Source organism: Salvelinus namaycush, chromosome 38, assembly GCF_016432855.1.
Source record: "Salvelinus namaycush isolate Seneca chromosome 38, SaNama_1.0, whole genome shotgun sequence".
Taxonomy (NCBI): domain Eukaryota; kingdom Metazoa; phylum Chordata; class Actinopteri; order Salmoniformes; family Salmonidae; genus Salvelinus; species Salvelinus namaycush.
Genome location: NC_052344.1, coordinates 20,248,951 through 20,393,129, shown reverse-complemented (window position 1 = coordinate 20,393,129; position 144,179 = coordinate 20,248,951). Strand labels below are relative to the sequence as shown.

Genomic DNA, 144,179 nt, shown 5'->3' with positions numbered 1-144,179 from the left:
ATGGTTACGACCCCACAATTATATAGTATCCCTTCCTCATGGTTACGGACCCAACAACATTATATAGTATCCCTCCTCATGGTTACAGACCCAACAACATTATATAGTACCCCTCATCATGTTACGGACCCAACAGCATTATATAGTATCCCCTCCTCATGGTTACGGACCCAACAACATTATATAGTATCCCCTCCTCATGGTTACGGACCCAACAACATTATAGAGTATCCCCTCCTCATGGTTACAGACACAACAACATTATATAGTATCCCCTCCTCATGGTTACAGACTCAACAACATTATATAGTATCCCTCCTCATGGTTACAGACCCAACAACATTATATAGTATCCCCTCCTCATGGTTACAGACCCAACAACATTATATAGTATCCCCTCCTCATGGATGTACAGACACAACAACATTATATAGTACCCCGTCCTCATGGTATACCGACTCAAACAACATTAGATAGTATCCCCTTCCTCATGGTTACAGGACCCAACAACATTATATAGTATCCCCTCCTCATGGTTACAGACCCCAACAAACATTATATAGTATCCCCTCATCATGGTTAGGGACCCAACAAGCATTAGTATAGGTATCCACCTCCTCATGGTATACGACTCAACACATTATATAGTATCCCCTCATCATGGTTACAGACACAACAAGCATTATATTATAAGCCCTCCTCATGGTTACGGACACAACAACATTATGTAGGTATCCCTCTCCTCTGGTTACCAGACACAACAACGATTATATAGTATCCCCTCGATCATGGTGTACAGACACAACAACATTATATAGGTATCCCTCCTCATGGTTACAGACCCAACACATCATATTAGTATCCCCTCCTCATGGTAAAGACCCAACAACATTAGATAGTATCCCTTCCTCATGGTTACAGAAACCCAACAACATTAATATAGTATCCCCTCCTCATGGTTACAAGACCCAACAACAGTATGATAGTAAGCCTCTCCTCATGGGTTAAAGACCCAACAACATTATATAGTATCCCCTCCTCATGGTTACGACCCAACAACATTATATAGTATCCCTTCCTCATGGTTACGGACCCAACAACATTATATAGTATCCCCTCCTCATGGTTACAGACCCAACAACATTATATAGTATCCCCTCATCATGGTTACGGACCCAACAGCATTATATAGTATCCCCTCCTCATGGTTACGGACCCAACAACATTATATAGTATCCCCTCCTCATGGTTACAGACACAACAACATTATATATTATCCCCTCCTCATGGTTACAGACACAACAACATTATATAGTATCCCCTCCTCATGGTTACAGACCCAACAACATCATATAGTATCCCCTCCTCATGGTTACAGACCCAACAACATTATATAGTATCCCTCCTCATGGTTACAGACCCAACAACATTATATAGTATCCCCTCCTCATGGTTACAGACCCAACAACATTATATAGTATCCCCTCCTCATGGTTACAGACCCAACAACATTATATAGTATCCCCTCCTCATGGTTACAGACCCAACAACATTATATAGTATCCTCTCCTCATGGTTACAGACCCAACAACATTATATAGTATCCCCTCCTCATGGTTACGGACCCAACAACATTATATAGTATCCCTCCTCATGGTTACAGACCCAACAACATTATATAGTATCCCTTCCTCATGGTTACGGACCCAACAACATTATATAGTATCCCCTCCTCATGGTTACGGACCCAACAACATTATATAGTATCCCCTCCTCATGGTTACAGACCCAACAACATTATATATTATCCCCTCATCATGGTTACGGACCCAACAGCATTATATAGTATCCCCTCCTCATGGTTACGGACCCAACAACATTATATAGTATCCCCTCCTCATGGTTACAGACCCAACAACATTATATAGTATACCCTCCTCATGGTGACAGACCCAACAACATTATATATTATCCCCTCCTCATGGTTACAGACCCAACAACATTATATAGTATCCCCTCCTCATGGTTACAGACCCAACAACATTATATAGTATCCCCTCCTCATGGTTACAGACCCAACAACATTATATAGTATCCCCTCCTCATGGTTACAGACCCAACAACATTATATAGTATCCCCTCCTCATGGTTACAGACCCAACAACATTATATAGTATCCCCTCCTCATGGTTACAGACCCAACAACATTATATAGTATCCCCTCCTCATGGTTACAGACCCAACAACATTATATAGTATCCTCTCCTCATGGTTACAGACCCAACAACATTATATAGTATCCCCTCCTCATGGTTACGGACCCAACAACATTATATAGTATCCCTCCTCATGGTTACAGACCCAACAACATTATATAGTATCCTCTCCTCATGGTTACAGACCCAACAACATTATATAGTATCCCCTCCTCATGGTTACAGACTCAACAACATTATATAGTATCCCCTCCTCATGGTTACAGACCCTCCTCATGGTTACAGACCCAACAACATTATATAGTATCCCTCCTCATGGTTACAGACCCAACAACATTATATAGTATCCTCTCCTCATGGTTACAGACCCAACAACATTATATAGTATCCCCTCCTCATGGTTACAGACCCAACAACATTTTATAGTATCCCCTCCTCATGGTTACAGACACAACAACATTATATAGTATCCCCTCCTCATGGTTACAGACTCAACAACATTATATAGTATCCCCTCCTCATGGTTACAGACCCAACAACATTATATAGTATCCCCTCCTCATGGTTACAGACCCAACAACATTATATAGTATCCCCTCCTCATGGTTGGAGACCCAACAACATTATATAGTATCCCCTCCTCATGGTTACGACCCAACAACATTATATAGTATCCCTTCCTCATGGTTACGGACCCAACAACATTATATAGTATCCCCTCCTCATGGTTACAGACCCAACAACATTATATAGTATCCCCTCATCATGGTTACGGACCCAACAGCATTATATAGTATCCCCTCCTCATGGTTACGGACCCAACAACATTATATAGTATCCCCTCCTCATGGTTACAGACACAACAACATTATATATTATCCCCTCCTCATGGTTACAGACACAACAACATTATATAGTATCCCCTCCTCATGGTTACAGACCCAACAACATTATATAGTATCCCCTCCTCATGGTTACAGACCCATCAACATTATATAGTATCCCCTCCTCATGGTTACAGACACAACAACATTATAGTGTCCCCTCCTCGTGGAGAAAAGCACATGGGCTAATTATAATACACAAAGTAAGCAAAACAATGAAATAAATCAAGCATTGCCTAAAATGATGAATAAGATACTAATGAGATAGACCTATATAAGCAATATAACAATTGAGATGTTCAAACTATGGCATAAGGGAACAATGAGCGGTTAAGAGGCAAGCCGTAATTTCGATTAAGACATTTATGAGCGAGTAGTCAATTTGTTCAACCGTTTGAAATGGACAGCGACAGAATTCAAAACATGGGCTATTCTTACAGTATTTTCCCTGTACACCAAGTCAGAACCGTAGAATAAATAAGGGGCATATAAGCAGACAATGAAAGATTATACAATATTCAATGATGACATTTCTCCAAAACAGGCTATAGGCTACATGTGTATCACCAAGCCAGAACAATAGGCCTATAGGCTAAGTTCTGAGGGGGAGATGGACCAAATTATTAGGGTGAGGCACATGGGCTACTTACAGCTTACATCACAACATACACTTAGTATTACTTTCTTATTTACAGTATACATATCTCCCTGGCATATTACATAATGTATGCAGCAGCATAAAATACATATTTTTGTTGTGCTGTGCTCACTTGAACGTGGTGCGGCGGGCCTTCTTGTGGGCAAACTTTGTCATCAAAGTCTGGCATTCTCTGGATTTATGGTGCTTTCAAGACAACTGGGAACTCTGACCTTTTCAGACAGATGTTTTAAACCCAGACTTGGACCACACACCCTCTACACCAAATAGTTGGCAGGGGAAGCAAAATAGTGATTGCTTTGCATTGCAATTAGCCATTGATAACGTGATTTGATGTCATCTTCTCTGTGGCCAATGACTTTAAGCCTTCTTGGACAGGCACTTCTAATATAAATATACAAATATATAAATATAACTGCCTAGCTCTCCCTGTAGACTCGGCGGTGATGTAGTGCCCCCACGAGTGACAGAACACTGAGCCAATCACTGCACAACTAGAGAAGATTACTGCCTTACTCAAGAAAGAGACCATGTTTGTATATGTGAATTGTTGGGGGGGTGAGGTATTCTGGCTGTCAGTCTGTGTAAGGTCAACTCGTCTGTCATCTGGGGGGAAGGTGGGGGGATAAAACTATAGGAAGGGGCTGTGTCAACAGCCTGCAATTCATCTGACGCACCGCAGATCAAGTCCCTGTTCCCACTAGCTACTTCAGAGTGATTGACTGTTTATAGAACAAACAGACTGCTCTCCCTGAGTCCCTGTGCTTTCCCACCGAAATCCGCTCAGACTCAAACTCCCTGTTTTACACACTCACCACCAGACGATGTGACCTCTGACACATAGGAAATGAGGAAGTGACACTCACTGCTCTAATTCTCCGTACCTCAGACTGAAGGTCAGGGGTCAAGCTGTGACGGGTCAGGTGAGGTCAAAGTGTCACTCACTGTTCACAGTTGGAGCTGGGGTTGTCACAGTAGGAATCAATTGTAAACACACACACACACGCACGTGCATGCAAAATCATACATACACACACAACTATTTCTCTATTGAATAGACATGCCCTCTAGCTCTTACATTTTTCTATTTCCCTTTTGCTTTCCTCTCTCTCTCTAATTTCCTCTATGAAATATTAATCCTGTGTGTCTCATGGGTCCCTGTCGTTCCTGATCTCAGCACGCTTCCCTGCATCCCTCAACCCTCGGTTCGCCCTGCCCTGCCTCCTGTCTCACATTCCCACTGGGACACAGGGATTTAATGATAACATACACACACATGCACACACACACACACACACACACACACACACACACACACACACACACACACACACACACACACACACACACACACACACACACACACACACACACACACACACACACACACACACACACACACACACACACACACACACACACACATATTTCTCTCATGGCTATGTTTGTCAAAGAATGCTTCCAGGAAGGATTTCTGTTCTGTTTTCTAGCTCTTCATTTAGTCTGCTTTGGATTTATTCTTGTATGTTTTAGTTCTGGATCTGGTCCTGGTGCTTCTGGTTTGATCTGTGTTACAGGAAGTCTAGCGATGAACTCAAATCTCTGCTGTTTATGTGAACCAGCCAAGGGAGATTGGGGCCTCTTAAATTGACGCTAACACACAGACACACACACACACACACACACACACACACACACACACACACACACACACACACACACACACACACACACACACACACACACACACACACACACACACACACACACACACACACACACACGCTCCCTCTGTGACTGTCTGATTAAAGTTGCATTTAAAGACAGCATCCCAGCAGTCAGGGGGTCTGGTCAAAGCCCCAGTCTCAGCAGGAGCAGAAACAAAGCCTACGGGACACGTCTTTAAACCAAGCAGCTGGACACACAGAGGCACGCACACAAAGCCAGGTCAATGCAGTAAAATATGGAAAGTATTTTGATAGGCGACTAGCTTTGTCGCCACCCGCTGTCTTCAGCTAATGAGGGGACAAATAGAGAGAGAGAAAGAGAGAGAAATAGAGAGAAAGAGAGAGAGAAGGAGAAGGAGTATAGAAGCCTCAGTAGGTTATTGCCATAACAGGTACTAGGCATTGTGCTCCAGCAGTGTAATTAATTGGCTGTTTTTGTTCTTCTGCCAAAAAACTGAACCAGACACGATGACAGAGCTGCCTAAGGCATGCCCGAGGGGTCCTACAGGCAGAGAGAGGACACCTGTGAAATATCACTGAGGAATGTGAGCTCACTAGATCCCTGCATTGCACCTAGCCTATCAATGTCATGTCCATAATCAATGCATTGAAGCGGTAATATCTCACAACACACTGTTATATACTGTCTCATGAGTACTGGCAGGACTAAATGGCCATTATTAGACTGTGTCCTGAGTCTATCAGAGATAATCAACACATATTAACCTGATCATCTTCTGAAGTTGTGGAGTGAGGCTTCAACTGACCCCTGACCAATACAATGACTTCCTCCCCCCTTTCTACTGGGACTGTGAGACTGACTATGATTAGCAGACTCTACTGACAATCCTCTGATCTGTTGGTCCTGATTGGACAGAAGATGAGTCCCTCCTCCCACCTCTGGCTCCTTAATGTGGCTCATTAGACACGTTGAGTAGTGTGTTAATGAAATAAACAGCAGAGTTAATAGATTGCAGCCAGCTCCCAAATACAAAGGATCAACTCAGCAGTTACTATGGCAACAGCTTGGTGGTCTCCTCTTTTCATAGATAAGCACACACCCACACAGTGTTGTTACTGGACAGTAGTCGAGCTGCCGTGTTTACGGGTCCCCTGTGGGGATGCCATTGTCTCAGCTGGCCACACATGATGCTTTGGGGCTTAAGAAGACTGAGATACCATCTGGCAGACAGGTGGTCAAAACCACAACACAACATCCCCACAAAACCAGAACACCACCAACCTGGTCACAACCACAACCACTGACCTAAACTAATTCTGTCCATGGTTACAACCAGCACCAAAACCAGACTGATACACAGTCAGATCAATGACTCAAAACCTCAGATCAGAAGAACAATGACCGGAATCAAACATCGGGATAGAGATGTAACCAAATGGACAGATGAAATGTGACCAGAACAACTGAGGCATGACAGAGAGGATGTTGAGGAGGTCCCATACTGTAGGCTGACTGTATGTCCTGTTAGTGGGAGTTGTGTTTAAAATAATGACATGCAGCATGTAGGCAATTTCCACAGGATATACTGTACTGATTATCAAGTAGCATATGACATAAAGCCAGTCTGACACACAGTGTGACGGGACCAGAATGATACTCCAGGTTTAGATGATCACGTTAGACTAACGTGTTTTTCATTGCTTACTAAGCGTTTTTTGTGGGATCCCTGGCTTGACGCTGGTGTCAACGTCACCAAAGTGTTAACGAGCTGTTGACGTAACGCTTTCAAACTGTCACTGTGTGACTGTGTGTGCTACGTTGAGTCTGCAGATTACATTTTGACAGCGTGGAAGTGTGTGTGTGTGTGTGTGTGTGTGTGTGTGTGTGTGTGTGTGTGTGTGTGTGTGTGTGTGTGTATGTGTGTATGTGTGTGTGTGTGAGAGAGAGAGACAGGTTGAGAAGCTCCAGACATTCTCTGGAAATGCAAAGGCATTTCACACTGACAGCATTCAATGTCACTCAAATGTCATATAACACTGACTTGAGGGCTCTTTCTGTCTGTTCTGCATCATTCCTTTTCCCCTTCTCTATTCCTCTCTCTCATCTTTATTTGTGCCCACATACTGTATAAGTCTCTCTCCACTCCCTATCATATTTGTTTTTCGGCTGGTCTCTCTGCATAAACAAATTATGCCCCTCTCTTTCTGTCCTTCCCCTCCCTCTCTTCTTTTCCTTACCCTTTTCTCTCTCTCTCTCTCTCTCTCTCTCTCTCTCTCTGTCTCTGTCTCTGTCTCTGTCTCTGTCTCTGTCTCTGTCTCTCTCTGTCTGTCTCTGTGTATGAGACCCAGCTCTATATATAGCTCCAGAGGCCAGCTGTGGCTCCATGGGGGTTGAGCTGGCACCTTCCCCAGAGCAGAACTGCCCTCGCTGGGACACTGCAAGGTCGCAAACCCCTAATTGTCTGAGCCGCACCCTGGAGAGGGAGGAGAAGGATGGAAGGATGGAGGGAGAGGGAGGAGAAGGGTGGAGGGAGAGAGAAAGAGGGTGATGAAAGAGAGAAATATAGATAAGGGAAAGGAGGAAGGTAACAGCCATACAAAGAGGGAAAGTCTAGATGAGTTTGAGAGTACAAAACTGGAGGGACAAATACTAAGCAAAAAACATTGTGGGAGAAGTAGAAAATTACACTATAAAACTTCCACATTAAGTCAGGGCAGAAATGTCATTTACAGACACATATTGAGAGACAGATAGACAGAGAGACAGATAGAGAGAGAGAGAGAGAGAGAGAGAGAGAGAGAGAGAGAGAACCAGCCCAAAAGATAGTGGAAAAACAGGTTTAAGAAACTCATCCTGAACAGTAGTCTATTGTATATCTTCTATACCCTGAGGCTGATCTTCCTATAAGCCCAGGAGACCGGCACAAACCCACACTGGAACAAGAACAGTCTTAACTCCAGTCTGTTTCTGCCTTAGTCAACTCCGTTGTTATGCAGAAACCACACTGAAACACAGTTGGGTTAATTCCATTTAAAGCCATGAATTGAACTGGAGTCCTATGAAGAGAGATCCATGTCAAATCCGGAATTGACAGGAATTGAAATGGGATTCACTTTTAGCTTTTCTAACAGAGATCAGACATTAATTGGCTGCTTCTTTTCTACGGAGGCCATTGATGCTAATCTAGCTAAAAGGCGACGCTAACTCTGTTAGCTTAAATGGGGTTAGCATGATCCACTCCTCTATTGCATAGAACAAAGGGATATCTGACTCAGTCAGTCAGAACAGATTTTCCCACAGACAGAGGTAGACGTGTCTGTGTGTGTGTGTGTGTGTGTGTGTCTGCGTGCGCGTGTGTTTGGATATGCTTGAGCGCACGTACCTCTTGATTACTGTGTGCGCTTGCAAGCCGTCTAGCTCAAATCAGAGAGGCTTACGTGGTAAATGCAGGTTACGCATGGAAAGAAAGAAAATCAAGACAGATTGATTGGGGAAAAAATGATAGGATTACGTTAGGATGATGTTGTGGCTAGGACGCTCCTTCAATTAAGAGTGCGCTGTGTTTGAAGTGTGAACATGGCGGTGGCTATTCTGTGGGGTGTAATTATACAAACCCTCATCACAGAGAGACAAGGGGTACCCCTCCAAAGACTTCAACTGGTCTACAGTCAGCATAGGACGGAGCTTTCTTCTTCTCTCTTTAAACGATACACAGCGAGGGATGAACATGTGTATGTATGACTGTCCATGCATTTCAATAAACCTTGTTGAAATGATATTGTGTGTGTGTGTGTGTGTGTGTGTGTGTGTGTGTGTGTTTGTGTGTGTGTGTGTGTGTGTGTGTGTGTGTGTGTGTGTGTGTGTGTGTGTGTGTGTGTGTGTGTGTGTGTGTGCACGCGTGTTTCTGTGTGTGTCTCTCTGTATGTCTGAGAAGGGAGGCAAGAAGTCTGACTCAGCACTAACTTTCATTTAGTGGGAGGATAAATCACAGAAGCATTGCAGCCTTGACTATGTAATGGGTGTAACATACACACTGTGTTCCCTATCAGAAACTGTTCCCCTTAGTATGGAGCAGTGTGCTGTCATTTCCTGCACCATTAACTTCCTGAGTTCCCTCAGAAGACCTTTCGCAAACACTGGTCCCAATTTTTACTTGTGGAAAATACATAACCTCATAACACACGTTAGGAACAAATGTTTGAATTCAATTGTTTCCCCTCTTTCTTTGGCTTTTATTTCTCCTTCCCACATCGTCCTCTAATACTTATTTTTACAATTCCCTCCCTCGTTTTTTATCGCTTTCTTGCAAACTGGAAAATATGTGCAGTAAAGAATGAAAGGGTATTAGTTCTGAAGAGGCCTTTCCTCTCAGCAGATGTCTATATGTCATTACATTTATTTTCAATGTCTTGGAAGAAGGAGTGACTCACCGCGAGGAGCAATCTGACCCCAGTGGGAAATAAGCACTTAACACCTAGCCCTGCTCCCATGGAAAGATGAGCTCACTATTTTAAGACAACACCTGTCTCTCACACCGTCCGTCAAATATGACCAGCGGGCCTATAGACACTTGCAAACAAACACAGGCATACACACACGAACGCACGCACAACGCACTCACATACAGAGAAGATACACTGAGTGTACAAAACATTATGAACACCTGCTCTTTCCATGACATAACTTTCACCTGGATTCACCTGGTCAGTCTATGATCCCTTATTCCTGTCACTTGTTAAATCCACTTCAATCAGTGTAGATGAAGGGGGGAGACCATTTTTTAAGAAGGATTTTTAAACCTTGAGACAATTGAGACATGGATTGTGTATGTGTGCCATTCAGAGGGTGCCACTCAACATTAGGAAGGTGTCTGTGTATTTAATGTTACACTCAGTGTTTAAAGATAGAAGGTAGAGATGGAAAGCACATGTGTTCCTGACTAGGCCAGTGGGCATGCTTCTAAATGTCTGGTATTATTCAGTCTGGTCATTGTTTCATCTGTAGTTTCCTGTCCACACCCAGCCAGTCACAACGCACCAGGAATAAAAAGATGAGAGCACACAGACGCTGGATGGAGTCAGTCAACATTCCCAACCCGAGTTCCTGTCCCTAAACAAAATGCACCAAAAACAGGCCACGATTCCTGAGCTTTCCTAGAAATTCCCAATTCCGCAAACTGAGTTAGGCCTACTTGAGTTACTTGCAAACTGAGTTACTTGAGTGTAACTACAGTCTATATTTTAGTCTTTTAGTAGGCACTCTAATCCAATTTACAGTAACTTGCTTTCATACCAGCGGTGGCCCGCCCATTAGGGCATTAAAGGCGGAGCCCCACTTGTGATTGGTCCCCAACAAATTATAAATATGAATATATATATTTTTGGGTATATATATATATATAATATATAATTTATGGATTATGTTTTAAATGCTCATAAAAGTGTGGTAAATGTGTACATTTTCCTGTAATTTTTTTTTCAGTTACCTACTACTCTGCCCCTCGGTGGAGGGTCTCAAATGCGCGTCCGTTCAGTCAGAAGTTCTGGGTCTGCTCTAATCTCCTCATCCCAAGGAATCTCTCGCGCCAAATGGCAAATATACGCACGTGAGACTAGATCTGCTCTATCAGGTACAAAAGCAAATTGTAATGAACTTGTAAATAAAAAAGAATAACAATCATGGGAACGTGGGACCTGATAAACCAGACAACTACATCCAACAAGAGTGGAAGGACAGAGGGAGACACTAGCTAGGACCTTCTCATCGCGGATCTGGTAGGACAAAAAAGCATGGCCAATTTTGTTTCCCTCATTAGGTTCTACTGTAGGTGACAGGGCAACATGTTATGTGAACTAAAACAGCATAAAACAGGTGTATCACAAAGCATGATCAAATTAATTTGCCCAGTTACAATAATTTTCTGAAACATTTAGAAATAGTTTGGTCAATTTTTTTTGTGAAATTAACCAGTTATCTACTTTTGATAAGCAGATAGTTATACGTAGCTAGATGGTAGTTTGCTATCTAGTTAGCTCCCATGCTGATTTCAAGTATTTTTAAACTAATATATGACTAACTCGGAAATATAACGTTTTTTCAGTATGAAAGTTAACTAGCTAGCGTATCATGATTTGTGAGATTATGTTAGCTAGCTATCTCCAGTAAGGTCATGTGTTTTCACTTATTGCATGTTTGTTGCGTTCTCCCTGGCTTCCACTAGTTACCACCTAAATTGTCTATATTGTAAAATATATTTAAGGTGAGGGGTTAGGCATAAGGTAAGCAGTGTGGTTAATGTTAGGGTTAAGGTTAGTTTTAGGTTTACGTTTAAAATCACATTTTAAGTTGTAGAAATAGGAGGGCTTTATGGCTTTATAGCTGTGGTAACTAGTAAGGACCGTTCTCCCTGGTACACTTGCTCGTTCTAAATAGTATAATCTAATCTGTTCAAAACAGTGGAAGCATGTGCAGCAGTAGCCATTCGGTTTTTGACATGCACAAGTGAAATAGGTGTATCTATGCTGTTGTTCAAATGTACATATCACTTTATATACATTATCTTCTCAAAGAAACTACCGGTAGTTAGAAAACTTATATTTCTGTCATGCTGCTTTGTTGACAACTCCAACCACCTCGCGCCATGGGTCTTCAGCCAATCAGCAGCTGCCGCTGTTCCATACACCCAAACACTCTTACCTGCTCTGGGACATACCTTTCTCCTGAGGAAGATAAAACGGGGGAGTACTGTGACTGTGAGTCATTTAGACCTGTAGTCTGGTCTGCCTTGGACATGGTCTGTCCCTCCGTCTCTCAGAGTGATCTCAGTTACATATAATGCCTGCTGTTCTCCAGTACTGTAGTCTTGCACCACCAAATTATAGTGTGTGTCCAATCGAAGACTGCGTCCTCTTAAAATAGACAGCAGGAGAAATTATAGTCCTGTCGTGTGAGTGTGTGTGTGTCAGTCGACCCTGAGCAAAACAGAAAGAGAAAGTGAAGAAATACGAAGATGCTTCCTCTACAGGATTGGTGGGTCCCCTGCGGGACGGTTGAGCTAAAGTAGGCTAATGCGATTAGCATGAGGTTGTAAGTAACAAGAACATTTCCCAGACATAGACATATCTGATATTGGCAGAAAGCTTAAATTCTTGTTAATCTAACTGCACTGTCCAATTTACAGTAGCTATTAGTGAAATAATACCATGCTATTGTTTGAGGAGAGTGCACAGTAATGAACTTGAAAAGTTACCAATAAACCAATTAGGCACGTTTGGGCAGTCTTGCTAAAAAATTTTGAACAGAAATGCAATGGTTCATTAGATCAGTCTAAACGTTTGCACGTACACTGCTGCCATCTAGTGGCTGAAATCTAAATTGCGCCTCGGCTGGAATAATACATTATGGCCTTTCTCTTGCATTTCAAAGATCTTTCAAAGATGATTCTGTATCTTTTACCAGATCCAATGTGTTATATTCTCCTACATTCATTTCACATTTCCACAATCTTCAGCGGGTTTCCTTTGAAATGGTATCAATAATATGCATATCCTTGCTTCAGGTCCTGAGCTACAGGCAGTTCGATTTGGGTATGTAATTTTAGGCGAAAATTGAAAAAAAGTGCGGATACTTAAAGTGTTTTGTGACGTTACATTCTTTGATCTATAGATACCCATGACCATGATGTGCCACAGGGAATTATGGGAAATCAATACCTTGTATGGAGCGAGAGAGAGAGAGAGCGCAACAGATGGGGGGAGGGGGGGCAAACGTGAGAGCAAGACTGAGAAGCCAAGCTAATATGGAAAGATTCTTGAATGTTGATTATGTTGATGAGCGCTCTGCTCTAAGTCAAACTACAGACTAGCTGCCATCTTGAATAGTACCTCTGCCAAATGGGGCATAACCCAGCCACCTGCAAGGATGGATGCATGCAAGCACACATGCATGCGCACGCACACACACACAAACACACAAATTCTCGCAGACGTATGGTGACAGATGACTCTCAGGTTCTCCTTGTTAATGTTAACAGCTGTTCTCAGCACAGCCTTTAAACACTCAGACTAAAGGAGAGACAGGCAGAATGAGAGTAATAACTCACCTGACCGTTCATATCGTAGGCTACCACTTTAAAGGACATATCAAATCTCCCTCCGTGCCTCTGCCTGATGTTATACACTGAGTGTACAAAACACTCACTTTTCCTCAGAACAGCCTCAATTCGTTAGGGCATGAACTCTACAAGGTGTCAAAAGTGTTCCACAGGGATGCTGGCTCATGTTGACTCCAATGCATCCCACAGTTGTGTCAAGTTGACTGGATGTCCTTTGGATGTTGGACCATTCTTCATACACACGGGAAACTGTTGAGGGTGAAAAACCCAGCGGTGTTGCAGTTCTTGACAGACTCAAACCGGTGCGCCTGGCACATACTACCATGCCGTGCTCAAACCTTTTGTCTTGCCCATTCACCCTCTGAATGGCACACATACACAATCCATGTCTCAATTGTCTCAAGGCGTAAAAATCCTTCTTTAACCTGTCTCCTCCCCTTCATCTACACTGATTGAAGAGGATTTAACAGGTGATATCAATAAGGGATCATAGTTTTCACCTGAATTCACCTGGTCAGTCTATGTCATGGAAAGAGCATGTTTTGTACACTCAGTGTATGTCCTCCTCAGACTCTCTCCATCTTTTTCTTTCTGGCTGTGTCACTGTGTAGGCTGGGCTCTGGCTCTCTGAGTTTTGGCAGAGCAGACTGGGTTAGGGATCAGGTACAACTCAGCAGTCTCTCAACAGCTCTACTCTCTTCCCCACATCTCATCTACCTCTCTCTCTTCTCTTCTCCAGTCATCACCCCCTCTCCTCAACCGTTCTCCTCCATCTTCTTCCGACTCGTTTCTCAACATCTAAATCCTCATACCCTGTACCCTTCCCAATCTAGCCTTTTAGTCATCTCTCACTCCACCCCTCCATCTCTCACCTATACTCCTCTCCCCTCTCCTCTGTCATCCTTCCTCTTTCCATTCTACCCTCTTCCCTTCTCTCCTCCCTCTTCCCTTCTCTCCTCCCTCTTTCCTTCTCTCCTGATCCCTATTTCCTTCTCTCCTCCCTCTTCCCTCTCTCCTGCTCTCTCTCTGGTCTAGACAGAGTGACTGTGTCCTGGTATAACCTGACCAGACGTCACACCACAGACGCCATGTTCTCAGCCTGGACTGGCAGCACTTTGATTTGGAGAGGAGATGGGGTTACGTGTGTGTGTGTGTGTCAGGAGAGCTTTATTTGTTCCTTTATGATGGCAACGTGTCCAGCCCTCCTCCCCTTTCCTGGACGGGCATGAGAGTGGTCTTTGAGTCGCACCACGCTGCCCAGCCCAGCAACCATCTGGTAACCCGCCATGGTGTGGGCTCACAGGCTGGTGTTGGTGCCCACCATTCCCCCTGGCAGTGGCAGAACAACCAGGCTGGAACGTACCACACCCACTAACACACTCACTCAAGGCCTGATAGAGAGGCTAAATAGAGGGAGAGAGAGGGAGGGGGGGGGGGGAGCAGGGAGAGGGAGTGGAATGAAAGAATCAGACAGACGTGGTGTGATCAGAATCAGAATCAACTTTATTCACTAAGTACATTTACACATGCTCAGAATTGTACTGTACTTGGTGATATGGTGCTGCTAGTGATAGACGACATTCTCAGAATGTTACTTGATGATATGGTGCTGCTAGTGATACACAACATTTAGAGACAGAATACAGACAATGGAGTTTAAACAAACGTTACAAACACTATATATACAAAAGTATGTCCTTATATACAAAAGTAATCCTTCAAATTAGTGGATTCTTTGATTTCAGCCGCACCCGTTGCTGACAGGTGTATAAAATCGACCACACAGCCATGCAATCTCCATAGACAAACATTGACAGTAGAATGGCCTTACTGAAAACCTCAGTGTCTTTTAACGTGTCACCATCATAGGAAGCCACCTTTCCAACAAGTCAGTTCATCATACTTCTGCCCTCTATAGCTGCCCCGGTCCACTTTAAGTGCTGTTATTGTGAAGTGGAAACGTCTAGGATCAACAACGGTTCAGCCGCGAAGGCCACACAAGCTCACAGAACAGGACCGCTGAGTGCTGAAGCGAGTAGTGTAACACTCACTACCAAGTTCCAAATTGCCTCTGGAAGCATTGTCAGCACAAGAACTGTTCATCAGGAGCTTCATGAAATGGGTTTCCATGGCCGAGCAGCCGCACGCAAGCCTAAGATCACCATGCTCAATGCCAAGCATCAACTGGAGTGGTGTAAAGCTCGCCGCCATTGGACTCTGGAGCAGTGGAAACGCGTTCTCTGGAGTGATGAATCACGCTTCACCATCTGGCAGCCCGACGGACGAATCTGGGTTTGGCGGATGCCAGGAGAACGCTACCTGCCCCAATGCATAGTGCCAACTGTGCAGTGAAGGGAAATCTTAACGCAACAGCATACAATGACATTCTAGATGATTCTGTTCTTCCAACTTTGTGGCAAGAATTTGGGGAAGGCCCTTTCCTGTTTCAGCATGACAATGCCCCCGTGCACAAAGCGAGGTCTATACAGAAATTGTTTGTCGAGATCGGCGTGGAAGAACTTGACTGGCCTGCACAGAGCCTTGACCTCAACCCCATCGAACACCTTTGGGATGAATTGGAACACTGACTTTGAGCCAGGCCTAATCGCCCAACATCAGTGCCCGACCTCACTAATGCTCTTGTGGCTGAATGGAAGCAAGTCCCCACAGAAACATTCCAACATCTAGTGGAAAACCTTCCCAGAAGAGTGGAGGCTATTATAGCAGAAAAGGGGGGACCAACTCCATATTAATGCCCATGATTTTGGAATGAGTGTGTATGTTTCAGACGTTTCCCATTAGTGCAGCCCGTTGAATGTTCCTCTCAGAGCCACTTAATGAGACATGGTGACTGAGGCATCCTCCATTTAATTAAAACCATGATTCACTCACTCCTTCACGGCCACCATGCAGTCTACAGCCCTGAGTCTACACTCTATAGCCTGGTCCCAGACCAGAAACGGCTACTGGGCAACAAACTCTCTATTTGTGTAACACAAACACACAAACACACACACACACACTTATTTCTTCTCTGAAACAAATTGACTCACACAAGTTGACAACAACAAAGGAAGGACCAATATGTTCAGACACGTACGTAGCTGACACACACACACACACACACACACCTCGCTGGCTCTTCTGGCCCTCTGAAGGTAAATATTAGCCGTGAGTCTGTCTGAGAGGCTGAGCAGCACTTCACATCATCGACGGACCATGCTGTCACCACCCAAAAATGATCCAGCACCCTCCTCTATCCCTCTCTCCAGCGCACAGCCGCTAACTTCCCGTGTTAACCCGCAGTTAACCTGCTAACCACCCAGGGACTAAAACATAACAACCAAATCAATATTTATCGGCAGGAGGCAGCATGATTACATTCACATCCCTCTTAGTCTGACGTTCCAGCAACACTCAGGTAACATTGAAATCGCCCAGTAACAGAGAACGGAAGAGGTTTGCTGAGATCAACAGAACCCAGTCAGACTGGTTAATGTGCCCTTCAATCAGAGTCAAGCCCTCTAACGGTTTACGTTATGTGGCAACCAGATGTTTACGTGTAGAAAACACCCCTTAAGCAGACATTTTCCATCATTAACATCCCCCCTTCCATATCCACCTCCTATCAGGGAGGAAATTATTGTTTGGGGTTGAGAGAAACCCCTGAACATCTGTGAGCCCCTCGTCTATTATACACACTATTTACAGTGTGTGTGTGTGTGTGTGTGTGTGTGTGTGTGTGTGTGTGTGTGTGTGTGTGTGTGTGTGTGTGTGTGTGTGTGTGTGTGTGTGTGTGTGTGTGTGTGTGTTTTTGTGAATGAACACACTCCCACTCTCTTCCTCTCTCTCTCCCTCCTTTCCTCAATCACACCTACACACTCCCACTCTCTTCCTCTCTCTCTCTCCCTCCTTTCCTCAATCACACCTACACACTCCCACTCTCTTCCTCTATCTCTCTCTCCTTTCCTCAATCACACCTACACACTCCCACTCTCTTCCTCTCTCTCTCCCTCCTTTCCTCAATCACACCTACACACTCCCACTCTCTTCCTCTCTCTCTCTCCCTCCTTTCCTCAATCACACCTACACACTCCCACTCTCTTCCTCTATCTCTCTCTCCTTTCCTCAATCACACCTACACACTCCCACTCTCTTCCTCTCTCTCTCCCTCCTTTCCTCAATCACACCTACACACTCCCACTCTCTTCCTCTATCTCTCTCTCCTTTCCTCAATCACACCTACACACTCCCACTCTCTTCCTCTCTCTCTCCCTCCTTTCCTCAATCACACCTACACACTCCCACTCTCTTCCTCTATCTCTCTCCCTCCTTTCCTCAATCACACCTACACACTCCCACTCTCTTCCTCTCTCTCTCTCCCTCCTTTCCTCAATCACACCTACACACTCCCACTCTCTTCCTCTATCTCTCTCCCTCCTTTCCTCAATCACACCTACACACTCCCACTCTCTTCCTCTATCTCTCCCTCCTTTCCTCAATCACACCTACACTCCCACTCTCTTCCTCTCTCTCTCCCTCCTTTCCTCAATCACACCTACACACTCCCACTCTCTTCCTCTATCTCTCTCCCTCCTTTCCTCAATCACACCTACACACTCCCACTCTCTTCCTCTATCTCTCTCCCTCCTTTCCTCAATCACACCTACACACTCCCACTCTCTTCCTCTCTCTCTCCCTCCTTTCCTCAATCACACCTACACACTCCCACTCTCTTCCTCTATCTCTCTCTCCTTTCCTCAATCACACCTACACACTCCCACTCTCTTCCTCTCTCTCTCCCTCCTTTCCTCAATCACACCTACACACTCCCACTCTCTTCCTCTATCTCTCTCCCTCCTTTCCTCAATCACACCTACACACTCCCACTCTCTTCCTCTCTCTCTCCCTCCTTTCCTCAATCACACCTACACACTCCCACTCTCTTCCTCTCTCTCTCCCTCCTTTCCTCAATCACACCTACACACTCCCACTCTCTTCCTCTCTCTCTCCCTCCTTTCCTCAATCACACCTACACACTCCCACTCTCTTCCTCTCTCTCTCCCTCCTTTCCTCAATCACACCTACACACTCCCACTCTCTTCCTCTCTCTCTCCCTCCTTTCCTCAATCACACCTACACACTCCCACTCTCTTCCTCTCTCTCTCTCCCTCCTTTCCTCAATCACACCTACACACTCCCACTCTCTTCCTCTATCTCTCTCTCCTTTCCTCAATCACACCTACACACTCCCACTCTCTTCCTCTCTCTCTCCCTCCTTTCCTCAATCACACCTACACACTCCCACTCTCTTCCTCTATCTCTCTCTCCTTTCCTCAATCACACCTACACACTCCCACTCTCTTCCTCTCTCTCTCCCTCCTTTCCTCAATCACACCTACACACTCCCACTCTCTTCCTCTATCTCTCTCCCCTCCTTTCCTCAATCACACCTACACACTCCCACTCTCTTCCTCTCTCTCTCTCCCTCCTTTCCTCAATCACACCTACACACTCCCACTCTCTTCCTCTATCTCTCTCCCTCCTTTCCTCAATCACACCTACACACTCCCACTCTCTTCCTCTATCTCTCCCTCCTTTCCTCAATCACACCTACACACTCCCACTCTCTTCCTCTCTCTCTCCCTCCTTTCCTCAATCACACCTACACACTCCCACTCTCTTCCTCTATCTCTCTCCCTCCTTTCCTCAATCACACCTACACACTCCCACTCTCTTCCTCTATCGCTCTCCCTCCTTTCCTCAATCACACCTACACACTCCCACTCTCTTCCTCTCTCTCTCCCTCCTTTCCTCAATCACACCTACACACTCCCACTCTCTTCCTCTATCTCTCTCTCCTTTCCTCAATCACACCTACACACTCCCACTCTCTTCCTCTCTCTCTCCCTCCTTTCCTCAATCACACCTACACACTCCCACTCTCTTCCTCTATCTCTCTCCCTCCTTTCCTCAATCACACCTACACACTCCCACTCTCTTCCTCTCTCTCTCCCTCCTTTCCTCAATCACACCTACACACTCCCACTCTCTTCCTCTCTCTCTCCCTCCTTTCCTCAATCACACCTACACACTCCCACTCTCTTCCTCTCTCTCTCCCTCCTTTCCTCAATCACACCTACACACTCCCACTCTCTTCCTCTCTCTCTCTCCCTCCTTTCCTCAATCACACCTACACACTCCCACTCCTATGACAGTTCCTTCCAAAAACCTACTAGGGCTTTTTTAAATATCTGTCCTTTAACACCATTTGGGCCACACAGCTTGGTTTCACCAGACGGGGAGAATGTGTCTCTCTCACAGTAGTACAAACCATAAAGACATAAAAGACTGCTGATACCACTGAGAGACGACTGGTCTTCTCTGTGGTTTCTGAGGGGGAGGCTGACTTCATTTTTCCCATACGCAGTACTACCAGTAAACGTGTCGTGTGTAACTGTGTTTGTGTGTGTGTGTGTACAGCCCCTGCTGCTGTGAGGCCTCTTACTTGAGGCCCATGATCAGATTATCAGAGGCACCGGAAGCAAGGGGGGGAAGTGGGGGCTCTCTCTCACTCTCTCTCTTTCTAGAAGACTATCTGTCTATTGTCGGCCATATAAATGAGTCTGTGTTTGTTGTTCTGTGCTAAAGAATGTCTATAGCTGTTAATTACTTAATGACTGCATTATCAGAGCGCATGTGGGTGTCCTTATATATCTGTGTGTGTGTGTGTGTGTGTGTGTGTGTGTGTGTGTGTGTGTGTGTGTGTGTGTGTGTGTGTGTGTGTGTGTGTGTGTGTGTGTGTGTGTGTGTGTGTGTGTGTGTGTGTGTGTGTGTAGCTGTCAGTAACCCAGTGGCAGTCCCCTGTAATGAAGTCCAGACTCTCCAACACATGGCTATCAACCTCACGGCTGCCTGGCCAAAAGTCCAGACGGAACACAGTCATGGGCCCTGAACTGGAGCACCACAGGCCAATGAAATATACAGCATAAATAGGGCACAGTTCACTGTGTGTGGACAGAGCCACAATGTCATGGTCATTCCTCATCCTTCATGCCTCTCCGGGATGTTTGATCCAAGGCCTTGGGAGCCAAGCTGCTGAGGAAAACAACAATCCCACTCAGATCACACCAACAGGACGTCCGGGATACGCTCCCACAATACACACTCACAGGCAGAGGAGAGAGCGAGGATACAGGACAATGGAGTTGGGAGAGGGCGAGTGAGAGAGAGAGGCGGAGAGAGAGAGAGAGAGAGGGAGAAGAGAGAGGGAGAAGAGAAAGAGTAGCGAGAGAGAGAGCCCACTGGATAGCTCCTCTGACAACAACCCCACACCCACTGAGGACACACAAAAGCCAGAAATTGTGCTCCTCATTGACTCTAATGGGAAATACATTGATGAGAGGAAACTTTTTCCAAAACACCAAGTGGCTAAACTCTGGAGTCCCAACACTCGACGTGCCCTGGAGCTGCTGTTAGAGGACCAACTAGGGTCCCCCAGCTACATCATAATAGACACAGGCACAAACAACCTGAGAGCCAGGCAGGAAAGGGTGGCCACCGCATTCAAGGGAGTGTTTGAAAAAGCCTCTTCCCCAACGCACAAGTGGTTATCTCCACCCTGCTACCACGAAAAGACTTTCACGCTGACACCACACTGCGGGTGAATGCAAGCATTTCCCGGGACTGTGCCTCAAAACCAAATGTTTACCTGACCCACCACTCCACTCTGGACTTGAACAGCCTTTATGACCAGGTCCACCCCTACAAGGCAGCAGTGCCCACCTTCGCCAGGACCCTGAAGGACATCACCCGTAACCGCAGCCTCAGCACCTCACACAGGAGCAACAGAGAAACGGACACCCCGCCCAGACCAGCCAGACACCCTCCTTGAACTGTGAGACCCCAACCCCCGGAGGACCTGCACCAATAAGATCCACACCAAGAGGACGTACACCCAGGACACAACCACATCCCCACACAAACCAGTCAACTCCTCCAGAAACAAACCCTAGCCACAGCCTATATAGGCCCCCCAGATCAGTCTTATGCCTCTTCTCCCCCCCCCCCCCCCCCCCCCATGCCCCTCCACCTCCTGCAGCAAGGACCTCAACATCACAGCTGCACATATGCTCAGGCAATGAGCAGAGCAATAGGCCCAACCTGCACTAATACACCCAAGCCCCATCCTGTGACCTAAGAGGTATGTATCAGATGCTCAACATGCTCTGCTCACACTTACTGTAATAGTCCAAACCTAAATCACACGAAAAAAACACTAGACACTATGGAACGCAAAGCTTTTACTATCTCATCCTGGAATATACAAGGTCTGAGGTCAGCTGCCTTTGGCCTAAAGAGCAGGAAGCCAGACTTCATCAAAGAAATTGGAAACACAGACATTGTCATCCTACAAGAAACATGGTATAGAGGACACTGACCCACTGGTTGCCCTCTAGGTTACAGAGAGCTGGTAGTCCCATCCACCAAACTACCAGGTGTGAAACAGGGAAGAGACTTGGTATAGTGCAGATCTAACACTCTCTATTAAATTTGTCAAAACAGAAACATTTTACATCTGGCTAGAAATGAATAAGATAATTATCTCAACAGAGAAAAATGTCCTCATGTGTGCTACCTATATCCCCCCCAATAGAACCCCCATACTTTAAAGGTGACAGCTTCCCCATCCTAGAGGGGGAGATCAACCATTTCCAGGCCCAGGGACATGTACTAGTCTGTGGCGACCTAAATGTCAGAACTGGACATGAACCTGACACTCTTAGCACACAGGGGGACAAACACCTACATGGAGGTGACAGCATTCCCTCCCAAATATGTCCCACTAGACACAACTATGACAAAACAACCAACAAAAACGGGTCACAACTCTTGCAGTTCTGTCGCACGCGGGGTCTGTACATAGTTAATGGTAGGCTTTGAGGGGACTGCTATGGTAGGTACACATACAGGTCATCCCTTGGCAGTAGTACTGTAGATTACTTTATCACTGACCTCAACCCAGAGTCTCTCAGAGTGTTCACAGTCAGCCCACTGACACCCCTATCAGATCACAGCAAAATCACAGTCTACTTGAATAGAGCAATACTCAATCATGAGGCATCAAAGTCAAAGGAACTACACAATATTAAGAAATGCTATAGATGGAAGGAAAGTAGTGTAGAAACCAACCAAAAACAATTAGGCAACAACAAATTCAAACCCTTTTAGACAACTTCCTGGACAAAACATTTCAGTGTAATAGTGAAGGTATAAACTTGGCAGTAGAAAACCTACACAGTATATTTGACCTCTCAAAATTAACAACAATGACAAATGGTTTGATGAAGAATGCAAAAACCTAAGAAATATACTGAGAAACCTATCCAACCAAAACTATAGAGACCCAGAAAACCTGAGCCTACACCTTCATTATGGTGAATCCCTAAAACAATACAGAAATACACTACGGAAAAAGAAGGAACAGCACTTCAGAAATCAGCTCAATGTAATTGAAGAATCCATAGAATCTAACCACTTCTGGGAAAATTGGAAAACACTAAATAAACAACAACACGAAGAGTTATCTATCCAAAACGGAGATGTATGAGTAAACCACTTCTCCAATCTTTTTGGCTCTATAACAAATAACAAACAGCAAGAAAATACTGTACATGATCAAATACAAATCTTAGAATCAACTGTTAAAGACTACCAAAACCCACTCGATTCTCCAATCACATTGAATGAACTACAGGACAAAGTACAAACCCTCCAACTCTAACAGGCCTGTGGTGTTGATGGTATCCCAAATTAAATGATCAAATATACAGACCACAAATTCCAATTGGCTCTACTTTAAACTCTTTAACATCCTCCTCAGCTCTGGCATGTTCCCTGATATTTGGAACCGAGGACTGATCACACCCCAATCCACAAAAGTAGAGACAAATTTGACCCCAATAACTACCGTGGAATATGCGTCAACAGTAACCTTGGGAAAATCCTCTGCATTATCATTAACAGCAGACTTGTACATTTCCTCAGTGAAAACAATGTACTGAGCAAATGTCAAATTGGCTTTTTACCAAATTACCGTACGACAGACCACATAATCACCCGACAAACCCTAATTGACAAACAAACCAAAACAAAGGCAAAGTCTTCTCATGCTTTGTTGATTTCAAAAAAGCCTTTCACTCAATTTGGCATGAGGGTCTGCTATACAAATTGATGGAAAGTGGTGTTGGGGGAAAAACATACAATATTACAAAATACATGTACACAAACAACAAGTGTGCGGTTAAAATTGGCAAAAAACACACATTTCTTTACAGAGGGCTGTGGGGTGAAACAGGGATGCAGCTTGAGCCCCACCCTCTTCAACATATATATATCAATGAATTGGCGAGAGCACTAGAACAGTCTACAGCACCGGGCCTCACACTACTAGAATCTGAAGTCAAATGTCTACTATTTTCTGATGATCTGGTGCTTCTGTCCCCAACCTAGGAGGGCCTACAGCAGCACCTAGATCTTCTGCAAAGATTCTGCCAGACCTGGGCCCTGACAGTAAATCTCAGTATGACCAAAATAATGGTGTTCCAAAAAAGTCCAGTTACCAGGACCACAAATACAAATTCCATCTAGACACCATTGTCCTAGATCAAACAAAAACCTATACAAACCTCTGCCTAAACATCAACATCAACACCACAACATCCTTCCACAAGGATGTGAATGATCTAAGAGACAAAGCAAGAAGAGCCTTCTGTGCAATCAAAAGGAACATAAAACTCTACATCCCAATTAAGATCTGGCTAAAAATACTTCAATCCGTTATCGAACCCATTGCCCTCTATGGTTGTGAGGTCTCACCAACCAAGAATTCACAAAATGGGACAAACACCCAATTGAGACTCTGCATGCAGAATTCTGCAAAAATATACTTTGTGTACAATGCAAAACCCCAAACAATGCATGCTGAGCAGAAGTAGGACTACATGCGTTAGTTATCAAACTCACGAAAGAGCTGTTTAATTCTACAACCACCTAAAGGGAAGCGATGCCAACACATTCCACCACAAAACCCTCACCTACAGAGAGATTAACCTAGAGAAGAGTCCCCTAAACCAGCTGGTTCTGGGGCTCTGTTCACAAACTGACCCCACAGAGCCCCAGGATACAAACTCATTTAGACCCGACCAAATTATGAGAAAGCAAAAACATAACTCTTTGAAAAAACTGAGTAAATTGGAATGCTATCTGGTCCTAAACAGAATACCTGACCACTGTGACTGTCCCTAAATTTAGAAAATCCTTGACTATGTACAGACTCCGTGAGCATAGCCTTGCTATTGAGAGGCCGCCATAGGCAGACCTGGCTCTCGATGGATGACTGGCTATGTGCACACTGCCCACAGAATGAGGTAGAAACTGAGCTACACTTCCTAACCTCCTGCCAATTGTATGACCACATTAGAGACACATATTTCCCACAGACTATAGACCCACAACGAATTTGAAAACAAATCAAACATTGATAAACTCCCATATCTGTTAGGCGACATACCGCAGTGTGCAGTCATAGCAGCAAGATTTGTGGCCCGTTGCCATGAGAAAAGGGCAACCAGAGGAACACAAACAACATTGTAACTACAACGTATAATCATCTGTTTATGTATTTCCCCTTTCAAACTTCAACCAATTGCACATTGTTACAACACTGTACAACGCCAATAATATAACATTTGAAATGTCTATATTATTTTATAACTTTTGTGAGTGTAATGTTTACTAGTGTATCCCTTGTTAATTTCCCTTTTGTTTATTGTCCATTCCATTTGCTTTGGCAATGTAAACATGTTTCCCATGCCAATTGAATTGAATTTTGAGAGAGAGAGAGAGAGAGAGAGAGAGAGAGAGAGAGAGAGAGAGAGAGAGAGAGAGAGAGAGAGAGAGAGAGAGAGAGAGAAGGGCCTTCTATGCCATCAAAAGGAACATAAATTTCAACATACCAATTAGGATCTGGCTAAAAATACTTGAATCAGTCATAGAGCCCATTGCCCTTTATGGTTGTGAGGTCTGGGGTCCGCTCACCAACCAAGATTTCACAAAATGGGACAAACACCAAATTGAGACTCTGCATGCAGAATTCTGCAAAAATATCCTCCGTGTACAACGTAGAACACCAAATAATGCATGCAGAGCAGAATTAGGCCGATACCCACTAATTATCAAAATCCAGAAAAGAGCCGTTAAATTCTACAACCACCTAAAAGGAAGCGATTCCCAAACCTTCCATAACAAAGCCATCACCTACAGAGAGATGAACCTGGAGAAGAGTCCCCTAAGCAAGCTGGTCCTAGGGCTCTGTTCACAAACACAAACACACCCCACAGAGCCCCAGGACAACAGCACAATTAGACCCAACCAAATCATGAGAAAACAAAAAGATAATTACTTGACACATTGGAAAGAATTAACAAAAAAACAGAGCAAACTATAATGCTATTTGGCCCTAAACAGAGAGTACACAGTGGCAGAATACCTGACCACTGTGACTGACCCAAACTTAAGGAAAGCTTTGACTATGTACAGACTCAGTGAGCATAGCCTTGCTATTGAGAAAGGCCGCCGTAGGCAGACATGGCTCTCAAGAGAAGACAGGCTATGTGCACACTGCCCACAAAATGAGGTGGAAACTGAGCTGCACTTCCTAACCTCCTGCCCAATGTATGACCATATTAGAGACACATATTTCCCTCAGATTACACAGATCCACAAAGAATTCGAAAACAAATCCAATTTTGATAAACTCCCATATCTACTGGGTGAAATTCCACAGTGTGCCATCACAGCAGCAAGATTTGTGACCTGTTGCCACAAGAAAAGGGCAACCAGTGAAGAACAAACACCATTGTAAATACAACCCATATTTATGCTTATTTATTTTAACTTGTGTGCTTTAACCATTTGTACATTGTTACAACACTGTATATATATATAATATGACATTTGTAATGTCTTTATTGTTTTGAAACTTCTGTATGTGTAATGTTTACTGTTAATTTGTATTGTTTGTTTCACTTTTGTGTATTGTCTACCTCACTTGCTTTGGCAATGTTAACACGTTTCCCATGCCAATAAAGCCCCTTGAATTGAATTGAATTGAGAGAGAGAGAGGGGGAATCTTGTTTTATCACTCTTGGTCATCTCTTCTCTGTTCAGGATAACATCATAAGCTTTTGTGCTGGAGAATTCCACAACACAAAAAGAGACAATTCTAGAACACATGCACAGAAACGGGGACATGAATTCTAGAATTCCCACAAAAGGGATAAAAGCCGTTGAATTCCTCTGCACAAAGGGAGACACTGTAGAGCTCTAGAATGTAAGTCAATGATTCTATCATCAAACTCCAGTGATTATGGATGAGGTAACCACAGTCTGCAAATCAGCCGTCTTCCCCAAAGTATCAGTTCCACCTTACATTACTGTCCTGGGGTAGCAAGCAGTAAGGAATTTTGAGTTTCCCAAATAAATTCCACTGGCTGCTTTGTCCATCTCGTTCTTTCTCAAGTCTTTTCCTCAAAACTCCATCTGACTGCCTCATACCCCCTTTTCCCCCTCCCCTAGCTCTCTTTGAGGTCCGTCGCTATGGAAATCTTCCCCAAAAATTCAGCTGGGTTCCAAATTAGGTCAGTGAGTCATGTCACTGTCCATGCTCGGCTGCTCTAGTCTGGACACACTGGTGCATTTTGGGGGATGTGAAACGTGAGTGTGTGACTGAGGCCAAAGTGCACAACCAGGTCACCACTCACACACGGCCAAGAAAATACACTGAACAGAGCCCCAGTATAAACACGTGCACAAACACACACACAGACAGTCATGCCCAGTCTCCCCAAAAATTCCCCCTGGCACCTCTCACCCAAAGAATACTGACTAAACTAAACATCCATATTAGCTGCTGTTGCTCCTTTGGTCCCAGTCCTAATGCCTTTAAAAGGCTGCCTGCAGTGGAAGGCAACCTCACACAGACACTGAATGATCTATCAGAGGCACAAAGCTTCAACTGAGCTCAACGGACAATGACTCAAGCTGGATCTATCTCCTTGAAGAACACGTTCACAAACATTTCACAGTGTGTGTGCATGTTTGCACCCGTGCGCGCGTGCGCGCGCGTGTGTGTGTGTGTGTGTGTGTGTGTGTGTGTGTGTGTGTGAGTGAGTGAGTGAGTGAGTGAGTGAGTGAGTGAGTGAGTGAGTGAGTGAGTGAGTGAGTGAGTGAGTGAGTGAGTGAGTGAGTGAGTGGGTGGGTGGGTGGGTGGGTGGGTGGGTGAGTGAGTGAGTGAGTGAGTGAGTGAGTGAGTGAGTGAGTGAGTGAGTGAGTGAGTGAGTGAGTGAGTGAGTGAGTGAGTGAGTGAGTGAGTGAGTGAGTGAGTGAGTGAGTGAGTGAGTGAGTGAGTGAGTGTGTTGAGCCCACAGTGAGACACCCAGATGAGGAGTCTCTCTCCACTGTCTGGTTTAGAGGTCGTGGCCTCAAAGGGCCTGTAAACGAGGTGAGAGTTTGCACAGGGGGGCGAGACAGGATTCCCAGGCAGTCTAACATTCCGGAAGCAGAGGAACGCTCCTCGGACTTCCGTGTGCCGTGAACTGTTATGGGAAGACCAGAGGGGTTCAGTCTGTCATGTTCTTAGGCTGTATTGTGTGTGTGAGTGGGGGGAGGGGAGGTCAAGAGGGAGAGAAATAAACACAATTACACACCGAAATGTCAGACATTGTCCGTTATTCACTGAAGCAATGGGCAGGAACCAGACAGAACAGTTTTAGGCTACTGGAATAGTGTGCAGTTTGGTTCACCTGCCGTTAATGGGGCAACCTCAGATCAAGCTTAATTTGCCAGACCAGTCAGTTCACTCTGGCAATAGGGCAACCCTTAATGTCAATCCCTGGTCTCACCCAGATAATCGTTTCATAATCCCAGACACACAACCCCACTACCATTAAACACACCACACATCTACTCCACCACCACTGACACACACACACACACACACACACACACACACACACACACACACACACACACACACACACACACACACACACACACACACACACACACACACACACACACACACACACACACACACACACACCATCTTGCACAGGGCTTTCTCTCATATGTCAGAGATGTATTCTTGAAAAACAATTACATGCAACATTTTCTGATGTCCCCTCTTCTAAAAGGAGATAGGTCCATATGCCTGGGAGAGGCTCGCTATAGCAACCTCCTCAGCCTTTTGTCTTTGTGGAACTACAGAATGTCGCGGGGGAATCATGCATCAACGCTGGAAAGCATTTCTCCACATGCCCTAGTATCTGTGTGCGCACTAACGCACATATACTGGGACAGTCTCCCCGGTGCTGTATGGTTAACGGAATAGGGATGACACGCATTCCGGTGCAGTAGGCTAGTGATGAGAGCCCCGTCGCGGGTGAAGCCTACATCGATGACTCACAACCGGGGCCTCAGAAATTCCACCAAATGATGTGGAAGTACGGCGTGGCAAGTTGAGTTTTACGCATTAGTACTTGGTTCTTCTGTAGTACAATGCATTCGCTGATATTACCCTTCCTTTCAATAAAATCCATTACCACCTTGTTCACTTTTCGGACACAACTTTGAATCAAAGGAGGGGAACGAATAAAGTATTAGTGCAAAATCCCCTTTAGCAATAATACGGTCACTTTGGCTGTGAAAAATCTACATGGTACAATACCCTGTTATTATTTACATCACTATATTCCATACTACCGCAAATAGAGACGTGGCCACATTGAAATAAAGCATAGCCAATGCATTCAATATAATTGAGGTCATTAAATCACGCTTTTTTCTCTCATACGTCACTTACACATCATTATTTGATCTCCCTTTCTAAAAAAAAGTGTATTTTTGCCACCTCTCTGATCCTGGACCACGGCATGGAACAGGAGCTCAAATTAAACCGTTTCAGTCACGGGAGGAATTTAACAGCGCCACACAGTTGCTCAGAAATAATTTATCCTTACAGTAAACCTGTTGTAGGTCAATATTGAGGCATTTTGCTGTTTGTACAGTGCGATCGTTGCGCGTCTGAAAGCAGGGCTCTTTGATTCATGGTACAGAGCCTCTACTGTACGGCCGCGGGCGAACTGTACCGTGGCAGTGGCACTGGGTCCACTTCAGCCAAACTGACTGGAGGGAGACAAAAAGCATCCATCCATACCAGCGAAAACTCCCGCAACTACAGGCAATGCGTACCGCAATCTCAAAACACACATGTCGTGCTCGTTTCCCAATAGATTACTGACTCTGGCACAATAGCCTATACGATCAATTGCATAAACGCACAATCTATGTGATAGTGTTTGACCTAAAACAGGCAACAAATTATTTCCCAACCTCGGCGACACAGGATGGAATTACGCGTCCGCAGGATTGATGGGTGTTACAACCTTGTCATTATTTATAAAATGCATGATTCAACATAGTCAACAAATACATCGATATCAACATGCCACAACAGAGTGGGCACTGGGCAGCAGTGAGGACGTCACAGATCAATGAACACAACACACAACAGAGTGGGCACTGGGCAGCAGTGAGGACGTCACAGATCAATGAACACAACACACAACAGAGTGGGCACTGGGCAGCAGTGAGGACGTCACAGATCAATGAACACAACACACAACAGAGTGGGCACTGGGCAGCAGTGAGGACGTCACAGATCAATGAACACAACACACAACAGAGTGGGCACTGGGCAGCAGTGAGGACGTCACAGATCAATGAACACAACACACAACAGAGTGGGCACTGGGCAGCAGTGAGGACGTCACAGATCAATGAACACAACACACAACAGAGTGGGCACTGGGCAGCAGTGAGGACGTCACAGATCAATGAACACAACACACAACAAATTCGAGAGAGACAGAGATCCTACCTACCTGGTTGGAACATACTTTGGAAATAAAAGATGACCAGAATAAAAGATCCCAAACAAGTGGCGAGTACCATCCGGCATATTCTGCTCATCCTCATCAGCTCGAGCAGAGTCTGTTTCATGGCTGACAGGGAATGACTGTGGCGGATTTTCTGTGTGGAGGTCGGTCGGTCTGAGCACCGAGGCTTGTCGTGCGGTTGTGGTACTGATGGTGATACTCACTGCATTTGTCCGCTACTCAATGAGCTCAATGCTTTCGCCCTGGACTGTACTATTCGTCCCTCCCTCCTAAACTACAGGGGAAGCAAGACAACGATTCTGCCCCCTTTTGCAACAGAAAATGAGCGCGCCCAAACGCAACGAGCAAGGGAGACGAGTAAAAGAAAACCGCTATCTCACGTCGCACACTGAGAAATGAATGGTTTAATACCACATTGCTATATATTTATTTTTGTATGTGTCTAAATATGTCTAAGTGTTTCCCTCTTGTAATAAGATTATTTATGGAAAGATGAATTATCCCCATCTGAGTGAGTGACTGTGTAAGAGAAGTACTGTGTGGATGAACTCCTCTCACAGCAAGAACAGGCGAACACTAACAGAGAACTAGATCGATGCTGCTGACATAACACAGACATAGTGAAACTGTTCATTATAACGGAGATTACATAACGTAAGCTACTGTACAAACCGGCGTTCTTGTATGAAAATTGTTTGTGGATCAGTTTGTGATTAAATGTGCGTAGCTAATTGAATTGCGCGCATCTATAGATTAGATATATGGTTCTTGTTCAAGTCCAGTGATGGGAATACCATATTTAGATATTTTAATTGCAAGACAAATCAATTGAGTTGATTGAATTTCAATCAAATAATGTTGTCAAATCAGGCTAGTGAGAGTTATGAATTGAATATATGTGTTTTACCTGAATATGACATGGCTAAAATTGACACATTTTACCCGTTGGACGTTGCCTTGCCAGTCTTGCAGAGGCCATAGAAGGATACGGTATGCCAATGTGGTAATTCCTCAATACTACGGGTATGGGTATTATAGCACCATCTAGTGTCAGTGGTTGACAGATTTTTTTCTCAAAGTGCCCATAGAAGAGTTTGGGTTTTTGCCCCAGCACTACACAGCTGATTCAAATAATCAACTCATCATCAAGCTTTGATTATTTGAATCAGCTGTGCATTGCTAGGGCAAAAACCAAAACGTGCACCCAGGTGCCCAGGGACCGAGTTTGGGAAACCCTGCCATAGAGTACCACAGTGCGAGTCATCAGTGGCGATTTTAGCATGTAAATCTTGGTTGGGCAAACAAAAAAAATTCTAACTAATTATGCATGCCAGCAAAGCCACTACACAACACAACACTAAACAATATATTAATTATAACGGTGATGGTGACGAACGGTGCCCACAAACTGTTAGGACCTAGATAAAGCTGTCCTAACAGCAGTCCCAACACCTTACAACTGCTACAACTGGCTATCAGTGGAGCCTTGTCTGGCACCGAAACAGTTCATTCAGCCTCATTTACTGCCGTTTTAAAATCATAGCTGATATGGCTGACTTGTTTAAACAAATGTGGTTTCTACTGACATTTGAGATGTACAAATTATGGCATAATGGGACGATGAGCGGATTAGAGGCAATCCGTAATTTAGATTAAGACATTCATGAGCGAGCTAGGACGGATATTGTCAATATAACTATTTGTTCAGCACTTTTGAAATGTACAGCGACAGAATTCTGAGCATGGGCCATTCTTACAGTATTCTCCCTGTACACCAAGTCAGAACCGTAGTATAAATAACGGGGGCATATAAGCAGACAATGAAAGCTCTTACAATATTCAATGATTACATTTCTCTAAAACAGGCTATAGGCTACATGTGCATCACCAAGTCCGAATAGTAGGTGAAATTAAAAGGGGAAAATGGACCAAATGATTAGCGTGAGGCACATGGGCTACTAACAGCTTACTACAGAACATACACTTAGTATTACTTTCTTAGCTACAGACAGTACATATCTCCCTGACATATTACATAATTTATGCAGCAGCATACAAGACATTTTTGGACACACCTTGTCATGCTGTGTTCACTTCCTTCCAAACCACTCATTGTTGAATTTGAGATTTCCAACTTGTTGTGTAATGTTTATGTCCAATGGCCGATGAGCACCGATACGTTTGATCTATAATTTCTCTTCCTTATTTATTTTCATATGACAAGGATTGAAAAGGATTTGCCAATAGATTGTCAACTTGATTCATGATGATAACTGCTAGCTAAGATTTTGAAAGTATTTTTTGGCCACATTTTATCTGTGTCCAATGACCTTGAGCCTTCTTGGATGGGCACTTTTAATGTAACTCTATGGCAGCACCCAAAGGGCTAGAATTTTCAAAGTCCACCGTTAGACTTCGCTGTGAAGTAGTGTCCCCATGAGTGACAGAATACTAAGCCAATCACAGTGCAACGCTCCGTATTTTCTGCTGGCTTGCCCCACCACCACAGAACACACTGAGCTGCCTTATTCAGGAAAACAAAAAAGAGACTATGTTTGTATGCAGCTTTATTAACTCAATGATATTTCTATATTTTTTTTAACATTGTTTGCAAACTGATATGTGACACATATTAATGCCAAAATAACATGCAAAACAGGCAATCCCCCCACCCCAAAAAATAACATGTATAATTTTTTTGCAGAAAATGTGGGGCTTGTCTGAAAGATATTTACATGGTTATCAAAATGTCACGCCATGGTAAGCCTACATGAAACACAGCCCTTATTTTAAGTGTTTCTAAAATCCCCAATGGGAAAAATAAATGGTGGAAAAACGATTGGAACCATTTTCCTGTTTGACCGCTAGGTTTTATGGGTATTAGGCCACCTTCACTGTGGATCTTTATTGAGCAAGTCCACAGTGATCTATTCTAAAAACCAATGGAAATACCTTCTGAAAAGATCCCAAAGCAAAGTGACAAAAATTTGAATAAATGTATCGTTATATGATTATAACTAGGACAATTGGAGACATAGCTGAATGGTATTCCTAATAACTTGTTCTGGGTGATATCAAATACATCTCCAGACAGACACTGTTCCGCTTTCCTTCTATTGATCTAAATATATTCTAATAGCGTTTGTAGACTGGTGTACTTTCCCTTATTGGTACATCAGTCTCAGTCTCTGAATGCTCAATGTGTCTGCATAAGGAATAAATAGCAAGGTTGTCTAGAGGACAAGCTGAACTGTAAGCAGTAATAAAAAATGTCTTCCTCAAGCAGAACTAAATCGTTGGTGAAGCATGCCTCTACAATGTTCCATGGGGACATACCGGTGATTATGTGCTGACAGGTGAAAAAGTGTCTGCATAAAAGAGAGAGATGCAGCACAAACACATACATGCACGCATGCACACACACGTGCTTACTCTGAATTGTAGGTAACATTTGTGTCTGAAGTGATGGATGTTAATAGCCTTATTAGGGGGGGTTCTGTTGTAGCCTTTTGCCCCTGTCTCTCCTCCCATTAGTATGAGACCTTACTAATGATCCCTGTGAATATTCATCACAGTGTTTAAGGCAGTCACTATGTCCTGCAGAACTGAGACAGAGAGAATGACAAATGGAGATAGTGAGAGAGAGAAAAAGACAGTCAGAGAGATTGTAGTCTTAGGTTAATGTATCCCTATGTGAACCACTTACTTTCATTAAAAGTAAGAGCATTTTATTAATGAATATTTCTTAATTCTGATAATAGTTTAATCTCGATCCGTTCATTACATTACATTATGGCACTTAAATCCCTTCAGCCCGTAGCTACAGAACCCTGCATAAAAGCATGAACTGTGTTTCCACAGTATTTAAATGCTCAATCAGGGCTTTATTGCTACTCAGCAGGCATTAAACTGAGTCAGTACAGTCACAGACTAATGAGTATTCATATGGACTGCAGAGTTCACAGCTGAAAGGTGTCAGAGGTGCCTCCGCAGGTTAATATCAACGTTTGGTTCATTAATATGGCAAAAGAAAGAGTTTAAAAGAGAAGAAAAAAAACATGTAAACGGGAAGTGATCCCAGTGTCTTGGGCCAGCAGCAGCAGTGTCAGTCCCCGCCCACCTGTCAATCAGGCTCCGGACTCAGATGTCATTAGACGGCTGATAGCTGCCCGTCACTCAACAATGAGGATGTTCTGACAGGCTTCTCCCTGCTATCTGTACCGTTGCCTTGGACAACAGTGATTGACAGCAGGGGGCTAACCTCAGCAGTTCCCTCTGACCATCATGGTGTCAGTGGCACGCTGAGTTACTGTCAGTTTGGTCAACACCTGAGGGAGAGACACACAATTAATAACCATTTAACAACACAGACTCAACATCCTTTCAAGAGAGAGAAAACGTGTGTGTGTGAAGTTCAGACAGTTTCCAAACAAAACCCCACCCCACCCAGCATTACTGTTATAAAACCTCTGTGAGCCATTAATGTGCCATATCACACTTCTCAAATCCCATCTTCCCTGCTCAGTTGGAAACGAAAGTTTTCTACAAACTCCATTAAACTGTCTATTGAAGTCTTATGAAAGTTTTCAAAGTGTCAGGAGAGTGAAAAGCAGCCCAGGAGGACATTGGGCTGAGGGCTCCATCCTGTATTAGCTTATAGGAAATGGACTGTGTGTGGTGTGGTTTGTAATGTAAGTCTATGAATAATTCACACAGGGATCATTAGCAGCAAGCAAACCATCAGAGACAGTTGATCTGGGACTGCTAGACTTTTGATAATATACGGTGGCCATTTTGTGCCGGATTGTTCACCATACATTAGTTAGTGCAATGGAGAGGAAAGGAAACTGGCGTACTGACCTGGGCACAAACAGGGTGGAGTCCCACAGTGGTGTCCAGCTGCTGTTTGATCAGACCACACCTCAGAGCCAAAGCAAAGCCCTGGATCACCTCCCCTGCACTGGGCCCCATCAAATGGAGACCTACCACACGCTCCTGTGGAGGTGACAGAACACACACACACACACACACACACTATAATATACATAAAACACACACACAAATACGCCTATACAGGGTGGCAAAAGCTGAATGAACATGGATAAGTGTTCCTCTAGAGCAGGGATGGGCAACTCCAGTCCTCCAAGGCCTGACTGGTGTCATGCTTTTGCCCCAGCTAACACACCTGACTCCAATAATTGGTTTAATCAGCTGTGTTTTCTAGGGATGGCCCCAGAGGACTGGAGTGGCCCATCCCTGCTTTAAAGGAAAGAGAAAACCCTGAAAGAGTAAAGACATTTAAAGTATAGTACTAAAATCCCAAACACATACAGTTGAAGTCAGAAGTTTACATACACCTTAGCCAAATACATTTCAACTCAGTTTTTCACAATTCCTGGCATTTAATCCTAGTAAAAATTCCCTGTCTTAGGTCAGTTAGGATCACCACTTTATTTGAAGAATGTGAAATGTCAGAATAATAGTAGAGAATGATTTATTTCAGCTTTTATTTATTTCATCACATTCCCATTGGGTCAGAAGTTTACATACACTCATTTAGTATTTGGTAGCATTGCCTTTAAATTATTCAACTTGGATCAAATGTTTCGGGTAGTCTTCCACAAACTTCCCACAATAAGTTGGGTGAATTTTGGCCCATTCCTCCTGACAGAGCTGGTGTAACTGAGACAGGTTTGTAGGCCTCCTTGCTCACACGCGTTTCTCAGTTCTGCCCACAAATTTTCTATAGGCTTGAGGTCAGGGCTTTGTGATGGCCACTCCAATACCTTGACTTTGTTGTCCTTAAGCCATTTTGCCACAACTTTGGAAGTATGCTTGGGGTCATTGTCCATTTGGAAGACCCATTTGCGACCAAGCTTTAACTTCCTGACTGATGTCTTGAGATGTTGCTTCAATATATCCACATAATTGTCCTTCCTCATGATGCCATCTATTTTGTGAAGTGCACCAGTCCCTCTTGCAGCAAAACACCCACACAACATGATGCTGCCACCCCGTGCTTCACGGTTGGGATGGTGTTCTTCGGCTTGCAAGCATCCCCCTTTTTCCTCCAAACATAATGATGGTCATTATGGCCAAACAGTTCTATTTATGTTTCATCAGACCAGAGGACATTTCTCCAAAAAGTACGATCTTTGCCCCCATGTGCAGTTGCAAACAGTAGTCTGGCTTTTTTATAGCGGTTTTACTGTGGATATAGATAATTTTGTACCTGTTTCCTCCAGCATCTTCACAAGGTCCTTTGCTGTTGTTCTGGGATTGATTTGCACAAAAGTACATTCATCTCTAGGAGACAGAACGCGTCTCCTTCCTGAGCGGTATGACGGCTGGTTCCATGGTGTTTATACTTGCGTACTATTGTTTGTACAGATGAACGTGGTACCTTCAGACATTTGGAAATTGCTCCCAAGGATGAACCAGACTTATGTGGAGATCAAAAAAAGAAATCTGAAGTCTTGGCTGATTTCTTTTGATTTTCCCATGATGTCAAACAAAGAGGCACTGAGTTTGAAGGTAGGCCTTGAAATACATCCACAGGTACACCTCCAATTGACTCAAATTATGTCAATTAGCCTGTCAGAAGCTTCTAAAGCCATTACATAATTTTCTGGAATTTTCCAAGCTGTTTAAAGGCACAAGTCAACTTAGTGTATGTAAACTTCTGACACCCTGGAATTGTGATACAGTGAATTACAAGTGAAATAATCTGTCTGTAAACAATTGTTGGAAAAATTACTTGTGTCATGAACAAAGTAGATGTCCTAACCGACTTGCCAAAACTATAGTTTGTTAACAAGAAATTTGTGGAGTGGTTGAAAAACGAGTTTTAATAACTCCAACCTAAGTGTATGTAAACTTCTGACCTCAACTGTATGTTCAGGTATTGTGCCCTGTCCCCCGTGGCGATGACGAGTGTCTCTGATGTGTGATAGGTCCTCCTCCCGTTGACATCTTGTCGCCTGATTGGATAACAGCCACAGAGTGACATGACATCACTGACCAGTGTCGTTACTATCGAAATCCCATGGGGAAACACAGAGAATCCTTGCTTGAAGTCCCCTATCCAAACTGCTTCCTCGTGCTTAGCTGTACACTACACCCACCACCACCCTGTCCAACTGTCCAGACCTCCCTCTACTCCCATTATTCTCACCTGTCCAGAAGCCCCTCCCCCATGCTGACCTGTACAGTGTGTGGCTCCAGTATCTCTCCATGGGCGTTCAGGTAGGTGACATCACTGTCCCTCAGCTCCCTCCTCAGCTCAAAGCTCACAGACTTCACATGTTGTTGTACCGCCTCCACCATTTCACCCTAGCCATGGGACACTACAGGCCATAATAACACGTAGCAACAGACCATATGAACACATAGCAACACACACATCTAATCAACCACTAGCATTTAAACTCTGGATAGGACGCAAATAACTATAGATAACACACACATTCAATATTGATCAATGGAACAAAATACATATCTAGACTATAATAGAACTGATGTCCCAAATACATATCATGCACTGTAACTGATGTCCCAAATACATATCATGCACTGTAACTGATGTCCCAAATACATATCATACACTGTAACTGATGTCCCAAATACATATCATGCACTGTAACTGATGTCCCAAATACATATCATACACTGTAACTGATGTCCCAAATACATATCATACACTGTAACTGATGTCCCAAATACATATCATACACTGTAACTGATGTCCCAAATACATATCATACACTGTAACTGATGTCCCAAATACATATCATACACTGTAACTGATGTCCCAAATACATATCATACACTGTAACTGATGTCCCAAATACATATCATACACTGTAACTGATGTCCCAAATACATATCATGCACTGTAACTGATGTCCCAAATACATATCATGCACTGTCACTGCAGCACCAGACCCTCTCCAACTCTCACCCTGTTCCTCAAACTTCCAGCCGTACTTCAGGGCATCCTGGATGGCTTTTCCCAGCAGAGGCTTGGTGCAGGAGCTTCCTGGGAATACTGCCCATGTTCACACTGGAACCAGCTAGACCTGGCAGACAGCGAAAGTCAATAACCACTTAGAAAATGATTGAGCACAAAATGGCATTATGTAATGAAGTAATAGACAATATGGTGAAAACACTGTCTGCATCACACACCCCATTTAGTGCCTTTAGGGGTGGGAGCCACCAAGTCAAGGACCAGCACCCTCCTCCCAAAGCCAGCAGCTTCATGAAAGAGAAAAGGGGAAAAAGAAAGGGGGAATACGGACAGAGAAGTGGGTGAGGGTAAAGAGAGGTGTCAGTCAGATAAAGTAAAATCCCAAATCCTCTCACTGTCAAGTTCCTTCCTCTCATTTTCACTTATCTCTGGATTTCAGAATATAACAGCTCATATCATTAGCATAAAATCAATTTATATGATAATTATCACAGTATGCTTGGGCACACTGTGAGTATTGGCCAGATCAGATGACTGCTGATTAAACGAGTTAGTGTGTATAGGCTGGCTCACAGCCAATTGGGGTTAACACAGCTTTATGCAGGTTGACTACATGTAGAGATAGGGAATATCTGACCTTTGAAGAGCGTTGCAAATCCCAGAAAGGAGAAAAAGAGATTCAAATGGACATATAGGGATCAAGATAGAAAGATCATTAAGAAAGCCTGCAGGGAGAATGGATTAAACTCAAATAATTGTTATTAATGAGTTTCTCTGAAATTGAAACGTAATTAAAAGAACAATTCCTCTTAAAAAAGAGCAAGACTAGAAGAGAAGGTGAGACAGGTCCATAAAGAGGGTGGTAGATCAGTGACAAACAGGAAGAGACACAGACAGACAGTACTGTAGGTGTTGTGTCTAGACACACAGAGCAGTCAGGGGATGTCTGTTGCAGTCAGGTCCTCCACCTCATATGCCTATAGAAGAGAGGGGACAGAGACAGAGACAGACAGGGAGAGAGAGAGCATTAGGGTCCATACTAGTCATACAGTAAGCATTAGCTGTTTGATATTTCCATTAGAGAAGGAAATGAGGCTAAATCACAACCTTGAGCACAAAGAGACTTCTTTGTCTCTCTGGGTGAATATTAGCACACCACATCATTCCTCCAATAACCCCTGAGAAAATGTGTCACCTCGTTTCACTCTGAATTTGAAAGACATTATGCCCTCTTAAAAAAAGGAATCTTTAAAATGATTTAACATTTCAGTCTAGGGGTGTTTCTATCAAAGGTGGTGCAGGGAGTGTGGAAAGGAGAATTCTGTTGTGTCCACAGAGATTTTTACAACCTTTCAGATATTGTTATAGGAGCTATTCTATTGCAACATAAAAACATCCTTTATATCCACACCCATTTCAACATCCATGTCTGATCCATAGTGGGTTGGAATTAGATCGGCAAGCAGTCTCAAGAGTGAAACATAGTGAAGGGGTGTAAAAATACAAGTTAGGGCATTTTTCAACAAACATTTGCATCAGCAGCAGAAACACATATCATTGTACCGTTTATGATATTATGTCAATCAATTCGACTGGGACTCGTGAAGTTTACAGTTCAGCACTGCCTCTTTTCAATTTATGTTGGTGCAATATAGCCACCTGGTGGATAAAACCAGAGCTGCACTGAACGTTATACCACAGAATTTCTAAACCATCTTTGACTATACTATTGATTATCAATAACTAAATATTGGATGGGTCCAAATCATTTTTTAAATAATCTGATTTCGTAGAGAAACAGGATCTAAAGAGAAGCATACAATATGTATCTACCAACACAATGCGTAAATAAATAAAATAAAATATGAATCCCACCAACGGAACGTGTTGTTGGAAAGTTCTATCAAGTATATTCTATCGTTCAACATGATTCTGGAAGGAGTAAGTTATAGCGGTGAACTTTTCCAAATAGTTTCGATGAAATGTCTGACTTTGTTAGGGGACAGTACACAAACGCATGCGCAAAAGGTGCTGCGCTGGTGTTCACTCGTGGTGAAAACAGGCAAAAGCATGGATATGAATATCACTGTAATTATGTGAATACACAATAATATATTCAATCAATCAGTTAACGTTAGTGTGTTAAATGCAATACAATTTTGCACTAGGTCTGATATGTAATGAAAACACCCTGTTCTTCTATAATCATAACAGACATACTGCATGATGACGTCACCATTACATTGTATCAGTCAAAGATTTTATTTCAACAATATAATGGTAACAAATGCACATAGAGAAAGAGAGTGTCGCTTTTGAGTAGAACAGCTTTTTACACTTGTGTAGCTACTAGGTATCATTTAGTCGGAGGGTGACACATCGACAAAACGGCCGCATGGCGGTCAGGGGAGGTGGTGCACTGTATTTTGGGAGGACGTGTAGCTCCGCGCTGGGACTGGTTCTTTTGCAGCCATTTTCTGTCCAACCAACGGCCGTTTTGAGAAGGTAACCAACCAGGGCTTCATTGCAGGTTTGTGCCTGGCTCCGGCCAATGATTGCTAACCAATTCCTCGTTAGCTCGAATGGAAATGTCCATCTCTGACTAATTTCTATTTGTTGCGTTTAGGAGTTTGAGAGCAGGAAGTCTCGTAAAAATTATGAGTTAGCTTCATGTCCCCCTGCCTCCGTTTTCAATACAAAGAACAGGCCGAAATGCGAACTTCCGATATGGAATTTCATTGTGAACAGACAGGTCTTGCAATGAGACCACCAACGTGGCTACAGGATAACGTGAAATTGTACCCAGAATGCTTTCGTTGAAACAATAGTCGTTGATTAGTCGAAATAAAAATGTGTGAAGGTCAAATGGCTACCTAACTAAAGCCTTTGCTTCCTTTGTCCAAATTATATTTTGCACGAAACATTTGCTAGCTAACGTTAGCTTGCTAGCTTCCCATTTAGCAAACAACCACTCATTTGGTCAGCGAAATTAACTAATTCGGTAGACATGCTAGCTAACAGTTTTCTAGCAACCTAACCTGGCAAACACTTAGCCAGCTAGCTAAACATTATTGTTTAGCTAACTAGCCAGTCAACAGTAAGTGCCTTCCAACAATTCAGCTATTTGAGTCAAACCATGTCGTCCTTTGTTCCAGATGGAAGAAGACCGTTCCACCACCGACGCCTCCCAGCTAACGTTAGGCATATCTGGCGAATACATGTCAGGAGGATATGTACTCCAGTCTCAAGATGGTAAGAGACATCAGTTGATACATTCAAGCCTAATTGGGGAACCAGGTGTGCGCATATCATGAATCGATGGGATTAAAATAAAAACAGGACAACACACACATCACGACAATAGACACCACAACACTACACAGAGAGACCTAAGACAACAACATAGCATGGCAGCATCATATGACAACACAGCATGGTAACAGCATGGCAGCAGCAGAACATGGTACAAGTATTATTGGGCACAGACAACAGCACAAAGGGCAAGAAGGTAGAGACAAAACATCACGCAATGCAGCCACAACTACATTATCACATTCTTTACATCTCAATGCAACAGTGTCAGTACCTAATGCCTACAATCAATTATATATTATATTAATGTATGTGATGAAGATGATGGAGAGGAGAGTCTGAACGACCATGATGACGGGGGCATGAAAGAGAATTTCCGGGAGCAGGACATCTACCTCCCCATCGCTAACGTGGCACGCATCATGAAGAACGGCATCCCACAGACCGGGAAGGTAACCATGGTGTGTGTGTGTGTAGGCTGTGTGAGAGCAAGACTTGTGTCGTATTCATTAATGTACACCATAGTAAAATGTTTAGTAACAGAAAACCAAAAGTTTCTTATTGGACAAGTTCAGATAGTCCCTCCCTGTTTCAGTCTATTTTTTGTTCTTCTCCGTTTGGTGCCAAGTGAATAAGACCCAGAAACGTTCTCATCTTATTCCTCTTTGTCCTAAATTGTGTGTGTGTGTGTCTCACAGATAGCGAAAGACGCCAAGGAGTGTGTGCAGGAGTGTGTGAGCGAGTTCATCAGCTTCATCACGTCGGAGGCCAGTGAGCGCTGCCACCAGGAGAAAAGGAAGACCATCAACGGAGAGGACATCCTGTTTGCCATGTCAACCCTGGGCTTCGACATGTACGTGGAGCCCCTCAAACTCTACCTGCAGAAGTTCAGAGAGGTGCGACTAAACACACTACTTCTGCTCTGACAATTAGTCTCTCACACACAATCACAAGTGTCCATGAACAATCACACATCACATGCTATTTAATCTCTCACAATGTGTTGTTTCCTAGGCGATGAAGGGGGAGAAGGGAATCCCAGGTGTGTCGGTGGGAGAAGGCCTGGGGGAGGAGCTTACAGACGACAGCTTCAGTAAGTGGTTCAGAACAGTTCTCAATTTTGTTATCCCATACTAAAGTAGAGGCTTTACGGTCATGCATACATATGTCAAATGTATGCAGGCATTAGTAAGTCGCTTTGGCTAAAAGCGTCTGCTAAATGGCATATTATAGTCTTGTGCTGTGGACGGTTTTGTAACGTCCTCTTCCCTCCATTCCAGCGAATCAAATGCCAGCCGGAATAATAACAGCCGACGGCCAACAGCAGAACGTCATGGTGTACACCACCTCATATCAACAGGTAAGTGGCATCGTATCAACAGACAAGTGACATTTGAACCAGAACTAGACCATTACGACATATCCATGACCGTTCTCTCCATTGCCTTTGTCTGCTCCTGTAGATTCCTGGCGTGCAGCAGATCCAGTTCTCATGACGAGGCCTTGCTCCTGCTCTGACCGCGGCGGCCATCGACCGCACAGACACAGACCTGGTGACTGTAGGCTGAGCGTATGACCTCACCGTCAAAGGCAATCATCAGAAGGACAGGAGGTCTCGGAGGGGGGCTGTTATGGGGGGGAAGGGATGTGTTAACCACCACAACCCTGTCATGTAAATGTGCAAGTCTGTTCACTAAATGTAGTACGTAGTCATGAGGTGTCACAAGGTTTGGAGTACATCTTTCAACCAGTTTGGGATACTTTATTTTTAAGGCTAATTGGACCACTTAGTTTGTTTTTGTACATTGATTGTTTTATGCAGGTTTGGGAGGTGGAATGGGACGTTTTTTTGCTCCCTCATTTTTGAACCATGAGGAGAGGTGCCCTTAATGTCAGCTCTTTTCTACGTGGACAAACTAATACCATGTGCTTTAATGTGATGTAAATCCTTTGAATAAAAATCCAAATGACCCAATACCTTCTGGTTGTCATCGACCTCTTTACACACATCTGAATGATTACACCATTTTGCAGAGCTACTGTAATAAATGTAATTTACTGTAATTTATGGCTCCCGAGTGGCACTGCGGTCTAAGGCAATGCAACTCAGTCACTACAGTCCTGGTTTGAATCCAGGCTGTATCACATCCGGCCGGGATTGGGAGTCACACAGGGCGGCGCACAATTGGCCCAGCATCGCCGGGGTAGGCCGTCATTGTAAATAAGAATTTGTTCTTAACTGACTTGCCTAGTTAAATAAAGGCTAAATATATAAATATATTTTTTTAATAACCAGGGGTCAAAGTAGATTTTATTTATACCTGGAACGGAATGTCAATCAATACTGTTTTATTCAATGTGACAGTTAAAAATGATCAGTTACAGTTCAGCCATGTAAAGAGTTAACTGTTCCATGAAGAGAACCACACAGCAGTATCTGGTGAGGAGGAGCATGTCTGAATCGCCGTGTCCCCAGCCAGCTCAACCACTCACTGGACCCATATGATCACTTGGCTACGCTCTCTAATATCAATATGCCTCGTCCATTACTGTCCTGGTTAGTGATTACTGTCTTATTTCACTGTAGAGCCTCTAACCCTGCTCAAAATGCCTTAACCAACCATGTTGTTCCACCTCCTACATATGCGATGACATCACCTGGTTTAAACGTCTCTAGAGACTATATCTCTCTCATCATTACTCAATGCCTAGGTTTACCTCCAATGTACTCACATCCTACCATACCTTTGTCTGTACACTATGCCTTGAATCTATGCTATCGTGCCCAGAAACCTGCTCCTTTTACTCTCTGTTCCAAACGTGCTAGACGGCCAGTTCGTATAGCCTTTAGCCATACCCTTATCCTACTTCTCCTCTGTTCCTCTGGTGATGTAGATGTTAATCCAGGTCCTGCAGTGCCTAGCTCCACTCCCACTCCCCAGGTGCTCTCATTTGTTGACTTCTGTAACCGTAAAAGCCTTGGTTCCATGCATGTTAACATTAGAAGCCTACTCCGTAAGTTTGATTTGTTCACTGCTTTAGCACACTCTGCCAACCTGGATGTCTTAGCCGTGTCTGAATCCTGGCTTAGGAAAACCACCAAAAACCCTGAAATCTCCATCCCTAACTATAACATCTTCCGCCAAGATAGAACTGCCAAATGGGGCGGTGTTGCAATCTACTGCAAAGATAGCCTGCAGAGTTCTGTCTTACTACACAGGCCGTTAGGAAAGCTAAGGCTAGCTTTTTCAAACAGAAATTTACATCCTGTAGTACAAATTCAAAAAAGTTCTGGGACACTGTAAAGTCCATGGAGAATAAGAGCACCTCCTCCCAGCTGCCCACTGCTCTGAGGCTAGCAAACACTGTTACCAATGATAAATCCACTATAATTGAGAATTTCAATAAGCATTTCTCTACGGCTGGCCATGCTTTCCACCTGGCTACCCCTACCCCGGTCAACTGCCCGGCACCCTCCACAGCAACCCGCCCAAGCCCCCACCATTTCTCCTTCACCCAAATCCAGATAGCTGATGTTCTGAAAGAGCTGTAAAATCTGGACCCCTATAAATCAACCGGGCTAGACAATCTGGACCCTCTCTTTCTAAAATTATCTGCCGAAATTGTTGCAACCCCTATTACTAGCCTGTTCAACCTCTCTTTCGTATCGTCTGAGATTCCCAAAGATTGGAAAGCCCCTCTTCAAAGGGGGTGACACTCTAAACCCAAACTGCTACAGACCTATATCTATCCTACCCTGTCTTTCTAAGGTCTTCGAAAGCCATGTTAACAAACAGATTACCGACCATTTCGAATCCCACCGTACCTTCTCCACTATGCAATCTGGTTTCAGAGCTGGTCATGGGTGCACCTTAGCCACGCTCAAGGTCCTAAACGATATCATAATTGCCATCGATAAGAGACATTACTGTGCAGCCGTATTCATCAACCAGGCCAAGGCTTTCGACTCTGTCAATCACCACATTCTTATTGGCAGACTCGACAGCCTTGGTTTCTCAAATGATTGCCTCGCCTGGTTTACCAACTACTTCTCTGATAGAGTTCAGTGTGTCAAATAGGATGGCCTGTTATCCGGACCTCTGGCAGTCTCTATGGGTGTGCCACAGGGTTCAATTCTCTGGCCGACTCTCTTCTCTGTATACATCAATGATGTCGCTCCTGCTGCTGGTGATTCTCTGATTCTCTGTATACTTCTGGCCCCTCTTTGGACACTGTGTTAACTAACCTCCAGACGAGCTTCAATGCCATACAACTCTCCTTCCGTGGCCTCCAACTGCTCTTAAATGCAAGTGAAACTAAATGCATGCTATTCAATTGATCACTGCCCGCACCTGCCCACCCGTCCAGCATCACTACTCTGGACTGCTCTGACTTAGAATACGTGGACAAATACCTCGGTGTCTGGTTAGACTGTAAACTCTCCTTCCAGACTCACATTAAGCATCTCCAATCCAAAATTAAATCTAGAATCAGCTTCCTATATCGCAACAAAGCATCCTTCACTCATGCTGCAAAACATACCTTCATAAAACTGACCATCCTACCGATCCTCGACTTCGGCAATGTCATCTATAAAATAGCCTCCAACACTTTACTCAACAAATTGGATGCAGTCTATCACAGTGCCATCCGTTTTGTCACCAAAGCCCCATAAACTACCCACCACTGCGACCTGTACGCTCTCGTTGGTTGGCCCTCGCTTCATACTCGTCGCCAAACCCACTGGCTACAGGTTATCTACAAGTCTCTGCTAGGTAAAGCCCCACCTTATCTCAGCTCACTGGTCACCATAGCAGCACCCACTCGTAGCACGCGCTCCAGCAGGTATATCTCACTGGTCACCCCCAAAGCCAATTCCTCCTTTGGTCGCCTTTCCTTCCAGTTCTCTGCTGCCAATGACTGGAACAAACTGCAAAAATCTCTGAAACTGGAGACTCATATCTCCCTCACTAGCTTTAAGCACCAGCTGTCAGAGCAGCTCACAGATCACTGCACCTGTACATAGCCCATCTGTAAACAGCCCATCTGTCTACCTCATCCCCATACTGTATTTATTTATTTATCTTGCTCCTTTGCACCCCAGTATCTCTACTTGCACTTTCATCTTCTGCACATCTACCATTCCAGTGTTTAATTGCTATATTGTAATTACTTCACCACCATGGCCTATTTATTGCCTTAACTCCCTTATCTTACCTCATTTGCACTCACTGTATATACTTTTTGTTTTCTTTTTTTCTACTTTATTATTGAATGTATGTTTTGCTTATTCCATGTGTAACTCTGTGTTGTTGTATGTGTCGAATGTCTATGCTTTATCTTGGCCAGGTCGCAGTTGCAAATGAGAACTTGTTCTCAACTAGCCTACCTGGTTAAATAAAGGTGAATTATTTTATTTTTTTATCAACATCACTTTGCTGAAGTGAAACTAAAGTAGAGAGACAGTATATTGTGTACAGGACCACTCTCCAGCACTTCAGAAATCCCTTAAACAGCTATACGTTCAGACTATACACTGAGTCTCCTACCCTTTGACAGCAAGGACAGAGAAATTATCCACAAACATTCTTTACAGGTGAGCAGAGAGTTTAAGAAATATTAAGTTGAAGATGAGATTTACATTATTTACCGTTCACATTTCCTTTTTTATTTACACTGAACAAAAATATAAATGCAACACAAAGTTTTGGTCCCATGTTTCATGAGCTGAAATAAAAGAATCCAGAAATGTTCCATATGCACAAAAAGCAAATTTCTCTCAAAATCGATACACAAATTTGTTTACATCCCTGTTAGTGAGCATTTCTCCTTTCCCAAGTTAATCCATCCACCTGACAGGTGTGGGAAATCAAGAAGCTGATTAAACAGCATGATCATTACGCAGGTGCACCTTGTGCTGGGGACAATAAAAGGCCACTAAAATGTGACGTTTTGTCACACAACACAATGTCATAGATGTCTCAAGTGTTGAGGGAGCGTGCAAATTGGCATGCTGACTGCAGGAATGTCCACCAGAGCTGTTGCCAGAGAATTTTATGTTAATTTCTCTACCGTAATCCACCTCCAATGTCGTTTGAAAGAATTTGGTAGTACATCCAAACAGCCTCACAACCGCAGAGCACGTGTATAGTTTCGTGTGGTCGAGCGGTTTTCTGAATTCAACGTTGTGAACAGAGTGCCCCATGGTGGTGGTGGGGTTATGGTATGGTCAGGCATAAGCTTAGGACAACAATGGCATTTTATTGATGGCAATTTGAATGCACAGAGATACCGTGACGAGATCCTGAGGCCTATTGTCGTGCCATTCATCGCCTCATGTTTCAGCATGATAATGCACGGCCCCATGTCATAAGGATCTGTACATAATTCCTGAAAGCTGAAAATGGCCCAGTTCTTCCTGCATACTCACCAGACATCCATTGAGCATGTTTGGGATGCTCTGGATCAACGTATCAACGTACACAACAGCGTGTTCCAGTTCCGGCCAATATCCAGGAACTTCGCACAGCCATTGAAGAAGAGTGGCACAACATTCCACAGGCCACAATCAACAGCCTCTATGTGAAGGAGATGTGTCACGCTGCATGGTGCAAATGGTGGTCACACCAGACACTGACTAGTTTTCTGATCCACACCCTTACCTTTTTTTAAGGGATCTGTGACCAACAGATGCATATCTGTATTCCCAGTCATGTGAAATCCATAGATTAGGGCCTAATGAATTTATTTAAATTGACTGATTTCCTTATATGAACTGTAACTCAGTAAAATCTTTGAAATTGTTCCATGTTGCATTTATATTTTGTTCAGTGCATATGTTAAACGTTTTATACTTTAGTTATAGGACTTTTATCTATGTTGTAATATCATGTATCAATATCAGTTAATATCATCCCATTAGACAATGGTGACAACTCTAAAGCTTAAACTATCAAGAGCTGATTTCAATAAATACTTCATGGTGTCTGTCTAGATATGGCCACCTCCAGCAGTCTCCTGTCTGAAGAGCAGTTCCTGTGCTCTATCTGTCTGGATGTTTTCACTGAACCTGTCTCTATTCCATGTGGACACAACTACTTCAAGGCCTGTATCAGTGGATACTGGGATACCAGTACCTGTGCCAGTGTCCAATGTGTAAAAAAACATTTGATAAGAGACCAGATCTGTTTGTCAATACTTTAATTTCTGAGATGGCTGCTCAGTTCAGACAGACAGTTGAAGTTAAAGCTACCAGCAGCCCACACCAATGCCCTGACATAATTGTAGAATTATCCTGTGACATCTGCACTGGGATGAAGGTCAAGGCCCTGAAGTCCTGTCTGGTGTGTCAGACCTCTTACTGTGAGACTCACCTTGAGCCTCATCAGAGAGTCCCAGCCTTAAAGAGACACAAGCTGATCAACCCTGTGGAGAACCTGGAAGACAGGATGTGTAAGAAGCATGACAGACCTCTAGAGCTGTTCTGTAGGACTGACCAGACTTGTGTGTGTCAGTTCTGCACAGAGACAGACCACAAAACGCATGACACTGTCCCTATAGAGGAAGAGTGTGGAGAGAGGAAGGCTCAACTGGGGAAGACTGAGGCAGAAGTTCAGCAGATGATCCATGAGAGACTGCAGAAGGTTAAGGAGATTAAACACTCAGTAGATCTGAGTCAAAAAGATGCAGAGAGAGAGATATCAGACAGTGTACATGTCTTCACTGATCTGGTGTGCTCCATTGAGAGAAGCCAGGCTGAGCTCATTGAGGTGATTGAGGAGAAGCAGAAAGCAGCAGAGAGGCAGGCTGAAGGGCTCATTAAAGAGCTGGAGCAGGAAATCACTGAGCTACAGAGGAGAAGCACTGAACTGGAGCAGCTCTCACACACTGAGGACCACCTCTACCTCCTACAGAGCTGTCCATCCCTCTGCACCCATCTACACACCAAGGACTGGTCTAGAATCAGTGTTCACAGTGATATGTGTGTGGGGACTGTAAGGAGAGCTGTGTCTCAGCTGGCGGTAACACAGAATAAAGAGATGGAGAAGCTTCCTGGTCAAACTGAAGAGGATTCAGCAGTATGCAGTGGATGTGACTCTGGACCCTGATACAGCACATCCCTACGTCATCATGTCTGAAGATGGGAAACAAGTGAGACACGGAGGCACACGGCTTAATCGTCCTTATAATCCAAATAGGTTTGATCAAGTTTTAAATGTCCTAGGAAAGGAGGGTTTCTCATCAGGGAGATTTTACTATAAGGTGAATGTTCAGGTGAAAACCATGTGGACTTTAGGAGTGGCCAGAGAGTCCATCAACAGGAAGGGGAACATCACAAAGAGCCCATTAAATGGATACTGGACTGTGGTCCTGAGGGATGAGAGTAAGTACTCAGCCTGTACCTTCCCCCGTGTCTCCTTATACCTGAGAGAGAATCCCCAGAAGGTGGGGGTGTTTGTGGATTATGAGGAGGGTCAGGTCTCCTTTTATGATGTGGAGGCCAGGTCTCATATCTACTCTTTCACTGGCTGCACCTTCACTGAGAAAGTCTATCCATTCCTTGGCCCTGGCAATGATAAAGGTGAAAACTCTTCCCTTCTGTTCATCTCTCCTGTCAATCACCCAAACTGAGTTCTGAACTGAACTAAATGACCAGTACATTTAGTAAATGTAGAATAATCATAATCTGTCATCATACAGTACACCAGGGAGAATATTTCACTGTAATGTAATTACTGGTGGTGGTTGTTTGGGTCCACCAGCATTGTCAGCTATAAGAAGATATACGATCTCTCCAGGCTCGTAAGGTATGATTCATATCTGTTACATTTCTGAGTTACATTTCTGAGGAATTTCTGATAATGAGATAATATAAGCAACATTTTAGTTTTTTAAGCTCATTTATTGTTTGCACTGTATACCTCTAATAACCTTTAATAAACTTGAATCCTGGATTTGGAATCATACAGTAGAAGTAAGAAATACTTGAGTCATTTTGATACACTATCCTAGTCATTCAGTGGAAGTGGTTTCAGTCCGAGCCTGTCTCGGTATTGGTCCATGTATGGCCGAACCGCCTCCCACACCTAGAGAAGGCCACGGGTGAGAAACATAAACAGAGAAGTTAATTTTTATCTGCCTCGTTATCAATTACCTGGAATGATGAATATAATACTGAGATAGGGTGAGTCTCTTGCCTTTTCCTCCCTGAGGAGCGTGTGAGCAGCCTCGATGTCAGGACTCATTTGACGGTCATGATCCCAAGGCCTGATGGGAAATAAGAATCAACTGATGTGCTGTAGAACTCTCCCCACACCTTTCCAGAACAACAACATTGGGCAGTCCTCGAATCAGAGATCCACATTCTCATGGTTCATACCTGACAACAGTACGCACTAGCTCATGGACTTTCTCCAGAGGGGTAGTGGACTTGAGCGGGCGGAGAAACTCCAGGGCTTGACAGGCAGCGAGCAGCTCTATGGCCAGAACTGAAAAGCAGAGATGCCTTTTTATTCTTGTAGTGTCTTAGCTCTTATTACTTATTTATATAATAAGAAAGACTCTGAATACAAGAATGGTACTGGAGCTTCACATTTTACTGGAATCAGTTAGTACCAGAATAACATAGAACAACACTGCGCATGACCAAGGGTGCTCCATTCTTAAAGGGGACATCAGTAATTAACAGAACATAACAATTCTCATGGTTAACTCTGTATGCATGATATTTGATGGGACGAGCATATCACACACTAATGCCACGTGACTGTACTATACGAGTTACCTTGCTCTACGTGTTCCACCACCCTCAGGGCCTTCCTAGCGGCCCAGCCACCCATAGATACGTGGTCTTCAGTGGCTGCGCTGGTGGACAGGGAGTCCACGGAGGACGGGTGGCACAACGCCTTGCTCTCAGATACTGCAGGGGAGCAGAGACAGACACACACACAAACGTTTTCTGTGTGAACACACACACACACACTCAAACACGCACACACAGAGACCTACCAAGGGCGGCAGCAGTGCAGTGTGCAATCATGAAGCCAGAGTTGAGGCCTCCGTCTTGGACCAGGAAGGCAGGCAGCTCACTGAGGCAGGGGTTGACCAGCCTCTCTGTCCTCCTCTCACTCATACTGGCCAGCTCATGGACCCCGATGGCCAGGTAGTCTAGAGCCTGGGGGAGAGAGAGGGTTAGCCTTGTCCCAGATCAGTTTGTGCTGCCTTGCCAACTCCTGTGATCATTGGTAAGGCAGTACAATCATATCTATGACCAGTCTAGGAAAGAGGGGGAACAGTACTGAAGGAACCGAGAAATGTATTGTATGGAGTGAATCTGTTTGTCTGTGACTCTACCTTGGCTGGGTATTCTCCATGGAAATTACCCCCAGAGATAGTCTCACCTCGCTCTGCAAAAACCAGCTGGAGGAGAGTTAAGGTTTCGTATTTGGGACAACATTATGAGTCTCTAATATAAACTGTATACAGGAAACCAAAGCCCATGTGGGCTAGTCCAAGAGCTCCCCCTTGTGGTGAACTTATATAATCACAGGAGGGGACTAAAAGGAGATCAAAGAAAGACATGACTTCTTCAAGTAAATATAACATAATTGTAACACTTTGGGAAGATACAGGGTTGTCAGTGGCACTGTTGAGCTCAGTGGTGAGGATGCTCTTAACAAAGGCTATGGTGTCGTTAACCACCCCATGAACCTACAAGAGAGGAGAGAGACGCAAATAAACACTGGTACTAGGGTTAGTTCACTCCAGCCCCTCACTGCAGCGGTACAAAGAGTTGTAACACACACACATGCACACACATGCACACGAGCGCACACACACTCTACCTGTGGGATACAGCGGAGGGTGTATGCATCCTGGACACGGTCACATGTCCTATGACTATCTACAGGAAAACACAACAAAGGAAGTCAGAGACAGGAAATGACCAAACAGCACTGTTAAGGTTCCCACCAAACGTCTTTATTTGGACACAAAATCATAAGAAGAATTGAGTGTGTGTGTTTCTGTGTGTGTGTTTCGCCTGCCTGACTTTACCAGAGATCTGGGAGGGGAAGACGTCCGAGTGGAGTAGAGAGCGCAGTCTCAGAGCCACCTCTATCTGACCAGGGTGTGGCCTCACTGCATGGATGTCTGGAAGGGCAGAACAAATGAGTACACAATGGAATGGAACGGGTAACTTCTTATAGCTTTATCAAAGCTCCAACAGTAAAATCACTATGTGTGTGTGTGTGTGTGTGTGTGTGTGTGTGTGTGTGTGTGTGTGTGTGTGTGTGTGTGTGTGTGTGTGTGTGTGTGTGTGTGTGTGTGTGTGTGTGTGTGTGTGTGTGTGTGTGTGTGTGTATGTGTGTCACCGCTGTGGAAGGCTTTGGTGGTGCCCCTCAGGGCCTCCAGGCTGAGGGCACCGATGATGTCAGCCTGCCTGGCCACGCCCACAGCTCGCTCCACTGCCTCCGCCGCCAGAGATGACATCATCTGAGTCCCGTTGATCAGACCGATGCCCTGCACGATAAAACACTATCACACTATCTACTGCGATTATATCCCAGATATGATATAATCTAACCCCAGTTATCAATAATCAGAATATAAGACTACTTAATCAATGCCTGATAGAAAATCCAACAAATAGTAAAAACAAGAGAGTTCCTACTGCTACAGCTCTAACACTGTACCTCTTTCGGCTTCAGTACCAAAGGTGTGAGTCCATGACATTCCAGTACCTGGAAAAGGAGGAAAGAAAGAATAAAGGAGAGGAGAAAGAAAGACGAAGGAAACGAGTTAGGGGCCTTAATGTATACATTTTATCTCAGTCATTCATCTAACAAAAACACATTGGTTCTCTGAGGTGTGTCTTTGGGTTGAGAGAGAGAGGCATTGTGGTTAACCCAACTGTTTTGGCATGGTCCCAGCCGCATTGAGGCGACCACATCCTGCCCTCTCCCATAAGGCCCAGGGTGAGGTGGGCCAGGGGGGCCAGGTCTCCACTAGCCCCTACCGTCCCCTTCTCTGGCACCCACGACAGGCAGGAAGCTTGGGGAGTAGAGAGAGAGATCTGTCACACACACACACCCACACAAGCTCAATGTACCTGGACAGGACATGCATACACACAATCACACACGTACACATGCACAAACACACCCACAGAGTTCACGCTTGCTATTAGTCAAACTGTTGAATCAGAATTTCAATGAATATTGTTATTGTAGACTGGGTTTACCATTGAAGGCTTTGACCATAGCCTGGACCGTTTCCATGGAGACGCCACTGTACCCTTTGGCCAGAACGTTGATCCTCAGAGCCAGTAGCATACGGGTCCTCTCTACACTCAATGGGGTGCCCACTCCTACACAAACACATACACACGCACACACGCACACACACACACACACACACACACACACACACACACACACACACTTTTCGATATGTGTATTTCAATTACACCAGGGGTGCAATTTAGTCAAGGGCAGGCCTGATCTGTCCCTTGGATATAAAGGTATTATAATGACATATACTGGGTTTATGTAAGCATGGTACCCACCAGCACTATGAGATCGAATCAGATTCACCTGTAGTTCACTGAAGACAAAAACACACACACACACACACACACACACACACACACACACACACACACACACACACACACACACACACACACACACACACACACACACACACACACACACACACACACACACACACACACACACACACAGTCAATAAATGATTCTGACAGTTAGCGATTGACAAACAGATCTAGTTCACAATGTTTATTCAGATGGGAAAAGACTAGTTCTTCCCAGCTAGTTAATAAACAACTTACATGAGCTTATCTTTCGGAATGAGCGTATGAGCAAATTTCCCAAACCCTGTGTTGACGCCATAGACAACTACAGGGGAAGAGCACACAGATATACATAAAGAGACATAAACACATGTAGAATCATACATTCTATTCATCTATAGCTATATATTCTATAGCTATATAATCTATTAATATATATCTATATATTCTATTAATCTATAGCTATATATTCTAATCTATACATACCTCGGTTTTCTTTTATGATGGTTTCTATCACTTCTCTGGCTTCATTGATTTTCCCTTCAGCCTCGTACGTCAGCTGGGTGCCAAAACAGAGGAGTTCAAATGTTAACTGAGAGTAGTCAGCCAGCACGGCTGATAACGGTGTGATTGGACTATGATGAAGCATGGTCTTCTTTAATCATACCTTGATGTTGAACAGGCCTTTCCCCAAACGGACCAGATCAGCTATGGTCAGACTGTTCCCATCCAGAGAGAGGTACTGGAACGCAACAAGTCACACACACAGACAACATCAATGACAGGCATACAGGCATACAGACAGACACACAGCAATGTAGTCAGCTGTTATACAGGGTTACATTGTGGGAAACGTGTCAAATTCGATTTGCTTTTCCATTATAATTTTGACTAATTAATTATGTTCCTCCATCAAGTCTCCCATCCTTTTCTCCCCACCCCCTTATTTATGCCGTTGAATAGAATATTGTTCAAGCAGAGGATAATAACAGAATGCAGATACTCACCTTTTTGGGATCTAGAGACTGGCGTTTCCCAATGGCAGTTTCTTCCTTACCAACGTTGATAAAATCGTTGTGCTCCGGCACATCCATTAGGAGAGAGAGAACAACTATCAGAGAGAAAGAGAGAGAGGGATACAATCAGAGAGTGGTAAAGACAGGTAGCAATCTGTGACAATGACAGAGACAATTCTTTATAAAGCCAGGGGAAAGGATCATTTTCATTCATTAACTGGTCTACCCACCACAGGGCTGGTTGCAACACAGTTAGGCTTGTGCCTGGTCGTTACTCTACGTCCGATTAAACATGTAATACCAACTTTTTTTATGTGTAACTGGTGCAACCACCCCCTGTACATTAACAGTTCTGTCTCACATTATGTCCCTGTCTTGGTCCCCAGTCAGCGTACAACTGTCACGTTCTGACCTTAGTTCCTTTTTTATGTCTTTATTTTAGTTGGTCAGGGCGTGAATTGGGGTGGGCATTCTATGTTGTTTTTCTATGTTTTGTTCTGTTGTTATATTTCTATGTGTTTGGCCTAGTATGGTTCTCAATCAGAGGCAGGTATCAGTCGTTGTCTCTGGTTGGGAGCCATATTTAGGTAGCCAGTTTTCTATTGTGTTTTGTGGGTGGTTGTTTCCTGTGTTAGTACCATACGGGACTGTTTCGGTTGTTTGTTTGTACTTTTGTTATTTTGTTCAGTGTTCTGTGGATTTATTAAATATCTCATTATGGACACTTAACACGCTGCACATTGGTCCGATCCTTGCTACTCCTCCTCAGACGAAGAGGAAATCCGTTACAACACCAATGTTTAGTGGAGAAGTGTAACAAGTTGTGTGAGATATCCTTGTACATAAGTGTCTATACCTATATATATTTAATTTAAAAAATACAAAAAACTTCACCCAGTATTCAATAAAATGACAATAAAACTGTCACTCCAGCTCCCCCTCCCCCTCCCTGGCGCTCGACGGCGCCAGGCTCCCCAGCGTTACGCACTCCTGCCACCATCATTACGCACTGCTGCCTTCTCCCGTCACGCCCATCAGTAATTATTGGAATCACCTGGAGTCAATCACCTGTGTCATTACCTCACCTATATCTGTCTGTTCCCAAGCTCTGTTCCTTGCTTCAGGATTAATGTTTGTATGTCTTGTTCCTTATTAAACGTTGACTCCCCGTACCTGCTTCTCTACTCCAGCGTCCGTCCTTACAGAATCCTGAAGCCATCAAACGAAGCATCGGGGAGTGCTGGCTTTCCACTTGGTGGTGACGCCGATAGAACCAGAGATGCCTAAGCCAGCTTGTCCATCTTCCACGCCCTAGCTGGCTCGAGGGTTTTCTTGTCCCGGTTGGCTCGGCAGGCGCCCATCCCATGTCAGGCCTCAGACGGATCGCCCAGGTTTTTAAGCCTCTCCTCTCGCCAGGCGTCTGCGCTTCATCAGGCTCCCATGTTCCAGCAGGATCCTCGGGGGGGGGGGGGGGGGTACTTTCACCGCTGCTCCCCCATCCTGGCTCTCAACGGCGCCAGGCTCCCCATCATTACGCACACTTGCCACCATCATTACGCCTGCCTTCCCCCAGTCATGCGCATCAGCAATTATTGGACTCACCTGGACTCAATCACCTGTGTCATTACCTCCCCTATATCTGTCTGTTCCCTGCTTCAGGATTAATGTTCATATGTGGTTGTATTACCCGTGTGCTGACGCTGTTCCTGTCTTGTTCCTTAATAAACTTTGACTCCCCGTACCTGCTTCTCTACTCCAGCGTCGGTCCTTACAAACACACAATATCAAACTAAAGTGTAAAGGCTTATTCAACTTTTCTAGCATGAGTTCTTTACCACTCCTTGGTTAGCCAGCATCTGCCTCCTCAGGTGATGCTGCAGATGAATCAGTTCCCTCTTTATACTGCATCTTATTGATGAAACGGTATTAATGGAAAAAGGTCAGCTTCACAGTCAAGTTCCAGCCAAAGCCTACTCAACCCTCATTCTAGGCTTGTGCAATTATATATCTACTATACCCAGCCACCAAGCAGATTGTGTACAGTAAAGGGAGGGAATTGTCATTTGGAATGTGACCCACCAAGCTAGTTGTAAACAGTCATGAGCCATAGCAGTCTGATATGATAAATCTGATTATTTAAAGTGTTGGATAATCATCTGTGCAAATACTCAATGTGGACCATGTAAAAACACAGATCTGTCTGTAAAGACAGACAGGTAGATTGTAGTGTACTTGTTTGTACTGGAACTACAGATGTAACGGAGTACGCGGCTGATTTGTCATGTGTCTATAGAAATATGGTGGAGCTGTGTTGAACAGTAATAGAACATGTGGGATGATTCAGTTGTCAGCAACTGGGTGTCTGACTTTCTGTTCAAATCAGTTTCTGAGAAAGCAACGAAGGAGCGCAACTTTGGCAGTTGTGGACATTTCATATAGATTAGAACAGCGTGTTTAAGGCACTTGAACACTTGCAGCCCACACTTGGGTCAAAGCCTACTAAAAGGAGATGTATCAGAGTAATCTCTCATCTTGGGGTTGACCATAACAGCCATTGATCAGGGTCAGAAGAAACAGCAGATATGGCTGGACTGCGGATTGTGGTAACCGTGACTCCAGACATGCCCATGGGATGGTATCCATGGGATGGTATCTGTAAGATGGTATCCATGGGATCAATCAATCAATCAAATGTATTTATAAAGCCCATCTTACATCAACTGATGTCACAAAGTGCTGTACAGAAACCCAGCTTAAAACCCCAAAACAGCAAGCAATGCAGGTGTAGAAGCACGGTGGCTAGGAAAAACTCCCTAGAAAGGCCAAAACCTAGGAAGAAACCTAGAGAGGAACCAGGCTATGAGAGGTGGCCAGTCCTCTTCTGGCTGTGCCGGGTGGAGATTATAACAGAACATGGCCAAGATGTTCAAATGTTCATAGATGACCAGCAGGGTCAAATAATAATAATCACAGTGGTTGTAGAGGGTGCAACAGGTCAGTAAATGTCAGTTGGCTATCATTCATTCATATCTCTACCGCTCCTGCTGTCTCTAGAGAGTTGAAAGCAGCAGGTCTGGGACAAGGTAGCACGTCCGGTGAACAGGTCAGGGTTCCATAGCCGCAGGCAGAACAGTTGAAATTGGCGCAGCAGCATGACCAGTTGGACTGGGGACAGCAAGGAGTCATCAGGCCAGGTAGTCCTGAGGCATGGTCCTAGGGCTCAGGTCCTCCGAGAGAGAGAGAGAAAAAAGAGAGAGAGAGAGAGAGGGAAAAAAAGAGAGAATTAGAGAGAGCATACTTAAATTCACACAGGACACCGGATAAGACAGGATAAATACTCCAGATATAACAGACTGACCCTTGTCCCACGACACAAACTATTCCAGCATAAATACTGGAGGCTGAGACAGGACGGGTCGGGAGACACTGTGGCCCCGTCCGACGATACCCCCGGACAGGGCCAAACAGGCAGGATACAACCCCACCCACTTTGCCAAGGCACAGCTCCCACACCACTAGAGGGATCTCTTCAACTACCAACTTACCATCCTGAGACAAGGCCGAGTATAGCCCAGAAAGATCTCCCCCACGGCACGAACCCAAGAGGTGCGCCAACCCGGACAGGAAGATCATGTCAGTGACTCAACCCACTCAAGTGACGCACCCCTCCTGGGGACGGCATGGAAGAGCACCAGTAAGCCAGTGACTCAGCCCCTGTAATAGGGTTTGAGGCAGAGAATCCCAGTGGAGAGAGGGGAACCGGCCAGGCAGAGACAGCAAGGGCGGTTCATTGCTCCAGTGCCTTTCTGTTCACCTTCACACTCCTGGGCCAGACTACACTCAATCACAGGACCTACTGAAGAGATGAGTCTTCAAAAAAGACTTAAAGGTCGAGACCGAGTCTGCGTCGTTCACATGGATAGGCAGACCATTCCATAAAAATGGAGCTCTATAGGAGAAAGTCCTGCCTCCAGCTGTTTGCTTAGAAATTCTAGGGACAGTAAGGAGGCCTGCGTCTTGTGACTGTAGCGTACGTGTAGGTATGTACAGCAGGACCAAATCAGAAAGATAGTGTAATGCTTTGTATGGTATCTATGGGATGGTATCCAGGCAGAGTGTTAGTTGGGTAAAGCATAGTGGCGCGACTACTGCAGAATTCCAGAGACAACATTCCAGCAGCAGAGAACAGTCAATTAGATTGAGAACTGGAGCTGGAGCAAGGCACGGAGATACCAGGGAGACGCAGGCAGGGTGCCTGGGCCTTTTAGATACACGCACACACGCACGCACACACACACACACACACACACACACACACACACACACACACACACACACACACACACACACACACACACACACACACACACACACACACACACACACACACACACACACACACACACACACACCTTCAGGTCGTAGGAACATCTTGTGTGGGAGGTAAAAGACAAAGCCTATTATCCCTCTAAGGGCTCAGACACACCAATAGCATTTGCTGGCTGAGAGTAGTTAGCACTTCTGAACGTAATTTGAGATTAGAGTGCCCACCAATTTTACATATAGAATCACATGAAAAATTAAAACGATAGATCCACATTCTGTGAGATGTGTGCGAGCCTTAACATACAATTAAGAGTACATAAACAATCTCCAATCCCACACAGGACAGTTTGTTCACTATCAGCTCAGGGCCATTGCTCTGGGTGTTACTAAACACTGGGACCACCACAGCTCCATCCATAGTAGACAACCCTAACTGAGGTGCTGCCCTACATTAAACATTCCTCTGACTTCCCATCCCCCGCGGACTCTACTGTCCCTGTCTGAGCTTCATACTTCCACATGATTTGCAGGCTGATGGGTTAAAACCACAGACAACCGTACGGCCATCTCTGATAAGGTGTGAGGGAGGTGATGGGTGAGGAATGCATGGGGTAGGGCAAGGGGCAGGGGGAGATGGGAGATTAAACCTGAGAAGATCAATGCCAGGGTTACCCACCATGAGGAATGTCAGGAACAACAAGAGGATGAAGGAAGGAGACAGGGGGAAGGAGACAGAGGAGGAGTGGGGGAGAGGGGGAGGAGAAGGGGGAAAATAGGGAGAGTATGTAAGAGAGAGAGACGGGGGGGCAGAGTGAGCAATGGTTTAGAGTGGTGTATGTGTGAGTGGGAGAGAGTGAAAGAAAAAGAGAGAAATTGTGTGAGAAAGTTAAAGGGATTTGGGCTGGTCTGGCCTCATGTGTGGTTGGGTAGTGTACACAGGGCTGAGGGGCCAGAGCTGTGCACCTGTCAACTGGAGAGAAGGGGAGATGAGAGAAGGGGAGAGGAGAGGAGAGAAAGAGGAGATGAAAGAGGAGATGACAGACATTCCTTCACCACCGCTGCCATTCCTTAGCCATGCACCCAGCCCTGAGGCACTAACACACAGATAGCTAGCCTGGCAAGCTCCATAGCTACTAATAGGGAACCAGAGATGGCTAAAGCTGAAACAGTCTGGTGATATGACATCATGACTATAGGTATGACTATAGTCTTCTATAGTGACCATGACTTTTAGTGACCATGACCTCCTATGAATGACGCTAACATGACCGTGTTCCAAACCTTTCTGCGGCCCGCAGACTGGAAGTGGTCTCTGACAAGCACTCTCCCACACTCCCCATTTCCTTCTATAGAAACGTAGGATCGCCCCTCGCTTTTCCCCGGGAAGCTCCGGTTGGCCACTTCCTGTGCCGCTCCCAGTCTGTGAATAAACAGAACATTTCTGTGTCTGCGTGTCTCACTGCTCACCCCCCCCCCCCACACACACACACACACACACACTGACCCCTTTGCCATGTCTCCTATCTGTGTCTATCTTTCAAACAAACACACACACACACACACACCAAACTACACCCTTTCCCTTTCCCCCTTTTCTCCAGCTTCTCCCCACTTTGTCTGTTCATCCTCCCATCCGCCATCCCATCCAGGACATGCAAAAAATAACAAAACTACATCCATCCCATCCATCACACAGCGGGGAGCCTAGTACAGGCCTCTCAGCGAGACACATCCAGAGACTGCTCGTGAGTAGCCTCTCCTCCACAATCGCAACCCAGAAAGGGATCTTCAATAACAGGCTGAGTCAAATGGAGACCTGGTGTAGATCTGGCTGTCCTGTTTATTATCTGTAGTGTCAGTGGTGATGTTTGCATACAGTAGCACCTCCAGATAAGCCCTGGGGCTGTAGGGGTCACTGATACCTAATCCGCTTTGATAGCTTCCTCTCAGACCCTAGGTCTGGGGAATGTTTCATGGGGTCCACAAATATGTCACCCACCCCCAAACTACTAACCCAACTCCTCAGCCCCAGATTCACCCCTCCACTTGTCACCCGGGTCATCCTAAGTCAAATCCTTACCTCCATCCCCCTGCCTGATAGAGGTGAGGAGAAAGAGAGGAGGGTGAGATACATAGCGTTCAATAGTTTGAAATCAGCTCAAAGTCTTTGCTGAAAAACAAAACCTCCCTCACACATTCTCTCACACATGATCATGTACACACACACACAGACAGAGAGCAGGAGCGGCTCCAGTTGGTACCAGGCTTCTGATAAGGAGGTGTGGAGTGTTCTGTGTCTTGTCACTGAGCCGTAGTGTACCTCCTCCACTCAACTACACTACGAGCTCACACACACACACACACACACACACACACACACACACACACACACACACACACACACACACACACTTTAACTGAAACTATCAAGATATCGCAGGCAGATATCGCCGACTATTTCATAAACGTTGATTTGGAGAATACAGTGTGTAAGTAAAGAAGATTACTTCCTTATAGTTGAAGTTGGGAAGGTCTCTTTCTTCATTTACCTAGTTTATATTGCATGCAATCCTTCGGCTATATGTAAACTAAATATGTAACCTCCTGGATGAAGCACCAGCAGCTTTTTGTACTCAGAAAGGCAGATACACACAGAAGAGTTACTCAATGGAGCACAAATGTCAAGCCAAAAAGGACTTGTTTTGGTTGGAAGAGTCTGTGTGTTGTATAAAAGGTTGTGTTTGATGTGTTGCGGATATCTTAACAAATCGTTACATTCTTGTGTGTCAGGGTGTCTCCCCCTCCATACCAGCCCAGCTCTCCCCCTGACCTGCTCAGGCAGGGTGCAGTGGAGGTGGAATACTTTTAGGAGTACGTAGGCCTTGATGAGTACGTAGACATTGATGTACTAAAGCAAAACTTATCTAATCTCGGTCAGTGTTTTAAAATGATCTCATTTTATGGGCTGATTAATTGAATTTCTATCACCAGTGGATACTCAGTGTTAGTCGGTAACTGAATCAATGTTTTGTTTATTTAGTAAACCTGGGCAACAGTGTCCACCACAACAGCCCATATTCACATGGTTCTACCAGGATCATTCACCTTCAATACACTCAGATGTAACTAATACCTGCAATAAATGTCCTGATAAACGAATATGTGGTTCCAAACATGGAATTCATCATATAAGGGAGGACCTGGCCTTCAACTTTCTGTGTTTGGCGAGTTCAAGGAGGGGACTCACCTGGTAGGAGTGTATGAGGGGAGCACTGTGGTTAAGTGGGGGGTTGTGACGTGGGAGATATTAATGTCGGTGAGGTAAGTGAGAGGGAGACCTAGAGGCACCTCCCACGGTGTCTCTCTGAAGAGACTGAGGAGGTCTAGGAAGATGGAGGGATGTGTAGGGGATGAGGAGGAACGTAAGGGGATGTAGGTGTAAGTCGGACTTAGGGAGTTGTAGGGGCGTTTCGGGCGTAAGGAAGGAAGGAACAAAAGGAGGTGTAGGAGTACAGATGGAGGAGAGGACTGGGGAGGAGTAGATGGGATGTAAGGGGGAGGTGTACCGAATTGAGAAAGGTTGTAGGAAGGTGTGAGGGAGAGTTTGAGGAGAGAACACGTGCACACATTCCAGGCATGCCCGCTCCATTGTAAGAGGCTAATGAGGCGGATGAGAGCTGCTCCAGGGCGAGAGAGACAAAACCCTCGGAACGCCGTCCGGCACGGTAAAGTGAGCTAACGGGAGAGGAATTCCAAACGCTGGACATGAGAAAGCATGGCTCAGAGCCAGCAGATCGCTCTCTCACACACACATACAACTCATTGTGGTTAAGTAACCATGTCTTTGGAATGTGTATGAGTTCACATCAACTGGGCGGGCACTATCTCTGGGTCGAACTTCCCCTTTGTGACATAGAGATAGATGTTGGTACCAACAATCACATACATCACTTGGGACAGACACACAGTCACATGGCTAATCTGCCAAACTGATCTTTTGAGAAGTTTTAGAACACAGCTTTTTTCATTTTAATCTAGTTTTAGAAGAAGTTATATATTTGACTTGGTTTTGGATGCCAACTCAAATAGTATGTCTATAATGCACCATCAATAGGAGTGGCCAAGTAAAACAGATTAATAGATAATGACAGCTGTAATAAACAAAGATGAAGTCAATGTCCTAAATGTCCATTGGTGCTCACAGTCCTGGGGCAACTTGGCACTGAAGGGAGCTGAGAGACAAAAATGACAGTTCATGGTTAAATGACAGGTCAGTCAGCAGCCCCACTGTGATACCCCTGCCAGCCCTGTGTCTGGCCAGCCTGGTGAGGTGCAGCATCAGCCCTCAGTCAGATGATGGTACTGGAGGGTGTAACGTTTGAGGAGTTTAGAGGATCCCTAACACCAACACAGCATTCCTCTGACCAGCTGCTGGTACTAGGGACGATTGGTGGCAGTCACACACCAGCTCCCTCACTCACTCACACATACACAAGCTCTCATAGATTTGTACACGTGTAAAAACACTTGTCGACTCTCTCTGCCACACGTACACACAATCAATCACAAACGAACAAAGGCGCACACAGCGTGTATGTACCACTCCACACTCATAAACTACACTAAACTCTTAAGTGTTCTTTCAACCAAATAAGTTGTATATTGTTGAAGGTAAATTAATAACCCAGACTGACATGGACCATGGGAGGGAGTACCATTAGCTTTGAAAGCTCCATATCTAAACAGCTTAATAATGACCGACTATTTCAGTCCAGAGAAACGCCCAGGAAAACCTCCACACCCCTGATCTTATCTCCTCTATTTTCCCCCTAATTTCCCATCACCAGAGCAGCCACTGGATCTTATATCAGACATCATGCCTGGGGCCCTTACATCTTTCAAAGATACATGTATTACAAATAGAGATTAATGTAGTTAAGTTATTCAAGATATTAATTCAATATTGTCTAACAAATGAAGCTGCCAGTTGAGGTAAATCAAGTATTTTTGCACAATTGTTTTTTATTAGACTGATCGTTGAAGATGGCATATCAAAAGTGCTTTCAAAGCAATTCCAGGAAAGCCTGTGAATTCCCGTTGCCATGGCTCTGAGTGGAATTAACTCAGCTCTCTCCTTATGGTCAAACAGCCTGGCATGGATCCCCAAATCCAAAAGACAAACATCACACCTGCTGGTTATATGCCACTTTCCCAAGCAAATTAATATTTTATTTGTTGGCAAATATGGTGAATGAATGGAGTACTATAGATATGAATGATTTGGGTAACATGTATTATGTCGTGTGTCTGAATGAAGCATCATGCTAAGAGTCGCTCATGGTAATTTAATGGACTGAATTGGATGACTTAATCAATGCAAAAAGCTCCAGCACGTGTCCTTGTAATTTCCCCTCAAACCGATGTCAGTTACAGTGCCTTGCAAAAGTATTCACGTTTTTCCTATTTTGTTGTATTACAACCTGTAATTTAAATGGATTTTAATTTGGATTTCATGTACTGGATATACACAAAATAGTCCAAATTGGTGAAGTGAAATGAAAAAAATAACTTGGTGCCTGTATATGTATTCACCCCCTTTGCTATGAAGCCCCTAAATAAGATCTGGTGCAACCAATTACCTTCAGAAGTCACATAATGGCCTCCCGGGTGGCGCAGTGGTCTAGAGCACTGCATCGCAGTGCTAGCTGCGCCACCAGAGTCTCTGGGTTCGCGCCCAGGCTCTGTCGCAGCCGGCCGCGACCGGGAGGTCCGTGGGGCGACGCACAATTGGCTTAGCGTCGTCCGGGTTAGGGAGGGTTTGGCCGGTAGGGATATCCTTGTCTCATCGCGCTCCAGCGACTCCTGTGGCGGGCCGGGCGCAGTGCGCGCTAACCGAGGGGGGCGGGTGCACGGTGTTTCCTCCGACACATTGGTGCGGCTGGCTTCCGGGTTGGAGGCGCGCTGTGTTAAGAAGCAGTGCGGCTTGGTTGGGTTGTGCTTCGGAGGACGCATGGCTTTCGACCTTCGTCTCTCCCGAGCCCGTACGGGAGTTGTAGTGATGAGACAAGATAGTAATTACTAGCGATTGGATACCACGAAAATTGGGGAGAAAAGGGGGATAAAATAAAAAATAAAAAATAATAAAATCACATAATTAGTTAAATAAAGTCAACATGTGTGCAATCTAAGTGTCACATGATCTGTCACATGATCTCAGTAGATATACACCTGTTCTGAAAGGCCTCAGAGCCTGCAACACCACTAAGCAAGGGGCACCATCAAGCAAACGGCACCATGAAGACCAAGGAGCTCTCCAAACAGGTCAGGGACAAAGTTGTGGAGAATACAGATCGGGGTTGGGTTATAAAAAAAATCTGAAACTTTAAACATCCCATGGAGCACCATTAAATCCAGTATAATTGTTTTTAAAGAATATGGCACCACAACAAACCTGCCAAGAGAGGGCCGCCCACCAAAACTCACGGACCAGGCAAGGAGGGCATTAATCAGAGAGGCAACAAAGAGACCAAAGATAACCCTGAAGGAGCTGCAAAGCTCCACAGCGGAGATTGGAGTATGTGTCCATAGAACCACTTTAAGCGGTACACTCCACAGAGCTGGGCTTTATGGAAGAGTGGCCAGAAAAAAAGCCATTGTTTAAAGAAAAAAATAAGCAAACACGTTTGGTGTTCGCCAAAAGCATGTGGGAGACTCCCCAAACATATGGAAGAAGGGGTACTCTGGTCAGATGAGACAAAAATTGAGCTTTTTGGCCATCAAGGAAAGCGCTATGTCTGGCGAAAAGCCAACACTTCTCATCACCCCGAGAACACCATCCCCACAGTGAAGCATGGTGGTGGCAGCATCATGCTGTAGGGATGTTTTTCATCAGCAGGGACTGGGAACCTGGTCAGAATTTAAGCAATGATGGATAGCGCTAAATACAGGGTAATTCTTGAGGGAAACCTGTTTCAGTCTTCCAGAGATTTGAGACTGGGACGGAGGTTCACCTTCCAGGAGAACAATGACCCTAAGCATACTGCTAAAGCAACACTCGAGTGGATTAAGGGGAAACATTTAAATGCCTTGGAATGGCCTAGTCAAAGCCCAGACCTCAATCCAATTGAGAATCTGTGGTGTGACTTAAAGATTGATGTACACCAGGGGAACCCATACAACTTGAAGGAGCTGGAGCAGTTTTGCCTTGAAGAATGGGCAAAAATCCCAGTAGCTAGATTTGCCAGGTTTATAGAGACATACCCCAAGAGGCTTGCAGCTGTAATTCCTGCGAAAGGTGGCTCTACAAAGTATTGACTTTGGGGGGGGGGGGGAATAGTTACAGTGGGGCAAAAAAGTATTTAGTCAGCCACCAATTGTGCAAGTTCTCCCACTTAAAAAGATGAGAGAGGCCTGTAATTTTCATCATAGGTACACTTCAACTATGACAGACAAAATGAGAAAAAAAATCCAGAAAATCACATTGTAGGATTTTTAATTAATTTATTTGCAAATTATGGTGGAAAATAAGTATTTGGTCAATAACAAAAGTTTATCTCAATACTTTGTTATATACCCTTTGTTGGCAATGACAGAGGTCAAACGTTTTCTGTAAGTCTTCACAAGGTTTTCACACACTGTTGCTGGTATTTTGGCCCATTCCTCCATGCAGATCTCCTCTAGAGCAGTGATGTTTTGGGGCTGTTGCTGGGCAACACGGACTTTCAACTCCCTCCAAAGATTTTCTATGGGGTTGAGATCTGGATACTGGCTAGGCCACTCCAGGACCTTGAAATACTTCTTACGAAGCCACTCCTTCGTTGCCCGGGTGGTGTGTTTGGAATCATTGTCATGCTGAAAGACCCAGCCACGTTTCATCTTCAATGCCCTTGCTGATGGAAGGATGTTTTCACTCAAAATCTCACGATACATGGCCCCATTCATTCTTTCCTTTACACGGATCAGTCGTCCTGGTCCCTTTGCAGAAAAACAGCCCCAAAGCATGATGTTTCCACCCCCATGCTTCACAGTAGGTATGGTGTTCTTTGGATGCAACTCAGCATTCTTTGTCCTCCAAACACGACGAGTTGAGTTTTTACCAAAAAGTTCTATTTTGGTTTCATCTGACCATATGACATTCTCCCAATCTTCTTCTGGATCATCCAAATGCTCTCTAGCAAACTTCAGACGGGCCTGGACATGTACTGGCTTAAGCAGGGGGACACGTCTGGCACTGCAGGATTTGAGTCCCTGGCGACGTAGTGTGTTACTGATGGTAGGCTTTGTTACTTTGGTCCCAGCTCTCTGCAGGTCATTCACTAGGTCCCCCTGTGTGGTTCTGGGATTTTTGCTCACCGTTCTTGTGATCATTTTGACCCCACAGGGTGAGATCTTGCGTGGAGCCCCAGATCGTGGGAGATTATCAGTGGTCTTGTATGTCTTCCATTTCCTAATAATTGCTCCCACAGTTGATTTCTTCAAACCAAGCTGCTTACCTATTGCAGATTCAGTCTTCCCAGCCTGGTACAGGTCTACAATTTTGTTTCTGGTGTCCTTTGACAGCTCTTTGGTCTTGGCCATAGTGGAGTTTGGAGTGTGACTGTTTGAGGTTGTGGACAGGTGTCTTTTATACTGATAACAAGTTCAAACAGGTGCCATTAATACAGGTAACGAGTGGAGGACAGAGGAGCCTCTTAAAGAAGAAGTTCAGGTCTGTGAGAGCCAGAAATCTTGCTTGTTTGTAGGTGACCAAATACTTATTTTCCTCCATAATTTGCAAATAAATTAATTAAAAATCCTACAATGTGATTTTCTGGATTTCTTTTTCTCATTTTGTCTGTCATAGTTGAAGTGTACCTATGATGAAAATTACAGGCCTCTCTCATCTTTTTAAGTGGGAGAACTTGCACAATTGGTGGCTGACTAAATACTTTTTTGCCACACTGTATGCCTGCTCAAGTTCTCTTTTTTGTATTTTTTCTTGTTTGATTCACAGTAAAAAAATATTTTGCATCTTCAAAGTCGTAGGCATGTTGTGTAAATCAAATTATACAACCCCCCCAAAAATCTATTTTAATTCCAGGTAGTAAGGCAACAAATTAGGAAAAATGTCAAGGGGGGGAATACTTTCGCAAGCCACTGTATTTATTGTATCATTGACCATTATTGGAATAAGGCAAACTGAAGGAACATAGTCTTTGGGAGTCGTTTCCTTTGTTCTTCAGTGTTGGTCAGCTTGAGAGTTCACCCAAAAACGCATTCTATTGGATCTCCCCTTGCCTCGCATGACAAGCTGGAATGGGCAGTGCCATGGGCTTGTGAGTAACAGCTGAACACTTGTAAAGAAGACTGGGGTCTGGACAGGCCACGGGGCTTGCGCTTTGAAAGCACAATACGTTTTCAAGCCACTCGGGGAGAGGGAGCCAGCAACAACGCTACACAATCAGCGCAGTCAAGGAGACTTGAGAAAAACTTTCCCCCAAATTCCCGACTCAGAGAGGGGGAGAAAAGAAGGGGAGAAGCACCAAACAAAAGCATTCTTAGCTTTCAGCAAAACAATAACTTTGGGGAAATCATTTACTTCAAATACAAATTCAAGGAGATAGGCGTAACGGAACGGCGTCTCCAGCAAGAATCCGCTACTTGTATTCAACATTCTGATTCGGAATACCTAAAACCACGGATTGAGTGCTGCAGCAACACTGAATGAAACAAAGTTGCGTAAAAAAACAGAATGGAAACGAAAATGCGAATCACGTGGGCACTTCTTCCACTTGGTAAGTGTCTATTCTTTGTATTTTATTTATTTTGATCAAAGTTGGTTTTATTTTTGGGGACCCACAAGACCCCATCACCACCTTTCCTTTATTTGAGCAATTGAAGACATTCAATGACAGAAGTTAACATAGGAGGAGATCACATTTGGTATCATCATTTATCAATTCATAATAAAAGAAAAACAACTAAATAAAACAATGTTGATTATGAGAGGTTCTGTGTTTCTCCTCAGCAACAGGTGCGCACATCAATAGTTTACAGTTGATGATGCACGGAAGTTTGTAGCCTAATCTGTAAATCTGTAAAACAAAATGGAATGGAATTCCCATCAAAAATTAAATAGTTTTCGTTATATTCCGTCTATATGATTGACATATTGTCATTTTTTTCAGTCATCGGTGCTAAAAGAACATTTTGCTTGGCAGTAATCCAAAGATACAAAAATATAATTCCTATTAAACCGTTATCTTATTAGCCTTCTATCCCACTAATACTAGTGAGAATCTATACCAGCTGCGCGCTTTCACAACATGCTGCTCTAATTTCGGTATCGAGGAGTGAGTGAGGGGGAGTTGCACTGTAAGTGCGAGGCAGAGACTGGCATCTGAGGGAGTGGCACCGGGGAGTCAGGGCCAGGGCCGCGCAGCTGAAACATCTGCCCCCTCTTCACGCCCGGGTCCTCTCCTCTCACACTGTGCTCAAGAGCCGGGAGGCCGGGAGGGAGACAACTGGACCGCATAATGAAGTGCCCCCGTGACTCGCTCGAGACGACCCTCATGCCAAATGGTGAGGCGGAGTGTTATTCCTTAATTACGCGCAGGTCGCACCTGCCTCTTGCCACTATAAATTCATGAAAAGTAGAGGAGGCTTTTGTTTTTTTGTCGCCGAGCAAAAACAGACTGGATGTTCACGGTCAGCCCTTTCCCAAAACCTTTTTAGACCACATAATTAGTTAGGCCTAAAACTAACTTGACAAGCATTATTGCCAAGCATATAGGCACTAATAAAAATAATGTCCTCCTTGGATACAAATCAACCTCCAATACCATTTGATAGAACACAAACCATTAATTTATGATGTATAATAAAACATTTTCAATCTGCAAACGAACCATAGTGCTTTTAAAAAGAAAAGGTCAAATATCCCAGACCAGATCCTTCCAGAGTCTACCCCACACACACCACTTCCCAGTCCCTTTCATCCTCTATTTGGGGACATGAAGGTCATGTCATGTGTTTTCCTAAAAGGTAAACCCAGCCAGGATCTCTGTTATGATCGGGATGCAGCTTGGCACCCACGGCTATCCTCCCTAGGCCTAGCCTATGGGAGAGCGCTAGTGGAGAACAATAGATAGGAAAACTCCTTTAACAACATCCCTGTTCCTAAGGAAGGTGTGGCACCAGATTCCCATCCTGAGAGGAGACGGCCATGAGCTCCCTCCGTCTCCTCACGCGCACACACAGCCTGGTTCACTCAAATGCAAGGACAGGGAGACGGAGTCCTCACTCCTTCACTCCCCTGGAAATTCACCTCATAAAAGTGAGGGGAAACAGGACATTCAACAGGCTGTGCGTCTGCAATGACACTCCATTGCCTCTATAGAGCATACTTTTTGACATGAGCCATATGGGCCCTGCAAAAGTAGTGCATTGTAATGTGGCCAGGGCCCATTACAGCGCTGGTCAATAGTGTATAGGGTGCCATTTCAGAGGCAGCCAGGGGATTTAGATCCACTATTGACAATCAGGGGATTTAGATCCACTATTGACAATCAGGGGATTGGGGTTTTAAACAGCAGTTTTGGGGAACAGTACAGGAGAGGGAGGCTTCCAGTTCCTCTAGGCAGTAAGTGTAGTAAAGCCTTGTGATTCATCACTGTCTGATGTGGATGATAAAGCACCACCACACCCTCCACCTCTATCTTCACCCCAGAGCAGCCTACACTCCTACATGTCCAGGCCATGTGGACATTAATCAGGCCAGTGGCTGGCACCATGCATCACAGACCTTCACTCGGCTCCCCTCCTCCGTTCTACCGCCTCCCTGCTTCATCTCTCTCTCATATCACACATACAGGAACACACACATGTACAAGGTCTCTCCCTCCCACCTTCACTCTCTCCTCACACTCTTTTCTCTGCCATGGCTGGGAATTCCCTTCTACTTTACCTCTAAGAAAACAAGAGAGTGGATGTTTCCTAATAAGAGCCAAGCAAACAAAACGTGTGTGTGTGTGTCAAAGAGTCCAGCCCAATTTAAAAAATACTTAGGTAGTCGACAAAGTTCCGGATGTCTCTTTAAATGTAGTGCCTATTAAGATAGACCACATGGAACATTCAATGAATTAGATTTTTACTATGAATAAAGACTTGCTAAAGTATCAAAATTCTGCATTTTGACATGTCCCTCAGTACACCCTCTGTGACAACATTTCTCCAAGCTTTGTGACACTTTATTTGGATAGTCCATCTGTAACATTTCCACTATCTACTAACCCTTAACCCCTATCCTAACCCTAACCCTTATTCTAAAGCTAACCCTCACCTTAACAAGCAGTTGCAAACCAACAGATGATTTATTGATAGTATGACCATCTGTAGAGAATCTACAGATGGAGTCACACTCTATTTGGATAGTCCAAGTTTTCACCATTATTGTGAAGCGCTAGTTATTTTGTTGCGTTGATAAAATCATTCCTGAAGAGGATTATTTCTTCATGTGATTAGTGATTCATTTTAAGGGGAAAAAACCTGTCCCTCATTTTAAGGTCAGCCCTGTTACGTGAACTAAAGTCTCGTTTTAATATGGTGAAACTATTCCTTATTAAAAAAAAATCAAAATAAACATGAGTAAAATCATAGTGTATAAGCAAGTGAGCTGGTTCTACTCTTTTTGTCCATTTTCTGGTGGAAAAACTTAGCGTGTCGAGCATAACATGTCTACCCTGTTACCCGTAGATAGACCGGCTAGAATTTAACAACCCTGTCACAAGGGGATTTATGGATGATTTATGACAGAATCGTCAACCCTGTTAATTTATTTGTCACTTAGTAGTTATTATAGATATTTTTTTATTGAACTTCTTGAGATGAAAAAAAAAAAATCTTTATTAAGTTGCTGTTCATGACAGAATGTTAGATTAGGTGAAATCAAACTTTTTTTCATTCACTAAGTTACACTACCCAAAAGGGACTCATTTCATGGAATGACCCAGACCTCTATAGACTAAAGTCCTGTAGAAGTGCTGGACCATATGTGCACACCACAGCTCAACATAGACACAAACACACCCATCACCCTGGCATCACAGCACTAGGAATGTGGCTGTGTTTGGGTGTGTGGACCCACACCGTGTGGCAGCTGATTATCTTTATCATGTCAGTTATGCTGTGTAGTCACAGACAGTTAAATAAAGGTTAAATAAAATAAAAAATACGATTTACACCATCAGACAGAGACCAACACCCCTTTTCCACCCTCACTCTCCTCTACCCACCTCCCCTATTCCCCATTCCCGCTTTCTCCCTTTTATTCATACAGTGATTTTACATTCACAGCCCCTCTCCTTAACGGAGGAGCCTATTGGATGAGTACTGTGTAAAGACGGCCTCCCTCCTCCTCTCTTCCCTTCATCTCCCCTTTCCTCCCCCAGTTCCAATTCTGAATTAGCCCTCTCAATGGGACAACACCCCAGGAAGGCGGGGGACTACTGGGCTCCTAAAAAGCTTGGGCCGCAGCAGGGGGCCGGGGGTGAGGGAGTAACCCCCCCTGGCAGAGCCACACGCGGGGGAAGCCAGGCTTTTGTGTGGGCCGTCACCCACTTAACAGGGTGACTTTGTGTGTCCGGGGCTGGAGAGGGATAGCTACATTTATTTATTTACTCCCCTGCCTCTGGCAGCGCATGGTGGATGTTCACGCTCAGACGCACATAAATCTGCCCTTATTATGGGATGGCCTGGCTGGCACACATACAGGGACAGAGATGAATACACACACAGCTAGACAGGATCACATACCCATGCCAGAACACAAGTGGACCGGCAGACACACACCCTTAGGACTCAGCATTAAGAAAGGCTCTTTTTATTTTTAAGATGTCCACTGCTGGTGTCCAGGCTGGTTGCCATAAGCCTCTGCTCCCCTCCCTCTATCAGTAGTCTGTGTGGGGCCCGGAGGTTATTCTTACAATATGGCTGGCAGGAAGGCAGGATAATTCAACAAGTCTCCACCCTCCAGGCCAATTGTCATTCTGCTTTAACTGTGTACGGATGGAGGCTCTCACGCTAAACATGATTGTGCTTGACGCCCGCCAGGACCCAACAACAGGACCCCTGTGGGGAGGGCAGGGGAGAGGGAGACACCCCTCTGACCCCATTACTGACTCGTTAGTCACAGTGGGACAGGCCAAGCCATAACACTGTCACAGGCATGAGTTAGGAACATAAACACTGGTGAAGTTGGAGAATTCAGCCCTATCGTAAATGGCATTTAGAGGCCTTATCATCATCTTGTTGCATTTCCATCTTGAAGATCTGGAAGTAACTGACTGTATTTTCCTGGGTTTCTGTTAGTCTTGAGTCAGAGCAGGGTGTGTTTCATGCTTTCTGTGTTTAAGTCATGTACACACGTGAAGAATGTCACACTGCTTGTTTAGCGAGAACCACTTCTTCTTGATTCAGCTCAAACCGAGGCTCGAACCCACGACCTCTGCCTTGCTAGCACACTTGACCACCCTCCTGAAGTGTCTTACCAGTCGGCGCTGCGTGAAAAGCTAGCTATTTGTGGCGCAAGTGGGGAAACTTCAGGCTGAGGAGGGAGTTTCACACATTTACATTTTAGTCATTTAGCAGACGCTCTTAACCAGAGCGAGTGCTTACTTTTATTCGTACTGGTCCCCCATGGGATTCAAACCCACAACCCTGGCGTTGCAAGCGCCAAGCTCTACCAACTGAGCCACACATCCCCATGTGCTACACACCCACACAGTGAGAGAGCAAAGAAGCCCATATCTTATTGCATAACAGAGTCAACAGGAAGGACCTTGGGGTCGGTTCTCACACCCTCTGACTACCGTCTGGCCCTGAGAGGCTCCGGGACACCGGGTCGCACCCCGTGGGAGAGAGACAGGCCACTGTAGCAGCAGACCAAACATAACTGGACCCAATGACCTAGCGATCCATCTTAATAACAGCCTGGTGGAGGAAGAGGCTAATAAGACCTGGCTGCAGGTCAGTCTGGGTTGGCCCAGTTATGCTGTGTAGTCACAGACAGACATCCAATACTCATGGGGATAGTAATGTAATCCTACTGTGGTATACAGGAACCTGCTCTGGTGTGCTCTATGAGTTACAACAAGGAGGCTTCATTCCCGATTCACTACTAAGCATCATGGCTACTAGCTAGGGACCCTATAGCAGAGGAAAGGGAAGCTATGGAGATGGGAACCTTCCATTCCATCTCCTGCCCCCCACCCCCTCCCAGAGAAAGGAGGACATATCTTAAGGAATGAGTGTTTTTGGAGAGACTACAGGTGCTATCCGTGTGTGTGTGTGAGTGAGTGTGTGTTTGTGGGAGGGTTGGAATGTCTCTGAGGTAAAAACAGCCCCAGCTAATAATGTCAGGATCAGGGTTGCTGCTGTTACCTGTTAAGAAACAGACACCCGGGTGACAGGCGGGGTCAAAGAGGGTCATCCCAAAATATGACATCACAGCTAGAGGAGGTAGAGGAGGGGGGAAAAGTGGAGCAGACAGATAGAGACACACGTCTCACAACAACACAGAGTCTCAGAGGCAGAACACTGTGTGGAAATCACAGGAGCAGTACACCAGTCCCAGGTCAAATACATACTGTACACCGAATATCTGCATGAGTAGTACAGTCTACTCTCAAGACATTGCATAGTGTATGTCAGAAATGAACTGTATCACTCCTGATTTACACATTTTCAAAAGCTGTCTAAAAATGTAGCAAAGAAATACTGTCTGTAAAACATTTTTTTTTCATTGTCATTCAGTCCTACTGGGAAACTTCCACCTGTTAGACAACAATGTTGAAGTAGCCTCCTTTCTCGAGCTACCCAGCCTGGTCTCATAGACCAGACGTAACATAGTAAATATAAATTCAGGACACTGAAATTAGTATGATATGGTAAGTTTGGTATGGTTACATAAGACAGAAGGTTACTTAAAGCAAAAATGAGAGGAGGGAGGTTGGTCGTTTTAGCATTTTAGCTAATTAGCAAATGTTCAACTACTTACTACTTTTTAGCTACTTTGCAACTACGTAGCATGTTCGTTAACCCTGCCCCTAGCCCTTTTGGCTAACTTTTACCCTAACCTTAACCCTTTATCCTAAATTCGTAACATATTGTACGTTTCGCAAATTCGTAACATTTACAAATCGTAATTCGTAACATATCATACTAAATGGAGTGTCTTGGATTTACGTAAAGAATAATACAAAATGCTCTGAGACCAGGTTGAGCCACCAGGGGCATTACCAATGCTGTAGCGACCTCCTTTCGCTAGCTACTAGGTGACATTACCAATGCTGTAGCGACCTCCTTTCACTAGCTACTAGGTGACATTACCAATGCTGTAGCGACCTCCTTTCACTAGCTACCAGGTGACATTACCAATGCTGTAGCGACCTCCTTTCACTAGCTACTAGGTGACATTACCAATGCTGTAGCGACCTCCTTTCACTAGCTACCAGGTGACATTACCAATGCTGTAGCGACCTCCTTTCACTAGCTACCAGGTGACATTACCAATGCTGTAGCGACCTCCTTTCACTAGCTACCAGGTGACATTACCAATGCTGTAGCGACCTCCTTTCACTAGCTACCAGGTGACATTACCAATGCTGAAGCAGCCCCCTTTACTAGCTGCCAGGGGACATTACCAGGAGTGTAAATAAACAGGCTGGGCCCGGGGGGAGGATTCAGAGTTTCCCCCTCCTACAGAGCTGTCTGTGTCTCTGGCTTCTCTCCTCATAGTGACTACTAAGCTGCTTAATGGAGCCTGATAACAATTGGCGTGTCTGCAGTTTGGGATGGCAGCCACAGCGTAGGCTGCCTGTCAAAGAGGAGAGATGGAGACAACAATGTTTTACCTCTCCCCTCCTCCACCACCCCTCTAAAACAGACACTGATAAGAGGCTGTTTTAGACAATGTCCTCGTTGCCCCCGACAACCACTATTAATCACCATGACAACCCACCACGTCTGGATTTACATCTTTACATCCTGGGTGAGCATCTTTTTAACGGGCTGGTCAACAGGAGGGGCCCTACTCAATAACACACATACAATACAATGACTATTAGAGTGTGAAAATATGTATTGATATGGAGATTGACAATCTGGTTGGAATGTTGTAAGGGTGATTCAAGTAGTATAGAGACCTTGTTATGAGGTTGGATTAAATAGAGTTGATTAGAGCCCCCACATTTCTTTATTCTACTGTGCACATGTGGAGTGGGAGGTGAGAGTGTTCGTGTATGGTTTATGTGTGGGTGTGTATGTACAGTATGTCCACTACCTGTATTGTAAGCCTGTGTTTGTGGATGTAACCTTGGGAGGAATATCCAATTATTGAGCACTGTTTTAAAAACAATGTCGTCCTATGTGTATAGATTTAGGGCTGCACAATATCTGAAAAACATTTTTTTAATTGTGATTTTATTTTAACCAAATATTGCGATTTGACTTGCAATATACAGGTAACTGCTGGGCCACTACCAGCCAGAACAGCTTCAATGTGCCTTAGTATATATTCTACAAGTGTCTCGAACTTCATTGGAGGGATGCAACACCATTCTTCCACAAGAAATTTCATCATTTGGTGTTTTGTTGGTGGTGGAAAACATTCTCAGGCACCACTCCAGAATCTGCCATAACGGTTTAATTGGGTTGAGATCTGGTGATTGAGACACACACACACACACACACACACACACACACACACACACACACACACACACACACACACACACACACACACACACACACACACACACACACACACACACACACACACACACACACCCTGTAAACCCCCTATGCTCCTTTGAGACCCCTCTTTCAAAGTCACCGATCTTTTCTTTTAACCACGGTAGCCAAAATAATGGGCAACTGGACATTTTTATACATCACCCCAAATACTGTCTATTATATTGACAACATATTCGAGTGACCCCTCTAACAATGGAAATACATGTTCCCAAAGATAAAAGACAGGCAGGAGGAGATGAGATCAGGTGGGACCATTCCAGCTAATGAGCGGGCAGATACGCGTGTGAAAAACAGGCCACAGAGGTATTTAGAGGACTAATCTTTGTATCTGTGCAATTATAGCGTTATTACTCAGTACTTTGTTGAAGCACCTTTGGCAGTGATTAAAGCCTCGAGTCTTCTTGGGTATGACGCTACAAGCTTAGCACACCTGTATTTAGGGAGTTTCTCCCATTATTCTCTGCAGATCCTCTCAAGCTCTGTCAGGTTGGATGGGGAGCGTCGCTGCACAGCTATTTTCAGGTCTCTCCTGAGATGTTAGATTGGGTTCAAGTCCGGGCTCTGGCTGGGCCACTCAAGGACATTCAGGGACTTGTCCCGAAGCCACTCCTGTGTTGTCTTGGCTGCGTGCTAAAGGTCGTTGTCCTGTTGGAAGGTGAACCTTCACCCCAGTCTGAAGTGCTGAGCGTTCTGGAGCAGATCTCTTTGTACTTTGCTCCGTTCATCTTTCAGTCCCTGCCGTCGATAAACATCCCGCTGCCACCACCATGCTGCCACCACCATGCTTCACCGTAGTGATGGTGCCAGGTTTCCTCCAGAAGTGACGCTTGGCATTCAGGCCAAAGAATTCAATCATGGTTTCATCAGACCAGAGACTCTTGTTTCTCATGGTCTGAGAGGTTGGCAAACTTTTGGCAAACTCCAAGAGGGCTGTCATGTGCATTTTACTGAGGAGTGGCTTCCGTCTGGCCACTCTACCATAAAGGCCTGATTGGTGGAGTGCTGCGGAGATGGTTGTCCTTCTGGAAGGTTCTCCCATCTCCACAGAGGAATTCTGGAGTTCTATCAGTGACCATCGGTTGCTTGGTCACCTCCCTTACCAAGGCCTTTCTCCCCCGATTTCTCAGTTTGGCCAGGAGGCCAGCTCTAGGAAGAGTCTTGGTGGTTCCAAACTTCTTCCATTTAAGAATTATGGAGGCCACTGTGTTCTTGGGGACCTTCAATGTTGCAGAAATGTTTTGGTACCCTTCCCCAGATCTGTTTCTCGACACAATCCTGTCTCAGAACTCTACGGACAATTCCTTCGACCTCATGGCTTGGTATTTGCTCTGACATGCACTGTCAAATGTGGGACCTTATATAGACAGGTGTGTGCCTTTCCAAATCATGTCCAATCAATAGAATTTACCACAGGTGGACTCCAATCAAGTTGTAGAAACATCTTAAGGATGATTAATGGAAAAAGGATGCACCTGAGTTCAATTTCGATTCTTATAGGAAAAGGACTGAATACTTATGTTTTTTATTTGTAATTTGCAAAAATGTCTAAAAAACAGTTTTCTCTTTGTCATTATGGAGTATTGTGTGTAGATTAATGAGGGGAAAAAAATATTTTATCCATTTTAGAATAAGGCTCTAACATAACAAAAGTCTGAATACTTTCTGAATGCACTGTATCTCTATGACAACAGGCACAACTCAGATAAAAACATTTTTGTGTAAGTTGCCGAAATGCCACATTTATCAGTGCATTCGTAACAATCTAACCATTACAAAACTTTTATTCGATTAAATAACCCTCACGTATCACATTACAATGACATTTTTTGTTGATCAAATTCAACACACTCTCACTGACCTCCATACAAAAATTACTCACTTCGTGGGCTTATTTTCATGGACAGATTTTGGGTGGAGTAAAATCTTCCTCTCTGATGACCCTAAGCATGATGGGATGTTAATTGCTTAATTAACTCAGGAACCACACCTGTGTGGAAGCACCTGCTTTACATATACTTTGTATCGGTCATTTACTCAAGTGTTTCCTTTATTTTGGCAGTTACCTGTAGATCAAAACACTTGGGTGAACTGTTGGAATTCTAGAAACAGAATGATATATATTAAATAGCAAAAAAGTGTCATCGTTGTCTGGAACAATCTGTTGACTGCATTTGACCTAACAGAACAGCATGCAAATGTATAGTGAATCTAAAGAGGAGGAGCTGCGCTGCTTGATGGGGCGGGGCTTGAGCGTGTGTGAAGCAGCCACAAGTAAACTATAAAAACGGACGCTACACAGGCTGAGCGGCGTTTCAAAAATATTGCATGCGATATGAATCTTCTTGCGACATGAATATTGCGCGACAATATTGCGATTTTGATGTGAATTAGATTAATTATGCAGCCCTATATGAATTGACAGCATATGTAGCCTTTGAAATGTATGCTATTTATAGTGCAGTGTGTTAGTAATGTAGGTATACGGCCTGATATATGAACATGTGAGATAAGAGAGGTATGAGTGTTTTTAGTGTGTGACTGTGCACCCACGTATGTGCGGGACTGAGTATGCGGAAGCAAGTAGTTGTCATAATGCTATGGCGGTACGTGTGTGTGGGTTGAGGGAGGGGATCCTATAGAAGCCATTGTTCTAAATCCCTAGGGTCCCAGCCTAAGAACGTGGTCCAGGATTGTTCACGGTGCGCTGGGGCAAGCCCATAGGTTGGGTGTGGAGCATCCTGTCCTGTTAACTATGAATAGAGAAACAGAGAGAGAATGACTACTGTACAGCTGTCTGGAGAGAAGGAAATGAAACACAGCAGGTTTACACAGAGTTCACCACAGAGCCTCCTCAATATCTCATCACTGATATTCTCTTAGAAATACAAGATATTTATAAAACTGTATGCAACTCACAGGGATGATGGACCAAGTTCTAGAGACTAGAAATGACATTATTTCCATTTAAGTTGAGCTAAGTAAATTACATTTAGTTAGGCCTATGTAATATTTACTTCAGATTAAACAGTTAATGCTGTTTTGTGTTTGTTCACTCCAGGTCTTCTACTTCACTGTACTGATGCTAATCCAACGCAACTACCCTCATCCTCTTCATATATAGCCTCGATCACCACCACAATTACAGCTGGCGTCACAGCCACCCCGTCACCGATATCAACTCAGAAGGTGACTAGTGTAGCCTCTAACACCACCACAATTACAGCTGGCGTCACAGCCACCCCGTCACCGATATCAACTCAAAAGGTGACTAGCGTAGCCTCTAACACCGCCACAATTACAGCTGGCGTCACAGCCACCCCGTCACCGATATCAATTCAGAAGGTGACTAGTGTAGCCTCTAACACCACCACAATCACGACAGCCGGCTTCACAGCCACCCCGTCACCGATATCAACTCAGAAGGTGACTAGTGTAGCCTCTAACACCGCCACAATTACAGCTGGCGTCACAGCCACCCCGTCACCGATATCAATTCAGAAGGTGACTAGTGTAGCCTCTAACACCGCCACAATCACGACAGCCGGCTTCACAGCAGCCACCAACTCCCCAACTCACAAGATGACTAGTGTAGCCTCTAACACCGCCACAATCACAACATCCGGCGTCACACCCGGGGCCAGCATTGTTACTGCCACGGATACTGCTGGAACGGGGGCTTCTGGGTCCTCAGGAACCCTCACTCAGACCCCCCCGGACACTACAGGTGAGGGTCTATCTCCCAACACCATTTCACCTCAAAACACCTATCACTGACCCAGCATAGAGTTTGGCTGTAGTCTCAAAGGAATTAGACTCAAAACCCTAAAAGCTGAACAGTTCTTATCACATGCGGTCATGTGTGATTACATGATGGAAGTGAGAGAACACTCAACAGACAAAATTGTCCATTCTCTTATTTATGCTTCTTGAAGAAGTCACACAGGTTTCAACTACAACATCGGTGGGCCCAACCCCATGGTCAGCATCGTCCTCTCCCTCCCATCCCCCCTCCACATCCAGCCCTGTGGGTTCAGGCAGTAGTCTTGCTACCACCACGACCAGCACACAGGAAAGGATGGTGTCTACAACCATGGCTGAGACTACAACTCCTCCCAAGAGCTTTACGGTATGACAGAAAGAGTTTAACATAAAAGACTTGTCAGTCTGATTCAAGAAAAATCTTCTGAATCATAACGCACACAAATATGACCTTAACTTTGTCTTTTTTTCTGCTTTTTACAGTTTGTCAAGTCCCAAAGACATGGAGAGGTAAGGGTTTCTCCTTTCTACTGTCATCCTAGATTTGCTTACGAGTTTAGGTCTGCATTTACATTTGGTTTCAAATTACAAATGTAATGACAAATCCTCAGTTGCAGTTTGAACCATCTTACAGAGTGGTCATCAAAGACCAGGATGGTGAAAGCCTTCTCTGACCTCTACCCTTCCCCTGGTCCTATAGATGGGTTAGCTGACAACGTCATGAAAACAATGTGCACGCTGAGGCAGAATTCTGCGTGTTGTTGTGATTCTAGATGGCCAGTTGGCTAGCAACAATGACAAGCTGCCATGTGGGGATTCGTAGGTGGCGTGTTTCAGCTCGTTGTATCTTGTTATTGATACCATGTCTTGAGGTATTTTGACTGATATAATTTCTATGCTAATATGGCAAAAATCCACTAGCTAGCTAACCAAACACTGTAACAATGTATTTGAAAGACAACAAGTGCTCATTGTGCAAATGTATTTATGTTTCCAATAAACATTTGGAGACAGAGTTAACATGTTGTCAACAATCTCAGTAAACCATCTGTTTTGCCCCAAAGTTGCGCACGCTTCTGTTTTGTTGCTAAACAACCAACCCGTCTATTCTCAACACAGAGCGTCACTCTTGTTTCCAAAGCCAGGACAGGAAGTAGTGGAAGCAGAGCATTATATTATTAAAACAGGATTCCGCAGGCATTGGGTGGAAAAAGTGTCTTAGTGGGAAACCTTCCTGCCTTTCGCTGGTTTCCGTTTTTCCCACACCTCTCTCGCGTTCTTCCTCGCTCTCATTCTCCCTCGCTTTCTATGAACAGCTGCTCTGCTTCAGAAAGGCCAAGAATAACTGACACTTCACTGCACGGGAAACGCTGACATCTCACCTTTGACCTTTCCCTCGACTCACCAAAACCAGCATTGTGGTGATGGTTGTAATGATATCATGGTGAAATGACATCAGCTCAGCAATTGCCACTCTCTAGATAGAGATTCACTAAACAAGGCATGTTGATTGTTTTTTGTCCCGTTCATAAACGATGAAAACATTTGGTGCACCTTGATGGAGCCTTACAAACGTGTTTCTTTCTCTTGTCAGAATTACGAGAGGAAGGACCTGGAGAAGCTGTGTCGACAGCTGATGTCTCAGATGCATGACGCTAACTGTATTCTGACTGTGAGAGAGAACAACGGACACACTACCTTTGACAGCGTGGTAATGACCGGCAAAGGTATGTAAACTACCCAGTCCCCACGATTCAGACACTTCCAAAGCAATGAAATAGAGCACACCTAACGCACCCCGTTTCCTAATGCTAGTCTTAGTTGTATGAGTTGTGTTTTTAAATACATACTATTTGAGAGGGTTTGAGCCAATTGCTGTCAAGGTCAAGTACCAGAAGTGAACTGTTGTAAATGAAAGTTTATTTTGATTTCTTTTAGTGGACAACTCTGTCGTCCAGCAATACTATGAGGAAATCACCAGAGTAAGTCTTATTAACATTGTGAACTACATATTTCCCTGAATGTCATTATAAACTGGCTACTAGAGAACATGTAAACGTTGTATTTGGAGGGAGGCGTGTCAGAGTGGGTCTTTATTTACTTTTTCATCTATTCTGTCAGAAACCAAGCGACAACATGACCCTGATTGCCATCTTGGCATCCTGCGGAGCTCTGCTGGCCATGATTGTAGGCTTCGCCATCTACGCCTCATACCACCGCAAGTCCTATCGGAAGAACCTCCAAGTAAACAATTAGAAAATCAAACTACTCTACAATCAATAATGTCTGTCTGTGATATGTCCACATTCTTCCTAAAATACTTACTAATAATAGTTGAGCTATGCTTTCAGAGGGCCCTCACCCGAAATCTCCCCTTATCTTCTCTCAACAGCAACACCTGACGGAGGAGCTGCAGACGGTGGAGGATGGTTACCATGACAACCCCACGTTGGAGGTGATGGAGGTGCAGCCGGAGATGCAGGAGAAGAAGGTGGCCCTGAACGGAGAGTTCAACGACAGCTGGATTGTCCCCATCGACAGCCTGCTCAAAGAGGAAATGCCAGACGAGGAGGACACTCACCTGTAGAGGGGGACTGGAACAGACAGGGGTGCTACTATATTCCCTCGACCAACTGACTCTCCCTTCCCTGCACCGTTACAAGGGCCCTGTTTAGTAGAGAGTTCTAGCTCCAAACGTTGCAGGTAGAAATGTATTCTATATAGAATGCATACAACTTTAAATAATGGGATTTGAGAATTGCACAATTGTGACAGTTCTATGCAATGCATTTCTATCCGCAACACTTTTAATGTTCCTCCCCACTGAACCAGACCCAAGGCAACGACACAGACGCCACCTGACAAATCTGGAAAAAATAAACACCCAGATGACAGGTTCTGGAAACCCATCCCGACTAAAACGAGTGTCAGAGTCCCATCGCTGTGGCCATGGAAAAGTAACAGGCCATTTAGTGGATACTACACCAAGCAACATTGTGTCTAGTTTTAGGAGATATTCAATATTTGGGAAATGTAACTCTCAAACATACACAATCCCATTTTAAGAGGCATTGAGTGTTTAAGGTACTTGATGTACCGCTACATAGTTATTGATTTAATTGGGAAAACTAAACACTCAAACCACCAATATTTCAGGGTGGAGTTTATGAAGTGGTCTAACTAAAACCTGCATGTTTTTTATGCTGTAATCAATGTAATCCCCAAAAGTGCATTCAATTGTACACTTGAGCACCTGTACATAGTATTTTCTTATATTTTCAGAGAAAATGGAAACTGAAACTTTGTAAACTGCAACACTGCCTTTATGGTTAAATCTCAATAGTATTGATTTAGAGAAAATGACCTCAGGATAAAGTGAAATAATCATCCTGGTGAATGAATTAAACTACTAGTGAATCTCAGCTCTGACGACCTGGCAGTGGCTGCTGTATAGAAGCCATATACTGGTTCAACTGAGCAACGTGAACCACACTAATGAAACAACGGGCTCCATGGAGACACTGCTGGGACGGGAGCGTCTACAGATTTGAAGGGGAAAAACACTAAATAGTTCTTTGAAAATTCGAAAGAACTTGACCTAGGACCAGTTTTCTGGACATAAAGCCGAGCCTTGGACTTAAGAGCCCTTTCAACTATGCTTTTTAGTCTAGGACTGGGGTTGCTCTGTATCAGGGAAGCTGGCCCCTAAAGATACATATTTTCTTGTTTGCTGATGTTGAAGGTTATGCAGTAATTTGTTAATTCAACACCAGGGATGACTTGTTACATAGGCCTCTGCACATTTTCTTTCTTGTTCATTACATTTCTATTCAGTTGATTTGACGAAAAAGGGCATTTAAATATCCATGTGATTATCTGGCTAAATGTATTCCAATTCATGTATAATTCACATGGACACAATAATTCCCAATTATATTTAAGCTGTAAAATCAACCAACACAAAACAATCCTCCACACACTCCTGTGTAGTTTGTCATTAGTTGTGTACAGTCGCTCACTCCTATTTTATTTCTTTGTACACCAAAGTATTTAGCAGTTATTGTATGTATTTATGGTTTGTTTGCTGATGAAGCCAAACAACAGGGGGTCTGACACACTGGAAGCTGCGCCTCGTCTATCATGACCAGGGCAGCCATGTTTTCTTATACCAATAAAGATTTGCCAATAAAACACACTTATTTCAAACAGGTGTTGTATTTGTTGTAACTTTTCACCAATGGTAAATGGATGAAACAATCAAAATCAACATACAAAATGTATAGCTGCATCCCAACTGGTTACAAATCAAAAACCAGAGTCAGTTATTTATGAAAACCTGAACAAAATACAATCTTTATTCGTTATGTACATTACATACAATTCAATTCTACAATAGGCTCTTCTACACATTCACGTTATCCAGAGTAGTGCTCATTCACACACCCTAGAGTACCTCCAAATACTCCTCAGTCCCAGTTGGGGAGAAGAGGGGGCAGATGAAGAAAATAACATTCCATTTATCTGAAAATTATAATTTCCTTCCCCTCCCAAAAATAAAAAGTATTTGGCATTGTGATATATATATTTTCTGCAAAGGTGCTTCTTTCATGTTTTCTTAAGCTTATCTTTTATTTCTGACAAAAAAAGAAACGAATGCAATCATCGCAAAAGTCTTCTATTCCGTGATAATTACCATAAATAATGAGTACTTCCTAAATAACGGGTTTTATTACAAATCTACAATGGTAAGTATGACACTCCTTTCTCTCTGGATCTCAGGTCAGAGAGCTAATATTTACTAAGCTTAATATGGTGGTAGCAGAAGACATCCATTAGCAAACAGACACAAACAAGCACACACACAAGTTTCAAGCTCACATACTGTAAGCATACAGGGGTGTGCACCCTGCACACAAGCAGCAAACAGCAATGATTGTGATTCAAATTAAGCTAATACTGATTACTGAGGACATGCGTGCAAACGAACAGAGAAATCTGATCTAATCACTCATCTTCTAACAATAAGATCAGATGTCTTCATGTATATGCCTGTATGAAGGAACCAGATGTAATGAATCTATTGGGACATAGTGTACAATCTGCCAATTTGATTAGGATTTTGATCAAGGATTTATTATGGATCTAACAAGAAAAAGCATGTCTAATGTTCGGCTCTACCACCCTTGACAGGACTCAAGCACTAAGTGTGTGTCTCCTTGAATGTGAATAGTCCCTCCATCCCTGGTTATCTGATAGTGGAGTTGATTGATCTCAAAACAAAGGGGATGGATATTTCACAGACTCCATAGGCTTTTGCCTAGAGTGTACTCTGCATACTGTACAGCTGTCTCATAAAAATGCTAAATATATAGACAATACATACACAATATGTAATGGAAGACTAGGCTGCTACTATTCTTGAGAAGGAGGGGAAAGGGGATCACTTCAATCGTCTCTGCTACTGAGATGAATGGAAGAACAATATGAGGCATATGTTTGTATTATGTCACACAGGTGAACTAGACAAAATACCCTGGCGATCCGAGACAAACACACACAAGCTATATCAAAGGGCATCCTCAGTTCCAGCATAATGATTATGAACCAATCAAAAACATTTCCTGTACATCAAAACTTTGGCTGGAGCCACAAGACAGATACCATTTGATAACTTGGTGTTTAGAGATCACTTGTGAATGCTCCTATCGCCTTATTCTGAGTAAGAATGAAATCTAGTGTTCTGTATTTCTTTAGGTCAGAAATGAAGAATGTCCTGTCATCACTGTTTGCATGAGAAACAGAGAACCCAGTAATCAGGCCATCGCTGAAGGGGGAGACTGGGCTCTCCCTCAATGAAAGCAATCATTCATTCTGCCTTTACCCATAAAATAACTCCCATTGTCAAAGGAAGATACATCCCAGCCAATGAGATCATATGCATACAGATGTGTGTTTGTACATTAAAAGTCCCTGATACAGCAGAACCATCATGTTGCAGTTCTCTTACAAGATGGGGAGTGAGTTAAAAAAATAACATTCATACTTGGACTACATTTCCCACCATGCATCAGTGACAGATCCATGGTTGCATCACACTAAAGCTACAGTAGCCATTACCAGAATCCCAGGCTTTTGACAACTTGACAACGTTTTCCCCCCAAACCCATAATGACTGAATTTTACATTGATAGAGGATTTAATTGACTTAACTTCATTTGACATATAAATTGTCTCTTAGGATCATTATTCTATTGTTTCTATATAACACAATTAACATTTTGACACAGTGTGAAACAGCACGGCAGACATAATTATAAATATGGGGTATATAATATGGCCACCAATAATACAGGCAGAGCAAGCAAACAAAAGCATGAACTTGGTTGAAGGTATATTCAACGTACAACGCACTGACAGGGTGTCATTAACAACTACTGTCACAAGCAGGTTTGTGTGAGTGAGTGTGTCAGAGAGAGACGGATGCAAGACCGAGTGGAAAATAAGAGACTCCTCCTTGACCTAACAGGCTTCTAATGCCAAGTAAACTGAAACGCAGCATGTAAAAGTCTAATGTAAACCTCACAAATCAAATCAGTTAACACAGATGATATGTTTGGCAGTTCTGGGTAATTTTTGCCCTGTTAAATCAGTTTATTAAACAAACACTATCAGGTCTGGGGGGGGGGGGGTGTTTTTTTTTCTTTTTCACAGTGATATTCAGTATCAACCCCTTTAAATCACAAGTGGGCTGACCCTCATTTTCCATTTTAGTTGTTGAAGAACCAACATCCTAAAGAGGGGGTCAACAAGTGCAGTCCACGAGCAGAGCACCACTGAATTTGGAAGGGTCAAGTGTAGAAAAATATGAAGTTTGGCTTTGGGCCGGCCAATCAGAGTCTTATTGGCGTATGGTGGTGGTGCATAGGGTTGTGGGGCGGGGCTAGAGTGTGATGAGGTCAACGAGGTTACCCTTGGGCGGGGTCATGCTGTCCGGGAAGAAGTTGACGAGCATGTCGAAGAGCTGCGTGCGCTGGGCATACGTCTGGTCCACGTCTGAGAAACCTGAGAGAAGGAGGGAGAGGGCGAGAGAGGTCAGAAGAGGGGGAGAGATGAGTGAGGGAGGAAGAGTGTGAAAGAGAAGGGAAGAATGGAGAGGGAGAGGGGAAGAGAGATGGAAAGGAATAAAGAGAGGGTAAGAGGGACAAGAGAGAAGGTGAAGGGAGAGAGTGGTGGGAAGAAAAGACCCACTTCAATTGCTCAATCTCCACAGGAAGTCATATGAGCTCATAAAGGTCACATACACGCTCAGAAGGTCATGTGGGAGGATCAAAATGAAAGTACGTCAGAAAGAAGGGCTGAAGGGGGGGAGGGGGAAAGCGGGCGAGAATAATCCTTCCGTTCATTGGTTTTCATCTACTGTGTGTCCAGTGAAGTATGCAGATAACGCAGCAGGCTCTTACCTAGAGGGATGAAGTCAGAGCTGGACTTGAAGAGAGCCGAGGGCAGGAGCTGGAACTGAATAGTCACATCGGAACAACATCTCAGTCACTGAACACTAACGCAACACTGCCCACAAATAAACTTCCATTATTCCTGGTAATAATATAAAAAAACAATGAACATCAAAACACAGGCTTGGAATCTTACATTATCAAACCACTTTAGAGGTCGACCGATTAATTAGGGCCGATTTCAAGTTTTCATAACAATGGCATTTTTGGACGCCGATTACGGCCGATTATATTGCAATCCACGAGGGGACTGCGTGGCAGGCTGACCACCTGTTACACGAGTGCAGGCAGCAAGGATCCAAGGTAAGTTGCCTGCTAGCACTAAACGTATCTTAGAAAAAACAATCAATCTTCACATAATCACTAGTTAACTACACATGGTTGATGATATTACTAGTTTAACTAGCTTGTCCTGCGTTGCATATAATCATTGCGGTGCCTGAAATTGTGTCACTTCTCTTGCGTTCAGTGTAAGCAGAGTCAGGGTATATGCAGCAGTTTGGGCTGCCTGGCTCGTTGCGTTCAGTGTAAGCAGAGTCAGGGTATATGCAGCAGTTTGGGCTGCCTGGCTCGTTGCGTTCAGTGTAAGCAGAGTCTGGGTATATGCAGCAGTTTGGGCCGCCTGGCTCGTTGCGTTCAGTGTAAGCAGAGTCAGGGTATATGCAGCAGTTTGGGTCGCCTGGCTCGTTGCGAACTGTGTGAAGACCATTTCTTCCTAACAAAGACCGTAAATAATTTGCCATGACATTGAATTATGACAGAACATTGAAAGTTGTGCAATGTAACAGCAATATTTAGAGACTTAGGGTTGCCACCCATTCGATAAAATACGGAACGGTTCCGTATTTCACTGGAAGAATAAACGTTTTGTTTTTGAAATGAGTTTCCAGATTTGACCATATTAATGACCAAAGGCTCGTATATCTGTGTGTTTATTATATAATAATTAAGTCTATGACTTGATATTTGATAGAGCAGTCTGACTGAGCGGTGGTAGGCAGCAGCAGGCTCGTAAGCATTCCTTCAAACCGCACTTTCCTCCGTTTCCCAGCAGCTTTTCGCAATGCTTGAAGCACAGCGCTGTTTATGACTTCAAGCCTATCAACTCCCGAGATTAGGCTGGCAATACTATAGTGCCTATAAGAACATCCACTAGTCAAAGGTCTATGAAATACAAATGGTATAGAGAGAAATAGTCCTATAATAACTACAACCTAAAACTTCTTAACTGGGAATATTGAACACTCATGTTCTCATGTTCTGAGCAAGGAACTTAAACGTTAGCTTTTTTACATGGCACATATTGCACTTTCTTCTCCAACACTGTGTTTTTGCATATATATATATATAAATAAAACATTTAAAAAATGTTTAAAAATGTTTAAAAATAAAAAATATTTCGTCCTATTAATCAGTATCGGCTTTTAATGGTCCTCCAATAATCGGTATCGGCGTTGAAAAATCATAAATCGGTCGACCTCTAGTTTACTTGATCTAAAAGCACAGTTGAATAAATAACACTGCACAATGTGCAAGAACCCATCTCCCCATCAGTCAACCCTCCCTCCCGTCCCTCACCTCTTTGGTCTCGTCAGGGTTGGTGTGGTCCACAGTCAGAGAGAGGTCGTTCTGCAGGTACTTCAGAGCATTCAGAGGCTCTGACTGGGCCTTTTCCTCAAACCTAAAAACACACCCACAGAGAGCTTGAGAAAATCCTTTAGCCTAACCTACAGAATCTCTACCACACAAGGTGAAAAGATCACTGCAAAATGAACGAGGAGATAACCCTTCCCTACAATGGCAAGACATGGCCACTAGGTGGAATCAGTGTCAAAGCAGAACCCGAAACTCAAATTGTGAAGCCATAGCTCCTATACATTTGTATCCACCGTTTTGCTATATGGTACAGAGAGGTTACGGTTCAGTTCCAGGGGTATAGTCCATTCTCTGCTTCTGTACCTGTACTTCCTGATTAGGTATCTGCAGTGTCGGAGCAGGTACTCCTTGGAGGGGCGACACAGCTTGAGGGACCAGAAGTCATCCAGACGCATCTTAGGAGAGCACGACTTCCCTGGGTTTCCTCCAAACAGGTAGTGCACCTGAACACAAAGAGGAAAAATAACACTGGATATATTAGCACATCCATCAATACCCTCAAAACTGCAGCTGGTCTCAGATCATAATGATATCCCAAAACAGTATTTAATAGACTTTTGTGCCCTTATGCTTATAGCATTTAGCATTTGTAGAAGTGTGTGTGTGTGTCCATGTTCTTCACTGACATGCTGCTTGTTATCTTGATGTATCTTAGTCTGGTTTATGTCATGTGGCTGTCTGAAACTGATGTGCTGATGCTGCTATCTTGGTTCAAGTCGCTCTTGAAAAATAAATGTTCTCAACCAGACTAACCTGGTTAAATAAAGGTCAAATTTTTTGTGTGCGCGTGTGTGTGACCTTGTGCATTTCGTCATAGACCAGCTGGTGTGCGAAGCGTGGACAGGGCTCCTCCTCCTGCAGAGCCTTACTGGGGTTCTCCTTCACCGCCTGGTCATTCTTATACACACACGACCTGCAGCACGCGGGGGCGCACACACACACACACACACACACACATACAGTACAACAAGTTAGTACGCACATAGCCTTAACCCTGAAGAGGAACACCTATTGTGTTTCTATACCTCACAAAGGAAACACACCCACACACCCAGAAGCAAATACTGGAACACACTTCTAGACAGCCTCCTACAGAGAAACACACACACACAGCTTTAGGTGTAACATTGACTTCATTTACTGGACACTCAGTAAAAAGAACGACTGGAGAAAGCAGTGTACCGGAACCAGCGGCAGGCAGCACTGATAGCCTGTTCTCTCACAAGCACTGTTTCAACTGACCAAATTAGCTAGGCCAGAACAAAGACTTTCTCCATGAAGGTGCAGAGGTACAACACACACACTCTCTGAAACACACCCTCTAAAAAAAAACATTAAGTTCTCTTTTGAAGGGCAGAGAGATTATGAAACTCCCTTTCAGGCCAGGAAAGCCTTTGAAATATGATGCTACTGGTTGATGATTGTATCAAAGTGTCTTATTGTGTGCGTTTGCCGGTGCGTGGACGTGTGCAACTATACTTGTGGGGACCACAAGTGTCTCCACAAGAATAGTAAACAAACATTTTTTTAGTCCCCACAAGGTCAAATGCTATTTCTAGGGGGGGGGGGGTTTAGGGTTAAGGTTAGAATTAGGTTTAGGATTAGTTTAAGGGTTAGGGAAAATATGTTGAATGGGACTGAATTGTGTCCCCCCCCACATGGTTAGTTATACAAGACTGTGTGTACGTGTGTTTCGTACCAGTTGTTGCGTGCGATGTCGTAGATCCAGAAGGAGTTACGGACGTTCTCCTCTCGTTTGTCCTTGTCCTTGCTGAGGCCAGACAGGACGTGGATCTCATTCAGCTCTGGGTCTATGGTGGCCCTCTGGGTGAAGCCCGTCATCGGCACTGAGGGACAAACACACATCAGAGAGAGGTTTAAAACAGACTGGTGCTTCTGAGATAAGAGAGAATAGCAGGCTACATTGAGATAACACAGAGATAATAGCAGGGATTCTGCATTTTTCCTGGTCACAGAATTCTGGGCTCTATGGTTATTTAACGCTATCGCACATTGTTTCCATTGAGGCCAAGATTAAAAGACTTGAGAAATGGGATAGACTACGAAAGCAAAAGGCTGCTCACATAGCAACGTACATAGCAACGAGACTCGCTGGAAACAAACAGGACACAACGCAAATGTATGTTTGTTTTTCTACGGATTTGCATTACTGACAAACAGGATGTGTTTGCGGCCAGTGTAAAACAGTATGCAACTATCCATATGCATGTCGTTTTACCCAGATTTGCATACAATGCTTGTCTAAAGCAATCCCCTGATTGCACATGTGTTTGTAGTCATGACACGTCAGTGTATACAGTATGCTACTATTCATACGTATAGCGGAATATGGAACACATAGGCCAAGTACCTCCGCTTTGTGGTCATCGGCCGCTTATTAGTCACAACATGTATTTCAGTAGTTGTACGTAAGAAGCAGGTATAAGCTTTCGCAATGACTTCATAGTGTATCAAATCTATGATGGTAAGTTGAGGAACAGTGTCAAAACAAAGATGCTGTGTGGTGCTGGGAGGAAGTTTTTTTTTTTTTTTTTTTAAATTTAATCACTTAGTACTACCAACTTTAACTAATAAATTTTTATGGAACCCACCATATGCTTTCAAGGAAAATTAGGGCCATTTCTCAAACAAGCTTCATAGACAGTTTGCCAAACACACGACATGAATTATGCGTCGATGTCCTGTTCCAAGACATTAACCAAGGCATTAACTTCTGCATAAACAAAACAACAGGCCCCTAGGTCAACCAGCCTGTGTAACTTGAGTAGAGAGTAGATTGTTTTAGAGAATCAACAAAACAAAGAAGTGTATTTGAAGAGCAAGAAGAAAACACCAGAAGGACAGAGCCACTAGAGACTGTGCTCTGCCCTTCAGACACAGCCTAGGTCCCAAATAGCACTTTAACACATGTGTAGTGCACTACTTTTGACCAGACGCTACATGCCCTGGTCAAAAGTAGTACACAATATAGGGAATAGGGTGCCATTTGGGATAGATATGGAGCTCATTAAAGCACAGTTCTGAAATGGAAATGAACAGGGAGATGTTTCTGTGGTACCGGAGCAGAACACAGAGCAGCTGCGGCGGCGATAAACAGAGAATGATTACAAGAGCACTGTTTGGGCTTGCTACTTCCTTCCTGCCAAAATACATTCTGTTCTTTCGCTCTCGCTTGCTCATTCTGCATCTTTCGGTTTCTCCCTCCATCTCTCTACTTTTGCCTCCCTCCCCATCTTTCGTTCTTGCAGGATGACACAGATGCGAGAGGCACACAGAGAGGTCCTATTAATACTCTGCCATCATCACGCCCGTCCAGCTCTGCCCAGCCAGAGATCTTAGACAATCTGTTTATCAGGACAACAAGCATCTCTTTCTCTCTGCTACCCTGTGCCTTTTAATGAGCTGCACTGAAAAGTCTATCACATGTCACTTTAATAGAAGAGGCGGCATCTCCTCCTACAGCCATCTATTGCATCTGAAACCACAGATTATATTAGATTCTTTAGGGTAGATGAAGACGGGAAAAAGCTTGACGGGAAAAAGACACAGATTAGGCTACACGCACACAACTGCTGACCAAAAGCATCAGTTGATAGCGACTAAACGAAGTGCAATGTTGCGATTTGCTCAAGTTAGCATTCAGACTGTGTGTGTGTGTGTGTGTGTGTGTGTGTGTAGGGTTGCAAAGGGAGGGTACATTACTGGAAACATTCTAAGTTTCCCAGCAAACTACCATAATTTTGGTATCTTTCAAGGATGTAATTTATCACAAGACATCTACTGGCCATTTTGGGTACTTCAGATTATCACAGGTGTCTGTAATCATCTGGCCCTCTGTGTGGCCTTATCACATGTAAAACATGAAATAATGAATACGGTAAGATGATTTAAACAAAAACTATTGAATGACAAAAGCTGTAAAATAATCCTAAATATAAACCATCAATTTAGTGAATACCATTGGTGTTTAATTTGGATGCGTGTGTACACACACACACACACACACAAATATATACACAGCTCTGGAAAAAATTAAGAGACCACTGCAAAATGATCAGTTTCTCTGGTTTTACTATTTATAGGTATGCGTTTGGGTAAAATGAATTTTTTTGTTTTATTCTATAAACTACTGACAACATTTCTCCCAAATTCCAAATAAAAATATTGTCATTTAGAGCAAATAGTAAAACCAGAGAAACAGATCATTTTGCAGTGGTCTCTCAATTTTTTCCAGAGCTGAAGAGAGATATGCACACGTTACTGTTCAAAAGTTTGGGGTCACTTAGAAATGTCCTAGTTTTTGAAAGAAAAGCACATTTTTTGTCCATTAAAATAACATCAAGTTGATCAGAAATACAGTGTAGACATGGTTAATGTTGAAAATGACTATTGTACCTGGAAACGGATGATTTTTAATGGAATATCTACATAGGCGTACAGAGATCCATTATCAGCAACCATCACTCCTGTGTTCCAATGGTGCGTTGTGTTAGCTAATCCAAGTTTATAATTTAAAAAAGGCTAATTGATCATTAGAAAACCCTCCTGCAATTATGTTAGCACAGCTGAAAACTGCTGTGCTGATTTAAAGAAGCAATAAAAAAAACAACTGTCCTTTAGACTAGTTGAGTATCTGGAGCATCAGCACTTGTGGGTTCGATTACAGGCTCAAAATGGCCAGAAACAAAGAACTTTCTTCTGAAACTCCTCAGTCGATCCTTGTTTTGAGAAATGAAGGCTATTCCATGCGAGAAATTGCCAAGAAACTGAAGATCTCGTACAACGCTGTGTACTACTCCCTTCACAGACCAGCGCAAACTGGTTCTAACCAGAATAGAAAGAGTGGGAGGCACCGGTGCACAACTGAGCTAGAGGACAGACGCTGGACAGAGGAAGATTGGAAAAAAGTGTTAAGGACAGACTAATCTTTGTTTGAGGTGTTCGGATCACAAAGAAGAACATTCGTGAGACACAGAAAAAATGAAGATGCTGGAGGAGTGCTTGACGCCATCTGTCAATTATGGTGGAGGCAATGTGATGGTCTGGGGGTGCTTTAGTGGTTTGTACATGGTAAAAGGGATCTTGAAGGAAGGCTAGCACTCCATTTTGCCATGCCATACCCTGGGGACAGCGCTTAATTGGAGCCAATTTCCTCCTACAACAGGACAATGATCCAAAGCACAGCTCCAAACTATGCAAGAACTATTTAGGGAAGAAGCAGTCAGCTGGTGTTCTGTCTATAATGGAGTGGCCAGCAGTCACCGGATCTCAACCCTATTGAACTGTTGTGGGAGCAGCTTGACCGTATGGTACGTAAGAAGTGCCAATCAAGCCAATCCAACTTGTGGGAGGTGCTTCAGGAAGTGAAAACCTCTTCAGATTACCTCAACAAATTGACAACTAGAATGCCAAAAGGTCTGTAAGGCTGTAATTGCGGCAAATGGAGGATTCTTTGACGAGAGCAAAGTTTGAAGGACAATTATTATTTCAATATCCTTGTAAACATCTTGACTAGATTTCCTATTCATTTTTCAACTCATTTCATGTATGTTTTCATGGACAACAAGGACATTTCTAAGTGACCCCAAACTTTTGAATGGTAGTGTACACATACAGTTGAAGTCATTAAAACTCGTTTTTCAACCACTCCACAAATTTCTTGTTAACAAACTATAGTTATGGCAAGTCGGTTAGGACATTTACTTCATGCATGACATGAAGTCATTTTCCCAACAATTGTTTACAGGCAGATTATTTCACTTAGATGTCACTGTTTCACAATTCCAGTGGGTCAGAAGTTTACATTCACTGTTGACAGTGCCTTGTAAACAGCTTGGAAAATTCCAGAAAATGATGTCAAGGCTTTAGAAGCTTCTGATAGGCTAAATGACATAATTTGAGTGAATTGGAGGTGTACCTGTAGCTGTATTTCAAGGCCTACCTTCAAACGCAGTGCCTCTTTGCTTGACATCATGGGAAAAACAAAAGAAATCAGCCAAGACCTCAGAAAAAAAATTATAGACCTCCACAAGTCTGGCTCATCCTTGGGAGCAATTTCTAAACGCCTGAAGGTACCACGTTCATCTGTACAAACAATGGTACACAAGTATAGACACCATGGGACCACGCAGCCGTCATACCGCTCAGGAAGGAGACGCGTTCTGTCTCCTAGAGATGAACGTATTTTGGTGCGAAAAGTGCCAATCAATCCTAGAACAACAGCAAAGGACCTTGTAAAGATGCTGGAGGAAACCGGTACAAAAGTATCTATATCCACAGTAAAACGAGTCCTATATCGACATAACCTGAAAGGCCACTTAGCAAGGAAGAAGCCACTGCTCCAAAACCGCCATAAAAAAGCCAGACTACGGTTTGCAACTGCACATGGGGACAAAGATCGTACTTTTTGGAGAAATGTCCTCTGGTCTGATGAAACAAAAATAGAACTGTTTGGCCATAATGACCATCGTTAGGTTTGGAGGAAAAAGGGGGATGCTTGCAAGCCGAAGAACACCATCCCAACCATGAAGCACGGGGGTGGCAGCATCATGTTGTGGGAGTGCTTTGCTGCAGGAGGGACTAGTGCACTTCACAAAATAGATTGCATCATGAGGAAAGGAAATTATGTGGATATATATTGAAGCAACATCTCAAGACATCAGTCAGGATGTTAAAGCTTGGTCGCAAATGGGTCTTCCAAATGGACAATGACCCTAAGCATACTTCCAAAGTTGTGGCAAAATGGCTTGAGGACAACAAAGTCAAGGTATATTATGGCCATCACAAATAACATATATGGAATCATGTAGTAACCAAAAAGTGTTTGGTGTTAAAAAGTTAATGTGGATTTTTTTTAATGCATTTAAGCCAATCAGTTGTGTTGTGACAAGGTAGGGGGAAATACAGAAGATAGCTCTATTTGGTAAAAAGACACAAGTACATATGGCAAGAAGAGCTCAAATAAGCAAAGAGAAACGACAGTCCATCATTACTTTAAGACATGACGGTCAGTCAACATAGAAATGTCAAGAACTTGAAACTGGCTCTCATGAGGACCGCCACAGGAAAGAAGACCCAGAGTTACCTCCGCTGCAGAAGAGAAGTTCATTAGTTACCATCCTCAGAAATTGCAGCCCACATAAATGCTTCAGAGTTCAAGTAACAGACACATCTCAACATCAACTGTTCAGAGGAGACTGTGTGAATCAGGCCTTCATGGTCGAATTGCTGCAAAAAAAAACACTACTAAAGGACACCAATAGAAGAAGAGAATTGCTTGGACCAAGAAACACGAGCAATGGACATTAGACCGGTGGAAATCTGTCCTTTGGGCTGGAGTCCAAATTGTAGATTTTTGGTTCCAACCGCCGTGTCTTTGCGAGATGCTTTATTTAGAATTCAAGGCACACTTAACCAGCATGGCTACCACAGCATTCTGCAGCGATACGCCATCCCATCTGGTTTGGGCTTCGTGGGACTATCATTTTGTTTTTCAACAGGACAATGACCCAACACACCTCCAGGCTGTGTAAGGGCTATTTAACCAAGGAGAGTGATGGAGTGTGGCAAAATATGACCTGGCCTCCACAATCACATGACCTCTACCCAATTGAGATGGTTTGAGATGAATTGGACCACAGAGTGAAGGAAAAGCAGCCAACAAGTGCTCAGCGTATGTGGGAACTCCTTCAAGACTGTTGGAAAAGCATTCCTCATGAAACTGGTTGAGAGAATGCCAAGAGTGTGCAAAGCTGTCATCAAAGCAAAGGGTGGCTACTTTGAAGAATCTCAAATATATTTTGATTTGTTTAACACTTTCTTGGTTACCACATGATTCCATGTGTGATATTTCATAGATTTTATGTCTTTACTATTTTTCTACAATGTAAAAATAAAGAAAAACCTTTGAATGGGTAGGTTTGTCCAAATGTTTGACTGGTACTGTGTGTGTGTGCGCGCGCGTGTATGTGTATATAACAATAAATATGTTTTTTTGTTGTTTTTCTTTACAGTTACTCAAGTATAAATTACCAAAGTTATCATATGTTTTCTGTTAATTACCAAAATTACTGAAGATTCCGGTAACTTTGGTAAATTACCAGTAGCTTTGCAAACATGTGTGTGTAATAGAAAAAGTAGAGGATAAAAGAATATGGTTCTGTGAGAGAGTGAGAATAAAAATGAAAGCGAAAGTGGATTGTGAGCGATTGAGACAGTGTGTGTGGTGTGAGAGTGCACTCTAATTAAATGTTCCTGTGAGGTTTTGCTAAATACCACAATAATATGGGGGTGGGAATTTCTAAGAACCCCATTTTGCACATGACAAAAATGCTATTCTCAGAAGCTAAGGAAATCAACTACTCACTTTCTAATCACAGCAAGCAATTATGAATTCCAACTTTGTAAAGAAAACGCACTACGGCCACGCTACTAGATTCTCTGTTGCCTGCCAGAATGGGTGGAACCCAGGGTGCAAGTACAACATGCTGAAGGCAGTGAGGGGACTTTTATATGAAGGCTAAACTCATTTAGGTTAGCCTTGCAACACCCTTGGCATTAGACCTGACCAGATCCATTTGGAACAAAATGTTGGCACTAAACAATTAAGGTGAGTCGGTTGTACTTTACTCCACCCATGGAGTTACTGTCCCTGGTGGCTTAAGTGACTAAGTGGACAGTCTTACCCATGCCGGAGTCCTTCTTGGTTCCGTCTGAGATGATCTCCACATGGTCCCCGTCCACGTCGTAGCTGAAGAAGTCATTCAGGTACGTCTTTGACCTCTGACCTCCGAACACATACAGACAACGATTCCTCTGGAGAAAGGGAGGGGGGAGATGAGCGAGAGAAGAGCAAAATCTATTTCATATTCATGCCAACACTCTGAATGGTTTACATTCTTCTGTGGAACAAGATAATAGTCTGAACAATTTTCCTTCACTTCATAAAAGAGTAATGAGAGTAAAATTGGACCATATTTGTTCTGTCATTGGCTTTCTCTAAAAACACAAAGTAGAAAGACATTTTGGCTTTCTGTCAATAAATCATTCTGGTGTTAGTGCTGAATTCTATAAAGAATGTCACCGCAATGTTGCCACATTGTGTGTTGATGTGTGTGAGTGTATGAGCACAGTTCAGTAACAGCTATGCAACATTACCCTAACATCAATACCAGTCATAATACTACTCCCATAACTCACAGTGTGGAAGAGCATGCAGTGTCCGATGCGTGACTGGACATCCTCAGGCCCAGCATTGCAGGAGTCTTCTCTGAGCAGGCTCCAGGTTCCGGCCTGGCAGTGGAAGGCATACAGCCCACTGAACTGGGGCTCGGACGTCCTGCTGTCCTCCACACTGCCGTTACACATCAGAATCCGACCACCAAACGTATAGATCATGTGCTTCTCCGAGTCCATACACATCTATAAGGAGAGGGAGGAAGGATGAGAGAAAGGGAGGAGAAGAGAAAGGTTGGGTCGGAAGAGAGTCATGAGATTCAACATTTGGATTTCAGTGTTGGGCTTAGAGCAGTGGAAAAATGACGCAAAAATCCTTGGCGTTTAGATTCATTTTTAGCTTAAAAAGTGGGACACGAGGAAAATATGTCAAGACTATAGCCGGCTAAGCCTTCATCATCAGTGCTCTGGTCTCACCTCCAGATGGCTGAGTGGACCAATTATTTAACCAACAAAAACTCAGTAACCTATTTTTAATGAGGCCCACAGTGTTTCAATTCACTCCTAGCCAGTTTAGTCCAGTTTGGACGTGTATGATACAGCTGTGTGAGGGGCGTGATAAAGAGGTTACCTGGTGGTCAAAGACGAGCTTGGGCCCGCCGTCGGCTGACGTGTCCTCGCTGAGCAGTGTCCAGGTGTTGGCGTCGACATCGTAGCGGTAGAAGTCACTCTTCAGAGACTTGCTGTTTCTGACGCTGGAGTCTAGGTAGCGGCCGAGCGTGTAGATCTTCCGCCGCTGGCTGTCGATGCACATCTTGTGACAGGACCGCGCACTGGGACCACTCTGGGAGAGGACAAGGGGGGAGGAGGTAAGCCATCACACCAACTGTCTATAAAAAAGGAGACGACTCGGCCCCCTGCTCCATGTGGCGACAGCATTTCTACCATTTACTGAACTTCGTTGATATCCAGTACCTGCTCAATAACATTACACCTTTGTTATATTTTCCTATAGTGTAGCTTTCAACTATTATCTTCATTATAATCATTTGTTAGACATTACTTTGACCTTGACCAAAGAAAACTGCAGTCATTATCCTGATCATTCCTATAAATAATTGAGTGTTCTGCTCATTAAGCAGCTGTAACAATCAGTATGGACAAATTTAACAGTGTTGTTCTGTGTCACAATAACTGCTCTTTCCACCGTCCTTCGGTCTTTCATACATCTTGCCCTCTCACCTCTTTCTCGGTGTCTCTGGAGATGCAGACCCACTGGTTCTCCTGAACACTGTAGGCCCAGAAGTCAGCCAGGTCCTGTGTGCCGTCCCAGCCCCCAAAAAGATACACCGTCTCTGTAGGAAACAAGAAGCCAACGCTGGTCAACACCTGGGATTGAAAAAAATATATATATTTAACCAGGTAGGCTAGTTAAGAACAAGTTCTCATTTACAACTGCGACCTGGCCAAGATAAAGAAAATCAGCTCGACACAGAGTTACAAATGGAATAAACAAACATACAGTCAATAACATAGTAGAAAAAGTCTATATACAGTGAGTGCAAATGAGGTTCAACTTCCTGACTGATATCTGGAGATGTCGCTTCAATATATCCACATAACTTCCTTTCCTCATGATGCCATCTATTTTGTGAAGTGCACCAGTCCCTCCTGCAGCAAAACACCCCCACAACATGATGCTGCCACCCTCGTGCTTCATGGTTGGGATGGTGTTCTTCAGCTTGCAAGCCTCCCCCCTTTTACATTTCTCCAAAAAGTATGATCGTTGTCCCCATGTGCATTGCAAACCGTAGTCTGGCATTTCTATGGCGGTTTTAGAGCAGTGGCTTCTTACTTGCTGAGCGACCTTCAGGTTATGTCGATATAGGACTCGTTTTACATATAGATACTTTTGAACCCGTTTCCTCCAGCATCTTCACAAGGTCCTTTGCTGTTCTTCTGGGATTGATTTGCACTTTCACACCAAAGTAGGTTCATCTCTAGGAGACAGAACTCGTCTCCTTTCTGAGCGTTATAATGGCTGCGTGGTCCCATGATGTTTATACTTGCGTAATATTGTTTGTACAGATGAACGTTGTACCTTCAGGCGTTTGGAAATTGCTCCCAAGGATGAACCAGACTTGGAGGTCTACAATTGTTTTTCTGAGGTCTTGGCTGATTTCTTTTGATTTTCCCATGATGTCAAGCAAAGAGGCTCTGAGTTCGAAGGTAGGCCTTGAAATACATCCACAGGTACACCTCCAATTGACTCAAATGATGTCAATCAGAAGCTTCTAAAGCCATGACATTTTCTGGAATTTTCCAAGCTGTTTAAAGGCACAGTCAACTTAGTGTATGTAAAACTTCTGACCCACAGGAATTGTGATACAGTGAATGATATGAAATAATCTGTCTGTAAACAATTGTTGGAAAAATTACTTTTGTCATGCACGAAGTAATGTCCTAACCGACTTGCCAAAACTAGTTTGTTAACAAGAAATGTGTGGAGTGGTTGAAAAACGAGTTTTAATGACGCCAACCTAAGTGTATGTAAACTTCCGACTTCAACTGTATGTTTCTTCAAACATTTCAATGTAGCTGTATCCATAGAGGCTAAGTTCCACGAATGTAAAGGGTTAACGAGTAGAAAAAGGCTATTCAAGATAAACACTTAGACTACATACTGAGCACAATCATGAGAATTTTGGGGGAAATCATCACTTCAAATTGCAGAAAGAACAGAGTTCCATTCCATAAGTCCTGAAGAAGTCCTGAAGAACCCGTGAATTGAGTAGCATGAGTGCATAATTAACACAGCGGTGGACAGGTTCAATGGGCCGTAACCATGGCAAATCAGCAGAGCAGCACACAGGGGTAATGTCTGCACGGCGTGCAAACTGTTTAGAGGTTTTTGTAGGTTGGTTGTGGGGGGGTTACTCTAGGTCATCTGGATTGGCCAACAACACAGTTCTCAGTGTCTGGGGGCCTGAGAGACAGACCAGCAAGATGCAAGGCTTCTCACAGCCTGTATACACACGCGCACAATACAAGCCTTTGTCTTTACAAACGCCTGCAGGCGAGTAAGCCACCAAAACATTACAGAGCACTAAAATAACCACTGTCTTCTGCAAAAGGCGATACTATATGTCTTACACGCCTACAGCAGTAGAAATCCACTGAAAGACGATGGCTAGAGCTTACCCACAATGTTACACAACGATTTAAGTCAATAAGTAATTGTACAATAAGTAAAGTCAAAGTAGAATATATTTGGGCTTGAAGTGACAACCCCGAACTGCCCACTTCGTGCAACTTCGTGCCAATGCCGTGTCTTTTCCTATGAAATTACGTGCAAATTATTTTTAGCCTACATTTCGTTTCAGGGCTGGGTTTTACATCAAATGGTACCACCCACCAGCATGGCATTGTTTATTAATCAGAAACACCTGCAAAGTCGCAACTAAGCTGAGCAATATAATAGAGAATATTTGGCTACAGCAAAGATGGCGGATAAATAGAGTTCACTCAGGCCGTTTACCATTGAAAAACATTGTCAGTTCCGGTCTAGTTAATGGGTTGGGTCTCCCACAGACACCAATGCAATAGCAGCTGGGTCTGGTCTACTTACTTCAATGACTTTCACTGAAGCAGAAAAAAAAAAGTGAGTGGGGTGTCTCACATCCTCTTCCTTCTCTGGCTACAGCTTTTAACCGTAGCCTACACTTCGCTGCGTGAGCCATGGCGCAAATTAAAATAGGGGGCGCAATTTTTTTTTGCACCTCCATTTTTTTTACCAGCAAATTATCATAATTCATTGGATAATTTGTCAAGTTGCACTTATTTAAAATTGTGTGTGATAAGATTGCATTTTGGAACCACTTCCCCCCCCCAAGATGAATGGTTTTGAACACGCTCCACTGCTTTGACATCAAATATTAGTGTTTCGTGTCCGATGCGCTCAGGGCGTTGTTACATATAATTTGCGGCACGCAGCCATTGTAGCCTATCATTTCACCTCCACTAGCTGTGAGAACTATGGCATGAGCCTACTAAAGGTTTCACCGTATCCATTACAATGTAGAAAAATGCGTCTCTAGTCCAAACCGCTCAATAGTTAGCAGGGGTGCAACTTTGGTCTTATCCAGTTGGATAAACACTCCAAAGCAGCCTACTCGACTACTCGGAGGCATCCTCATGGTCCTAAAGCACACCTTTGTCTCGTTTTGTATCGCATTCCAATGATAAAACTGGGGGGGAACAAAAATGCAATTTCAGAATATGGGGGGGGGGGGGGGGGGGGGGGGGGGGCGTCCCCAGTGAAAGTTGCGACCCTGATAGTTAGGCTATCCATTTTACCGGAGCTTCATATTATTCTTCCCATTTCTATGGCAGATTCCCAGTCGCAATTTATGGACGATGCCAAAACTGTGGACTGATTTCTCATATCCATCTGTGGCGAAGTTTTCCCTACATGCTTATGACAAATCCAACTCTAGAACCAGCCATAGCCTAGCTGGCTAATATTTTGAATGCAGTGTAGTAGCAGATAACATTAGTTAGCCGGATAAGGTTAGCATGCTAGCTAGCTACACTGACAGCTGTCGTTGCCCTACTTGTTGTTATTTGTCCACTCCACGTGGAAAGCACCCACGGCGTTCCCATCCCCAATTCGTGAATATGTATTAGCAGCCTGCGTCACTCTTCGGAGGTGGAACCTAAACGTCAATTTCCGCTATAGTTAAATAACACATTTGGAAGAGGAGAATTCCAGTTTAAGTAATAGGTGACATTATAGGGGGTGTGGTCTAGGTGTGGTGGTGGCTAGCATGCCTCACCTGTCTGAACGTCAATGACCATCTGATGACCTCCCCTCATCCCTGGTCTGTTGTCATCCTCATTACCTGGAGAGAGCAATGGAGCGGAAGAGTGCGAGGAAAAAGGGGTTGAGGGAAAGGAGGGAATAAAATGTAGGAGAGGGATGGAGTGTTGAAGGAAAATGGAAAAGGAGCAGAAGAGAAAGGGGGACGGGGAAAAACATTAATTCATCGCTATAGAGTGGTAGTGTACAGCGTACCATAGCATTTTGTTAATGAGAACACATTTCCTACTTGAGTAGTTTGTCTCACTGTTCATGTCATCTGGGCTTGGCTCTTGGGCGGTTGTACCTTTGTTACTCTTGGGGATGATCTGACTCCATCTTGGCTTGTACTCTTGCTGGCTGATGTACTGGTTAAATAAACCGTCTACAGAGGAAAATGTCAAACACAGAAAGATTGTCCAGATTATTTTAGCCAGGAGATAGAAGTGAATAGTTTTGTTACCGTTTCAATCTCAAAAAGAACGCATGATGTCAGGATGACATTGCCATGCCCTGTGGTTGCAAATCAATCTGATAAAATGGAAAAAGTACAGATACATGGATCTATAGTGTAAATAATGAATCACTATGGTATCCACTGAATTCATGAGCTAAATATAAGCCAAACTAAGTTTTAAGATCTCAGTCATGGGATGGTAGAGGTCTGTAGTTAGTAGGATGATTGAGGTCATGTAGTTGTACTGCAGTTGATGTGTACAGGGCAGGATGTCCAGCCCCCATCGGTCTTTCTGAGGAGGTGTGGGTGTCAGGACCTTTGACAGCTTTGTCGATGAGCTCCTCACAGGCATCAAAGTCTCCACGGAGTACCAGGCGGTCGTGGAGGTGTGTCAGCATTTGGTGTTCCAACGCGATGCGTGTCTTCTTCTGCAGCGACTCAAAGGCTTCTGTGTAGTTATGCTGCCGGAAGTGCTTCAGGCACAGGCGGATCGCTTCCTGTTCCCGGTACTAGAGGAATACAGCTCCATATTTGATCAATGTTTTTCATCACAAATAGTATACTTCATATTATAAACTAGGTGGTTTGAGCCCTGAATGCTGATTGGCTGAAAGCTGTGGTATATCAGACCGTATACCATGAGTATGACAGTATTTACTGTTCTAATTACATTGGTAACCAGTTTATAACAGCAATAAGGCACCTCAGGGATTTGTGGTATATGGCCAATATACCACGGCTAAGGTCTGTGTCCAGGCACTCCGAGTTGCATCGTACATAAGAACAGCCCTTAGCCGTGGTATATTGGTCATATACCGCACCTCTTAGGGCCTTATTGTTTAAACTGGGTGGTTCGAGTCCTGAATGGCTGACAGCCATGGTATATCAGACCGTATACAATAGGTATGACAAAATATCATTGTTACTGCTCTAATTACATTGGTAACCAGTTTATAAAATCAATAAGGCACCTCTGGAGTTTGTAGTACATGGCCAATATACCACGGCTAAGGGCTGTATCCAGGCACTCCGCAAATACAACACCCTCTCTGGCCTTATTGCTTAAGTAACCCACTCAGACTGATTCTCTCCCTTAACCCCAACTGTGTATGTGAGTGTGTGCGTCTCAGAGGCAGGCTCACCTTGCTGTACCAGTTAAGGCAGGGCTGCACTAAGTCAGGTTCCTCTATGCCATGCAGCTCAATGTACCAGATACTGAAGTTAAAACTGGGCCCCCAAGACATCAGAGGCACTGAGAGAGACAGAGAGAACGGTCTATAATTTAAATCATCAACTATTTCACCATTTTGACTTATTTCCATCTCCAGCCGTGTAGCATCTCTTCACTCCAATCATGTTCAAGCTGGACAGAGTCTGTACAACACGTAGGCCCAAGCCTTGGGCCCATTCCTTTTCCAAACCCACCTATTTTAACAAATCTGCAGGGAAACATCTGTTCGTCGATCTTGTGTTTCAAGGTGAAGGTCTCCTTGTTGTAGTCATTCTTCAGGCCACTGCAGAGGAATAGAAGATAACAAATTAAATAAATATGGTACAGACAGTAAGGTAGGTTAATTATACAGTAAAGAAGTACACTTCACTGTCCCTCTGCTCTCACCTGGACAGGAGTTCTGTCATGTTCTCTTCACTCATCCCACCAAACACTTTGAACTTCTTCAGGTTACACACGTGAGTCTTCTCATACTTCCCAAAGGTGATGCTCTGAACGATCGCTGGCCTTTCCAATTTCAACATTAAGTACTGGAAGGAAAATAGAGGGGAGATTCTGATCTGCGGTCTCTCACAATAATTCATAAAGTAGTATCCGATCTATATTATCAACACATGACACTGCAGTTTTCATTCTACTGCTCTCCGAACATGTTTCACAACACTGCAGATGGCACAGAGAGCAGAGGAGAACTGCTGTGTATACGAGCTGCTGCACAGTCAAACTATGGGACAAAGCTCTCCCTCGCCCTCCATTTGGCAAATCTGACCATAACTCTATCCTCCTGATTCCTGCTTACAAGCAACAATTAAAGCAGGAAGCACCAGTGACTAGATTAATAAAAAAGTGGTCAGATGAAGCAGATGCCAAGCTACAGGACTGTTTTGCTAGCACAGACTGGAATATCTTCCGGGATTCCTCCAATGGCATTGAGGAGTACACCACATCTGTCATTGGCTTCATCAATAAGTGCATCGATGACGTCATCCCCACAGTGACCGTACGTACATACCCCAACTAGAAACCATGGATTATAGGCAGCATTTGCACTGAGCTAAGCGGCAGCTCTAGCTTTTTCAATGAGCGGGACTCTAACCCGGAAGCTTAAAAGAAATCCCGCTATGCACTCCGACGAACCACCAAACAGGCAAAGCATCAATACAGGACTAAGATAGAGTCTTACTACACCGACTCTGACGCCCGCCAAATGTGGCAGGGCTTGCAAACGATTACAGACTACGAGAGCTGCCAGTGACACGAGCCTACCGGACAAGCTAACCTACTTATATGCTCACTTCGAGGCAAATAACACTGAAACATGCATGAGAGGACCAGCTGTACTGGATGACTGTGTGATCACGCTCTCCGCAGCCGATGTGAGTAAGACCTTTAGACAGGTCAACATTTACAAGGCCGCAGGGCCAGACGGATTACCAGGACGTGTACTGCGAGTATGCGCTGACCAACTAGCAAGTGTCTTCACTGACATTTTCAACCTCTCCCAGTCCGAGTCTGTAATACCAACATGTTTCAAGCAGACCACCATAGAGCCTGTGCCCAAGAACACTAAGGTAACCTGCCTAAATGACTACCGACCCGTAGCACTCACGTCTGTAGCCATGAAGTGCTTTGAAAGGCTGGTCATGGCTCACATCAACACCATCATCCCAGAAACCCTAGACCCACTCCAATTTGCATACCACCCCAACAGATCCACAGATGATGCAGTCTCCATTGCACTCCAAACTGCCCTTTCCCACCTGGACAAGAGGAACACCTATGTGAGAATGCTATTCATTGACTACAGCTCAGCATTCAACACCATAGTGCCCTCAAATCATCAAATAGCTAAGGACCCTGGGACTAAACGCATCCCTCTGCAACTGGATCCAGGACTTCCTGGCGGGCCGTCCCCAGGTGGAAAGGGAAGGTAACAACATCCGCCACGCTGATCCTCAACACAGGGGCCCGTGCTCAGCCCCTCCTGTACTCCCTGTTCACTCATGACTGCATGGCCAAGCACGACTCCAACACCATCATTAAATTTGCCAATGACAATAGTGGTAGGCCTGATCACCAACAACAACGAGATAGCCTATAGGGAGGTCGTCAGAGACCTGGCCGTGTGGTGCCAGGACAACAACCTCTCCCTCAACGTGATCAAGACAAAGGAGATGATTGTGGACTACAGGAAAAAGAGGACCAAGCACACCCCCATTCTCATCGACGGGGCTGCAGTGGAGCAGTTCAACCAGCTTCAAGTTCCTTGGTGTCCACATCACCAACAAACTAACATAGTCTAAGCACACCATGACAGTCGTGAAGCAGGCACAACAAAACCTATTCCCCCTCAGGAGACTGAAAAGATTTGGCATGGGTCCTCAGATCCTCAAAAGGTACTACAGCTGCACTATCAAGAGCATCCTGCCTGGGTGCATCACTGCCTGGTATGGCAACTGCTCGGCCTCCGACTGCAAGGCACTACAGAGGGTAGTGCGAACGGCCCAGTACATCACTGGGACCAAGCTTCCTGCCAGGAAGGACCTTTATACCAGGCTGTGTCAGAGGAAGGCCCTGAAAAATGTCAAAGACTCCAGCCACCCTAGTCATAGACTGTTCTCGCTGCTACCACACGTCAAGCGATACCGGAGCACCAAGTCTAGGTCCAAGAGGCTTCTAAACAGCTTCTACCCCCAAGCCATAAGACTCCAGAACATCTAGTTAAATGGCTACCCAGACTATTCACATTTGCCCCACCCCCACTTTCTTGTCATCTATGCATAGTCACTTTAACTCTACCTACATGTACATACTACCTCAACTAACCGGTGCCCCCACACATTGACTGGCATACCGGCACCCCCCCCCCCCCCCCCCCCCTGTATATTTGTTATCTTTTTACTGCTCCTCTTTATTTACTTGTTACTTTTATCTCTTATTCTTATCCATATTTTTAAAACTGCACTGTCGGTTAGGGGCTCATAAGTAAGCATTTCCCTGTATTGTATTCGGCGCATGTGACTAATACAATTTTATTTTATTTGCCATGTTCACAGGTCACTGGAGTGGTAACTAGCCTGGGCATATCTGCTGCCGACCGGACAGGGCACCGGGTTGAACCCTCTGGGAGAGAGAGGGGATAGAGCAGTACAGATAGAACATTGATTAAATCTGCTTTCCGGAAACCAGGCAACCCACAATCCCTGGAGACCCATGTTTCTACAAATCCTGTAGGTTTAAATGGCTGTGTGAGTGAGCAATAACCATCCACTACCAGAGTGCATCTGCTAGGCTTACTAATGGGTCCTCTGATACAGTTCCATCTTCAACAGTTTTCATCAATAATAAGGCAGATATATTGCATCTCATTAGGTTACCGCCTAGGGTACATTTAACACAGAGGGATTAGTCCTAGCTTGGGTATATCGATCTTGCTTTTTCAAAACAGTCGGGTCACCTAAAAACATGGCACACTTGCTAATGAAAGACCCGTATCTCAATGCTTTGTCGATTCTTGTTGCCATAGAAACCATTATAAAACATTTATATGAAAGGACTCGGGCTTCATTTATGATTTATGGGGTATGGCTTTATCATTTGTTCAGTATAATTATGTTCAAGGCTCTACCTCTCAACAACCTCCCTCTCTTTGAAAAGATAAAAGCTGTTGATGAGAGTTCAACATTTTTAGAGAGTGAAACGTATTTGACGTAAACAGATGCAGTGGAGTTTTGAATGTTTTGAATGTCTAGCTTGGGTGGTTAAGACTGACATGCTTAGTTTCCTCTTACTGCAAAAACAAAGTTTCAATTTCCTCTGCCCGTAACCACAAGACAGTCAAACACGCTACGCTGGGCCACTTCCTACTCACAAAAGTGCAAGTGCAAGTCATTGGGGTCAAGACGTGCATACTAAAGATGTGTTAGCTGACAACGCACGCTTCTATGGGGCAGAAGTCCGTGAATTTTATGATTCTGGATGGCCAGATAGCTACCAACAATGACAAGAAACTGCCATGTGGGGAATCGTAAGTGACTAGTTTAATATTTTTCTTGAACTATACCATGTCTTGTTTGAAGTGTTTTGACTGATTTCATGTCAATGCTAAAGAGGCTAAAATTCACTAGCTAGCTAACAAACAAGTGTAACGATGTATTTTAGACAAGAAGTGCTCATTGTGCAAATGTATTTATGTTTTCAATAAATGCTGGAGACAAAATATAGTTTACCTGTTGTCAACAATCTAAGCCAACGCAGTCTGTTTTGCCCAATAGTTGAATGCGCGTCGGGTTTGTTGCTAAACAACCAACCCGTCTATTAGGTGCTACTATTTAGCAGCCACCAGTGAATTGAGAACACGGCTGTTGTATGCAACTGGGCACAGACCCTCTACGGAAGAGCCCCATCTCAAGACAGGTAAGGCACAAGGCATGGAAGGTGTGCGAGTGACAGGTAGGCCTGAGTATGAGACAGGTGTCTATGTGGGCTGGGCACAGCAGACGTTACCTGTGGAGGGTAGTTGCTCTCAGACGACCACCTGGAGGACTGGTCATTGGGTTTGTCCACCAAGATGTTTCTACACACAGAAAGGGAAAGATGGGAGAAAGGACATGTTTCAGCCAAGATCCAACCACCATTTGTTGTGAGCAAAGGGATAGGGTAATATCCATGTAAAAGGACCCATGAGCACCACATGTGCAGGGAGTTCATAGCAGCATATCAAATTGGGACAAAAAAAAAGCTAAGAGTGTATATTTTGGGGAAATAAAGGCATAGATACATTTTTAATCCATTTTCCATCTTAAAATTGAGGCAAAAGTACTAGCCTTGATTCCTGGTCAAACAGGAGGAAAATGGGTCTTAGAAAACATCTACGAGAAAAAGTCAAATGGATTCTCCGGTACTTTTGTATAGTTTTTAGTCAGTAGTTCTGAAAATTGCACTCACGAGCCAAAAGTGGTCCCCAAAAATTGCATACTACGTCACGTGTGATGATACTGTATGTGCGACATGTCACTGCGCTCTCACTCGCGCTGCTGTGTAGGTATCTTGTGTATCTTGCTAGCTGTCTCTCTTATGGCGAGGGGCTGAAGCTCATTGGTTTAACTAATTGCTAGGGGGCTGGCCCACGTGGGGGGAAATGGTGCAGCACAGCTTCCAGAAAAACAGTTCCTTTTGAACTAGGAATTTAGTGGCTAATTGAAGAGACAGTTATTCTGCTCAAAGATTAAGCATATATGAACTACACATTGACACATCTAGCCCAAAGCAGGAGGTTTAAGTAGTTGACAAAGTACCGGAGCATGTCTTTAAAAGGTATTAAAAATACATCAAAACACAATAATAGTGAAGAACTTATATATAAAACTTGTAATTCTGTTACCAAAAACCCACATATCTTTAAGATATGTCTAAAAATGTTAATGTCAAGCCCAGAAGAGAAATTAGAAGCTTTTTTGAACTTGTCCAAAAGCTCAAGTCACTTGTTTATGACTTCAAGCCTATCAACTCCCGAGATTAGGCTGGTGTAACTGATGTGAAATGGCTAGCTAGTTAGCGGGGTGCTCGCTAATAGCGTTTCAAACGTCACTCGCTCTGAGACTTGGAGTAGTTGTTCCCCTTGCTCTGCAAGGGCCGCGGCTTTTGTGGAGCGATGGGTAACGCTGCTTCGAGGGTGGCTGTTGTCGATGTGTTCCTGGTTCGAGCCCAGGTAGGAGCGAGGACAGGGACGGAAGCTATACTGTTACACTGGCAATACTAAAGTGCCTATAAGAACATCGAATAGTCAAAGGTATATGGAATATAAAAAAATAGTATAGAGAGAAATAGTCCTATAATAACTACAACCTAAAACTTCTTACCTGGGAATATTGAAGACTCATGTTAAAAGGAACCACCAGCTTTCATATGTTCTCATGTTCTGAGCAAGGAACTTAAACGTTAGCTTTCTTACATGGCACATATTGCACTTTTACTTTCTTCTCCAGCACTTTGTTTTTGCATTATTTAAACCAAAATGAACATGTTTCATTATTTATTTGAGGCTAAATTGATTTTATTGATATATTATATTAAGTTAAAATAAGTGTTCATTCAGTATTGTTGTAATTGTCATTATTACAAATTTAAATTAAAAAAAAAAAAAAAATTGTCCTATTAATCGGTATCGGCTTTTTTTGGTCCTCCAATAAATCGGTATCTGTGTTGAAAAATCATAATCTGTCGACCTCTACCATAAATCCAGAGAATGCCAGACTTTAATGACAAAATTTGCCCAGGAAGGACCACCGAACCACCTTCCTGTTCAAGTGAGCAAGGCACAACAAGGTGAGTCCAAAAATGTATTGTAAGCTCCTGCATAAATGATGTAATATGCCAGGGAGATAAGTATACTGTAGCTAAGAAAGTAACACTAAGTGTATGTTGTGTAGTAAGCTGTTAGTAGCCCATGTGCCTCACCCTAATAATTTGGTCTATTTTCACCTCTTAATTTCACTGAATATTGTAAGAGCTTTCATTGTCTGCTTATATGCCCCTGTTATTTATCCTACTGTTTTTTTTTTTTGTTTTTTTTTATTGGGGTGGATCAGCTTAATATTGCGGAAAGAATGTTGCTTCCAATGTAATTGTCTGCATCATTTCCAATCCCCCATATTTTTTTGGGTAAATATATATATCCATACACGCATGCATACATATATACATACACATACCTATATAGACATACATACTTTTTTAAAGAATATACCTTTATTATTATTCCCCGCAACCCTACCACCGCTCCCCCAATTGGAGTAAACTAATAAACACTTCTGCTTTTACCTTCAATTTATACATCTTATACCTATTTTACAGACACAGACTACTTTATAATAGTTCTCTCTTGTTTGTTCTTAGTCCTTCCTCTATTTCTGTTGTCCATCCAATTTTATTTCCACTTGTAACTGTGCTATTTCACAAAAGCTCCGCACCTATACACATTTCACAGATCCCGTATGCCCTACATTGTTTATCTTGTTATTAGTCCCACCCTTCAGTTCCACTCAACCCTTCCCATCTATCTTCCAACATCATCCATTTCGGATTTTTATTTGCCATATATTTTTCAACTGTGCTGTGATGCTTCACAAAAGATTTGAACCTTCCTATTCTCATAGCTTCTACAGATTGTAAATTAAAAATAAACATTTTTGCTAAAATAATTATTATATTATTGATTGATTGACTATGGCTTTTCAAATCCCCCAGTATTGCTATCTGTAGCGTTAGTTCTAGGCAAATGTTGCAATTCTTCAGCCATTCCTGGACCTGTGACCAAAAACGAGCTACATATGGACAATACCAAAATAAATGATCTAATGACTCTGCCTCCTCACAACAGAATCTGCAGAGCTGGGAAGATTGTATACCCCATATATATAACATTCTATTAGTTGCAAGAATTTTGTACAGTAATTTAAATTGAAAAATTCTAAGTTTTGAATCCGGCGTTGTTTTGCGTATCAATTCATAAACCATGTGCCATGGAATGGGTACATCGAAAATCTCTTCCCAACTATTTTGCAATTTATATGGCACAGCTGTCAGTTTTTTGGTCCTTAAATGAAATTGGTATATGTTTTTATTTATCACACTTTTCTTTAACCATTTATGTTCTTTAATACAGGGCCGACATACAAGTTCCTTACTTTTTTCCCCTTCTACTTGCCTCTTCCATTTTTGTGGTAATGCTGCAATTAATTGGTTGTAATTTTGGGTAGAGCAGACATTTCCATATGTCTGTGTTAGCTGCATGTGTGACATAACTCCACCAGTCCTATTTATGATATCATTCACAAAAATTATACCTTTTTTAAACATTTCTTCGATAAATACAGTTTTTTTATCAATTACTATATTTGAATTTAACCACAATATTTGTTGTACTATTTGTTCCGTCCTTTCAGGTGGATTAAACTGAAATTGCAACCAACTTTCTAAGGCTTGTTTAAAAAATAAGGATATTTTGGAGATTATTTCCTTTTCAAACAACCGAAAGTGAGCAGGTGTAATCTGAATAAAGGGAAAAAGGCCCTTCTTGAACATAGGATGAGACATTCGTACCAATTTACTAGAGAACCAGTTTGGATTTAAGTATAACTTTTGTATGACTGATGCCTTTAGTGAGAGGTCTAATGCTTTAATATTTAATAATTTCTGCCCTCCGAATTCATATTCGTTATATAAATAGGCCCTTTTAATTTTATCTGGCTTGCCGTTCCAAATAAAATGGAATATTTTTTGTTCATATAATTTAAAAAGCAGGTCACTAGGTGTAGGCAAAACCATAAGCAAATAGGTAAACTGTGATATGACTAAAGAGTTAATCAGGGTGATTTTTCCACAAATAGACAAGTATTTTCCTTTCCATGGTAGCAAGATCTTATCTATTTTTGCTAACTTTCTATAAAAATTTATTGGAGTGAGATCATTTCTTTCTTTTGGGATTTTTATACCGAGTATGTCCACATCTCCGTCAGACCATTTAATTGGTAAACTACATGGCAATATAAAATGTGTATTTTTTAGTGATCCAATACGTAATATGGTACATTTATCATAATTTGGTTTTAATCCAGAGAGGATAGCAAAGGTATCTAGATCCTCTATGAGGCCGTGGAGAGACTCTAGTTGTGGTTTTAAAAGAAAACATGAATCATCAGCGTACAATGACACCTTAGTTTTTAAGCCACGGATTTCTAATCCATTAATATTAATGTTTGATCTAATTTTAACAGCTAACATTTCGATGGCAATAATAAATAGATATGCCGATAGTGGACAACCTTGTTTTACTCCTCTAGATAGTTTAAAACTTTCTGAGATGTAGCCATTATTTACTATTTTACACCTAGGGTTACTATACATAATTTTAACCCATTTTATAAGAGATTCCCCAAAATTGAAATATTCTAGGCATTTATATATATATATATATTTATCCTACTGTTGACTTAGTGTACAGTGAGAACACTAAGAACCGCCCATGTTCTGAATTCTGTCTCTGTACATAACAAAAGTGCTGAGCAACTAGTTATTGACTACGTCCGTCCAAGCTCGCTCATGAATGTCTTAATCTAAATTACGGATTGCCTCTTATCTGCTTGTCGTCCCCTTATGCTATAGTTTGTACATCTCAATTGTCAGTAGAAACCACATTTGTTTAAGCAAGTCAGCCATATCAGCTATGTTTTTTTTAAAGGCAGTAAACGAGGCTGAATTAACTGTTTTGCTGCCAGACAAGGCTTTGCTGATAGCCAGATGTAGCAGTGGTAAGGTGTTGGGACTGCTGTTGGGACATATTTATGTAGGTCCTAACAGTTTGTGGGCACCGTTCGTTACCATCACCGTTATAATTCATATATTGTTTAGTGGCTTTGCTGGCATGCATCCCACAATTTATTTTGTTGCCCCACCTAAATTTAGATGCTAAAATCGCCACTGATGCAGCATCTCTTGCTGTTGTGGCCTTAACCAAGGCACTTGCATCTTTAGCTGTCTTTAATGGCCATGTACTCTTGTAATCTCCAACCGGCACAGCCAGAAGAGGACTGGCCGCCCCTCAGAGCCTGGATCCTCCCTAGGTTTCTTCCTAGGTTCCTGCCTTCCAGGGAGTTTTTCCTAGCCATCTGCATTGCTGGCTTTGGGGTTTTAGGCTGGGTTTCTGCTGATGTAAAAAGGTCTTTATAAATACATTTTATTTAGTTTGATTGACTTAAACCCCCCCCCAAACATAGTGAAATACTGCAGACAGGCTAATGTATAAAACACGTGGTCCGTCAACCCTCCATCTGGAGCACTACTGGGGTGTCCAGGCTTTTGACACAACCCTGCTCAAACAAACCAGAGTCAGCATATCAAGGTCCTGTTGAGCAGCTGATATTTTACAATGTGGTGTGCTTGAGCAGGGCTGGAGCAAAAGCCTGCACACCCAGTAGCTCTCCTGGAATTTCATGGAGGATGGTTTACATCTTTCTGGTAAGAAGAGGGGCGGGGGGGTATGCCTTATGATCAACGAGACGTGGTGTGATCATAACAACATACAGGAACTCAAGTCATTCTGTTCACCTGACTTAGAATTCCTCACAATCAAATGTCGACCGCATTATCTACCAAGGGAATTCTCTTCGATTATAATCACAGCCGTATATATTCCCCCCCAAGCAGACACATCGATGGCCCTGAACGAACTTTATCTGACTCTATGTAAACTGGAAACCACACACCCTGAGACTGCATTCATCGTAGCTGGGAATTTTAACAAGGCTAATCTGAAAACAAAACTCCCTAAATTCTATCAGCATATCGATTGTGCTACCAGGGCTGGTAAAACCCTGGATCATTGTTATTCTAACTTCCGCGACGCATATAAGGCTCTCCCCCGCCCTCCTTTCGGAAAAGCTGACCACGACTCCATTTGGTTGCTTCCAGCCTACAAACAGAAACTAAAACAAGAAGCTCCAGTGCTCAGGTCTGTTCAACGCTGGTCCGACCAATCTGATTCCACGCTTCAAGACTGCTTCGATCACGTGGATTGGGATATGTTCCGCATTGCGTCCAACAACAACATTGACGAATACGCTGATTCGGTGAGCGAGTTCATTAGAAAGTGCATCGGCGACGTAATACCCACAGCAACGATTAAAACATTCCCAAACCAGAAACCGTGGATTGATGGCAGCATTCGTGTGAAACAAAGCGCGAACCACTGCTTTTAACCAGGGCAAGGTGACCGGAAACATGACCGAATACAAACAGTGTAGCTATTCCCTCCGCAAGGCAATCAAACAAGCCAAGTGTCAGTATAGAGATAAAGTAGAGTCGCAATTCAACAGCTCAGACACGAGGTATGTGGCAGGGTCTACAGTCAATCACGGATTACAAAAAGAAAACTAGCCCCGTCGCGGACCAGGATGTCTTGCTCCCAGACGGACTAAATAACTTTTTTGCTCGCTTTGAGGACAATACAGTGCCACTGACACGGCCCGCTACCAAAACCTACGGGCTCCTTCACTGCAGCCGAGGTGAGTTAAACATTTAAACGTGTTAACCCTCGCAAGGCTGCTGGCCCAGACGGCATTCCCAGCCGCGTCCTCAGAGCATGCGCAGACCAGCTGGCTGGTGTGTTTACGGACATATTCAATCAATCCTTATCCCAGTCTGCTGTTCGCACATGCTTCAAGAGGGCCACCATTGTTCCTGTTCCCAAGAAAGCTAAGGTAACTGAGCTAAACGACTACCGCCCCGTAGCACTCACTTCCGTCATCATGAAGTGCTTTGAGAGACTAGTCAAGGACCATATCACCTCCACCCTACCTGACACCCTAGACCCACTCCAATTTGCTTACCGACCCAATAGGTCCACAGACGACGCAATCGCAACCACACTGCACACTGCCCTAACCCATCTGGACAAGAGGAATACCTATGTGAGAATGCTGTTCATCAACTTCAGCTCAGCATTTAACTTTTTATGGCTGCAGGGGCAGTATTGAGTAGCTCTGATTAAAGGTGCCCATTTCAAACGGCCTCGTACTCAATTCTTGCTCGTACAATATGCATATTATTGTTATTATTGGATAGAAAACACTCTCTAGTTTCTATAGCCGTTTGAATTATGTCTCTGAGTGGAACAGAACTCATTCTACAGCACTTTTCCTGACAGGGAGTGAGATTTCAGAAATCTTGGCCTCTGGTCCCAGGTCAGTTTTAATGTCCCTGTAAATGCTATGAGGATACAAACACTGCCCACGCCTTCCTCTAGATGTCAGTAAGAGGTGACAATTTGAATGGAGTCGATTGCGCAATCAGGGCCTGTATAAAAGACCACAAGGCGGAAGTAGCTTCCTTTTCCTGCTGCGCCTGACGCACGATGGACATCGGACCTGCTCTCTTTCCAAGCTTTGGTTTAGCCACTTATATATCGCCGGTCATGTTTTTACTCGTTATAGGTGTTAAAAACATCATAAGGTAGTTAATTTAAACCGTTTTATAGCAATTTATATCCGTTTAGTGAGATTTTGAGGCATTGCTTTGTGATGCACTTTGAAGCGCCGGGCACGTTTCCAGTACCGGTCGAACGTTAGTGGGCATTTCGACGGACAAGAGGACATCTTTCGACCAAAAGAAGATTAGACCCAAGAAAGGATACATTGCCCAAGATTCTGATGGAAGATCAGCTCATAGTAAGAAATATTTAAGATGATAAATCGTTGTTCTGTAGAAAAATGTTAAACGCACATTCCGCCATTTTTTTTGGTATAGCTTCGCTTGGCGAACCCTCTATTGCACAGTAAGGATAATTTTAGAAATGTAATTCAGCGATTGCATTAAGAACTAATTTGTCTTTCGATAGCTGTCCAACTTATATTTTTTTTAGTCAAGTTTATGAATAGTTATTCATGAGACAAGATCACTGTGAAAGATGGCGCCCGACATTTTCAGGCCAGTTTTGCTAGTATTGTCATTGTATAACCACGTTTTTTTGTGGCTAAATATGCACATTTTCGAACAAACTCTATATGTATGTTGTAATATGATGTTACAGGAGTGTCATCGGAAGAATTCTGAGAAGGTTAGTGAAAAAATTAATATATTTTGGCGATGATTACGTTATCGCTCTCTTTGGCTTGAATCAATGCTCGGGTAACGTTTGCACATGTGGTATGCTAATATAACGATTTATTGTGTTTTCGCTGTAAAACACTTAGAAAATCTGAAATGTTGTCTGAATTCACAAGATCTGTGTCTTTCCATTGCTATGCGCTGTCTATTTTTAAGAAATGTTTTATGATGAGTAAATTGGTAATACACGTTGCTCTCTGTAGTAATTCTAGTCGCTTTGGTGAGATTTGTGATGGTGGCTGCAATGGCAAACTATGATTTATACCTGAAATATGCACATTTTTCTAACAAAACCTATGCTATACAATAAATATGTTATCAGACTATCATCTGATGAAGTTTTTTCTTGGTTAGTGGCTATTTCTATCTTTATTTGGTCGAATTGGTGATAGCACCTGATGGAGTAAGAAACTGATGGAGTTAGAAAAGTGGTGTCTTTTGCTAACGTGGTTAGCTAATAGACTTACATATTTTGTCTTCCCTGTAAAATATTTTAAAAATCGGACATGTTGGCTTGATTCACAAGATGTGTACCTTTCATATGCTGTATTGGACTTGTTAATGTGTGAAAGTTAAATATTTAAAAAAAATATTTTTTTGAATTTCGCGCCCTGCACTTTGAGCTGGATGTTGTCATAGGTGTACCGACCTCGGGCTTGCAGCCATAAGAAGTTAACACCATAGTACCATCCAAACTCGTCATCAAGCTCGAGACCCTGGGTCTCGACCCCGCCCTGTGCAACTGGGTACTGGACTTCCTGACGGGCCGCCCCCAGGTGGTGAGGGTAGGTAACAACATCTCCACCCCGCTGATCCTCAACACTGGGGCCCCACAAGGGTGCGTTCTGAGCCCTCTCCTGTACTCCCTGTTCACCCACGACTGCGTGGCCATGCACGCCTCCAACTCAATCATCAAGTTTGCAGACAACACTACAGTGGTAGGCTTGATTACCAACAACGACGAGACGGCCTACAGGGAGGAGGTGAGGGCCCTCGGAGTGTGGTGTCAGGAAAATAACCTCACACTCAACGTCAACAAAACAAAGGAGATGATTGGACTTCAGGAAACAGCAGAGGGAGCACCCCCCTATCCACATCGATGGGACAGTAGTGGAGAGGGTAGTAAGTTAAGTTCCTCAGTGTACACATCACGGACAAACTGAATTGGTCCACCCACACAGACAGCGTGGTGAAGAAGGCGCAGCAGCGCCTCTTCAGCCTTGGGAGGCTGAAGAAATTCGGCTTGTCACCAAAAGCACTCACAAACTTTTACAGATGCACAATCGAGAGCATCCTGTCGGGCTGTATCACCGCCTGGTACGGCAACTGCTCCGCCCACAACCGTAAGGCTCTCCAGAGGGTAGTGAGGTCTGCACAACGCATCACCGGGGGCAAACTACCTGCCCTCCAGGACACCTACACCCGATGTCACAGGAAGGCCATAAAGATCGTCAAGGACAACAACCACCCGAGCCACTGCCTGTTCACCCCGCTATCATCCAGAAGGCGAGGTCAGTACAGGTGCATCAAATCAGGGACCGAGACTGAAAAACAGCTTCTATCTCAAGGCTATCAAACTGTTAAACAGCCACCACTAACATTTAGTGGCCGCTGCCAACATACTGACTCAACTCCAGCCACTTTAATAATGGGAATTGATGGAAATGTATGTAAAAATGTATCACTAGCCACTTTAAACAATGCCACTTAATATAATGTTTACATACCCTACATTACTCATCTCATATGTATATACTGTACTCTATATTATCTACTGCATCTTGCCATCTTTATGTAATACATGTATCACTAGCCACTTTAAACTATGCCACTTTATGTTTATATACCCTACATTACTCATCTCATATGTATATACAGTACTCTATACCATCTACTGCATCTTGCCTATGCCCTTCTGTACCATCAGTCATTCATATATCTTTATGTAGATATTCTTTATCCCTTTACACTTGTGTGTATAAGGTAGTAGTTGTGGAATTGTTAGGTTAGATTACTCGTTGGTTATTACTGCATTGTCGGAACTAGAAGCACAAGCATTTCGCTACACTCGCATTAACATCTGCTAACCATGTGTATGTGACAAATAAAATTTGATTTGATATTGCATATTTCTACCTTCGTGTAGAATTATGCATTTCTATGTAGTACAGATCAGAGACCAATGATCAGGGTTCAACGGTGTCCAGATTTCCATACCTTGCCTGTGCCATCCTGGGATATACGGTATTACTGGTAGTGCACACAAGTTAATATATATATATACATTTTTTTCAAAACAGAAAAAAAAGCCCCAAAGAATGTCCTTACCAGAATGTTATCAAAATGCTAACAAGTACTAAGGAATTATCATAGCGGATGCTAGGTAAATGCTAATGAGCGCATGTGAATATTATTACTTGGACAGACAACCCAGCTCATAAAGTTATGCAAGTATCTCAAAACGCAGTTTGCAGCACGCACAACACAAATATTAGGCAGCAGGGAATTTTCTCTGCTGCGGTTACCAAGAAGCTTGATCTTGCAAGCTTAGTTAACATTAGCAAGTTAGCAACATTCACAAGTTACGTAGCAAAACCCAGCAGGAGAGAATTTGGCACATCTTAAATAGTTAACTTAATAGTTATAATATATATAGCTGGAAAACATTAGTAGTGAATTTCATACAAGTGTAACTTGATCACCACACTTAAGTTGCGCTGCAGGAGTGACTCACCTTACAAAGCTCCCATTTTGCTCGTTGTGCTTCGTTATAAACAAACACATGGGGCTGGCTCAAACCCCTGTTTTGCGAAACTAGTACTGGTAAGCTTCATAATGAAAAATTATCTAACATGTGAAATGATGAACGAGATCTGCGTCATCTATTGCACAAGTTGACTGGAGGTACTTATATAGCCTTAATATTCAAAGCCCCAAAAACATAACTTACCAGAATGCTAACAAAATGCTAACAAATACTAAGGAATCAGAGAATGCTAACTATACTGAACAAAAATATAACACACAACATGTAAAGTGATCCCAGAATTTTTCCATACACACAAAAAGCTTCTCTCAAATTGTGCACACATTTGTTTACATCCCTGTTAGTGAACATTTCTCCTTTGCCAAGATAATCCATCCACCTGACAGGTGTGGCATTTTAAGAAGCTGATTTAACAGCATGATCATTACACAGGTGGCATGCTGATTGCAGGAATGTCCACCAGAGCTGTTGACAGATCATTTAATGTTAATTTCTCTACCATAAGTCACCTCCAATGTCATTTTAGAGAATTTGGCAATAAGACCAACCAGCCTCAAAAACGCAGACCACGTGTAACCACGCCAGCCCAGGATCTCCCCATCCGGCTTCTTCACCTGCGGGATTGTCTGAGACCAGCCACCCGGATACCTGATGAAACTGACGAGTATTCCTGTCTGTAATAAAGCCCTTTTGGGGGGGGACTTCCTGTATACAGCCATGTTAACAGCATCATAGCATACGTACCAGTGAATCACTGTAACATATGAAATACAAGTAAGTGTAATCACTACATATAAAATGTACATGTTAAATTATTAAGTGATGTGCAGTCGTATTCAAGTCCTGATTGGTCAATAAGCTTATTTGACTTGTTAAATAACGAAATGGACTGACCTGAACAGCGTTCCTAATTTGGCCCGGCATTGGCCAGAGCAAGTTAAGCCTACTGATGACTGATCTAGTGGTTAAGTAGCCTAGTGGTTAGAGCATTGGACTAATAACCGAAAGGTTGCAAGATCGAATCCCCAAGCTGACAATGTAAAAAAATCTGTTGTTCTGCCCCTGAACAAGGCAGTTAACCCACTGTTCCTAGGCCATCATTGAAAATAAGAATTTGTTCTTAACTGACTTGCCTAGTTAAATAAAGGTAAAATAAAAAAAAATCTCATCAATCATGGGGTGGTATTGTGACAGAGGCAGTGATACTATTGTCTTCAAGGCTGCAATTACAAAGGCAGACCAATAATGATATTTTTCTCACTAATGGGTCTTTTGACCAATCAGATCAGCTTTGAAAAATATCTGTGGGTAAGGACAAAAGACCCATTTGCGGAAAATATATAAATTGGGCTGCCTGTATAAAGGCAGTAAACATTTCCAGCCAGTTCCAAACTAATTAGTGCTGAAACTAGCAATTCCACGCGTTTTTAAAAGAGCGGGATAATAGGGTCCATAAATAGCTGACTGTACAGGCATTTCCTATGGTGTCAAGTTACCCAAGCAATACCATAGAGACATACTAGCTTGCTAGCTAACATTAACTAGTTATACCCTTTGGCTTTGCACGAACGGGAGGAGAACAATCAGACTAAACATGCCTACAAAAAGTGTAGGAGAAAAAAATAGCTATCTAGTATGATTAGTTAACTATTTAGCTTACTAGTTAATATAAAAAGTCATGAGTGGTTTTGGCTTCCAACTAACGTTAACTTAGTGGTGCTGGTGGCATGCTCGTCTAGTTTGCGAGCTCGCTAACTTAACTAGCTAGCTTTTTTTTTGCCAAGTCGTTAGTACAGCTGTTAGATAATTACCAGTATCGGCTTTACAGTGCATGGCAAGACGTCACACAGTACACAAAAATAATAAATGTATCTAACTATGCGTGCATTTTGTTTACTCGAGTAAATCTAACTAGCTAACGTTATTCCCTTTGCCTAACGTTCGAGTCGTTAGCTCGGAGTCAAGCTAGGCCGTGGAGACACGATTTCGATGCACTGTGGCAGTTAATGAGACCTGCAGCAACGAAAACAAATACATAAATGTGGTCAACGTATGTGTGCATTACTCACTCTGGTAAATATGTGGAGGAATAAGAGCTCCATTTAAAAACACTGAAGGAGAGGACTCTGTTCTCTGGAACGACCGCCATCTTGTTGCAGAAAATGACAAGCAGCAACGGCTCGAGTGACAGCTCTTAAAGAGACGATACACTTTAATTCGATTAATGCGTTTGGTTACATCGGTCAAGTTCAATAATAGAGAAAACTGTTCAAAATATTTATGAGGACATAATATTGATTAATGACCCTGAAAATGTGCATGGAACACTTGCACCAAGTTATTTCAACCATACTGCTGCCATTAGTTATGCATTTGGCTTAGTGTGTGTGTGTGCGTGCTTGCGTGCGTTTGTGTGTGTGTGTTATCGCAATAGGTTTCTCCTGACACCTGTTTTATCTGCAGAAATAATATAGTTTATAAACTTTTAGAAGCTATTCAGTATAGGCTTGAGTATAGGCTTGTCTCATATTTGTTGCACGTTGAGACAATGAACAGCATCAATATAATTTAGAATATGTTTGTAATACTGTATCTCTCAAGATATGGAACCGGTATTACCTCACACAAGCAGGACTGATGTTTCCTTCTGTGTTTGGTTTTCCTTATTCATTTTTAACATAGGCCCATACATTTTACTTCCCAACCTGTTTCCCACCAAACTCCCAATGGTGAGGATATCACAGAATAATAGAGTCACTGCTTCATTCTTATGTCATCTTCCCTGATGATCTCAGTTCCAGCCTGTATGTCAGGCACATGAATCCTCATCACCCTTTCCCGTCAGCATGAGACAGTAGAAGCCCCCCCCCCCCACACACACCTCTATCATTCTCTCTCTCTCTCTCTCCCTGTGACTGTCCAACCTATGGGGCAATGACTACTGATTCGATCTTGTTTTTAGTTTTTGATTATTTGTGTTGGTTGTTTGACATTTTTCTGCACTGTTAGGAGCTAGTAACACAAGCATTTTGCTGCACCCGCTATAACATCTGTGTATGCGACCAATAAACTTGGATTAGATTTTTATTTGGTTTACTATTAGGCTATTATATCATTGTAATAACAATAATCTTATTATAAATAAAGCCTCATAATTATATATAAATTACTGATAACAATAATAGCCATGACTTTCTGAGCGTCAACCAGGCTTTGATCATCCCATTTTTCGAAAGGACCATCTCCGTGTCAAATGCACACCGGTGAATTATCTCCAAGTGGATTGCCAGGAAGCTTCTTGATGTAAGAAATGCACGAAAATGTCATTTCTTCTAAGTGCACGAGCAGCATTTGGCACAGGAACCTCTTAATTTACCATAAATGGAGTGGAGAGGCACTTTTTATTCGTGACATTTTTTGTCCAAAGCACAGCGGACAAGGGATTATTGAGTGACATTGAGAAGCATAGGCTATATTAAATTATGACTCCTTTTGTAAACTAGAGTGTTTCATTTTTCAGTTACTCAGTTAACTATTCGAACTTTGGTAAAATTATAGGCTACATGTTTATCATGATAAAACATATATTAACCTATAGGCCTATGGACCAAGAGCTCAGTAAACACTGCATTGGTCCTATAATAGCAATACATACATCATTCCTGAGTCATGGTCATGTTGATGTTATAGCCCACACATGAACTCATATATGCGGGAAATAACTCACTATGTGAATATTTTGGAGACGTACACTATTATGTAGGCTAGCTTATATTATATGGGCCAGAACTTGGGACGCTGTAGTCTTTATTATACGATTAATGGCTCATTGCTGTTTACGGAGCGCAGTGGACTTCCCCCTGCCCATAGTGACTGCGCATGGACTGGATCACGTGGGAGGTCCCTTTAAGTTTCCATTGAGAGGCTTGGCCATGTCACATGATGGACATTATATAATGAAATAGCAGGAAAACAGAGACATAGTGTACCCTGAGCTGATAAAAAAAATCTACGCACTCATCTGCAATAGCACCCGCGCAATAGCCTCGGTGCAACTGGGGACCAAGTAGGGGACAGGGGCGGTCCAGAATACGTCCCCATCTGACTGGACATGTCTGTTGATTCGCGGTTGTACCTGCAGCTATTAAGCACTTTTTGAAGGGGAAGATCCCTTTTAAGTAGGTGTTTATTCCATCCATCTACCTGGGAGTGGAATCGGTGCGCATCTCACGTGAGTGAACTTATTTATATAATGTCCCAGATGGTTGATACGCAGCTGGGTAGAGGCACTGTTTCTCTATGCTCTGCTCAGCTGTCATTTCTGCGCGTTACCGCAGGTGCTTTCCGCGCGTTATGTTGGCTTTCTGGCGTTGACACAGCGGAGGAATCGCATTATGTTCTGTGTTTTCTGTAAGTGCGTGAAACGAAAATTCGCCCCTGCTCTTGTGGCTGAGCAGATTTTAAAAAATGTTCTGCCAGATGGGTTTTGCTCTCTATAGCTTTGCCAATGTCTGCATTCCAGTTTGTGTTGCGCAGATTGAAGTTGAAGTAAGCTCGACAACTGGGTCTTTGCTTTCTACACATATTTGATTGCCTATTGAATGTATGCTGTTTAAAAAATAATGCCTATAGGTCGTCCACCTCACCCATATCTTGAAGGGTGGCACCGCAACAACAGACAGACCGCTGTCCGGTCCAAGGCTAGAAAATACAAGCAAGAAAATGTTTTGTTTAAACTAAAATTGAAGTCGCTACTATAGTCTGATTTTGCATTTGCAAGACAGGTTATTTGGAGCTTGCACTGACAACCGAGAGGGCGGCATTTTCATAACTTGTGATGTTCAGATCTCTCCAATCGTCATCATTACGCAACATAAACAGAACATAACTACTCATCTTTATGAATTATAGCCTATTGTGATGTAACATATTGGGTAGCAAAATCATTCATAACCTGGTTAAAATGTATTTCTGTGAAATAATTGTAAAGTTATAGAATTAACCAAATACTAGGCTACAGCATTGTGATTGGGGTAGCCTTTATATGTCCGATGCATGGATACATTTCTACTGTCAAATCGGAAACTGCGTAGCTGTAGGACCGTCCGCCTTAGATTACATCCAATACCCCCCTGTTAGCCTACAGGTGGGGCCAAATCCTTTATCAACATGTTCTACGGTCCCACTGTCGGACGGGAACGGGATGTTAGGGAAATGTGGCAATAACATGCGACGTCACTGCCTTGTACAGTAAGTATGTCGGAGTAGTGTCAGGGACAAATACGCTTTCAAAACAGGTAGGAACTCGGAAATCTCTAACTTCAGTGCGTTCATGATAACTGAGATTCGAGAAAAAAAACGAGCTCTGACAGAGAGAAATCGTTTTGAAAGTTCATCCAACTCGGAATTCCAAGTCGGAATCTCGGGCATGTTCCTAGACCTCCGGCTTTCCGACCTGAATATTCTTTCAACTTTTATTGAACTAGGCAAGTTAGTTAAGAAAAAAATCTTATTTACAATGACGGCCTACCAAAAGGCTAAAGGCCTCCTGTGGGGATGGGGGCTGGGATTAAATATATAATAATGACAAAACACACATCACGATAAGAGAGACAACACAGCACTACATAAATAGAGACCTAAGACAACAACATAGCAAGGCAGCAACACATGACAACACAGCATGGTAGCAACACAATATGACAACAACGTGGTACACAACATGGTAGCAGCACAAAACATGGTACAAACATTATTGGGCACAGACAACAGCACAAACGGCAAAAAGGCAGAGACAACAATACATCACACAAAGTAGCCACAACTGTCAGTAAGAGTGTCCATGATTGAGTCTTTGAATAAAGAGATTGAGATAAAACTGTCCAGTTTGAGTGTTTGTTGCGGCTCGTTCCAGTCGCTAGCTGCAGCGAACTGAAAAGACGATCACCCCAGGGATGTGTGTGCTTTGGGGACCTTTAACAGAATGTGACTGGAAGAATGGGTGTTGGATGAGGGCTGCACTAGATATCTCAGATAGGGAGGAGTGAGAGGGTTTTATAAATAAGCATCAACCAAGCAAAAACTAAAGCAGGAAGTACCAGTGACTTGCTCAATACGGAAGTGGTCAGATGACGCGGATGCTACACTACAGGACTGTTTTGCTAGCACAGACTGGTATATGTTCAGGGATTCATCCAATGACATTGAGGAGTACACCACCTCAGTCATCGGCTTCATCAATAAGTGCATTGACGACATCGTCCCCACAGTGACCGTACGTACATATCCCAACCAGAAGCCATGGATTACAGGCAACATCCGCATCGAGCTAAAGGCTAGAGCTGCCGCTTTCAAGGAGCGGGAAACTAATCCAGACGCTTATAAGAAATCCCGCTATGCCCTCAGACGAACCATCAAACAAGCAAAGCGTCAATACAGGATTAAGATTGAATCCTACTACACCGGCTCTGATGCTCGTCGGATGTGGCAGGACTTGAAAACTATTACGGACTACAAAGGGAAACCCAGACACGAGCTGTCCAGTGACGTGAGCCTACCAGACAAGCTAAATGCCTTTTATGCTCGTTTCGAGGGAAGCAACACTGAAGCATGCATGGGGCGGCAGGTAGCCTAGTGGTCAGAGCATTGGACTAGTAACCGAAAGGTTGCAAGATCAAATCCCCGAGCTGACAAGTTAAAAATCTGTCGTTCTACCCCTGAACAAGGCAGTTAACCCACTGTTCCTAGGCCGTCATTGAAAATAATCATTTGTTCTTAACTGACTTGCCTAGTTAAATAAAGGTAAAAAAAATAATAATGAAAAAAAATGCACGAGAGCACCAGCTGTTCTGGATGACTGATAACGCTCTCGGTAGCTGATGTGAACAAAACCTTTAAACAGGTCAACATTCACAAAACCGCTGGGCCAGGCGAATTACCAGGATGTGTACTCAAAGCATGTGCGGACCAAGTGTCTTCACTGACATTTTCAACCTCTCCCTGACCGAGTCTGTAATACCTACATGTTTCAAGCAGACCACCATAGTCCCTGTGCCAAAGGAAGTGAAGGTAACCTGCCTAAATGATTACTGCCCCGTATCACTCACGTCAGTAGCCATGAAGTGCTTTGAGAGGCTTTCAAGGAGCGGGAAACTAATCCAGACACTTATAAGAAATCCCGCTATGCCCTCATGGCTCACATCAACAGCATCCTCCCAGACACCCTAGACCCACTCCAATTCGCATACCGCCCCAACAGATCCACAGATAACGCAATCTCTATTGCACTTCCCTTTCCCACCTGGACAAAAGGAACACCTATGTGAGAATGCTGTTCATTGACTACAGCTCAGCGTTCAACACCATAGTGCCCACAAAGCTCATCACTAAGCTAAGGACTCTGGGACTACAAACCTCCCTCTGCAACTGGATCCTGGACTTCCTGACGGGCCGCCCCCAGGTGGTAAGAGTAAGCAACAACACGTCTGCCACGCTGATCCTCAACACTGGGGTCCCTCAGAGGTGTGTACTTAGTCCCCTCCTGTACTCCCTGCTCTCCCACGACTGCGTGGCCAAACACAACTCCAACACCATCATTAAGTTTGCTGATGACACAAGTGGTAGGCCTGATCACCGACAACGATGAGATGGCCTATAGGGAGGAGGTCAGAGAACTGGCAGTGTGGTGTCAGGACAACAACCTCTCCCTCAATATGATCAAGACAAAGGAGCTACAGGAAAAGGCAGTCCAAACAGACCCCCATTAACATTGACAGGGAGAGGGCCGAGAGTTTCAAGTTCCTTGGTGTCCACATCACCAACAAACTATCATGGTCCAAACATACCAATACAGTCGTGAAGAGGGCACGACAAAACCTTTTCCCCCTCAGGAGCCTGAAAAGATTTGGCATGGGTCCCCAGATCCTCAAAAGGTTCTACAGCTGCACCATCGAGAGCATCCTCACCGGTTGCATCACTGCCTGGTATGGCAACTGCTTGGCATCTGACGGTAAGGCGCTACAGAGGGTAGTGCGTACGGCCCAGTACATCACTGGAGCCAAACTTCCTGCCATCCAGGACCTATATAATAGGTGGTGTCAGAGGAAACTCCAGTCACCCAAGTTATAGACTGTTTTCTCTGCTACTTCACGGCAAGCGGTACCGTAGCGCCAAGACTAGGACCAAAAGGCTCCTCAACAGCTTCTACCCCCAAGCCATAAGACTGCTGAACAATTAATAAAATTGCCATCGGACTATTTATATTGACCCCTACCTCCCCTCCCTGTTGTATACTGCTGCTACTCGTTGTTCATTATCTATGCATAGTCACTTCACCCTACCTACATGTACAAATTACCTCAACTAACCTGTACCCCTGCACACTGACTCGGTACCGGTGACCCCTGTATATAGCCTCGTTATTGTTATTCTTATTGTGTTACTTTTTATTATTATTTTTTACTTCAGTCTATTTGGTAAATCTTTTCTTAACTCTTCTTGAACTGCACTGTTGGTTAAGGGCTTGTAAGTAAGCTTTTCACGGTAAGGTCTACACGTGTTCTATACAGCGCATGTGACAAATAAAGTTTGATTTGATGAGGTGACTACCTCAAGCTCTAAACTCCCAGAGGTAGTAATCACACCTGCGGGGAGAGGGTCATTCTTCTTACCAAACCACATGACCTTTGTTTTGGAGGTGTTCAGAACAAGGTTAAGGGTAGAGAGCTTGTTGGACACTAAGAAAGCTTAGCTGTAGAGCATTTAACACAAAACCCGGGGAGGGGCCTGCTGAGAATAAAACTGTATCATCTCCATATAAATGGATGAGAGAGCTCCCTACTGCTTGAGCTATGTTGATGATGTATATTGAGAAGAGTGTGGAGCCTAGGATTGAGCTTTGGAGTACTCCCTTGGTGACAGGCAGTGGCTGAGACAGCAGATTTTCTGACTTTATACACTGCACTCTCTGAGAGAGGTAGTTAGCAAACCAGGCCAAAGACCCCTAGGAGACACCAATACTCCTTAGCCGGCCCACAAGAATGGAATGGTCTGCCGTATCAAAAGCTTTGACCAAGTCAATAAAAATAGCAGCAGAACATTGCTTAGAATCAAGGGCAATTGTGACATCATTGAGGACCTTTAAGGTTGCAGTGACATATCCATAACCTGAGTGGAAACCAGATTGCATACCAGAGAGAATACTATAGACATCAAGAAAGCCATTCAGTTGATTATTGACACGTTTTTCCAACACTTTTGATAAACAGGGCAAAATAGAAATAGGCCTATAACCGTTAGGATCAGCTTGATCTCCCACTTTAAATAAAGGATCATCCGTGGCTGCCTTCCAAGCAATGGGGAACCTCCCCAGAAAGGAGAGACAGGTTAAAAACTTCGGAGATAGGCTTGGCAATGATTAGGGCAGCAACCTAAATGAAGAAAGGGTCTAAACCTGATGTTTTTTTGCGGTAAAGTTTCAGGAGCTCCTTTAGCACCTCAGGCTCAGTGACTGCCTGCAGGGAGAAACTTTGTAGCGGGGCAGGGAAAAAAGAGGGAGAAGTATCAGGGATAGTCGCATTAGAAGGGGTGGGAGATGAGGAAATGTTGGCTGGGCAATGAGGCATGGCAGAGTCAAATAGGAATCCTGACTTAATGAAATGGTGATTTAAAAGAGCTCAGCTATATGCTTCTTGTAAGTAACAACCACATCATCAACTTTAAGGGACATGGGCAGCTGTGAGGAGGAGGGTTTATTCTCCAGGTCTTTAACCGTTTAACTGAATATCACTGACACCAGGATTTGACATTGTTGTTTTCCGAGTTCCCAGGTCTCTTGAACACACAAACAAAAATACTTGCAACGGACTGCCTTTGGAATGAGCACAGAGTGCGGGGACTCGCATCTCCATCCCCTTTGCACGTACAGTTGAAGTTGGAAGTTTACATACACTTAGGTTGGAGTCATTAAAACTCGTTTTTCAACCACTCCACAAATTTCTTGTTAACAAACTATAGTTTTGGCAAGTTGGTTAGGACATCTACTTTCTGCATGGCACAAAACTTTTCAAACAATTGTTTACAGACAGATTATTTCACATATCATTCACTGTATCACAATTCCTGTGGGTCAGAAGTTTACATACACTAAGTTGACTGTGCCTTTAAACAGCTTGGAAAATTCCAGAAAATGTCATGGCTTTAGAAGCTTCTGATAGGCTAATTGACATCATTTGAGTCAATTGGAGGTGTACCTGTGGATGTATTTCACGGCCTACCTTCAAACTCAGAGCCTCTTTGCTTGACATCATGGGAAAATCAAAAGAAATCAGCCAAGACCTCAGAAAACAATTGTAGACCTCCACAAGTCTGGTTCATCCTTGGGAACAATTTCCAAATGCCTGAAGGTACCACGTTCATCTGTACAAACAATAGTACGCAAGTATAAACATCATGGGACCATGCAGCCGCCATACCGCTCAGGAAGGAGACGCGTTCTGTCTCCTAGAGATGAACGTACTTTGGTGTGAGAAGTGCAAATCAATCCCAGAACAACAGCAATGGACCTTGTGAAGATGCTGGAGGAAACAGGTGCAGAAGTATCTACACTGCTCAAAAAAATAAAGGGAACACTTAAACAACACAATGTAACTCCAAGTCAATCACACTTCTGTGAAATCAAACTGTCCACTTAGGAAGCAACACTGATTGACAATAAATTTCACATGCTGTTGTGCAAATGGAATAGACAAAAGGTGGAAATTATAGGCAATTAGCAAGACACCCCCAATAAAGGAGTGATTCTGCAGGTGGTGACCACAGACCACTTCTCAGTTCCTATGCTTCCTGGCTGATGTTTTGGTCACTTTTGAATGCTGGCGGTGCTCTCACTCTAGTGGTAGCATGAGACGGAGTCTACAACCCACACAAGTGGCTCAGGTAGTGCAGCTCATCCAGGATGGCACATCAATGCGAGCTGTGGCAAGAAGGTTTGCTGTGTCTGTCAGCGTAGTGTCCAGAGCATGGAGGCGCTACCAGGAGACAGGCCAGTACATCAGGAGACGTGGAGGAGGCCGTAGGAGGGCAACAACCCAGCAGCAGGACCGCTACCTCCGCCTTTGTGCAAGGAGGAGCACTACCAGAGCCCTGCAAAATGACCTCCAGCAGGCCACAAATGTGCATGTGTCTGCTCAAACGGTCAGAAACAGACTCCATGAGGGTGGTATGAGGGCCCGACGTCCACAGGTGGGGGTTGTGCTTATAGCCCAACACCGTGCAGGACGTTTGGCATTTGCCAGAGAACACCAATATTGGCAAATTCGCCTTTGGCGCCCTGTGCTCTTCACAGATGACAGCAGGTTCACACTGAGCACATGAGCACATGTGACAGACGTGACAGAGTCTGGAGATGCCGTGGAGAACGTTCTGCTGCCTGCACCATCCTCCAGCATGACCGGTTTGGTGGTGGGTCAGTCATGGTGTGGGGTGCATTTCTTTGTGGGGTCGCACAGCCCTCCATGTGCTCGCCAGAGGTAGCCTGACTGCCATTAGGTACCGAGATGAGATCCTCAGAGCCCTTGTGAGACCATATGCTGACACATGCACATTTGTGGCCTGCTGGAGGTCATTTTGCAGGGCTCTGGTAGTGCTCCTCCTTGCACAAAGGCGGAGGTAGCGGTCCTGCTGCTGGGTTGTTGCCCTCCTACGGCCTCCTCCACGTCTCCTGATGTACTGGCCTGTCTCCTGGTAGCGCCTCCATGCTCTGGACACTACGCTGACAGACACAGCAAACCTTCTTGCCACAGCTCGCATTGATGTGCCATCCTGGATGAGCTGCACTACCTGAGCCACTTGTGTGGGTTGTAGACTCCGTCTCATGCTACCACTAGAGTGAGAGCACCGCCAGCATTCAAAAGTGACCAAAACATCAGCCAGGAAGCATAGGAACTGAGAAGTGGTCTGTGGTCACCACCTGCAGAATCACTCCTTTATTGGGGGTGTCTTGCTAATTGCCTATAATTTCCACCTTTTGTCTATTCCATTTGCACAACAGCATGTGAAATTTATTGTCAATCAGTGTTGCTTCCTAAGTGGACAGTTTGATTTCACAGAAGTGTGATTGACTTGGAGTTACATTGTGTTGTTTAAGTGTTCCCTTTATTTTCTTGAGCAGTGTATATCCACAGTAAAACAAGTCCTATATCGACATAACCTGAAGGCCGCTCGGCAAAGAAGAAGCCACTGCTCCAAAACTGCCATAAAAAAGCCTACGGTTTGCAACTGTACATGGGGACAACGATCGTACTTTTTGGAGAAATGTCCTCTGGTCTGATAAAACAAAAATAGAACTGTTTGGCCATAATGACCATTGTGATGTTTGGAGGAAAAAGGGGGAGGCTTGCAAGCCAAAGAATACTCCCTACCATGAAGCACGGTGGTGGCAGCATCATGTTGTGGGGGTGCTTTACTGCCGGAGGGACTAGTGCACTTCACAAAATAGATGGCATCGTGAGGGAGCATTATGTGGATATATTGAAGCAACATCTCAAGACATCAGTCAAGATATTAAAGCTTGGTCGCAAATGGGTCTTCCAAATGGACAATGACCCCAAGCATACTTCCAAAGTTGTGGCAAAATGGCTTAACGACAACAAAGTCAAGGTATTGGAGTTGCCATCACAAAGCCCTGACCACAATCCCATAGAAAATTTGTGGGCAGAACTGAAAAAGTGTGTGCGAGCAAGGAGGCCTACAAACCTGACTCAGTTACACCAGTTCTGTCAGGAGGAATGGGCCAAAATTAGTTAAACAATTTAAAGGCAATGCTACCAAATACTAATTGATTGTATGTAAACTTCTGACCCACTGGGAATGTGATAAAACAAATAAAAGCTGAAATAAATCACTCTACTATTATTCTGACATTTCACATTCTTAAAGTAAAGCGGTGATCCTAACTGACCTAAGACAGGGCATTTTAACTAGGATTGAATGTCAGGAATTGTGAAAAACTGAGTTGAAATGTATTTGGCTAAGGTGTATGTAAACTTCCGACTTCAACTGTATGTGACAAGACCTAGACAGACCGACGGCCAATTGATAGATTGTAACATTGCCCAGGCCTACTACATCTTATTGTTTTTTGAGTGTGTATAAGAAAAGAGCACATCAGTCCAGTCTAAATCTCTATCCATCTGACAAGGTAACCAACAACCAGGTGTTTACCTCTGCATTGAATTCCATTTAGCCACAAAAACTAGCCTAAGAGCCAAAACACAGGTGGCATGAACTCTCCTCCTGTCACAACAGAGCAGGCTGACATCCCTCTGTACAGTATAAGAAAATATGTTTTCTAGAGATGGGACTCTCTAACCCAGCACTCTCAGTAAACACAGCCATAGCTGTGCTGCAGCACCCTCCTGAAAAATCGTAATAAAAAAGAAAATGTTTTAAATAAACTAGCGCAACACCTCCACCCTCAAACTACTTCCTACTTCCTATGAACACAGCTATACAAATTCTCTCGTACCTGTCCTGTCAGTAAAACTAGTAAGATAGTAATGTACGCATAGCTACATACCTTTCTCCGCTATAGGTTACCTTTTTTTGCTCACAACTCTCTGCAGGCTTAAGGCTGTACCTACTGCGGTCCATTGTCCATTTATGACTTTATTTGTTGATTGAGTCACTGCCAGCCTGAATCACTTTACATAAAAATAAGAAGCATTGAAGGACGTGGTAAATTTCACAGGAATCGAGCCCTGTTTCATGTAACACCTTGGGGTGCGTGTGTGTCTCTTTGTGTGTGTGTGTGTCACTTGTGCTCCCTCTCCGGCATCTAGGTCACCAGGCTGCTCGTTATGGCGCACACCTGTCACCATCGTTACGCGCATTATGACACTCACCTTGACTCATCACCTCCTTGATTACCTGCCCTATATTTGTCACTCCCTTTGGATCCTTCCCCAGGTGTCATTGTTTCTGTTTCTTGTCTGTGCGTTGTTCGTGTTACTTGTTTTGTTCATTTGTTTATTAAAAAAAACACTCCCTGAACTTGCTTCCTGACTTTCAGCGCACATCGATACAGAATAATGCCTCGCCAAAGGCCATTCTGAAGTGATGTCGGGTCCGGGTGTCAAAACCGGAGCTACCTGGGAGCCAGTTTGTCGGATTCCCATGCCTCGGCAGGTTCGACGGGTTCCCCAAGCCAGCTGGGTTAACGGGTTTCCATATCTCAGCGGGTTCGATAGGTTCCCATGCCTCAGCTGGGTGAACAGGTTCCCGTGCCTCGACCGAGGCAACCGGGGAGGTCTCAGCCGGCTCATCAGGCTCTCACGCCTTAGCCTGTTCGTCAGGTTTCTGCGCCTCAGCGGAGGCGACCGGTCCGCTCCTGATCCCCGGGATTGTTCCTGTGGGTGGTGTCCTGCGGCGGGAGCCGAACACGCCGGGGAGGAGGTACTGGCACGTATGCACTCTCTCCGGCGCTCTAGGTCGTCATGCTCCTGCGCCTCAGCTGGATCGACAGGTTCCCGCGCCTTAGCGGAGGTGTCCACTCCTGATCCCCGGGATCGTCATCTTGGTTGACGTCCTGTGGCTGGAGCCGCGCGTCGGGGAGGGGGTACTGTCATGTGTTCCCTCTCCGGCCTCTAGGTCACCAGGCTGCTCATTATGGCGCACACCTGTCACCATCGTTACGCACATTATGACATTCACCTGGACTCCATCACCTCCTTGATTACCTGCCCTATATATGTTACTCCCTTTGGATCCTTCCTCAGGTGTCATTGTCTCTGTTTCTTGTCTGTGCGTTGTTCGTGTTACTTGTTTTGTTCATTTGTTTATTAAATTATGCACTCCTTGAACTTGCTTCCCGACTCCCAGCGCACACGTTACAGTGTATGTGTTGGTGTAGGTTTCCATTTCTGGGGTATTACAGGTTTGTGTTTCTAGAACATTTTTGAGTATTTTCCCCTTTTAGTGTGTTTCCTTTAATCTTGTGTTGGCCCTGTATTTAATTAATTCTTAGTGATTTTATTTTTGTTCCTCATGTCCTTGTCAACAAAGTGCCAAATTGGCCTAAATTCTGGACCACAGCTCAATCTGATAATGAATAATCTAGCTATTGAGCAAGTTGAAGAGACTAAATTACTTGGTGTCACCTTGGATAGTAAACTGTCATGGTCAAAACGTATTGGCTCAATTGTTGTGAAGATGGGGAGAGGTCTGTAATTGATAAAGAGATGCTCTGCTTTTTGACACCACACTCCACAAAGCAAGTCCTGCAGGGTCTAGTTTTATCTTATCTTGATTATTGCACAGTCATGTGGTCAGTTGCGGCAAAGAAGGACCTAGAAAAACTGCAGCTGACCCAGAACAGAGCAGCACGTCTTGCTCTTCACTGTACTCAGAGGGCTAATATCAATACTATGCAAACAGGAAGTGATGCAGTCAGTATACTTTTAAAAGTATACTGACTGCATCACTTCCTGTTTTTATAAGAAACGTGTTCAAAATTCCAAATCGTTTGCATAGTCAACATACACACAGAACTGACACGCACACTTACCGTACCAGACATGCAACCAGGGGTCTTTTCACAGTCCCCAAATTCAAGAAAACGTACAGTATTATATAGAGCCATGATTCCATGGAACTCCCATCTCAGATTGCTCAAGTGAACAGCAAACCTGGTTTCAAAAAAACGAATAAAGCAACATTTCACCACACGCCTCTCCCCTATTTGACCTAGATATTTTATGTGTCTGTACTGTACCGTTCCAGCCATTATTACGAGCCGTCCTCCCATCAGCAGCCTCCACTGATATACTGACATGTAGGCTATGTGTGATGTTTAAAATGCATGTAGTTCTGTCCTTGAGCTGTTCTTGTCTATTAATGTTCTGTATTATGTCAGGTTTCATGTTTTATATGCACTCCAGGAAGAGTACTTGCTACTATCGCAACAGCTAATGGGGATCCTAATAAAATACCCCAAATATACAGTTGTCAACAACAATCAGAAGAAATGTGAATGAAGTATGTTTGAGTTTGAGCAGGGTTGACATTCCAAAGCGTTGAGTGAGATTGAGTGTGTCAACATGACTCGTGTTATTATAGTTGTTATTAGTGGGGATATTCTAACACCCATTTCAAAGGAGAGGTTCAGGGGTATAAGCAGTTGTTTCCTCTGGAGGGTGCATAACTTAGCTAAACTATGCGCTGCACTTCACTACAGAGGAAGCAGCGAGATTAGTGACATGTTTAAAATGTCTAGTGTCACTCAAGTACTGAAGTGTTTGTGTGTGTGTGTCTGGTGTACGTCCATGCTGAAACCGACATCACAGTCTGCGTCACAGGCCATGTATGAAGTCCAGTGTTGACAGTCTCCTTGTTACAGGCCAAATGGGTCTGTTCTTGTCCATTACAACAAACAGACCATTTCATTGAATGATATGTTGTTGTGTTTGTCTTTTTGTATTTAAAGTTGAAGCACGCAGACAGCTCCTGTGTCTTGGTAATTTGCAGCAGACTGCAATTTAATTCCTGTCCTCTTTCCCCTCCCTCCCTCTCTTCCTCCCTCTCTCCATAAGCCGTCACTACTGGTGAGTCAACAGTAGCTCAGCAAATGTTACTTGAAAACACTTGGATTGCAGACTGATTTGAGTACAGAGATCACTGAGGTTGGTGGTTTCGCTGTGTGTGGGATGTGTTGAATTATTGCATTTCCTCAGGCAGGTGTGTTGTAGTCAGAGTGTTGGTGTGTTTCTAGTTATACATATGTCTCTGTACGTGTCTGTGTGCCTGTGAGTGGGAGACAGCTACTTTTTAACCCAGCTGTTAAAGTTTTATTTCCGCTTGGTGCTTGTGGTTGTGATTAACAACTCCCTTGTGACTTGTGTGTGCGAGTGTGTGTGTGTGTGCAACTCTCTGTGTGTGTGTGTGTGTGTGTGTGTGTGTGTGTGTGTGTGTGCTTATGCAAATGAGCATGGGTGGACTAGGAGGGGAAGTGACGCAGGAAGCAGCAGAAGAACAAGAGCTGCAGACATTAGGCTACACTGCTGCAGAGAAACGGAGGGAGAAAGAGAGGGAGACCGATGGAGAGAGAAACTAGCTGTACGTGCAGCGCTGCTGAAATGCTTCGTCATTTGCTCACAAGAAACAGACGTAGACAAGTTTAGTGTGTCTGTTCGAGTGTGTGACTGCATGTGTGTATGCGTTTGATAACAAGATGTTAACCGTAACGTGGCAAGGCATTTGTTTATCCAGAGCCCTCCCTGTTCCTGCTCTCAGCAAACTCTACTGTTGCCAGAGCTACAATAGCGCTAACACAGTTCTAAGTCTCTCTTGAACACTAATCTAGACTGTTCTAGAATGGAAGGGTTTTATCCCTGAGGCGAGCAGCTGGCTCTAGTCTAGAGCAGGTTGATTCCAGAACCGAGCAGTCTGGTGGATGGGTATGCAGTGTCAGTGTGTCTGGGCTGGCAGAGTTGGCAAAAGGGTGGCCTGGGGAGGGTGTGAAATGAAACCTCAGTAGGGTACTGGCAAACGAGGAGATAACTTCTGCCCACACCTTTATTTAATGAAAATTAGATGTCTACAAATTGCCTGTATAGATCTCCCTTCCCTTACATTCCATATCAGTTATTTATCATTCTGACAATAACTGCAGTTGCATTAGGGTCTTTGTCAGCGGGTAAATGTTATGTGAAAATTATAAAACAACTCTGGCAAGGCTGTCTGAATGTGTGGGCTCGCCAATTAAGCATACTGGAATTTGGATGAGAGAGAGAGGGAGAGGGAGAAAGAGACCGAGAGATGAATAAAGAGAGGTGAAAGAAAGAGCGAGCGAATGATTGAGAGGGTTGGTTGTCAAGCTGACCTGCAGAGGGGTGGGTTGGGTAGGGAGTGGGATGCATTTTCACACAGCAGTCACATGAGCTGTATTTGGCAGCCACTATTTGCTTTGATTCTGTCCAGCCAGGGAGAACAAGACGTTCTCATTCCGGAACCCATCCCGGACCCTGGCCTGCCATGAGGAAGTGGAGCAGTCATCAAAAGAGAGAGCGAGAGAAAGCATGGAGCCTCATTCAACCCAGAGTGAGAGTTAGAGGGGAAGTGCAGAATGCTACGGCTAGCTAAGTAGGCCACAGGCACAGCGTCTGTCACATGAACACTGCTGCAGCATTAGCCATTCTCTAGTGTATGTGTTACCACAGAGTGGAAGAGAGAGTTCATCATTTACTGTACATTACACCTAATGGGGTTGGCTATATATGGAGAAAGACCGAGTGCTTTAGGTAAAGCAGGGCAGTGACTAGCTACGTCAGAGCTTCCAATATCCTGTGAAAGACAAATATCGACAGTCAAACTTTGGTTATTTGATGAAAAAAAGAAAAGGAAAATTCAGATGTCTTCTTGATGACCCCCCATGATCCACATGACCCTTGGATCTCAATAACCATGACACAGAAGTGGAAGTACTATTGTTTCCTTAACGAGGAAATCCACAGTAGGGGAAACGGTGCCACGGTCCGCCCCACGGTCGTTGTTATTGTTTTTGTTTTGTTGTCAAAGCAGAGCTGGGAAGCGTTGTGCATCATGGTAAAAGGATTCCATCTTTAAACACAGGTTGATGATCTCTCTAACTCACCTAGTTAAAATACAGAAATCAAATGTTAAGGGATTGTGTCCAGTCAGAGAGGAAGAGGCGAAGCAAGAGGCTCCGTTCCCATCAAAATCTGTCTACGTGAGAATACAGCGATAAGCAGACCAAGTGGGGATTTTTTGTATAGAGGTCTATGAGAGAGGGTTCGATTTGGTCAATAAAATGTTGTATTGTTAATTTGCTAAGTGAAACTTATTTAATCCAATAAAAGTTTTGTAATGTTAAGGTTTTTCCGAATGTATTGATATACACTGAGTGTACAAAACAGTAATATTGAGTTGCACCCACTTTTGCCCTCAATTGCACCCCCTTTTGCCCCCACAATTTGTCAGGGCATGGACTCTACAAGGTATCGAAAGCGTTCCACAGGGATTCTGGCCCATGTTGACTCCCAAAGTTGTGTCAAGTTGGCTGGATGTCCTTTGGGTGGTGGACCATTCTTGATACACACAGGAAACTGTTGAGCGTGAAAAACCCAGCAGGGTTGCAGTTCATGACACACTCAAACTGGTGCACCTGGCAACTACTACCATACCCTGTTCAAAGGCACTTAAATATTTTGTCTTGCCCATTCACCCTCTGAATGGCACATATATACATTCCATGTCTCAATTGTCTCAAGACTTAAAGATCTTTCTTTAACCTGTCTCCTCCACTTTATCTACATTGATTTTGAAGTGACATCAGTAAGGGATCATAGCTTTCACCTGGATTCACCTGGTCAGTCTATGTCATTGAAAGAGCAGGTGTTACTTATGTTTTGTACACTCAAATATTTGATATCGGAGTTGTCTTTTGTTCACAATAGTATCTGGCCAAACAATGTGCTAGTCTAGTGCTAGAATGTTCCCACCTGATCTCACCTCCTCCCATCTGCCTTTCCGTCTTTACGACAATGACTCCCATTGTTAGGGCAGAGACAAGACCATTTCGTCCTTATTTAGATTATCTCTGGTCCAGTTCTTATCTGAAGTCAAAGGAAATGAGGTCATCACTTCACTCTAGTCTGGTGGTGAAACAGTGTCTGCTGCTCCCTGTTCTAATTTTCAGCTATCCCTCACCACCCTGACACTCTCTCACCCATCAACAAGTCACACCACTACTGTAAGGAAGATAGCACTATCCCTCTCTTGTGTGAGGATCTAACATCCAGAGAGAGAGAGAGAGAGAGAGAGCCACACATACACACACAGAGGGAGAGAGAGGGAACAGGAAAGAGACAGAGCGCAAACAAATAAAGCAACAGATCGATGGAAGCCCATTTTGTGGCCCCTGCTGTCAACAGACAGGGTTTGTATTTGCATTTGGGTTTATTCCCTGTTCTGTCTCTGTGAACACCCATCTCTGAGTGCTACTGCTGCTGCTGGGAGATTTACCCCCAGCCTGTCACCTGTCTTTGTCTGACTGGAGGAGGCTTCACTCTCTCTGTCTCTCTCGCTGTCTTTCTCTCTCTCTTTCTGATTCTCTCTCTGATTCTCGCTCGCACTCACTCTCTCTTTCTCTCTCCACGGAGCTGTGTCGTCTCCCAGTGACTACATGAAATGTGATGACTGGGGAGGACTTTGGTTCCCAGTATGAGTTGGAAACAGGGTTACATGGGGATAGAAAATGGTACACAGAGGATTAGGATTCCCAGGAAGATGTTTAAAACTCTTGTTCTGGACTAATTGATGGTGACAGTGGGTCTCACACACACACACACACACAAACACACTCACACAGGTCCTCAAATCCAGGATCATTACATTCGTCCCACCCATTTCCAGCCGTAACTGGCCTAGATTGATGAGTGACTGGCCTAGATTGATGAAAATGGATGTGGAACATTTACCATTTTAAGACTTTCCTCTGCTGCTACCCAAGCAAGGTTTTCCCAAAAAGTTCCACTGAGTCTAACCATTTTGAAGTGCTATGACGAGTCTATGAAATTATATTTGACTTAGCAATACAAAGTTGTTTGATGTTTTGTGCCAAATATATAATGTGGGATAAAAGATAACTTTGTGCATTTACAGTACTAGTCAAAAGTTTGGACACACGTACTCATTCCAGTATTTTTCTTTATTTGTACTATTTTCTACATTGTAGAATAATAGTGAAGACATCAAAACTATGAAATAACACATGGAATCATGTAGTAACCAAAGAAAGTGTTAAACAAATCAAAATATATTTTATATTTGAGATTCTTCAAAGTTGCCACGCTTTGCCTTGATGACAGCTTTGCACACGCTTGGCATTGGCCTTGTTAAAAGTTAATTTGTGGAATTTCTTTCCTTTTTAATGCGTTTTAGCCAATCAGTTGTGTTGTGACAAGGTACGAGGGTATACAGAAGATAGCCCTATTTGGTAAAAAACCAAGTCCATATTATGGCAATAACCTGCTCAAATAAGCAAAGAGAAACGACATTCCATCATTACATGAAGGTCAGTCAATCTGGAAAATGTGAAGAACTTTGAAAGTTTCTTCAAGTGCAGTCGCAAAAATCATCAAACGCTGTGATGAAACTGGCTCTCATGAGGACCGACACAGGAATGGAAGACCAAGAGTTACCTCTGCTGCAGAGGAGAAGTTCATTAGAGGTACCAGCCTCAGAAATACAGCCCAAATAAATGCTTCACAGAGATCAAGTAACAGACATCTCAACATCAACTGTTCAGAGGAGACTGTGTGAATCAGGGAATCAGGCCTTCATGGTCGAATTGCTGCAAAGAAACCACTACTAAAGGACACCAATAAGAAGAAGAGACTTGCTTGGGCCAAGAAACACGAGCAATGGACATTAGACCGGTGGAAATCTGTCCTTTGTTCTGATGAGTCCAAATTGTGAGACGCAGAGTAGGTGAAAGGATGATCTCCGCATGTGTGATTCCCACCGTGAAGCATGGAGGAGGAGGTGTGATGGTGTTGGTATGCTTTGCTGGAGACACTGGCGGTGATTTATTTAGAATTCAAGGCACACTTAACCAGCTTGGCTACCATTCTGCAGCGATACGCCATCCCATCTGGTTTGCGTTTTTTTATAAAACATTTTATTTAACCTTTATTTAACTAGGCAAGTCAGTTAAGAACAAATGCTTATTTTACAATGACGGCCTACCCCAGCCAAACCCTCCCCGAACCCGGATGACGCTGGGACAATTGTGCGCCACCCTATGGGGCTCCCGATAACGGCCAGTTGTGATACAGCCCGGGATCAAACCAGGGTCTGTAGTGACACCTCCAGCACTGAGATGCAGTGCTTTAGACCTCCAGGATGTGTAAGTGCTATTTGACCAAGAAGGAGAGTGATTGAGTGCTGCATCAGATGACCTGGAAAGCAGTCAACAAGTGCTCAGCATATGTGGGAACTCTTTCAAGACTGTTGGAAATCATTACAGGTGAAGCTGGTTAAGAGAATGCCAAGAATGTGCAAAGGTGTCATCAAGGCAAAAGGTGTCTTCTTTGAAGAATCTAAAATCTAAAATATATTTTGATTTATTTAACAGTTTTTCGGTTACTACATGATTCCATGTGTTATTTCATAGTTTTGCTGTCTTCACTATTGTTCTACAATGTAGAAAATAGTAAAAATCAACAAAAACCCTTGAATGAGTAGGTGTGTCCAAATGTTTGACTGGTACTGTACATTTTCTATATGTTTTATGTGGAATGAAGAGCTGATTATATTCTATAGGTTGTATCTCTATGGCGCTGACTGTGCTGCTTCCAGACCTTTCTTTAGCTCAAGGCCTTTGCTTTGACTCCACAGCAACCAGCGCCAGACACGTAGGCAGCTGGCTGGAAAACACACAGTCAGAGCAGCTCAACGTCACACACACCCACACACACACGCAC

The 144,179-nt window shown here is 43.8% G+C and overlaps 5 protein-coding genes and 1 pseudogene across 10 annotated transcripts; 3 read left to right on the top strand and 3 right to left on the bottom strand.

Moving 5' to 3' along the window:
- Positions 1–33,221: 33,221 nt before the first annotated feature.
- LOC120032193 (thioredoxin reductase 1, cytoplasmic-like) lies at positions 33,222–40,235 on the bottom strand. Of its 2 annotated transcripts, XR_005473794.1 has the most exons (4): positions 38,766–40,235; positions 38,539–38,656; positions 37,782–37,924; positions 37,468–37,558 (listed from the first exon to the last, which is right to left on the bottom strand). XR_005473794.1 is itself a non-coding variant. In XM_038978172.1 (3 exons), the coding sequence occupies exons 1-3, from the start codon at positions 37,902–37,904 to the stop codon at positions 34,841–34,843; spliced, it is 324 nt and encodes a 107-aa protein (XP_038834100.1). In that variant the 5' UTR covers positions 37,905–38,096; the 3' UTR covers positions 33,222–34,840. The 2 variants fall into 2 exon arrangements, 1 of the variants encoding a protein (XP_038834100.1); XM_038978172.1 differs by lacking the exons at positions 37,468–37,558; positions 38,539–38,656; positions 38,766–40,235 and adding exons at positions 33,222–34,906; positions 35,439–35,573 and having other exon boundaries at positions 37,782–38,096.
- A 671-nt stretch (positions 40,236–40,906) lies between these two features.
- LOC120031938 (nuclear transcription factor Y subunit beta-like) lies at positions 40,907–43,836 on the top strand. Of its 4 annotated transcripts, none has more exons than XM_038977799.1 (7): positions 40,907–41,052; positions 41,703–41,799; positions 42,181–42,320; positions 42,558–42,755; positions 42,874–42,952; positions 43,140–43,219; positions 43,323–43,836. In XM_038977799.1, exons 2-7 carry the CDS (start codon positions 41,703–41,705, stop codon positions 43,353–43,355), a joined length of 627 nt encoding a protein of 208 aa, XP_038833727.1. In that variant the 5' UTR covers positions 40,907–41,052; the 3' UTR covers positions 43,356–43,836. The 4 variants fall into 4 exon arrangements, with proteins under 4 accessions (XP_038833727.1, XP_038833726.1, XP_038833729.1 ...); XM_038977798.1 differs by having other exon boundaries at positions 40,908–41,077; XM_038977801.1 differs by having other exon boundaries at positions 40,917–41,077; positions 42,181–42,311.
- A 5,019-nt stretch (positions 43,837–48,855) lies between these two features.
- On the top strand, positions 48,856–50,490 carry LOC120032275 (annotated as a pseudogene).
- Positions 50,491–50,746: 256 nt separating this feature from the next.
- LOC120032274 (histidine ammonia-lyase-like) lies at positions 50,747–55,754 on the bottom strand. 2 transcript variants are annotated; one of them, XM_038978290.1, is made up of 19 exons: positions 55,698–55,754; positions 55,459–55,562; positions 55,119–55,193; positions 54,938–55,010; positions 54,710–54,776; positions 54,425–54,462; positions 54,101–54,226; positions 53,771–53,910; positions 53,553–53,600; positions 53,232–53,379; positions 52,915–53,010; positions 52,704–52,762; positions 52,489–52,569; positions 52,213–52,278; positions 51,868–52,033; positions 51,644–51,778; positions 51,239–51,347; positions 51,057–51,126; positions 50,747–50,945 (listed from the first exon to the last, which is right to left on the bottom strand). In XM_038978290.1, exons 2-19 carry the CDS (start codon positions 55,543–55,545, stop codon positions 50,868–50,870), a joined length of 1,662 nt encoding a protein of 553 aa, XP_038834218.1. In that variant the 5' UTR covers positions 55,546–55,562; positions 55,698–55,754; the 3' UTR covers positions 50,747–50,867. The 2 variants fall into 2 exon arrangements, with proteins under 2 accessions (XP_038834218.1, XP_038834217.1); XM_038978289.1 differs by lacking the exon at positions 55,698–55,754 and having other exon boundaries at positions 55,459–55,631.
- Positions 55,755–69,115: 13,361 nt separating this feature from the next.
- Positions 69,116–85,537, top strand: LOC120032296 (podocalyxin-like). The gene is made up of 8 exons (XM_038978321.1): positions 69,116–69,566; positions 80,642–81,307; positions 81,516–81,709; positions 81,826–81,852; positions 82,937–83,069; positions 83,281–83,324; positions 83,464–83,586; positions 83,735–85,537. Exons 1-8 carry the CDS (start codon positions 69,524–69,526, stop codon positions 83,927–83,929), a joined length of 1,425 nt encoding a protein of 474 aa, XP_038834249.1. The 5' UTR covers positions 69,116–69,523; the 3' UTR covers positions 83,930–85,537.
- Positions 85,538–85,667: 130 nt separating this feature from the next.
- LOC120032295 (muskelin-like) lies at positions 85,668–123,867 on the bottom strand. Its single transcript, XM_038978320.1, has 18 exons — positions 123,750–123,867; positions 110,757–110,826; positions 106,638–106,780; positions 106,445–106,533; positions 106,162–106,271; positions 105,336–105,528; positions 104,870–104,947; positions 104,540–104,605; positions 100,947–101,059; positions 100,336–100,548; positions 99,729–99,950; positions 99,215–99,344; positions 92,209–92,356; positions 91,308–91,422; positions 90,813–90,952; positions 90,432–90,534; positions 88,803–88,857; positions 85,668–88,404 (listed from the first exon to the last, which is right to left on the bottom strand). The coding sequence occupies exons 1-18, from the start codon at positions 123,827–123,829 to the stop codon at positions 88,283–88,285; spliced, it is 2,190 nt and encodes a 729-aa protein (XP_038834248.1). The 5' UTR covers positions 123,830–123,867; the 3' UTR covers positions 85,668–88,282.
- Between the last annotated feature and the right edge of the window lie 20,312 nt (positions 123,868–144,179).

What these genes read in the sequence shown, in the direction of transcription:
- LOC120032193 (XM_038978172.1), bottom strand. Translation starts at nt 37,904, where the DNA reads ATGGTGGAGGCGGTACAACAACATGTGAAGTCTGTGAGCTTTGAGCTG. An exon ending in TGGAGCCACACACTGTACAG is followed by an intron (nt 35,574 to 37,781) that starts GTCAGCATGGGG and finishes TCACCTCCACAG; the next exon opens with GAGCGTGTGGTAGGTCTCCA. An exon ending in TCCACCCTGTTTGTGCCCAG is followed by an intron (nt 34,907 to 35,438) that starts GTCAGTACGCCA and finishes TCTCTCCCTCAG; the next exon opens with GTGTTGACCAAACTGACAGT.
- LOC120031938 (XM_038977799.1), top strand. Translation starts at nt 41,703, where the DNA reads ATGGAAGAAGACCGTTCCACCACCGACGCCTCCCAGCTAACGTTAGGC. An exon ending in AGACCGGGAAGGTAACCATG is followed by an intron (nt 42,321 to 42,557) that starts GTGTGTGTGTGT and finishes TGTGTCTCACAG; the next exon opens with ATAGCGAAAGACGCCAAGGA. An exon ending in ACACCACCTCATATCAACAG is followed by an intron (nt 43,220 to 43,322) that starts GTAAGTGGCATC and finishes CTGCTCCTGTAG; the next exon opens with ATTCCTGGCGTGCAGCAGAT.
- LOC120032274 (XM_038978290.1), bottom strand. Translation starts at nt 55,545, where the DNA reads ATGGATGTGCCGGAGCACAACGATTTTATCAACGTTGGTAAGGAAGAA. An exon ending in TGGTACTGAAGCCGAAAGAG is followed by an intron (nt 53,380 to 53,552) that starts GTACAGTGTTAG and finishes TTTATCGTGCAG; the next exon opens with GGCATCGGTCTGATCAACGG. An exon ending in CCCTCCGCTGTATCCCACAG is followed by an intron (nt 52,570 to 52,703) that starts GTAGAGTGTGTG and finishes CCTCTCTTGTAG; the next exon opens with GTTCATGGGGTGGTTAACGA.
- LOC120032296 (XM_038978321.1), top strand. Translation starts at nt 69,524, where the DNA reads ATGGAAACGAAAATGCGAATCACGTGGGCACTTCTTCCACTTG. An exon ending in CTCCTCCCAAGAGCTTTACG is followed by an intron (nt 81,710 to 81,825) that starts GTATGACAGAAA and finishes TGCTTTTTACAG; the next exon opens with TTTGTCAAGTCCCAAAGACA. An exon ending in ACTATGAGGAAATCACCAGA is followed by an intron (nt 83,325 to 83,463) that starts GTAAGTCTTATT and finishes CTATTCTGTCAG; the next exon opens with AAACCAAGCGACAACATGAC.
- LOC120032295 (XM_038978320.1), bottom strand. Translation starts at nt 123,829, where the DNA reads ATGGCGGTCGTTCCAGAGAACAGAGTCCTCTCCTTCAGTGTTTTTAAA. An exon ending in CATCGACAAAGCTGTCAAAG is followed by an intron (nt 104,948 to 105,335) that starts GTCCTGACACCC and finishes TTTCCTCTGTAG; the next exon opens with ACGGTTTATTTAACCAGTAC. An exon ending in GGTCATTGACGTTCAGACAG is followed by an intron (nt 101,060 to 104,539) that starts GTGAGGCATGCT and finishes TGTTTCCTACAG; the next exon opens with AGACGGTGTATCTTTTTGGG.